This window comes from Strix aluco, chromosome 14 (assembly GCF_031877795.1).
Source record: "Strix aluco isolate bStrAlu1 chromosome 14, bStrAlu1.hap1, whole genome shotgun sequence".
NCBI lineage: Eukaryota > Metazoa > Chordata > Aves > Strigiformes > Strigidae > Strix > Strix aluco.
Genome location: NC_133944.1, coordinates 16,415,213 through 16,527,500, shown reverse-complemented (window position 1 = coordinate 16,527,500; position 112,288 = coordinate 16,415,213). Strand labels below are relative to the sequence as shown.

General features: G+C 38.0%; 2 protein-coding genes across 3 annotated transcripts; one reads left to right on the top strand and one right to left on the bottom strand.

Annotated features, from left to right (window-relative positions):
• The first annotated feature begins 25,266 nt into the window (after nucleotides 1-25,266).
• On the top strand, nucleotides 25,267-40,387 carry BRD7 (bromodomain containing 7). The gene is made up of 17 exons (XM_074839470.1): nucleotides 25,267-25,405; nucleotides 25,824-26,032; nucleotides 26,782-26,911; nucleotides 27,305-27,362; nucleotides 28,915-29,059; nucleotides 30,413-30,523; nucleotides 30,881-31,065; nucleotides 31,966-32,089; nucleotides 32,731-32,806; nucleotides 33,747-33,854; nucleotides 34,413-34,545; nucleotides 35,467-35,578; nucleotides 36,684-36,740; nucleotides 37,611-37,722; nucleotides 37,870-38,013; nucleotides 39,090-39,233; nucleotides 40,192-40,387. The coding sequence occupies exons 1-17, from the start codon at nucleotides 25,357-25,359 to the stop codon at nucleotides 40,254-40,256; spliced, it is 1,962 nt and encodes a 653-aa protein (XP_074695571.1). The 5' UTR covers nucleotides 25,267-25,356; the 3' UTR covers nucleotides 40,257-40,387.
• Nucleotides 40,388-41,954: 1,567 nt separating this feature from the next.
• On the bottom strand, nucleotides 41,955-108,555 carry ADCY7 (adenylate cyclase 7). Of its 2 annotated transcripts, none has more exons than XM_074839371.1 (28): nucleotides 108,404-108,555; nucleotides 86,549-86,701; nucleotides 75,200-75,738; nucleotides 73,718-73,918; nucleotides 71,520-71,684; nucleotides 70,577-70,657; nucleotides 68,177-68,325; nucleotides 67,749-67,860; nucleotides 64,887-65,014; nucleotides 64,481-64,639; nucleotides 60,759-60,891; nucleotides 59,307-59,492; nucleotides 58,972-59,015; nucleotides 58,070-58,150; nucleotides 56,989-57,061; nucleotides 56,086-56,183; nucleotides 55,277-55,361; nucleotides 53,524-53,661; nucleotides 52,263-52,325; nucleotides 51,634-51,672; nucleotides 50,022-50,185; nucleotides 48,666-48,747; nucleotides 47,939-48,094; nucleotides 47,087-47,233; nucleotides 46,538-46,645; nucleotides 45,610-45,724; nucleotides 44,880-45,004; nucleotides 41,955-44,767 (listed from the first exon to the last, which is right to left on the bottom strand). In XM_074839371.1, exons 3-28 carry the CDS (start codon nucleotides 75,368-75,370, stop codon nucleotides 44,621-44,623), a joined length of 3,150 nt encoding a protein of 1,049 aa, XP_074695472.1. In that variant the 5' UTR covers nucleotides 75,371-75,738; nucleotides 86,549-86,701; nucleotides 108,404-108,555; the 3' UTR covers nucleotides 41,955-44,620. The 2 variants fall into 2 exon arrangements, with proteins under 2 accessions (XP_074695472.1, XP_074695471.1); XM_074839370.1 differs by having other exon boundaries at nucleotides 70,577-70,726; nucleotides 108,404-108,554.
• Between the last annotated feature and the right edge of the window lie 3,733 nt (nucleotides 108,556-112,288).

The window sequence follows — 112,288 nt, the reverse complement described above, 5'->3', positions numbered from 1 at the left end:
TAAAATATTCAAAAACAGTGGTTGTGTATACTTAGAAGTTTGAAAAATAGCTAAATATTGCCTCTACTAATGTTGTCCTTGGTAGAGTCATTTTTAAGTCAGAATATATGGAACTTCAGAAAGCAGAAATGTATTTAGCATGTTAATACACCAGAATTTCAAATTCTCTCCTTCAATTAATAAAGCTGATACTGAAAATCTTTATACAATGCATGTTATTCTAACTTGTATTGCATACAATATATGTCACAAACAATAATGCAATTAAGTCTTATTTCTTTGTAGTGGCACTTAGGGACTATTTGGATTAAATATAAATTTCCTAATCACCACTTCAGTGAAAAGATTTAGCCACTGTTTTGACATGGTAGAGCATATCACAAAGTATCTTGATCCTCACTTACCAGATTTACACAGCAATGTCTTGGGTAAGCAATCACGATACACAGACATCTGTTATCTTTCTTATTCAGACAGCTCCAGAGGGAAATATTATTATACAGTGAGATTTTCAAAGGTAGAAAGGGAGTGAAGTGTTCAGTTAATACTGATTTTCAGGCAGATGTTTAACTGCCCTTTGTAGCTTCAGAAATTCTCTCATACATATGTTTTCTTACAAAACAATGAAACATCCTCAACTGAGAGACTGACCCATTCCGGCCAGTATCAGAAAAGATAACAGATACATGAGGGAGTTCAACAGTGTAATGATGGGGTCAAGGACAGACGTAAAAAAAGAAATAAGGGTATGGCTGGGAATTTGTCTTCGAAAGGAAAGAAATATAGGCTATAAAGTAATGTGGAATGTAACTCAGACACTGCTTTTTACCCTTTTCTTTAAACAAAAACGTTGTCTCACTCAATGAAATGGAAAGGCAACACACCTAAATCTCCCAAAGGCCATATTTTTTCCAGGCTTTTTTTCCACAATAGTGAATTGATCAATACTTATGCCTGACTGTGAGAAACTGAAACTTGAAACCAAAGACTGTAACATTATTTCATGGAAGTAAATATGTCATTATTTATTTTCATTACCACTGTAGCAACCACACATTGGGATTTCAATAATCAAAGAGCTTCAATTTTCTGTACCCTTTTGCAACCTGTCCCCAAAACCTTATACCCTACAGACACATCTTTAATACCATCTCTGTAAACATACCTAACATTGCTTTAAACTGGTTAGTTTGAAAGCAGATAATCTAACAGCACAAAGGACAGTACAAGTTAACCATGAAAATATTTACCCTGAACCTCAGCAGGTGCTACAGCTTCCCCTAAGTTCTGTGATGGAACTAATGCCCCAGGCCAGCCAATTTGGACATATCCACACCACACCAAAGTCTCTACATATTATCATTATAATAATCAATGACAACTGTATAACACTACTTTACGCCTTATCATATTTTAGTAGTTATTACAACAGAGCTTTTAGCAGAATTCTAAAAACTAAAGGAGGAAAATTTTACAGGGCGTACTTATCTCCTAATCACAAGGCAGCTTGGAAGAAATCGTAAAGGTTACATCAGATTTATTTAGTCTCTTTCGTTTATGAAATAACAAGTTTGATTGATGAAGGTGGGAGGTACAGACATAAAGCATTTCAATTGCTGTAAGATCTTTGATGAATAACTGGTCTTAATTTCAATAAATAATTAGTAAGAAAAAACAGGCAAACAAGTTAATTAAAAACTGAAACATTATTAAGACAAGATGATTCTGTGGTCAGTGGTGTTTCGTGTTTTCAACAGTGTCAAAGAAGAAAATATCTAAATATTGATAAAGTTTGCAGGTAACGATTGGTGGAGAGCTGAATTATAGCAAGAACAGGTCATTTATATCCCATTAAAGAACAGATATAAAGAAAGCTCAATTTGAGAATCTCTCAAATGTGAGATCATATATCTGTGAACAAATATAGGTGGTCATATTTACAGGATGAAGTATTCTGGAAAGCAGTAACTCTGAAAAGAACCTTAGGGTATAACAGGTAGCAGACAGGTAACCTAATAAGCATGGGCTCCCTGTGTCATGCTGTGGCTACAAGAGCTATGGAGATAGCTCCTTTGGTGCATAGCCAAGGAATAATGGGGCAGGCTTATTTATTTTTTAGATCACTACTGGAATACAGATCTTGAGGACCTCCTTTTCAAAAGGATTAAATGCTGACACACTTGTCTCTTTTTTTTCCTCCAGAGGACAGCTAAGTGTCCTTCTGAAGCAAGTAAAATGAAAACTCGGTATAAAAGAACAACAGTACTTGCAAGAGAAATATACATGATTACAGGCATAAAAGCATTGTAGAATTCTGTCTTTTGGGCTATTTGTTAAAAACAAAGAAACAAACATGCTTTTACAACTAAAATTAGTAAAGTGGAAGGTAGGACATGTTTTCTTTAAGTAAGAGCAAAACAATTGAACCAACTTATTTTTCACATCTTCAATGCAGAACAAAGTGTAACAGTTTGCTGGGAGGTCACAGAACACCTGATATACTCATCTGTATAGACTACTGTCGGGCAGAGTGATTACTACTATATACAGATCTAGAGGGTGCCCTGTTGTCAGGCAGATTGTTGTGGAGAATTTTAGGATGCTTAGAGTAGTTAATTAAAGAGAGGCACTGGTAGCATTGCGAGGCTATAAATTCCTCCCTCATAGCTTATGGGGCTCAGTGCTGGAACTTTCCATATGTCTGTTTTTAACTGGCATAAACTCGTTTTGACCTTAATCAGCATTTTAGACTAACATTACACAGGGAGGAGAGAGATAGAAAAGGAGGGGAGAAGTTATTAGTCAAAGAGGCTTGCTTTAAGACATATATAGTGGGAAGATCAGCACTCCTGATTTATCCACTGGTATGTTAAAAGATACAAAGCAAAGGCAACTGGCATTTTATAATCTAACTGTTCTACAAGAACATAAATTAATACACATTTTGCAATCAAACCAGCAAGCACTTGAAGAACAGGTTTGTTGTATCTGTAGGTATCAAATATCAGAAAACATAAATTAACGAGTCTGTAGATTATTAAATGACAGTTGAGATGCCAGCTTTCCTTTTTTTATCATGGAAGATATTCCCAGGATCTGTGACATCTGTGGTGGCTAATCCCCCATAGAGAAACTGACATTAAAAAGAATTCACACTGTGGTAAAGCCATACACCATTACAATGTCAGCTATGGGTTTCCAAAGCTCTCCTGGATTCCAGGCTGTGGAGCAGAATATGAGTGAAAAATGACAAGGTTGGTTTCCACATTTGCATTGCAAACAGTAGCTTTATAAACTGTGACTTTGAACTACTTTACTGTGGCGAAGATTGCCAACATTTTTCACACGAAAAAAGAAGATTTCTAGATGCCACTGTTCTCATCTGGTGTCCTGAATACGTTGCACCTTTCAGGAAATTTTTCTTTCCAATTGCTACCCACATCATTTTCAGCATATGAATTAAACGTAATTTTTAAAATTTGATAAAAATGGGAAGATATCACTGAAATATCACTGCAATCTCTCCAAATAAATTGTGTAGTTGACAAATTTATACATTATTCAGAGAAAAAATTACTAAGAACAAGGAATGAAAAAGTCTACTTCCCGCACCACTTCATGCCAGGTAGTTAAGAAGTATGGTCTTGCTTCCAGTCCAAAGTTGTGCTCTGCCGCTCTTCCGTTCCTGACCTCATTCCTGTTCTTGCTTCCTCTCATAAACCCCTCCAATTTAACTACTTCTTTCATTTCATTTCTGATGATGACAATATCATGATTTTTCTATCTTGTGCTTTTGGGTTGCAAATCTTACATCTCTGAATCACCTCATTCTGACTTCATCAGATTCTTGCTGCACTATAAGCCTTCCAGTACAAACTAGCTCAAAGAGTGACTCTTTTGGATAGAAGGTTCATGTCATTCAATCAACCCATCACCATTCTCCCAGAAACACAACCTATATAATCAATTTAGTTCAAACTATTTGTCACTATCACAGGACCAAAGAGAAGAAACCCAGAAACCAGCAGATCACTTGATAAAAGCCCAGTGTTTCAAAGTGCAACTTCATTTGGCATTTCTTCACATCAGCTGTAAACAGCTGCCTGCTTGTAAGTAGCTGGGGTAGCAGTTGTAAACAAGCAACTATATGGGACACCCAACTGAATTTGCATTTAACATTTGCCTCTGCTAGAAAGATTTCAAGTAGGAAGCTATTTCTGCTCCATTACTTTTAGTAATAAAACCCCTGAAAAGGACATGACCTTTAAACATCTCATACAAGGAACTGTAGGGCTCAAGTTCATTTACAATCCAGGACAGTCTTTATAGTGGTATGGCAGTAACTTCACAGATAAAAACATCCAAAATACTTCATTTCTAAAGCATTAATCATACTTTCCACTAGCCTTGAAACACAGCATTCTTTCATCCAAAATAGCATCCCCAAAGTAATACTACATATTTTTACTTTGCTGCTATGATGAGAATAGCAATTACTGACTATGCACATAGTTTCCACTTATTTAGTCAAAATTAGTTACTTTTTTAAAAGAGCATTTTATGTGATAGTAAAGCTATAAATTAGAACTTTCTATAGCATAATATTTGCCTCTCATATAAGTTAAATCATCCATTATGTTTATCTGAATTGCAACACTGTCCTTTCATTATATATTCATATCTCACTAGTCCTTCATTCTTTCCTTCAGGATGTCAAATAATCTTTCAATGGCTGCTTCACCGTGCATTGTATAATATCTAAGATAAAAGCATAATTAAATAGCACTGGGGAGAGAGAAGAAACTTCAACAAAAAGCCCAAAATAATTAAAATAAAGGTTCGAGTTACATCAAAAGAATCACATTTTAAAAAAGGCTGACATATGTCATTCTAAAAGAATATAAACAATGTAAATAAAACACTGACGCAATTTTTCCCCCCCAGAATCATCTAAGGAAGGCAACACCTAGCCATTGGGTGGTAAAACACTGTAACACCATCAGAATTACGGCTCACTCCTAGCGATCTCTTTTTTTTGGTATTCCCAGGTACTATCTACTTTAACAATATGCTGTCCCATCACTCCGAACTCTTCATACTGTATAAACACAAAATGAACATATTCAATGCTTTTCAGAAATACTAGATCTGTTGAGCACAGTGATGGTCAGAGGGAACCGGTGGTCCCTTGAAAGCACCCGTCTTACTGCACATAAACACAACAGCAACCCCTTACGGTGCTACAGGTTCTAGCTACTCTTTGTTTCATTTATTTTTAACCCAGGCACACAATAGATCACAAAAGTACAAATCTATGAACAAATTAAACTGTGAGATGCAAAATTATCCTAAGTTTTAAAAGCTTTAGCTTTCTAATGGGAGCTGATGTAAATCACATTTTGAGTCACTAAAAATATGATTAGGTAAAGGTACAGGAAAATATTCTGAGCCATAACATCACCAAATATAAAAAGTTGTAGCTCCATTCTGGTTTGCACTTAGATAGCAAGATATTTTGGATAAGGACCATCTTTCTGTAGGTAGCCATAACACCTAACACAATGAAGCCTTGACCTCTATAGCAACAAAGCAGCCACCAGAGTACACATCAGACAGACAACCTTTTAATGTGCTATACTCTACTGTTAATCAAAACAAAAACTTGGGTCTAAAGCTATTAAAATCCATAAAACAGCAGCAACAGTTGTCACATGAAATCCAACAAGCTGCTAATATTGGTCTGATAATCACAAAGTGTAAGAAATCGTGGCTTAATGGCTAAAATAATATACTGAAGATAAGGCAGCTCCCTAGGAATGGGGTTTGACCTACTGGTAGTCTTCTAAATTGCCTTCAGGCTAGCAGGTACAGTAGCCATGTGGCATTATGAGAGCAGCTTAGTGGCCATTTTTTCATGGTAACAGCTGAACAAGGCAGACACCGTACCCAACACAGTTTCTGCAGCCCTAATGTTCTAGAAGTTGGGCCAGGTGGACTAGCACGTTTGAATGCTAAAATCAGCCTAAAGATTTTTGGCAGAGTTACAAGCAGCTATATAAAGGCAACTTGAAGCAGCCAGAGGCAAAAAAAAAAAAAAATTAGGCAGAAGGAAAGTCAAGGGCACAGGAAGAAAGGCATGGTAATACATCCCTGAGAGAAAGCTGAGAGAGAAAGCAAGAGAACAAGTGCACCTTCTAAAACAAAGGACTATGAACTATAAGCCAAGAAATTATTTGCTGCTATTTGATGCCAACCATGTTTAGATAAGCACTACTGTATGTATTGTCTATGAAAAAGAAACTGCTTTTATGTCTTTCCACATAAAAACTTCTTTTAACAGAAACAACCTGTAAAACTCTAAACAAGTAATAAAGCTCTTATGCTATTAATATCCTGCACTGATGAAGTACCAGTTGTCATCAAGAATACTCAGTGTACCAGTCACTCCCAGAGAAACAGAACCATCGTAAAACGTTCAGCAAGTGGTTGCGTGATTAGCACAGGACAGTGAAACATAAATCTACATTTGGCTAAAAATAAATAGGGAAGAAAGAACATGTCTAAATTTGCTACAGACACCAGAAATTCCTACATCACTGTTTTGGAAGATGGTCTTCCTAAACATCCATATAAATGGCCAACATCTACGTGTTCTAATATATTTAGATGATTTATTTAAAAAAGAGCAATGTGATTTGTCATTGCACCTGCAGTAGATGTAGCACAAAATTCACACTGAGAGGTCACTTTAGCATTTTCCTTCAGGAAAATTCTTTTATCCGAAAGATATAATATGCTCACTCTAATAATTCAGATATTTTAAGGACTACTCATTACCACTGGAACTATCCAGAATTGCCCTTTCCATGCAAACACTACCCAATCTTCCCTCCTGTGCCTTTAAATTACATTGAGCCCTCAACAGTGGCCTCATCAGAAAAATCCTTCTTTGGTGGACATCCTCATAGCCCCTGCATCATGCAGTGCTTGGAGTGTCTGGAACTGTTCTTGTGAACTGGAGTGTTATCTTGCATTTAGTTAAACTGTACAAGTATTCTGTACTCTTAGGGAACCATGTTCCCCTGGTCAGACAAACAAGATCCATCACTTCTAGTTACACTGACTAGCAGAGTTCTACATAAGCAGTCCCCATTCATAAATATCTTTCCACCCAAAAGATAATCAGTGGGACTAACCTCAGAAGGAAGGCTGACGTTATTCAAAAGTATTAACTAGAAACTCTGCTAAAATTAAAAAGGAACACAACAACCCAGAGGTCCAATATAGTTGCCAACATTTTTCCCTTTCGTGTGTCCTCTAGAGGAGGAATCAAAACTGAACTGTAACCAGGAAACCAACATAATAGCATGAACTGAAGTTTCTTTCATCTAAAATGACCCAAAATGCCCTCCTGGAAAAAAAAAAAAAAAAGGGGGAAAAAAAAAAAAAGCTTGCCTTCCCACACTACTGCTAAATCTCTGGGTTAAAAATCCATGCAAATCTAATGCAATGAAGAAATGTGATGAAAATGAAATTAATGTACTTTTGTACATTTGAGGATTTGGAAGAATCCCCCTTTCTTTTGAACATATAAAATGAAAAGATCCACAACACCCAGAAGGCTGTGAATAATTATTTTTACTAACAGGACTGCCAGAAATTTTTAAACACTTACTAAGCACAAGATTTCAAGATTAAAAAAAATTAACTTTTAAGTTTTTTTTCCCCAGATTCCTTTCCTCAACAGACTTCACATAAAGAACTTATTTCAATTTTCCCCTCTATTAAAAATAAATGACATTAATAAAGCCAAAGAAGAGGCATTTCTATTCATCTAAATTCTGCAAGGAAGCATATTTATGCAGATGGATGCGGTAGTGAACAGTACAAATCATTCAGAAGGGTGGCTGCAGCACTTCAGTTTTGGCCTTCCTTGTGAAGTGACTCTGATCTGTTGACTTACTGATTGCATAGGTGTCACTCAACGGCACATTTTCACAGCTGATACAAAATACATGTTAATCTTATTTCTTGTGAACTTTCAGTAGCTGAAGCTCTGCATCAGTCAGCAGTAAATGAAGGCTATGGAACAGAACTCAAAATTATTTATAATGAAAGCCAACAGAGAGCTCAAATTCTTCTGTTGTTTGCACTGAAGTAATCCTAAACTAAGTTGATTTCTAGAAAAAAAAAATGAGTTTTGAACAAATTTTGGCTAACATACTTCAGGAGTTGTGCTAACAAATAACTGTAAAAGAGTCTTTTTCCCTTTGTGGGCTAAGCTAAATTTTTCCAAGGAGGCAGAATTTAACTGTTTATGAACTACAGCAATCCTGACAAGAAACACGGGTCCTGTCTATTTTGCTCTTCTCTCTTGTTGGTCAGCGAATATTACTATCAACTTCTGTTGTCTAGAGGATGTCAGTGTGGGCTGTGAAATCCCCAACTACTAGGCCTGACATAAGAATTCAAGTATTTTTAACCTTTGTAAAACCTCATCTCAGTTCTCTTACATGGTAGCCAAGATGGTGGTATTAGAAAAACAGGTCGTCATCCTGGTTGCAACGTGCCTTGAATCTTACATTCACAGAATTAGCTATCTTGGTATAAGGAAAATAACATAAAGCCCATGGTCAATGCATGTTACAATCTGTTTCTAATACAAAGAGGCTTGAAATCTGTTAACAGAGCCTATCAGAAGTCTGACCTTATTTGAAGGTGTGGAGACTCATGCGTTTAAGTGAAAAGGTTATTATTTAATTAACTGCCTGTTGGCTAAAAGAAGTCATCACATTTACACCCTTACTCCCTAATTTAGCTGAATTAGACAGGAGCACACCCTAGCCCAGTTAAGCCATATGCTTTTTTTCTTTGGGTATAAATTTGGTTATAAATAAATGTAAAGGCTCCAGATATCCACCTGGTTTATACGGCAAAACATGCAGAACTTTGTCAGTGAATAGCTGCCAAAGAATTAAAGCAAAAAATGTTGTCTGTAGTCAATAGCCCATGCAACTCCTTCACTAGAAAATGAAATGTGCCTGAAGGACATTCAAGTCAACTATTCACCTGTGTAAACCAGGTGAAAATACTGGCACTGTCATCTGGATTTCAATTCCAAATTAACCCTAGAAAAACAACCACTCTGTTTTTTTAAATCAGTTTGTGAAGGAGTATAAATAAGCATCCTTCATAAAACGATATAGTTCTAATGAAAGTCTGAAATAGTCTGGGGAGACTGCTAAATACGTCATTGTGCTAAAGAACTGCTCTGTTTTTGTGAAATGCTTTAACACTACAGTGATATTGACAGGACCACGAGAGCCTAAGGTAAATAAATATTGTCTCCCTTTTGAGAAAGCTGTTTGCTTCACGCTATCTTCATCCTTAATAAATGCTCAGACTCACATTATGCGTTGTTACATTTTTTTCCAAAAAACAATGCTTATTTTAATCACTTCAGTGGAATACAGCATGACACCTCCAGACAGGTAGGAAGGTGTTCAGGCACCATTGAGTCAGGCATCAACAAACAGCTGCAGAACATCTGCATGTTAAAGACCAGAGCCATACATAATCTTTACATATCCAAAGAACAGGATAAACCAAGAAATGGGGATTTATCTATCTAGCATTTGTTTCTGTAGCTCTCCTGAACACAGTATTTGCCTAAGTGGGAAATCGTAGTAAAAGCAGAAAATAATTTAAAACCAACTAGAATAAAGCTATTCTACTTCAGATCCTTCAGTTTTTAGCAGATATTATCATTTCACAGAACAGGCTGTTACTTTTTGTTTACATTTAGTGTTATAAGTCTTTCAAGATCATGTACTGAGCAGCAATATAAAATAAATTAATATAATCAGCAAGAGATGACAGAAAACAAAAATAGCAAAGAGGAAACTTATAATACTAGTTATAAAATAAAGAGCTCATGAGATTGGAGGGAGAAAAAAAATCAGTGTAACTAAAGGTTTATGTGAGTTTTGGAGTCAGATTATACCTCTCCTTGAATTGTCTTTTCTTGACAGACCTGCAGCCCCACTATATAATGTGTGCTTAAGCCAACCAATTTCTGTAATTAGAGATGCTCCGGACCACCCTGGCTCCCTAGCCATGCTGGGCCTCTGTGCCTTAGCCCCGACCATAAATCTTCATTCCACCCCTCCTTGACAAAGTTGATTAAATATGGAGCATCTTAATGGACTACTGCATAAACACCAACTTCATTCTTATTGTATAGCATGCAAAAATATGAATTAAAATACTTAAACAGTATTTACTTATGTAGGAAACATCATTAAACATTCCTGTACGTGGAAACCATTAAGAATTCCATGAAAGAAATCTCCAAAACTGCACAACAAAATTGCACACCCTCCTTTCTCCTCTTGCCTCAAGAAAATAACAGCAAATATCATAGTCAATATTGCTGAATTCTGAACCCTGACGTTTAAAGTCATGTTTAATTGCTATCTTGAGCTGGGGGTAGAGGACCTAAAATAAATATTATTAGTTTCGTCTGCATTCCTTCACTGTTTATCCCCAAAGCAGCATGCCAGTTTATAGTTGACTATCACGGGACAAGGTAGGAAGCTGTTAAAATAGAAGCTGTTGTAAATCTTATGTAGAGTAGCTTCTACTGTTAATATGGTGATACAGCAAAATAAAGATGTGACTGCAACACAGACCATCAAAAACTTCTGCAGAGACTACAGGTTAATAGAGACATCATTTCTGACTCCATTGCTGCCTTAGTTAGATGTACCAATAGAAGACACAAACACAACTTTGTTTGGATAAAGATATTTAAATATTTAATATCCCTTCAACTTTTGGCATCTAACTGTACTCACACCAAGTACAATGTTACTGATTTCTGTTCCTTTTTGGTCATGAGGCTGGCTTAGCAATACACCTCTGGAAAACGTAGTTTCAGTTTTCACTGGATTGCCTATTGCTGTACTAGCATTTTTCCCTTCCCACATTTTACATCATGAATTATGTCAGAATAATAATGAATCAAATCAAAACACAGAATGACAGTGTTTACCTGATGTGAATGTGTTCTGAGACTGAAATCAGACTTGCTAAAATGCACATGAAGTAAACTCTCATCATTTATATACATCATTTAGTATTCTTAAAAATATGTAAGTCCATATTATTAATGAAGTGTAGTTCAGCACGAAATGAAACAGTGTTGGACCTGCTAAAAATTTAGCATCCAACAAAAATTAGTTTTTATATGCTGTGGGAATACCTCTTGTATCATTATTTAAGCCTTAATGGATTTGTTGCTACTTTGTCTTATCCTTTCTCATCAAGCTTTGCTTGCTGGTTTTCTCACAACTGTAACAGAACTTCACAATTTCCAATTATCTGGAAGGTTTTTTCCCTCTTCACTCCACATACAAGGACATGCTTACCTATGGTATTTCTTCCTGAGCAATTTCTACTTAAAACATTTCTATTTTCCTCCATCTCTTCCCTGGATAAAGTAAGTCTGTGAAACCAAATCATTTTAAGCATATTAACTGTCAAGTTTCAGTCGTTGGTATGTAAAGGTGTATTTGTATTCTTATGGTTGCTCAAATGAGTGGTAAATTTTGTCAGGTAGAACTGAGATACCAGCACTTTCTAACAACCACAATTAGACTTGCAAGAATTTGATGATCTTTCAGCCTACTGATGAAAACACTCATTTAAATTATAGTCTCATTGATTTTTGTTCCTTCACCCTATTAAAAGCCAAGCATATAAATGGGGGGAAGGTACTGAAGTAATAAAAATGACACAGAAACATCTTAAAATAGTATTCATCAGTACTTCAATTAAATATTCCCCAAACAATCTTCTCATTCACAGTGGTTTTGATGTTAACACCTTTAATCATTTTGCACATCCAGAATAGATTCTACGACATTTTGACTTCTGCGTGTTGTTAAAAACAGCAACAAGCAAAAAGATGTATTTTAGTAAGTATTATCATAAAATATTGATTTTAATTTAAACAGAAAAATAAGCAACCTGGTTGGTAATCAAAACATTAAGAGTAATAAAAACATGGTAAACTTTATCTTATTTTATCCTGCAATTGTTCCAAATAATGTTTGTTTATAGCAATAAAAATAAGTATTACAATGTGCTAGATAAGAACCTTTTAGGCTGATTAAATAAACTCAGTGCTATTTTATCTTAAAAAAGCCATCAGACTTGCAAAGAAAATACTCATTAGTAATTTGAAAACTGTGCTATGCTACACTTGCATTTAATAAGGTAACAATTTAGATTTATGCAGTACCTTTTATCCCAAAGCAATTTACAACTTACAGCCAGAGATTATCACTTCATCTCCAGTGAAACTTGGCAACTGTGAAGTGTTGCTCTATACTATAAAGCAAGAATTCTGGTAGGTAACAATAAATATAAGGTTTCAGCTGAATAAGTATGACTTATATTTATGCCTCAAATTAAATCAAGCAAAAATGTTAAATTATTTTTCTGAAGTCATGTTGCTCTTTTTATCTAGCATCCACGTGCAAAATGAGAAACAGGTTCTATAAAAAGCAGAAAAACATTTGCAACACCCCCTTATCTGAAGATTATCTGAAACAATATTGCTGGTCTAGCAAGGACACTAAAAGTGACATCGAGTGTATGGTTAAAACTTCTTCCTGAACTGCTTCCCATGTATATCTTTGGCAAAAGTATTTAAGAGTAGCTTGAGATCAGGCACTACATTTAGAAATACCTCTAACATTCAGATATTTCAATAAAGGCAAGTTTTAAGAGAAAAAAAAGCTACACCACCAAGCATTTAAAATGTCACAAGTTAGGCTCTTTCCACTAGAATAATCATATTACCTTAAAACAAATATAAGTTGTATACTTCCATTTTCTGTTAATTTACTCTCTGGAATACACATTTTCAACTCATACTCTGCATCAATAAAGATGAAAAATTGCTCCTTAAAAAAAAAAAAAAAAAGAAAAAAAAAAACAGTGAAGGCAAGAAGTTATATGACTCAATATGGTTTTAGGGCAAAAATACTGCCTAGCTTGCTATAACGTTAAACACAATCAGTTTTGGTTTCCCAAGAAAATTTGGCATGAGGGTAACTATGACTGAAATTCATGCTTTTCTATATGGAAAAATAAGGGCATGTGAATGAAATGAGGGGCAGAAAATTTAAAACACTGATAAAAAAGAAAACACCTCCTTACCGAATCAGCCTGTGGAAGCACCTGCCATGAGACAGGGTGAAAAACAAAACATGAGCTTAAAACTTCAAATAATATTGTATCAGTCCATCCTCAGCATGTAAGATAAAGTGCTTCAGAGAAATAAATGTTCAACATGAGGATGTAACATCAGGACATAACCATGCCACCACACATTTCAGTTGCCTAATGCAACTCTCTGTAAACTTTCACAACCTGGTAAGACAAGCAATTTTTAGAATTAGTAGTCTCCTTTTGGAGACAAGAAGACCGTAGAAGGGAAAGAAGGGTTTACAATAACCTACACATAAAGTCCATTCCAATTCCAAGATCAGAATCTGATTCTTGCCCCGGGGCCTAGAGTGCTGTAATTCAGTTAACCTTCTACTAGAGGGGGAAACAAGGAAATCACAGCAACAAGAGGCAGATCTCCTAAGAACCTGTTGGCAACAGAACCAGACAGATGACTGATCTGATTGATTTCATTTCATAGGATACATAAAAATCCTATGAGAAGTGGCCATATTGTTGTTTTCATTATTTAAATGAATAGAAAGAATAAGTAAAGCACTAACTGATCACCTACTGTGAGATTTGGAGAAATACTTAAAGCAGCAATGTGAATACCCTGTCGGAATAAATAATAAAATATGCATTTCCATACATATCTTGGAGTGAATTCTTCATGCAGCCTGACAAGGCCATTTTGAATTGCTCACATCCAGTTCTTCTCAGACACTCATGCATAAACACTTGGTACAACAACATTAATGAGCAATGACATAAGGAATTTAGGTCTAACCAAACAGACTCCATCTGAACAGTTACATGCTTAAATCCTTAAACTCCTTCCCCCACTCCCTTGAGCAAATGAGTTATTTTTTTCTTTAAAGGTTATTTAAAAAAGTGATCATATAGTTGTCATTTAGTACATTTTTTTCAGCAAACTCTCTCAACAGAAGAGCAGCATAATAAAGAGAAGCATAATGAGAGTACAGTGGAGCCACGCTCCTCCCCTCCAATTGCATCCATCTCCCCTCTCATTACACATCAGGCTAGTTATTCGCAAAGACCTTGGAAGAAGTACAGTCAGTGCCTAGCCAGACAAATCTCTCATAGTTTTCATTTAACTTCATTTCCTTTCTGCAACTGTCAACTTTCTGATCCCAGTCAATCTCTTGTACAGACTGCATTCTACTGAGTGGGTTAAGCATAAAAAAAAAAAAAAAGCAGAAACTTAAACCAAAAGTTCTTAGTAATTTCTATGTAGTAGTAACTTCTAAGTGATTCATAGTTTGCAACAGGTCCTTAATATTTGGATATTTTGGTTACATATAATCAGCAATCTAAAGGGTCAAGTGACCTTACAGTACACTCTGTTTATGCTGCTTTCCTCCAAGCTTTCATTCAGAGGAAAAAATTGTGGAGAATATCACAGGAGCTATAGAAGTATGCTACAAATTGTGTGTTCCTCATCCACACTACATCTTTGTTCATCTTTACCACTTGGAAGTTTCAGGAGATAATATGTACAACATAAGATCCATTATCTGCCACCTGGCTTGTTATGGAAAAGTGAAAAATATTTCAGATCTTACTTATGTAAAAATCTGTGGAGTGCTGAAGGTATTCCGGGAGAACATGATCCAGGTTGTCATCACCCATACCAACAAGGACGATAAGCAACAAATCAATCAGCACTGATGTTGTCTGTCTTCTGAAGCACAGGATTATGCTCCATACAGATTTAAAGAGCTCTTTACAGCTCTTACAGTCAACATGTGAAGTTCTCACTTCAACTATACATTCTGGATTGAGAGAGGAACATAATAATATGATACACATAAATCCACCTAAACCAAGGTCCCAGTAGGTTAGTACCCACTTGGACACTACCCTGGTCACTTGTTCTTAAAATTAGCAAGTACCTGCTACTTCTTTTAGTACCTAGATCAAGCATCAAGGACAAGGCTAAATCATATCTTCAGTTTAATCTGAACAGCCCAGGCTTAAGTTGTTCTTAAATTTTACTTCATTTCTAGGCTGTAGGGTAAAAAGTCAAACCAAACTCAAGTCAAATACCAGTCAAAACATCTTTATTTTTTCCTTCCTCAGTCTGAAAATGAAACTTAACTGTTATCTTGATGTTTTTGTCAAACAGGAATGGAAACTTCCTCTTTTTTCCTTCATTTTTTCTTTCCCCCAGAAAAGAAGATTCTCATTACCATTTCAGAATAATAGTTGGACTAAAACTGACATTCCTTTGTGGGCCCCACTTAGCATGGAAAATGTTTACTTCTGCTAGAATTTGCAGAGCAGCATTATACTGATTCTTTTACCCTCACTTTTCTCCCTTGACATGAATACCAGTGCATACACCATAAATTTTTGTCTCTGCACATACTGCTCTGCAGATCCTGTGGCATCCTGCTACCTCAAACATTTTGCACCTGCCTGAAAGAAGTTTGAACTAGAAGGTGATGGAAGGCTGGACTTTTCATTCTTCTTATTCCATGGAGAATAATAAGGGCCCCACCAACCTGATCTTCCACACATTACCCTCCCTTTTGGTATTCACTGCACAAGTGTACCTGTGTTTCAGTACCACCATGCAAACTCGGGTGTATCTTTGGCAGATGTGTGCATTTGCAGCACAGCGTATTGGACTGTTGGCGCCCATTACCCCTGCTTTCTTGCCACAGATTGTGCAGTTCAAGCTGTCTCCTAAAGCACTGCAATGCCACAGCTTCTCCCAAGCTTCTCAGTCATGTGTCAAATGCAAAGAGTTGAGGAGAAGCTGCTGCACCTGTTGTGAATGTGAGGGATGTCTGACTCTAGCAGATGACAACCAAAGCTGTTACTAAAGTCACACCCAGGGGGGCTGCAGATTTCATGTGGCCCTCTCCATTTTTAAATTATAGATTTTCCACTGTGAACCGGTTCAGGATTTCTGAACCAACTAACAGACCATTAACAGCTTGAACACAAACACCTTCAGTAACAGCTGAGCTAAAACCAGAGCTTATCCCACAAAATGTACTGGACTACATGCTTGCAATTAAAGGTCTTTAAAAAGTAACTGTTCATGGTAATATCTTGTACTGTGTTTAGTCAGATAATAAGCAAATAAAAATGGTCTATTATGTACATTTTCTTCACTTGAACATGACAGATTTGTTTTCCTTTGCATATTACACCACCAAGTGGCCTAATGCTCTTACTTTTTTCTGTTCACTGCTCTAGAGACACCACCACACAAAACAAAATAAAATTTAAAAGCTGAATTGCTACCTAAAATAAAAAATTAACTGCAGCATAATCTGAGAGATTCAGCTAGACACTTGTATTAAACTTTCTCCTATTACAGCTTACAAGTGCAAATTTAATACAAGTGTAAATTTAATACAAGTGTAAATTTTATTATGTTTCTCCTCTTACAGCAACTTAAAATTTATTAGGAAAAGATTCATCTTCACCTTTCATTTGGGTGATACATGTGTCTAATGGAGTAGTCTGATGCATCTGCTATGAACACAGGCATTTTCAGATACTTCATTAAATTTAAAATATGATAAGTAATTAAAATATAAACTGCAGGAAAAAAATAGACTTCAAATAAAGTCTGGCCAAGCGAGTGAATCAAGGAAACTCAGAACAGGCTTGTAATACCTTAACTGAACGAGCAAAGCTTGCAGGTATTTGAAATGACCCGGACTACACACATGAGTGAGGGCAACGGGATCAGTCTCAGAATTAATACTAAATTTGTTACATCTCCAAAAAATGCTAGGTTGCACCTGACAATTAAAACTAGAGCTCAGACTTTCCATTCTCATTTTCAATGCCCAATCTTACACTGCTACAAGATGGCATGGCTTTATCTGGAAACCTGTTCCATATTTAGACAACATTTAGCTTACCATTTAGACAACGTTGAGCTAGAAGATTTATGTTAAAATAATGTATTCCTTAAGCTATCTTACTGAGAGAATCTGATTAAGAGTTAAATACTCCTCCAAGCGTGAGGGAGACACTTCTTTCAATATGATTATAGCAAATGCCAAGCAAAACTTTGGACCTTGCTGTTTCAAGCACTGTAGAAAGACAGTAGCCAGGTTGCATGCAGCAGCCACATAGATTCAAGCTAGACATGCACAGGAGTGGAGCTACTTCCCTGCTACATGGCTGCAAGCATACAGCTATCACTGACGGAAGCTCCTGCTCCTTATTTGTTCCAGGAAGTCCACTCAATGATAGCTACTGCCCTAAACAGCTTAGAGTAAGCTTGAAGTAGAGGAATATCACTATTAAGCAAAGTGAACAACATAATGGGACGCAGATTTCAACTACACCCACTCAGGCATACAAGTGTGATTTGCATTCAGAAACAACTACTAAATGGAAAGAAGAGGGAGACGGAATGAAAATAAAACAGGCAGAGCTGGAACAAGTCACCATAGAAGACAATACTCTGCACTGAAAAATGGCCTCTGCCAGTAACATCTTTGCTCCCTAGGGAAATTACCTTCTGCAACTGCTAAGACAGGCTTCAGTTCCAACTTGTGTGCTATTCAGGTTTCTCCCTTCTTTTGCTCCAAATCCTCCACTTGACTAGGGAGAAACAGAGATGATGGATAAATCCCATTTGTCCATCCATTGCCACTCGTGAGGGAAGCTATGTGGATCCAGCTGAATCCTGTTTAATTTTCCCAACCTGTGCAGCAATAGCAGCCAAGAACCAAGGTCATAAATGTTTAAATTTCATGCAATTTCATGCCTGTCTAGCAAAAATTTTGCTATTTTAGTTCAGAAGTGTTCAACAAGGTATTTTTCTTCAGGTGCATAAAATCACTTCAAGAGTTAGTAAAAGAGGTGCCCACAGGATCTGTACAAGGTCGCAGGAAAGATATTTACAAAACACAGACTTATACAGATACACACACACACATCTAACAGCATGATCAATATGACTGCTCTGTGGACAATAAGGTAATCATCCATAATTACGATTGAATTACAATCTTCTTATAAAGTTTACTACAGTCTTAAGGATTTTGTGGTAGAAACAGATATTTGCCTGTTATCATGAGTAAATGAATTAGGATTACTTTTCTTAGACAAAGTGTCATTTCTTCACCACTAATAATTTACAATGTGTTTCCAGATGGGACCTACCACCCCCACAATATGCAGCATTTCAGTGCTAAAGTAAAAAAGAGAAAATGCATCACAATGATAAGATGGTCTATTCAAAGTGAGGGAAAAACTTCCAACTACCACACCAGATTTTGTCAGGACATATGCGTGTGGAAGATAACAGTGTCCCGTTAATACTCACAGAATCAAGAAAATAGTTCTATCTTTCAGCTAATGAGTAACTGATTTAAAAGTCGTATTGATAATAATACATAAATCAATAAAATATTGATGACATTCTTTACTTCGGCCATATGTGTTCAGCTATTTTTAGAAAGGTGTGCTAGTGTAAAATACTGGTTTTAAATAAATGTCTGTCACAAAAACTGTTATTCCCAATGTTTCTTTGTGTCATAGACTACAAACCAAATCTGCTTATGAAAAACTCCCAGTGAGTTTAGCATCCCAAGCTTCTACATGATTTCAGCACATTTGCCTCCTGTGCTTTGCAGTGGTCTCTGCATCTTTCTGCTGTTACCAGAATCCACCTCTTCCTCCTGGACTACACCAGCGATTAAAGCAACAGGGTTTCACCAAGTTTTTTACCTCTTTGTTAACACATGAAATTATATTGATTATGCTATATACACACTGATCAAAGACAAACCCAGAAATGACTGTGTGTATTGTATCCTTCTTTGCTCAATGTTTTGGAAAAAAACTATGACCAACTTAAATAATTAGATTATTTCATGTCTAGTTAGGTGAATGTACACTAATATGACCTTACGCTATCCACAGGTCTCAATCCAAGTTCTTTAAGAGATGGAAGAAGGTACACATGAAAATACCTGGACATCTATTTTCAAACATTTTCTCCATTACTCTTAGTGACTAACAGTGATAGCAACACGCATTATTGTCTCTCACTCTTAAATGCTAGTTGCTATAGAAACTTGACACTGATTAAGATGAGGAAAATGATTGTCAGAAAATATGCAGCGAACTGAAATTAGTAATCCTGCACATTCAACCAGCAAGAATGAGACCTTGTATCTCTAATAACAGTGATAAAATTCTTCATAGGCTTAAAATGGCATTTTAGAAATGATGCCCAAACTTTTTCTGAATAATATCATACATGGAAACAATGTGACCTGAAGCAGGTCTTTACACGCTGACAGTTACTGCCAGCTATTTGATTGCTAACGAAAAGTATTTCAAACAGCATAGGTAAGAGCTTTCAAAGCGACTATGCAGAAACAACTGTTGACACAGAGGTTCTTACCCTAGCCCAGCTCAGGTTTTTTGTGCACATAAGCTGCAACAAATTTCCTTCTTACTCTGTGATGCAATTCTGGATTCCATTCAGTTGACATCTAAAATATCTCTGTTCACGTTAGCAAAACACACGCACACTTTACGCACTTCAACTTACAGTCACAGTAAACATTCTACCATTTACTGCATTAGCAAAATCATACAGCAGCTGGCATGGGGATCTTCTTACAAAGCTATGTGTAGACCAGGTAACAATAAAAGCTGTTACCTTTCCTAGGTGACAACATAGTATTTTAAGGTCCAAAGTAATACTGTCTTTTTCTTTGTAATTAATAGCAGTTTCTCTATTTGCATTCCCTCAACCAGAGAGTATATTTTGCTCAAAAAGCATATCATGCAGGAAGGATAAATTTACTTCAAAAAGTTGCATGTAAGAAGTGACAATCTTTATCACCAACTCCCAGAACCAAGTTCTTCAAACTGAACAAAAGTTCCTGTAATCTTTAGAAGAAATAGAAGACCTCTCATCTATTTAGTCCTGCTATAAGGCCACATTGCACATTAATTTGAGAATATAAAACAGATACCTGTTGGTATGGAGTATTAACATCGACTAGCTTCCTTTTTAAAAATCTGATTTTGTTATCTGGAAAGCTGTAGTTTAGAAACTATTGTTTCCATGGTACTTCTTATATAGTTCCTTATATAGAAACTTACTGTATGATACTTCTTAAATAGAAATTTTCTATATAATACTTCTTACATAGTTTCCAGATAATTCTGCAGACAAGTGAAGAATGTTACAATTAAATGATTTGGTAGACTCAGTTATATAGCATACATCATGCAAAAAATCTTAAAATAACTAGCAGCTAATTTACTCCACATTAAAGCCTGTTTATGGAAGACCCCAAAATTTCTACACAAAGAGAAAATAACAAGATGGCATGCAGAAAAGTTATACAATTTTTAATAGCAATAAAGAAACTTCAGGCACATTTTTATTTTCCAGCTTGAGTTCAAGACTGTTGAAAGAAAAGAAATTTGAACACTCCAGTAATCTGACATATTGTAGAGGGTCTTGCTGTGTTTGCAATCACGCTTCATGAAACAGATTTGTAAAACCCTGTACAATAAACCTACCTTCAATCTTGTTCAAATTTGTCTATTTCAGTACAAATATACACCAAAAAGACTTTTTGAAGAAGGGGAAAAGAAAGAAAATGTTTGACATCAAATACCTTGTCTGTTAGTTTGTAGGAATAAAGTTAAAAGTCCTTCAGTAAAAGCCCAATGAAAATCAAATCCCAATGTGCGATTTTAATTACAAGGCTAGGAGAAGAAAAGTTTCTGTCAGTCATCTGCAGACTGTACAGCAGAGATACAAGTTTTCCTCTCTACTGTGATTTAAGTTAAAGGAAAAGGAAGAAGAGAAGAAAGAGATAAAAAGATTAAAAAAAGAGAAACAGGGAGGAAAAGAAAAGGGAGGAAAAGAAAAGGGAGGGTAGTGTAAGATGAAATGCTCCACCCCTCAAGTAATGATGCAAAATCTTACACCTCCAAGTGAGGTGTATAATAGTTACTTCAAATCCAAGTGACCAGAAGAATGCTACAGAAGATACTACACTATATATATGATGTATTCTTGCTGAGTAGATGTTGTTGTTTAACCCCAGCCAGTAACTAAGCACCACGCAGCTGCTTGCTCACTTCTCCCTGCTCCCAGTGGGATGAAGAGAACGGGAAAAAAATAAAACTACCAGGTTGAGATAAGAAGAGTTGAATAACTAAAATAAAATAACAATAAAATATAATAATAGTAATGAAAATGAATATAACAAAAAGAGAGATAAAACCCAAGACAAGTGATGCACAGTGCAGTTGCTCACCACCCGCTGGCTGAAGCCCGAGCAGCGATCCGCCCCTCCTGCCCAACTCCCCCCAGTTTATATACTGGGCATGACACCCTATGCTATGGAATAGCCCTCTGGCTAGTTCGGGTCAGCTGTCCTGGCCATGCTCCCTGCTGGCTTCTTGTGCACTCCCTTGCTGGCAGAGCATGGGAAACTGAAAAAAACCTTCATTTAGGATAAACCCTACTTAGCAACAACTAAACATTGATGTGTTATCAATGTTATTCTGACACTAAATCCAAAACACAGCACTGTGGCAGCTACTAGGAAGAAAATTAACTCCATCCCAGACAAAACTAGGACAGTAAGAATTAAATCTTGGGACTGCATACCCCAAAAAAGAAACATCCATTTTTTTAAGCTTGTAAAAGGTTTGAAATTATTTTCCTAGCCATAGCAATTTAAAGCAGCAGAATTCCAGAAACACTACAAACCCCAAATTTCTGAATCTGTATTGCATGCCAAGTCGGGTCTATATCATAAAGTCTAGAATATGACTAACACACTTCACAGAAGTATCAAATAGAAGTCAATCAAAGAATCAGAAGTCTGAGAGTCAGGTTTCCAAGGAAATCACCAAATGGACTTAAAACAGTGTAAAATGTAGATTATTTGAATGTGGGATTTTCATTTGACTTCCAGGTTTCTCGGGTTTGCCTACACCATATTTCCAGGTCTTTTTCTATAATAAAAGTATGCAAGAGATTTTATTTTAAATAAAACTTAAAATTACAGGTAAGTACATGATTCCAGTAGATGAGAATACGGCAAAATATTAAACAGTCTGAGACTTGCAATAAATCCAAAAGAAACATGCAGCCTTCTGAAGTCTGTAGCTCTGTCTACTCTGACAGCTCTTCTCCTATGGCACCAGGCATGCATTGTACCAGCAAAGCTTTAGTGATCTTGAGTCATCCCTGAAAACCACCAGCTGTCACTTTTACTGGGCAAAAGTATAATCTGTAAACAATGTGATTTGTTGTTGAAAAATAACATCTTAGTTGAAAATATGAAAAACCATTGCTAGGAAATAGGAGGTCATAGTAAGGCCTTTTATGGTGATATAACAAGTTACTTCTCACATATGTAAATGACAGCTGTTCCAAGCCACATCCAGCCTCTGCGCTGATTTGTAGGACATTCAGGACTTCCATCTTTCTTTGCACAACTGAATTCCCCTGAAATTGAAGAACTGCCCCTGATCAGGGCTGAGAAGACTTAATGTATCGCAAGAGGAGGCAGGGATAAGATTCCCGTAGCTTTCCTCTGGTGCTACAGGTAACAGCAGAGCCAGCTGAGTGTGAAGGAACGTGGGCCCGTTTCTCAGGGAAGTGACAAGACCCAACAGCATTGCTGAGAAATGCAGCATCTCCTCTTTCCAAGCTTGCCCAAGCTGAATAGTGCTTTGCAAGGCTGCATGAGTGGTTTTGAAGGGAAAGAAATACCGATCTTTTAATTGGAAAGGAGAGCTAGAGACAAGGATGGCAAACTGGATCTGTATTCCAGGTACACGTGTGTGCGCCAACAGTTAAGAAAAAGTACCTTTCTGATCCAGGGGATGTTACTGAACAAGAACCTAGAAAGGGCAGTTCTCAATATTGGCAATATCTCACACTACTTGTCTGTGCATAATTCTCTCAAATTTCATTAAATTCAGGACAAGATTAGTCAGGAAATTTCAGAATAACAATTGAACAAATGGTCTTGCCATATAACATTTAAAAGAAAAAAACTTAGAAAGTCTGCCAGTCCTCTTGTGGGAATAGAGGATATAGCAACTTTTTTTTTCATTCTATAAAACATGTCCTTTAAATATTTACTAGTCTTGTATTTTCTGCATGTGGCCACAGCCCAAGCAAAAGCCCTCTACCTCTCACTAAAGTATGCTTAAGAACATTCACTGCATATGTAATAAGAGTATTAAAGGATCCAGATGTGAATTAGAAAAACAACTGTGTCTATTATAGCTGAATTTCAAACTACTGGAGTAAGATCAAGCAGGAAAGTTGTGGTTTATTCCAGAGCACCACCCACACAATTCTCTGAGTAAGTTACCAAACGACAGTAAATCTAACCAGTAAAATGCAAAACAAAGCTGTCACATCTGATTAAATTCCCAGGGACTGAATGGACAACTGGCAAGAGATTTTCTATAACTTCTCAAACTTTCAAAATAAACCTTGTGTAGATGTACAGCCACAAATATAATAAAAGTCTGATTAGAAACTATTATTTTCTTTGGCTATAAAATATAACATATGATTCAACAAATTTGAGGAATACTTACAGGACTATTGTGTGGGAATGAAATTAAAGCTTCTCTTTTGAAACAGACGTGGTTTATTTTTGTACTCCAAACATCAGAGAAGTGAAATTTCAAGATGCATCACAGAACAGGTATTAGGAGAAAACAATACCTACACAGTGTTGTTGAAACACCAATGACAGCAGTTTAAGCAATATCAGCAACTACACTATTAACTCTGAAAGATTCTATAATCAGTGTTACATTTAATTTTGAAAACTCTGCTTGTTTTGGGAAGTACTGCCAGGCAAAGCAAATGTGTTAACATTCACCATGTCTAGGAGGTCCTAATTTCTTTCAAAGTTATTTTTAACCTGTAATGGACAATACACATAAATTTTCCTTAAACTTATAACCTGATTATAAAGCATTTGCTTTCAAAACTGGTAAGCAAGTTTAGGCACTCAGTCTGTAAGGCTGACCCTGTCCCAGCCTGTGCAGGACAGGCACAACCAGCACTGCTTTTTGTCAGGGCAGAGCAGACCTGTTCCTTGGATCAGTACGCACCTCTGTGTACCTCTGCGAACTCTCTACCCTTCCTCAGGCATATAGCCTCTGTTCTTCTCACTGATACAAATTTGGGCACAGGTTCTCAAACCCAGGGACTAGCGGGCCACTGCTAGTGGCCTTTATCCTGGATTGAGGGTCTGCTGCAAGCTGGGGCTCTGCCTGGTGCACCCGACCAGGCAGCAGGGCCGGGGCACAGCCCCACACCACAGCCAGGGAGCAGGTACCCTCGCAGGCCCCTTTGTGTCTTGCACCCCTCAGGTGCAATGTAAACCAGGCTTTCAGGAAAGCCGGCTTCCCCAGCACCCCTTTTGCTCTATCACAGTTGCCCCCTGGCACTCACAGCCATGGCAGGGGAGATTCTGCAGCACAGGCCAGTGTAAACACAGGAGTATTTAGGCTGAATCCTGGCAAAACCACTGAAACGCTGCACTGCCTGAGACCCAAGGGTGGGGGACAAGGGGGACAGGGTTGCAGGCACAGCGCGCCTCAGGCGGGGAGCAAGGCACATCTCCAAGTGAGCAGGAGGGAGCTCACTGGCGGCTGTGAGGGGAGAGGCGGCCCCGGCGGGCTGTGAGGGGAGAGGGCGCGGGAGGCTGTGAGGGCTCTGGAGATTCAACACTGCCCAAGGAACGGGGCTGGGCCAGCCGGCCAACACCCCCACCCCTAGCTGAGCAGGGCTGGGCGCAGCTGAGGGTACTGCCCGCCACAAACAACCACCGCCCGCCCTGCGCACCGGCGCAGAGCGGAACGCAGCTCCCGGCCTTAACGCCGCCGCCCCCCCTCCCGGTGGCCGTCTCTGCGGCTGCGCCGGCCGCAGCGCGGCTGACCGTACCTCCAGTCCGCCAGGGGGCGCGGAGCTGCCGCGCCCGCCCTCTTCTCGCCGCGCTCCCCCTCCTGCCGGGTGCGCGCGGTGCCGCTGGTCGGCGGGGCTGGGCTCCGCCACAACAGCGCGGCCTACTCGGGCGGGCCGCGGCCGCCGCCGCCGCCATGGGCAAGAAGCACAAGAAGCACAAGTCGGACAAGCACCCCTACGAGGGTGGGTGGGCGGGCAGAGGGCTGCCGCCAGCGCGGCCCCGAGGCGGGCGCGGGCTCTCGGCCCTCACTGCTGCCCGCCCCGCCGCGGGGGCAGCGCGGCCCGGCCGGGCCCACCCGCCGGGGCGTTTGAAAACTTAAGGGTGAAGCTGAGGCAGTGTGGGGAACGGGGCGGGGAGAGCGGCCTTCCCGCCGCCGCGAAACCCGGGGCAGGGAGGCTGCGGATTGGCGTCGGGGCTCGGCTGGTGTTTGGGGGAGAAGCAGAAGCAGTTGTAGGGTCTGGAAAGAAAAGGAGATCTGGTTTAGTGACAGCGTTCGAAAGGACTCTGCGGCAGCGGAGAGCTTGTGCTGTGCTATTCAGGCTGAGTATGAGAGTATGATCCCTGCGGTACTCACGCGGCTTATTTCTCTGCTGTTCTAAGAATATGTAGAAAAGCCACTGAAGCTGGTGCTGAAAGTTGGAGGAAGTGAAGTTGCTGAACTCTCTACTGGAAACGCAGGACTTGATTCCAGCCTATACGAAGACAAATCTGAACATGAAAAACACAAGGACAGAAAAAGGAAAAAGAGAAAGAAAGGAGAAAAACAAGTTCCTGGAGAAGAAAAGGAGAAAAGAAAGAGAAGAGTTAAGGTATGTATTCATGCTAGTGTATTTTAGCAGAAAAACTGCTTCAACTTTCTCTAGTCTTCACATCAAAAGGTGAGCAGGTATGACCAACTTATCTTCTTAAATTGGAATACATTCAAACTCAGTATATTAGTTTTGCCAATTCCTTTTCTCCAGGTATTTTTATTAGAAAAAGATGAGTGAAGTCATCTGAAATTTCTCATCTTTCAAAAAAATATTGGTGAGCATAAGAACACAGAAAATTAAAAAGGGGGGGGGAAATTTTGTATCTAAAATCCATTTTTATAAAGTAGAATGAAGACTTTACAAGTTCTTAATTAAAAAGAAAAAGTATTTCCCTCTCAGGGTTCTTAATATGATAAGTAATTGTAATACATGTATTTGAAGCATTATGGGTACCTCTAATTTTATATTTCCTGACTATTTCTTACTAGGTTTTCTAAAACCTTCAAAAATCATCTTAGGGGCTTTGCTAGAGACAATTCTCTATGCAGGAAATAGTGCAGAGTCGTTCCTGTCATACTGTAAGTGGCTGTCACATTTAAAAAAATAATTGTGATACATTGCATTGTATAGCTGAATTACTTTATTGGCCAGCAGATGGAGACAGTACATAAAGAATACAAGGTTTTTAAAGACAAACTTTTTTTTTTTAAACTATGTGAGGTTGTTTTGAAAAATCCAGAGAGCATTCTGTACAGCAATAATGCTGGTTTTACAGGTTTTCTAAGTTTCTATAAAAATCTTTCTAGGAGGATAAAAAGAAACGAGATCGGGACCATGCAGACAGTGAGGGAGAGCCGGAAATGAAATGTCAAACCCCTGTCAGATTGGAATTGCCACCAGAGAAACCACTGACAAGTACTTTATCAAAACAGGAAGGTAGGGGGGGTGAAATTCTTTTGCTAATTGCAGTTTTCTTTACTTGACTCACATTTTATTGTTCTTTGTTTCTATAGCAAGTGACGACATTTTTTGCTGTCTCAGTGTTTCTCTCCATCTCATACAAAAATTTGAAATTATGTTACTGTATATCTCTTCTGCAGAATGGTATCAGGTCAGGTACCTATGGTCGGAGTGAGCAGAATGTCAAGTAAGGCCAAGAGAAAAGTAGATTCCCTATATATGTTGTGGTTTTTGCCACTGTATTCTTTTCATTTATGATGAATTCTCAAGTTGCATCAGTTTAGTTGATTTTTAGTATCTTGGCAGTTTAGTGCCTCTTGCAGTCAGTTCTGTCTCACCCTTTCTCCCCCCACTTCTTTTTTCGTCTAGAGGTGGAGCAGACACCGCTTCAGGAAGCTCTGAATCAACTCATGAGACAGCTGCAAAGGTAAAGGTCTATGCTACAGGCTTTCAGAGCTATGAAATGAAAATAACATACATTAAGGGAAGAGGCATATAAAAAGCTGAGTGAATTTACTGCTAAATATATTGCTAACAGGACTATTTTAGGCATTTAAGTACTTGTTTAAGAACGCATACTTATAACTTCTCCTTAGCATAGGTTTCTTGTAAACACCTCCTGTTTCAAGTTTGAAGTACTTTTAAAAATTTCCAAAAATAGGACAATTTTCTGATAATGTGATGCTTTTTTTGTAAGAACCTTTTTTCAAGGAGGCACAAGAGTTTGGAATGAACTTGCCCAAACTTCTTTTACCTTGAGTTCTATTTTTAGCATTATTTACTATAAAAAGGAAGTACACACTTGAAAACTTAAACCATGTTCTCTTACTGTCTTACTAACCAGATGTCTTGATTGAAACAGTCAGGTTTGCAGAATTTGCACTTCTTTCAAGTAGTCTGTAGTTTAAGATATTTTTTTCTTGACCTTAAGAAGTAAGAATATCTGTATGTCTTGTATGAGAGTGGTTGAAAGATCTTTCCCTTGTCTCACCAGATTAAGCTTGAAACTTTTTTCACAAGTTTTCTCTTAACCTTAAATTTTCAAGACCTTGGTGTCAGTTTCAAGAAGCTAACAACCAGCTTCAAAATTGTGTGTGTTTGTTCTGGCTACCTTTCCATGCATACAGAAAGCAGCTGCCACTTTTGGTTTTGAATTCTGTCTCTCAGTTGGAAGCTATTGTGCAAGGCTTCCACAGGTGTTGCAGAATATCTGCACTGTGTGCATCTGCAGTTTGTATAGCAAAACGCTTTTCACTGTTCTGTAGCAACTTGGACTAGAAATCCTTAAGTCATAAGTAAGTCTCAGGAAAAAGACCTGAAATGCCAGGGGTTTCACCGGTGTGTGTAGTATCAGTGCTGGCATAGGAGGCCAGCCACATGCTACAGGGTGTAGTGAAAGGCGTAAAAACAGTGGCTCTGGTGGAGAGATTCTTGCCAGTTTATCAACTAAAATACCAACTGGCTGTATTTGATTCTAATGTTATTAGAAACACCCAGGAACATCAGCGTATGTCAGAGATCACTGGAAGTCTTAGGAAATTTTAATGTAAAAAACTATTAACATTACATAGCCTGAAAATTAACATAATCATAAATACATTCTATCACAACTTTTAGCAACAGGCTTTCCCCTCTGTTAATTTCAGAGTAAGCAATGAATGATATGTATATGTTCTTATGACATTTGTTCCCATTATTTTTCAATGGCTTAATTAAAAATGGTGGGGGGGTTTTAATCTTCTTGGGAAGACAGGTAGATATCAAAATGTAGAACTAACTTCTAAAATATGTCTGGTATATGAGGTTGCATATGGGATCTTTTCAAACTCCAAAGTGAAAGATTATGCTGACACAAGCCATTTCTAACTTTATGTTTTTGATTCCTTTTCAGCTTAGTCCTTTTCTTTCTATTTAATACCAAGTTCAGTGTGTTCTTTGTTGTAATTTGAAACATAAACTGTCTTTTAATTTCTTAACAGAAAGGATCCAAGTTCTTTCTTTTCTTTTCCTGTGACTGACTTTATTGCCCCTGGCTATTCCATGATCATTAAAAACCCAATGGATTTTAGTACCATGAAAGAGAAAATCAAGAACAATGGGTACCAGTCCATAGAAGAATTAAAGGTAATTCTGTAAATTTTATTTTGACTATACAGAGATGTATTATGCTAAATTGACTTGAACTCTAGTATTTTATGAGAATATGAAGATGCCAAAAGAACCAGTACTTCTGCCCAAAGAAATGTTTCTTGTTGAATTTTTGTGAGCAAATAGGTTCTGGAAGTGAAAAAGAAAACACTTCTGGTTTGTAAGTGTGCATCTCAAAAGACACGGGTGGTTTCAGGTGTTAGCAGGATTAAGTAGAACCTGTTGGTTTGTCCTACAGTGTGTCATTTTAGATCTTAAGAATGAAAATGTTAGCATTTCTCTCAGACTGCTCTCTTTTTTTGAATGTATTGCCTCTCAAAAAATCAGGAGTCTAAATTCATTGACTTTGCCTGCTTGTTACTACTTTGTCATTTGCCTCCTGTCACCTAAGTTCTAGCCAGGCTTATCTAGTTGTGTAGATCCACAACTAGTGAAGGCAAGAGGAGCTCAGTCCTGTTGGCAGCAACCGCTTAACTCCATGCTGTAGTGTGTCTAGTGGATTCGAGGGCTTGTTTTGAAGGCCCCTAAAGTTTTTAAAATATCGGGGGGCTTGTTTTGTTTTCTTCAGCAGAAATATTCTCTAGTTCTTTACTGGGCTAGATGAGGACCTGAGAAGTGTAATCTGTGTGTAGTTAACAGCTGAATTTAGGCAGATGTTAGTTAATAGTATTGGTTGTATTTTCTTGCACATTCTTCTTCAGGGCTCCTAAACTTAAGAAGACTATTCCCTGTTGTTTCAGCTGTTGCTGGTTAGTTTTCCATTTTAACTTTTTGTCCTTATAACTGAGAATGTAATAAAACATATCTACCTGTAGAGGCTCTGCAATGAGTATAGAAGTAAAGTTTCTAGCGCAGTCATTCAAGAAATGAATTCAAACAAGCATACATTTCTTCATTGTAACTGAAACTTTGGCATATTCCTTACAATGATTTAACTCTGAATTGCAGCTTTTCTGTTTTTAAAGTTAGCTTTCTTGTCTTTTTTACATTGCTTCCTTTTTCCTTTAATGACTGCTAATTGGTCAGGGCAGTGTGTAATTTTAGCTAAGAGGACTTCCTTTAAAACTTTGGAAACTACAAACAATACTCAACACTTCAGAATACATTCAGGATGTTTAGTGGGGTGCTAGTTTTGAAACTTTAATCTCATTTACATTCTTTTTTTTGTTTAAATTTTAATGGAACAAATGTCTTAAATTCATTAATTTAAAAATGTTCTTTGAAGTTCTTTTTCCCTAACACTCAAGACACTGCATTTGCAACAAGAGTTTCAATACAGTGTACTGTAAAATTTTAACTTTCATTCCAAAATTATTAATGTCTGTACAGGATAACTTCAAACTCATGTGTACTAATGCAATGATTTACAACAAACCAGACACCATTTACTACAAAGCTGCAAAAAAACTGCTGCACTCAGGGATGAAGATACTTAGCCAGGTAATAGAAAATATAAACCAAATTGTTAAAAATTATGCTTCTTCCTTTTTGATCCCTCTTTCATTCCACTTTTCATACAGAGATCTCATAAAAATTAATAAAAGCTAGCTTAATATTTGTCAGATGCTTGCATATTAGAATTTAAATAGTACATTGTTTTAAGGCTCATGCTTTACTACTGCTACCAGATGAGTTATTGAAGAAGTATTTGCATTTAATACTTCATTTTCTAAACTGCCCTTATACTTGCTAGTATAAGAAAGAAAGAACTGAAATAAAATTTATCCTCTATGGGTAGGTTACAAAAAGATTCACTGAAGTAGCAAATAGAAGGATTCCGATATTTATTTTTTTTAGGAGAGAATTCAGAGCCTGAAACAAAGTATAGAATTCATGGCTGACCTGCAGAAGACAAGGAAGCAGAAGGACAAGACAGAGCTGCAGCAAAGTGGAGAAGATGAAAACGGTCCTGGGAAAGACAAAGGAGAACCTGTGGATGGTGACACTAAAGCGTTCAAAACATCCAGCAAAGAAAACAAAAAGTGAAGTATTATCTCAGTAACAGTTACAGGATAGGCCCTTTAAATGCTACTGAAACAAGATGACTTCCAGGGACCAGTGGATGTGGGTTTCTCTCTTTCTGGTATTGCCTATACACTACAACTTCATCTCAAGGGAGCAACGTGTATATAAAGTGTCCTCATAAACCAAAAATAAATAAGTTTAGAATCTTTTACGATACCATAATTTTTTTCTGTAGGTAACCCTGTACTACTCTTCAACTCCATTACTTCAGTGATTTTCTATTTCAGTGTCTGTTTCACATAAGTGGTATTTTGGAGAAGGCTTGCAAGCATGACCTTTTAAACTTTTTGGTACAAATAACTATATAGTAAGCTTCAAGTACCTTTTTTTTTTTTTTTTTTTTGCATAGTAGTTGTATTTGAAACATGTAAATGCATAGCTACAGAACATATACTTCCAGAAATTATCTTTTAATATCTAGAAATAATCCTTTCAATGTCTGAAATACTAGTGACTATTTTCACAGATTTGAAAATAGAGTATCTAATATTTGAAAATTTGTATTTGAAAATTCAGAGTATCTAATATTTTACCAAAAATATCCTTGTTAGTTTTGTGGGAGCAATGGCATAAAATCTGGCAACATGCTAAACTAGGACATCAGTGTGGCTGAAGTAAGCGAAACATAGAGACCTTTACAGCTAAAAAGCATTTGCTGATGTAAATCTTTGTCACGTTTTTTCCCCAGCTATATTAAATACAGGCATCTTATATTTTTTTTTTTTGTTAGTTGTTTTGTCTACAAAAACAGATTGCAAAAGTTGGCAAAAACAATTTCTTTTGTGATGTTTAGCCAATTGGTGTCCGTTAAATGTCTGTTAAAGCTGGTAACTAAGTTGTGTGGGTTTTATTCACAGGAAGGACAAAGATCTACTTGAAGACAAATTACGAAACAGTAGCTTGGAAAGGGAACAAGAGCAGATCGATCGTATTGTTAGAGAATCTGGAGGAAAGTTAACAAGACGACTTGCGAACAGCCAGGTAAATCTTTGTGTATTTGGTAACTCCTTTCACTTTTTCATAAACCTGGCTTACTTAGCATCTTATGTCAATTGAAACTCAAGGTATGCTTTTACTACAGTTTACACCATTTTACACATGACTGATCATCTGTGGAACATCATAAGGTTAAACAAAAAGGCACATCAGTTGAACGCATGCTGAATTTCATCAGCAGAGAGTTCAGCTTAAATTTTCAGAAATTCTAGATTAAGTAGTAGAAAAGAATGAATAGTAGGAACCTCAAGAAAATATCTCAAATCTGACCTGCAAAAAACCCCATAGTTCTGAAACAGCCACATATCTGATCAAAGGTTACAGGGGAAGGAACCCAGTTTGGTAATACTGGGCCCATTTAATTTTCTACATGAATTACATTTTATTCCTTAGCCTCTGTAGAAACTTTAATATTTATCATAATTGCTTAATTCCTTGTGCCTATACCAATAACAAAGTTATCTAGTGAAAATAAAAAAGTTAGAGCAGCACTTATTTCTGAATCTGATCTTTCCAAATCCCTTTCTGATTTCTATGGATAGGACAGTTTCATTAGATGTTTTATTAGTTTAAGGACCATGAATTCCAATTAATATGTAAACTAAACCAATCTAATCTTATTTCAGTGTGAATTTGAAAGAAGAAAACCAGATGGTACGACAACTCTGGGCCTTCTTAATCCAGTTGACCTTACTGCAGGAGGTAAGTTGGCACAATTCAGGTAGGAAGCTGCTTTCACCTACCTGGTCTGCTGCTTTCTTGCTGGGGCAGATAGCAGATGCTGGCCAAGAACCAAATGCTTCTTTACAGTCTGATAAAGATCTGGATTTAAAAAGCTGCAGCTGAGGGAGCACGTAGATGGGGACCAGTTGTGGCTGTTGTTAGGAGCAGCTGGAGGGAGCCCTCAGTGGCTGTTGCTTCTCCTTTTTGTGTCAGCTGTTTGTGGGGGCTGCAAGAGACAGCTTTTGCCATTGGAAAGAGACTACCTGCCCTATGCTTGGGCACATTGAATTCCTGGAGTCGCCTTAAGTCTGGTCCATGTACAGAGTGCAGTGTCTGCTGACTCAGAAGGTCACAGATGTTTCAGAATTGGCCACTGGGAACTGTCTGGCTCCCAAGTCATTTTGTCATGTCGGTGCCATTGATGTAGTGCCACTAGCTGAAAGAGTGCAGGCGCTTGGCTGTTAAACTGCCAGCTCATGACGGAGCTGAGCCGACTAGGCCAAGAATAGACAGAAACCAAGCTGAAAACTTGACTTCTCCCTTCCCACTGTCTGTGCAGTAGGAGATGTCAGCAAGAACAAACAAAAGTGTGGTGTTTTGCGGTAAGAATCAGATCCTCTTTAATGATGCAGCCTCTGTTAGGGGAGGACAGGAGGGAGGAAGACTGATATTGAGAACTTGAACGTTTAGGTTAAATCTTCTGTACTTAACTAGTATTACCACTTGGTCTGGATTCATGTTTAAGACTACACACAGTCTTTAATATGAAGCATTTGGAGAGGAAAACACACTTTAGGAGTTATATATCCTGTTTATTCTGAAGTTTCTGGCTATGAGTATTAAATGAGTATGGACATCTTCCCATGTTACACTTAACTATGCCTTCATTATTTCTGTATTTTGATATATCTTATTGTAGAACCAGGTTACTGCCCTGTAAAGCTGGGTATGACAGCAGGAAGACTTCAGTCAGGAGTTAATACATTACAAGGGTTCAAAGAAGATAAAAGAAACAAGGTTACTCCAGGTAAGTGCTGATTTTTTTTAAAAAAATACAAATGCTCCTTATATAAACAAAATATGTTGATTTTATTACTAGCACATGGATAGTTTGGAACTAAGTTTTTCTACTGATGAAGCACATTATTGCATGTATCTATCACACAGCTAAACAGCACGTCACAAAGTCTAGCTTAATTTACACATACAAAATGGGATGCATATTTAATAAAATGTTAATCTATATTGAGAAGGGGAACTATACCAGATAGAAAAAGGTTTTTGCTAGCTTTGAAAGAGCGTAGTGGGGGGGCTGAGAACCCGTTGCCATCTCCAGACTGAATTTTCCTATTGTGTTAAGGCATACAGTGTTGTTAATAAAACACTGGTAAATAAAAATGTATTTGATGTAGATGTCACTAAAAGGTGTTACAGTGTGAACAGATGGCATTCTATGGAAGTTTGTTTTCACCATAAAAATATGTTCCTAAAGGTTTCTTTTTGGGGATTGTTTTACAACCCCCTCTCGTTTTTATCTGGTACATGCGTGTCAGAGGTAGTAATTAGTACTGTTGTTATTCACCAGTGACATACTTGAACTACGGACCCTATAGTTCCTATGCTCCAACATACGATTCTACATTTGCCAACATAAGCAAAGAAGATTCTGACTTAATCTATTCAACATACGGTGAAGATTCTAATCAAGGATCTTTCAGGTAATCAAACTACTAGGGTGCGTATTGCAGCTTTCACGTACAGAGCCAGTTCTGTGCAGCTCTGCAGTATGGGCTATGTCTGTGCTGTTGAATGGTCACTACTGTCGTTATAGCCTACTGTCGTTTGTTTGTTTGTTTTAAGAAACAAATACTTTAATAAGAGAATCTGCCTGTAAAGTGAGATTAGCCAAGACTGAAGGATTTTGATGCTACTGATACATAGGAACACACAGTCTAAAATTTCAGTATATTTATGACTAACTCTGAAGGACTCATGTTCAAAGCCAGAGAAATGTTGAGTGGGACAAATGTTTATACAAACTGTATTTTTTAATGTTAATGAACTTAATTACTGCCTTGAGTGAGACACGTCTTTGTTAATGTCATACACTGACCAAACCACTATGGTCATAGGGGGAGAGCTGAGTCCAGAGACAGCGATTCCCAATTTCATTCTTAAATAGTGTGTATACTGCTTGATTTTTGTATTATTTACTACAGTAAAATAATGAATTCTCATTGTTTTTATTATTCTTGATTATAAAAACTTCAGAGTTAAAAGTCCTTTTGTTTTATGAGAATCTCAAAAACAGAATACACAGTGGTATAAATTCATATGAAATGTGGGAATACTTAAGTATTCACACACAGTGTGAATGTTAAGTGCCTGTGCAAGTTTGCTTTCAGTTTGATGCAGCTGCCTGAGGCAGTGTACTTCTAGTTTTTCAGTGTTTATTAGGAATCTGAATGGGTTCCTCAGCTACAAAAGTCATGGGTAACTACACTAAAGCAAGCCATGCAGATCAAATTCTGTGCTACTTAGTGCATTTCCTATGCTGTACATACTGGTTTGACTTTACGTAAATTTTTTCCATTTAATTCTTGGTATGAAAGTAGTTTAACTATCTTTTGATCTTTTAGTATTCATGATTTTTTGATGAAATCACAAGATTATCCTTTCTTAATGGCTGATAGTTTGCTTGATGTTCTAACTAAAGGAGGACATTCTAGAGCTCTCAGAGAACTAGAAACGGTAAGAGTGGATTTGTGTACTCTCTGGTCTTTGGTTTTAGCACACAAGCTAGAGAAAGATGATGCTGATCCTATTGCTGGGCTCCCTTTTAATTGGTAAAACTTGAAAGTGAAAACTGATCTTTGTCTCCAGTGGATGAATTTTCTGGAAAGGGATTATTCTGACTTGTTAGTGAAACATGAAAATTAACAAAATGTTGTAGTAGAGACAGAGTCACACATTCTTTCTCTGTCTACTCTCCCACTCCCATTAGCACTAGCTCCTGTTCCATTTAGTAGGAAAATATCAATAAGCAGTTGTTCAAAAGTGAGGTGATCATGGACGGGCATTCTTGTTCCATGCAAAGTTTATCATGTTCCTAGCAGCCACTGTTTAGTTCAGGAGATAAACAGCTACTCCTCAGATTCTTAGGAGATTTCAGTACCTGTATATGCCAAACGTGACTGCAATCAAAGGAGCTGATTGGACAATCTTAATTGACAATCCAAAAATGAGTTGAGAATCTCCACAAGACAGTTCCTCTTAACTAAAAGTCTTGATTTGAGTTTCACATCAATGTAAACTATTGAAATAACCAGATCTTAGCCTTTACTAATGGGTCAAATACTAGCTAAATTAATCCTAGAAGTAGTTCATGGATCAAAGATCAGCCTTTAGCCCCAGTTCAGACGTTTGCTTAGCATTGCTAGTTTAGCTCTTTTCTAGTACTTGGTAGTGACACTGACTTACAGGGTTCAAGCACTGCTGTTGCAAGGATTAAGAGAAGTACAGTTACGTATAGAAACAGAATACATTTCAGCCTCTAATAATCATCTTCCTTTTCTTCCTGCACCCCAGTAAATAATCTCTAATGTGACCTCACTGGGCAAAAACATGTGGACTTTGTAAAGAGCAATAAAATGTGTGCTGTAAAAAAGTATTTTAGTAAACATGAGTGTCTGAAGAAAGCCCTCTAAAAAATAGCTACTTCATAACTTGGTTTACAGAGCAAGCTCATTATGACATTGTATATTTGTATATTTATCTCACTTTAAAAATACTGCATTTTGTAAGGTTTTACTTCGAAGAAAAGATTAATGTCTTTTAAAATCCTTTCTCTATTCAGCCATTGGAGGAAGCCGAAGGCCCACATGAAAGAAGTGATACAATAAAAGATGTAAAGGTAATTTTTTTCTATATCGTTAAGTACTCTAACCAACCTAACCCCGCAGTTACAAAACTGCCTCCATCTGTAATGCCTGTGCAGCTACACTGAGACTGACAAGCTGTAAATACACCCTGTGTGACTCGTGACAAGGGCATGCTATTTTGTAGGCAGTTGGAGAGGAAGAATCTCCAAAAAGTTAAGTCTTAAACAAGACTGTATGTCAAGAGAACAGGAAGAAAATGCTTATATATTTTTGTCAGTGATCATTTAACCATGTGTTGGATCTTCTGGTTGGCAGCTTGTTTTATTCCTGTCTTAATCTGACTTGGTTTGACATGGACTTGCAATATAAGTGTAAAATATCACATGATACATTAGCTATCTTTTGAGCAGGTTTTCTCAGATACCTTGTGCCCCTATAGGCACACAGTATATCTCTAAAATCATTCCACCCGAACTTTGTTCAATTAGAAAAGTATAAGTCAGTTCTAGGGAGAGGGCTGCTCTCCTGAAGCCGTTGTCTGCAGCCAATTCCCAGGTTGGTGTTGAATTTTGGCCTTGGATCTGAGATAAACTCTGCTTTAGGGGAGCTCAAGGATTTTTTTTTTTTTTTTAATTGGGATGCTGGTCTTAAGTTACTGTATCACTTGCGCATACCCCCAGTTTTTGGCAGATGCCATTTTCTATTTGAGTATGAAATCGAATAGTAAACCAAGTAACTGTAGAACAGTGTAAGTTTCACATGGTGTCTTTTCAGCTTTCCCTCTAAATGTTCACTTTTTCGTAGAGCAGACTTACTTTTAACTAACTTTGTGTTCTGATTTTCCTCAAACAATTTTGTTGTTTCAAGGCAGACCTAAATATTATCTGCTGGGTTTTTTTTAGATTATGGAAATTGATATTGCTGCCAGGTTGGACTCTGCTAATAACGACAGACTGACGGCACTAAAAGCAGTAACAAACTTTGGCATGCCTATGGAAGAGTTTGATTCTGAGGGTGAGTTTTCTTGGTGCTTGCACTTCTGATATGTCTGTAACTGTTTCAGTTCCCAGTCCCTTCACATAGTCAGCCTTACCATATTTTATAGCGTAATGTAAGTAAATAAACTCTCTTACTAATTAGGACTTTCTTTTCGTTAAACAGAGGCTGAAATCTTCCAGAGGAAACTTGATGAAACAACAAAGCTTCTGAGAGAACTCCAGGATGCTCAAAATGAACGACTAAGTACAAAACCACCCCCTAATATGATTTGTCTTCTGGGTCCATCTTACAGAGAGATGCACTTGGGTAAATACACTTTTTCTGATCATTCTTGCAGAATCGATCAAGTCCCAACTTATGTCAACTCCAAGACAGACAGAAGTTTAACAGTTACAGTGCAGAACATGTGCTCTGTTAGGCATGGAAGACTAACATAATTTTCATATGTAAAGCCAGACGAAAGTTTTGAACAGTAATTACATTTAGTAATTCCTCTTTATTAATAACTTCCCTAGAACAGATTGGGAGCTGCCTCTATGCCATGGGCAGATGATGGCCAAACGCCTCTTAACTCCATAATTTTTACCGTGTCTTTGAACAGGGGTTCCTTAAATATTACCAAGTTCTTACCATAAGGCTAGCTTTATTCCAGGTTTGATCAGTTACCAGTCTACTTTATTATACCTCTTTAATTATTGGAGCAATGCTTTTTGTCTCAGAGGTCAGTTATACAGCCGGTGTTAACAGCAACCTTTGAAGAGAGGACTGTGTGCAGAGGGTGTCTGTTTTGCAAGTAAAACTAACTTCTGCTGTACTTGATATTGCACACATGGGCTAAAATAACCACCTCGATGTGTGATAAAATAAATTCCCCAGTATTGGAGGAATATTACCAAGTTGGTATTATACCAAGTCTAAACCAGATCAGATATTACGTCTCTTAAAAATTTCAAGTACTTACAGCTTCCTTCTTAAGGAAAACCCCCTTTGTAGCAACAAGAACAGTCTCCCTGGTTTATATACAAAACTACATGCTGAATCCTGAAAGCCAGATATTAGTGCCACCAGCTTTCGCCCCCCTGCTGCACTAGTATGACCCAGGCGGCGTTACCTTACACGTTAATTTTCAGGGTTTCTTGATGGCAGCAAGCCCTGGTCAGCAGCTGCTTCGTTCCTCCTGTTCTTCTTAACCATCTCGTTTACAGTTCCCAGTATGTCTTGCATGATTGTGCACACTACAACAAAACTCTTCTGTTGCAAAAACATTATTTAACATAGTTCAATTTGTATTTAGATGATTAAACTGTTTACAGGGTGAAGGGCTCATTTCAGCAATTTATATATATATAGAGCATATAAATACAGCCACGTGTCTTTTCTAGCGGAGCGAGTGACCAATAACCTGAAAGAACTTGCACAACAAGTGACTCCAGGGGATATTGTTAGTACCTATGGAATCCGGAAAGCAATGGGAATTTCAGTCCCTTTACCCGATACAGAAGACAGCTGGGTGGATTTGACAGAGGGTGAGTATACAAAAATGTATGGTAGCATCTGCTGAACTAAAGCAAAACCACATCTGCAAATCATTAGATTAGCGTGTGGTAGAACTTGCAGTAACACAGTTCCAACTTTCAGTTCTTCTCCCCTTTTTAAAATTCTGTTTCTAATGGAAAGTTGCTGTGTTTGGTCTCAGTCCAAAATTAATCTTTTGGATATATGGAACTTTGGTTCAACTACATAAAGTAGTTATTTCACCATTCATCTTAGAGCACTGCCAAATTCTAAAGCAATCCATGCAATTTTAGTTTTTCCATTTAGCATGAAGTTACAAGAGAAGTTAAAATTCCTTACTTGCTAAAACGAGGACGCCATGCTTCCTTCTCCTCCAAGCTTTTGGCTGTGAGCTCCTTTTGCTTAACAGGGCCAGGTGTAGTGCGTTGTCAGTTGACAGCATCAGTTCAACACAACACACCCAGCCAAAAGGAACTACTGGTTCCGCTGGATTAAGGAGTCAGGGTCAGTGGAAAATTTAAGAGCCAGAGCCAGATCTCCCCCTTGTGGCATATAACCGGTAAAAGCATACCTGGAGTTTGTGTTTGTCCCCAGTTTTTAAGGCAGTTAAGAATTTCCTTTCAAGAAACATAATTCACACAACAAATTTCCTCAATCTGTGGTTAATAAAAAGTTTCAGTTAAGATGTTATTTAATGAAAAGGGCTGCATTACTTCAGGAACTTACTTATCTTTTCAAGGAAACTGCTCCAGAAATTTCAGTGTCAAAATTATTGAGCAATTGCTTTTTCGTAGCACTGTACAAGAGAGGCTGTGTAACAACCAACTGAAACATCATGGTTTCTTGGGCTGTAACAGACCAACAGTTAACTCACGCCTGTCTGCACACGTAGCAAATGACTTTCAGAGTACTCCCTTGTGTATGCATTTCTTTCATTTCATTGACCTGGTATCCGTTGTAAACTTTCAGACTTTCAAGAGCCTAAAAAGCCTGTCACCATCCCTGAGAATGAGTGTGGTCCAGTTACAAGCTGAAGCTTCGGTTATGTTTACGGCTGTTTGTTTGATTCTATTTAAGAACCAGATAAACTTCCTTCAGGTGCATTCACTGAGCACGTGTATATTGTGTGTTAAACTACTTTTGTTTATTAAATTTTGGAACTGATGACATTTGAAATTGAGTGGTTTCTATTAGAGTTACTTCTGTTACATAAATGCACTAAATTATTCTTTTTGCATTCCTTAATTTTTAAAGCACCACTTCAGCATTTGACTTTTCCTAGATTGTTAAGTATCTGGAAAAGTCAAAGTGTGCCTATATATGGTGCAGACACTCAACCAAAAGTTTCTAAAAGTAATGTATAGACTGTCTTTGAACCTGGTTGGGGCAAAAATCATTAGTATCTGAACAGGCAAGTTTCCCTTTTTAAAGTTACTGTGCAACTCTTACAATCATGAGGAAGAGAAACAAACTTTTTAAATAAAACTGACGTAGCCTGGTTAATTAACAAAAGATCAGCTTTGTGAGACATCGAATGTGGATGAATCTCCCCTTAGAGAAACAACGCCAGCAGCTCAGAGTATTCTGAAACTCAAGGGCAAGCTTAGAAATGTGCCATGACGAGGTGAGCCTAACAATCCTACTTGGTGCCAGTGAGTAAGAACACCACCTTAATATAGTACAGTCAACTCTGAGAGACTCACGTAGACAATTCTTACTACTTGGAGGTATTCCTAAACGCTATCTGGATAATGATTGCAGTCTTGCTTATCAGAAAGGAGAGCATATTTCGAGCACTCTCAGCATTAATCTCCGTATTCACTAGCCCTGCAGCCCAAGCAGCTGCCACTACAGCTTTCGAGCACCTCTGCAGTATCACACATGGAGCCGGTGACTCCTGGACATGGAGGCTCTGCCCTGTGCTTGTCTGTCACTTTCACACACTCACACACGACTATACATAGGTTCTACCACAGGCATTTCTTAATTATTTTTAAAATGGTGCTCCTTTTTACCCCCTGGTTCCAGTATAACCTTGGACCCGAACAGGAAAGACACGCGGTGTTTCGGCTCCCTCTGATTAGTGTGCTGGCATGGAATTGAACTAAGAAGTAGCTTAAAGGCAAAGCATAATCATGAATTCCACCCTCTAATCCCAATCTTATGGCCAACATCTTTTTTACACTCCCTTCCTCCTGTCTAAAAACAGTTCCAGAAGTGTTTAATTATTTTTAAACTTACATAATTCTTAAAATTCATTCCAGAAAGGTTGACCCGTCAACCTGGATTTTTCTCCAGTAGTTTCAGTTGTCCCAGAATAGTTCTTAATAAAGTCACCACTAGAATTTTTTCACAGTTCTAGGTAATCGCAGCTGAAATACTGCTCCAGGGAATTAATTTTTCCATTAATATTTAAGACATTTTCATGCTACAAGAGAAGACAAGACGCACAACAGCCGTGCCAGCCAAATCATTACTGGCTCACACTGCAGCGTCTCATTTCCCATCACCTTTCATACAGCGTGGGAGGCCACAGAGGACAGAAGACTGAGTATTGGAATTATTCTTTATCTGTTGAACACAAGTATGTCACTCTAGGTATTTTCTACTTACACAAATTTAAAAAAAAATACATTGTGTTTATGAGTAAAAACAATCTCATTACCTCTATAGGGGTATAAGAGGTACACCTTTTCATGGGAATCATCAAAATAATTGCAAAACCAGACAAGTTTCAGGAAGTTTTTTATTTAATGGTAAAAACCAATTTTGTTCTTTAAAATAGATTGCTAATTCAAGACATTATTAGCTCTTCAAATTAGATACAGTGCCATTTTTTCAGTTCTAAGAAAACAATAATGCTGTAAGGAAGATTTTTCTAACAAGGTTATTTCCTCAATCATAAATTTCACAGTTCGCTCTCAAAAGGACTGCTGAAAACCATTCTTTAAATACAGTTGCTTCTTAAATTGAGCTTTTTCTGTGGTTGAATGTAGCTCTCCTATTATACAGTTCCAGTTCTGATGAGAAATCAAAGTCATCCTCAGATACAACCCCTTTTTCATTACGCAGTTTCTAACTTCTCCAAGTGTGCCTTGCACAGGACACCAACATGGAGTGAGCACTGGAAGTGCATAATGGCCTTTTAAAACCTGCTTCTTCCAGTTTGAAAGCTACTGCTCTTTTTACCACTTCTATAAATGAGGTTAAGTTGAAGTTACACCCAAGCAAGTTACTAGCCTGACAGGCAATATAATGTAAACAAAAGCATTTCAAAATGCTGTTACAGACAGCGAATTTTCTTCCATAGATAACTTACATCTACATTCTACTAGGTCTGTGAACAGAAACACTCCAGAGCCAGCTCTATCTATAGGCATAATGCACTTTTCGAAATATATTCATGAGGCAAAGAGTTGCTTTACCTAACATGCCATCAAAGACTGCTGAAAGGAGCCTCTGACACATGCATGGTCCTTATAAAACAATAAATAAATATCTCAAAACAAATACTTGCTGAGCACATATACAACATACAAGAGTAGCAAAAGCTGCTTGAAAGTTTATTCAACTACAACTCTGACCTTATACTAACAAGACACCGAGTATGAAACTTCCTTCTTCAGCAGAGTCCATACGTGAACCAGACAACCTCAAACTAAGGTTTTCTAATGTGCTATTTTGTGTTGGAGACTTACTACACACAGTTTTGACCTACCAAATTGACAAAGGCTATAAGCACAATTTTTAATCCACAGTTGGACGATATTTAGATTTGTTCCTGTCTTGAAACATGGTCACTTCATCTTCTAAAGAAATTACACAGTAATTAGAAAGCAGTGGTGCATAGGACTGCTTGTTAAACACTTCTCCAGTATGGTTTAGTACTAAACCCAGAAATATTAGTAAATGCTGCTTTGTTTGTAGAAGAGTAAGGCTTAACAAAACCGATGTTGAACTCATTAATCACTGTGCTGTTTAGTCATACTACATGTGCTGTATTGGGGGTGGGGGAAATCCATCTTTAAGTTAATACACAGTGCGTAAGATGTTAGCCTTAGAAAACACTATCATCTCCACCAAAGATTAAGTGACTGCAGAAAGTAGAAAAATGCTAATTTAGAAATTAGCAAAAGCCATTAACAGCTTAAAAACTTTACAAACTAAGTTACAGCAAGTCAATTTCTGTGATCATCTTACTAATGCTCTACACTCTTTCAGTATGAGGCTCTGCTGAAACATGAGTATTCCATTATCAATATATCTTCTCCATACATCATTTTGTAACTTTCAAACCCAATTTGTTTCATAAACTGCATTGCCTTTAAAAGGTATATAAACCAGCCAGTGGCTAGTCAAATTGAAGAAACAAGAACAGAAAAAAACCCCAAACCCCACCTCAGATGCAGTAGTTTATACAGTATCTGCTACTGTTTCTAATACTATCTTATTAGTTCTGTTCTTCAAACAATTCAAAACAGATAATTTTTTCTTCCATAAGTGCCTTCAAGAATGCAGTCAGCATGCAGAATTCCTGCCTGGTGCAGCAAAACCAGCTGTTATCAGAGCTCATCTAACCAAGCATGCAGGAAAAACTGCAGGTGCTCGGTGCTCCTCAGGATCAGGATCAGATACTTTTTGAAATTTAAAGCCCAAATATTAAAGGCATTCTCTAATGTGACTGTTTAAAATGTGAGAACATGTAATATAACAAACCTCTGAACTAGATTAAAGTTATTTCTGAACAGCTGTTGGTCATGAAAACATTTGTGTAATACAGGGTACTTATGGAGGAGGGGAAGGTAACAAAAAAGTGACCTGATACTGTGCAATTAATGTTTTTTTTCCAAAGGAGCTCAGCACAATTATCAAATGATATATTTGAGTTTACTTGCGTTCCTCTTTCCATTATTCAGCTGTCTTCTGCTGTGAAGTCTGTTCAGCGTTAAAGCGGGATACGCAGTGTCCAGAGTATCATCTCGCATGTCTGTGACAAAGGCAATACTGTAGGCAGGTGTGTGTCAGAGAATGACACAGCGGAATGTTTTAACGTGGTAACGAGTTCTGCAGTGCATCCACATGTGTTGTTACTGGAGCTGTTAAGACTCCCACAGTGCAGGTAAGGAGGAACTAACTGAAAATGCCCCATGGCAACTCCAGACAAATCCTCAAATAATTTCAGGAAAAGGTAGTCTTTTTCAGACTGGTTGTTGCACGTCTTCTAGGAACTTTTCAGAACTTCTTTCAAAAAAAAAAAATTCTCTCATCTTGAGATGTTGAAGAAATAGGAATAGTATATATGTTTTTAGAATAAAGTCCTTCACATAAGGAGGGAAATTCTAAGTCTTCACAGAAGGGAGGCAGTTCTAAGTCTATTTTGATTAACATCATTGTAGCCTCAGTTCAGTCCCATACCTTGGAATTTGGCAGTCTCAGTGCAAACAAAGTAAGTCCTCAGTTCTCCCTTGCCTTTGACATTAATGAGTCCTCTACATTCACATGAATATCCCAACTCCTGCAGTATCTTACTTGTTTCTTCTGTAACCTTTGAAAAGAATTAGAAACTCTGATGAAATTCTTCTGAGTATTCACATTTTTTAAAAATCCATAACCAATTAGAAATAATTTCTTAGACATGCCAAGGCTGATCTGTTTACCTGGATTTTCCCCAGTTCCCCCGTGCTCTCCATTCGGCTAGCCACATTAACAGTGTTGCCCCAAATGTCGTACTGAGGTTTCCGGGCTCCAATCACACCAGCAATCACAGGGCCATGATTTATCCCTTAGCATAAACAAAAGCAGGTGTCACAACTGAAGCAGAAAGTTATGGGATATCGACCTTCATTATAGGCTGTAAGTCATGAGCTTCAGGGGGAAAAAAACCCCCAGAACTTAACCCTGCAACGCTTTTCTAGCAATCCGTATTACCATTGTTCTAGAAATACTAGTCCTGAGGCTCAAGAGATGTGAAGTGACTCTTTCACTGTAAAATGGTAAGTCCAAGAAAGAGCTAGGGCAAAGTTCATACCAAGCTAAATTCTTCCTTTTCTACTTCTGGTATATAGAAATAAACATTTGTATAATGACAATTAGTCAACAGGTGATAACAGGGTACTTCACTCTTCATGCGCCTTTTAATCTTCTCCAAACTCATCCAGCTGCTCCCTCCAGGGATTAGAAAAGCCCATCCACGAAGGAGCTTGGCATATTAAAAAAACTGGACTAGACAATACTACTTCCAGCTATCCAGCATTTTATATTCATCCAAATACTGTGTTCAGTGTCAAGAAGGTCTCCACAGCACTCAGCAATTTACCTAAGTCATCCTACCTCATTTTTAATTTTTACGGAGCTGCAGGGTTCATGTTGTTCACAAACTGAACTTACCAATACGTAAGCGGAAATTGTTAAAGGAATGTCGGTTGATGCCATCCAGTTTACTCATCAAGGCAATTCCATATTCCACCATAATCCCAATGTGAGCATGCTGTCTTTCCTTATCCTATGCAATTCACAACACACACATAGTAATGATCAAATTATAACACAGATGGTTGTGTCAGGCTACTATTCCAAAGCAGTACTATTAGTGAATAAAGTATATAAGGATGAGTCCACTCATCCCTGTGACTATGCAGAATTGCACAGTTCAACAAACATTCAAAATGGATTTTAAAAACTACATTAAATTCAATTGGAATGGCTATGAGGTGACAAGCATGATATGGTTAAATTTTATAATGAATTTATGTCTGTCTTTCAGAATTCCAGATTTAATTTTACATGTTTTGTATATGTTAGATACATGCATCCTAGAGTCATACACAAACCTCCTATAGTGAAAGCAGGCCTGAGTACAGAAATTGGTTTTAATTCTTCTGGGTGACAAACAGTTTCAGATTCAGATCTAATGTGGCACTTGAGGATCCTCTTTTCGTGCCAGTTCTCAGGTATCACAAAAAGCTTACTGTCCAGTTCTGAGATGGCCTTTCTTTGGCCCATTCTTTGACTTCCCTATTATTAGAGCTATTCTGTTATGCATCTAGAAATGTTAAGCTACTGGAATCAAAGATTAAAGATGTAAAAAGTATGCTGGGGTTACAGACAATACCTGCTTAGGAAAAAAAAAAATTGAACTAGGAGATAAATAGTGAATTCAGGAGGAAACAATACACAAACAATACACTTCTCTCACCTTTTCCCACATTTCAGAAAGTCACTCTTGGTGATTTACTTTATCACATTACATTTTGTTACTTTGAGTGTAACCAATGTACACAGAGAATACCAAAGACAGATTTCAGAGACAATGTACCTGGTTGTTCTCTTGGCCTGGAGTAACGCTGAGACCAGCTGCTGCCATGTAAGTGCTTCCAATGGTTTTTATTTTTTCAACACCACTAAATTTAGGTTTTAGCAAGAGCTGTTTGAAGAGAAGGAAAATAGAAACTTGAGACTTTAATACCATATTTCATTGTGGGATTTAACCAGAAAACTTATACTGTCTGCAATAAGAATTAAACATCTCTAGGAATATTATCAATCACATGAAGGTTAGATAAAGTACTGAGGATCAGTTTCACAGCTTTGCTCTACCTGCAAACAGGAGAAATAAAAGCACCGAAGTACTGAAATGAAGTCCTGAAATTCAGGAGTTTCAAACCATGCTACTAATGCATTAGATAATGCAATTGAAAAACCCCATGAGATGGGAATGTATCTTTCAAGATTGCAAGGCTTAAGTCAGAATACTAGTTCAGTTTAACAGCCTTCCCCCCCCCCCGCCATGCTCAAAGATCTAGTGAAACATTTTATTTTGCAGTAAATATGTAATCCAGTCCATTTTTGCCAGAAGCCTAATTACCTCATCAAAATCAGCAATGATTTCATTTAACAGCCGCAAGCATTCCAGGCCTTCTTTATTGACATCACATTCAGTATAAAACACCTTAAAATCCGGTACCGATGCAAACATGACACAGACACAGTCATAAGATTGATGGTACCAGTCCTACAGGAAAACAACATAGTCACACGTTGTCAGCAGTCACCTTTCACCACTGGTATTCAAAACTATGATTATTGTTTGTAACCAGTAATCAAATTAGTTTTCCTGTGAAGTCAACTGCAGTACTTTACAGTGGGCATCTGTTATTTTATCAGAAACATTAACAAAGTTGATTTGCCCTAAAGAAAAACTGAGATATCTACGTATATTAAAGATTCTCATCTATTCTGGACAGTGCCAGTCTTCTGACACTTACCATGAGTGTAAAATCAGCAATATTTATTCTGATGACATGCCAGCAGAGTAAGATGGATGTCTTAAAAAAAAATAAATCATTATCGGTTAACTTCTGACTGAAGTTGTTACCATCTGTTCTTCAACTAACTTCTTTAAAAAGAAGGCCTATCTTCTCTGGTAAAATATGGTCTTTGGAAAGCAGGAAATCCTTTTTAAATATTTGCCAAACTCAAATTGTGTCCTGAAGCCGAACTACCAATTCTGAAAACAGATTTCAGAGAGTGACAATAAAAGTTTGCATTTTTTTGAGGCCATCTGGATAGCAGATTCTTGGTTTTACAAAGGTCTTGGGAGTACAAACAAGAAGCAAAGAGTGCAGAACCTTATAGTCTTCTGTGTGCTTGTTAGCATGACATTCTATGTCTCAGAATTACAATTTACTGTCCTTCACATAGTAGAGATTAAACATACCTCATTTCGTTTTTCACCAATGAAATATGCAGCAACGTGTGCTGGAAGTACATTTTCCAGCAAAAGCCTGTTAACATTCTCCATCGTTTCAAACTGTTCATGTTCTTTTTTAAACTTATTCTTCCACAGACAATCCAGTCGACAGTAATAGTCAATCTGCAAAGGGACCAAGTACAATAAATTAAATCCATATAATATCTCGCTGAAAAATATTAGTTAATTTATTCAAAAAGTGTAGTTAGCAATAAAGTTTCTTCAAGGCCTTTTGAGCCTATATAGTTATGAAAAATGTGCTTTGAGAATGAAGGTCAGGAAAATATGAAGCAGTCAGTATGAATGAATGCCATTTAGGTACCATCAGGTGTATTTACCAAAATGACATTTTAATAATGTGGTGATTATTTTTATCTTGAACTACTGCCTTGATTTAAAATGAATACTGACATATAAATACAGATCAATCCAAACTGGAAGAATTTAAAAGTTCTGACTTCTGTAATGCAAACACTATTGAAAAATATAAACATTTTCCCACTTTTTCACAGTAAAAATTTTTGCATTATCTATAACTAAGTACAAGTAAGTATATTATCTACAACTAAGTACAAGAATATAAAAAAAAAGATAAAAATTTAGTGCACAATTTCAATGAACAATGCTTTTGCATTTTATGTAAATCAACTTGCTGCAAGTAAAAGAACTAACCTATTGCTTTTTAAATACATACCTGTTTTGCAAGTAAAATTAGGGTTATGTAAAATAGAACCAGATACAAATTAGTTGTTATCCTTGGCTCTCTGATGAAAAGCCTGGAAAGAGAAAGCAATACAAAGTCATCTGTATCCTCTAAGAAAATCGACATGATTAAGGCATGGGGGGGGCCAGGGAAGGGAAGGGGAAGAAGAGCACAGCAGAAGAGGGTGTCTTTATTCAGACATACACCACCAGTGCCATTGTTCATTTGTGCCAGTGGCTGCCTGGTTATCAGTCCTATCCTAATAACGAGAAAGGATTATCATTCCGTTCAGTACATGAACTGCATTTCACGTAATGACAAAATGGGTGCTGAAACCTTGTTACATAGCTACCGTATCGATGTTCAAGGAAACATGCCTTTATCTTAATGCAGCCATCTTAATTTCCATCGCATTGAGTTGCAGCTTTGCACCCCACACTGCCCCACAAACACACAGCCAACAAAACCTTGAAGTAGGAAAAGGAACCTTCTTATTTGTAGAAAGATGATAACAAATAAAAACCTGAATTGCTAAAACAAAGCCATTAAATCACACCTACATATGGTTCCATACAAATCTGAGACGCCACTCATATTTCATAGTAAGATCAGTCTGTCTTACCACATCTATTAATGTTCACAAATGCATCAAACTAAATTCTCATGAATAGCCTGGGATTAAGAGGCCAAATGAAGAGCTCATTTAGGCAGCTTAAAAAAGATTTAAAAAAAGCTGTGCTGACAGCTCACAGTTAGCCTCTGCAAAATAAATTTATCGTAATCTTCAGCTAAAAACCTATGCTGAGAATCTGAGAAAGACCTACAAATGAAAAGTAAAACCCTTCCACATGATTTCTCTTTAAGTATTTTTATAGTTTATTCAATTAGATCAGGTAAATTGCTGTTACTTTTCAAAATATGTGCAGTTAGTAAGGTAAGTAAATGAAGAGTTCACTATCCTACTGACTAGCAATGTCTCGCAAGCAGAGCTTGAGCATCAGACTCTTAGCAAGACTTTTCTTCATAGTTTAACAGAAGATCAACCTTATTATGAGATTAATATTCTATCCCCTAGTCTTTAATGTAAGCTAAGCTTTCAGAGATCTCAGAAGCCTTACTACAGAATTTTTCAGAACACACACAGTTTCTTTAAAAAAAAAAAAAAGGAAAAGAAAAGAAAAAAGGTTGTATGGTCTAATATGATTTCCATGTCATTAACTTTACAGGAAGGTTTGTAACGTCTGACTTACATGATTTTGATATTTCAATATTCCAGTAAGTGTACAAAAATATAACACCTCCTTTAATCAAATATTATTGTCAATTATAAGAAACTTTACACTGCACCTGGTACTGTTGCCATAGAAGTTCAAGTTTCTATGCTGAAGGGTATTAAAAATGATGAGGTACACAGTCACAGCAATGGACAGGAGGAGAACTTTGAGCTCGAAGCTCATTTGAAGAAATACCGAGCAAGCAATGAACCCCAATATGCAGCAGTAAGCATAGTACTGTAAAAGAAGAATTTAAAGAGCAGTTGCATTATTCAGGCTTTATGCCTAAGACACTTTCAAAACAGAGCAAATACTAAGTTCATGATCATTGTAATTTAAATAGAATAAATTACAATCACTTGCTAAATACACTTAAAGCTTTATTTTTAATTGCACTAGAAGCCTGAACTTAATACTTTCTTAGTTACTTTTTTAATTTGTTAAAGACAAACAAAAAGATTTAAACAAAAAGCATCACACCCACATAAGCAGTGTCAGATAAAAAAATGAAGTGTTGAGAATTTATCTTCTGAAGGCTATTAATTCAAGCAATTATTATTTAAAGTTCACGACTAACCTAAAGTAGATCACAGTCCAGTGAACAGTCTCTGAACGAGGAACTCCAGCATTCTGGCCCTATTTCTGACCTCTTTTTGACAGTGTAACCTTAAGCAGATACTACATTCCCACCTTCCCCACCTGTAACGTGTGAAGACCGTGACCTGTTACCCTACCTTAGACACAGCTGCTTCATAAGAACTTTGATGTTAACAACCATCATCAAGCTAGGGCCATTATCTAGTGGAATTACTGAAAAAATTCCCCAAGGAATCGCAGGTCAGGAGAGGTGTCCAAGGTCAGCGTGCAGCTGGGAGCATTATAACTGTCAAGTGGTACAAAGTGCGTTGCGCAGACAGGATTGCTCCCTGCAGCCGCCCACAGAGGTATAAGATGCTGAGCTAGCATACTTTAGACTACAAACAACTCCAAAATTACCTCAGCTTCTGCTCCGCAAGAGTTTATTTCTCTTTATGTACAAAGCACAGTTTTTCACCCATAATAGCACAGACCTAACAAAGATCTAGGAGATTAGCTAACAGTTAACATTTCTGCTGAAGTGAATGAAACCAGAACGATTTATGGGGCAACTCAGGATCAGAGCCCACATACTAACATATAGTAACTATAGTTACATATAGTTATTATAGTAACATATAGTAACTATACCAACTCTGTCCTCCTAAAGGCATTGAGTCTAACCTCCAAAAGGTAACGAACACTCATAGTTACAGCCCTGAAGCCAAACCTCTGAAAAAGAAACCGCTATGTCGAGAACACTGACACAGATCTGTTGGCCATTTAAACCCTTTCACTCTATCAAGATACTTTACTGGGACACTGGCAAGTACAGCTTTCATTTCTCAAACACAATCATCATCCTGTTCTTCTGCTTTTTCCTCAGTTTTAGATCTACTTTTAAGTCTGAAATGTCAAAAAATTGCAATGTCATACATCATGTAGCACAGCAACAGCACCTGAAACATCTTGATTTCATGAAGAACTTTTCTGCTGTCAGTTACTTAAAAAAAGCTGTGTTTTATACAGCAACAGATCCTGCCAATTGTCAATATTATAAACAAAATTCAAAGATCTGGGTTTTAAAGTAACATGTATTCACTACTTACAGTTTCCTCAATGCAGGATTGAGTTGTGTTTCCAAAAGGCTGATTTACAGACATGCAAGAACAGAAAATTACCAGATGAGTACAGTGTGCATTATATATATATGTAACTTATCATTTGCCATAAGGACTTGAATGAAACGGTCCTCACACAACCTGCTGTGCACTGTTCAAAAACATGTCCATCATCTAAAGGGGCAGCCAGGTGACAAAGGAGCATCCCAAACATTTGGATGATCTCAAAACAGAACGCTACTTTGGGATTAAAGAGATAAAAAGCGAAACCCTCCCAAATAATCCTTTTGTGTCATTAGTTAAGTGCTGAATCTATCCTTACAGAAATGCTAGAGAACACCTGTCAAAGGTGCTGAGTAACCAAAATAAGCCAAGACTTCAGCTTTATCCACAAGTACTCCAGACTTTTCAAAATCCCTAAAAGAGGCACAGTAAATCCATAGCTAATGATAGAAAATATCCCTAGAACTGCCTTGTGGCATGAGTAAGTCTTTGTGTTCAATGATTTAAATATTCTATCTTTATAAAAACATATCAAAATGCTGCCATCCATCTATATTATACACACCATCCATGACTCATTTCATTTTAATCTTACAAGTTAAGACAGTACTCACATAGGTGGCAGCACACAGGTCATTAGATCCAGTAAAGTTTGCAGGTTTGTTCTTTTCAGTAGTCTTGATTTATTGGGGAAAAAAAAAAAACAGCAACAAAACCACCATAGAAACTAGTTAGCATGTAGTCACTAATTTTAAGTTTTTTCTCCATATAGTATACAATGAGTCCTGATCTGGTTGCCCTTTCAGTGCTACTGCAATATAAATGTTGAAATACAATGATATCCCATATAGTTGTACTAAACATACATGCACACACAAGGTGCAAGAGGGTTAAAACTGTCAAGTATTTCCTTACTTATTTTTAAATTTTGGGTAAAGTTGCATGTTATGGCTATGCTAATCTGACAGCTAACTGGCACAAACATGTGGTTCTGTCTCACCCCTCAGTTTCACAGCTGCTGTTCCTCCTTCCTGTTAGGCTGTCTCTGGTGGTGTTCACATGACACCACTGTGAGTCAATTCAAGGACCTAAGCCAGCAGAAAAACAACCCTACAAAAGAAAATTAAGCATTTTCTGCAGTATAGCTTTCAGAATAAACTCCCCGTGGAATCAGAATAATGGCAGACCAAGCACGTGGGATCAGAGGACAACACTTTTAGTAGCTAGCTATCAGATAGCTTTAACTGTTAACATCATGTGTCACATAAAGCTTGTTTAAAAAAAACACAGCAGAGTGGCCTTGAGCATGAGGTTATTCCACAGAGCTATTTGCAAATGTTATGTACTGCAGGTGCAATACAACACTCAAACTAAAGTTAAAAGACAGACGCCATTTGCATCTTAGTCTAGCAGCAACTACCCCCAACGTCTTTGGTTTTAGAAGAGAGCCAAGCTATATTCTCCCTTTCCCCATCTGCACTATTACTCGCTAGTGCAAACAGCACAATAAACTGCTTAATAACTTCTACCTGCTACAGCCAAACATTTAAACTTGCATTAAGAAAAAAGGAAGACCATCTTAGTGATGAGGATTACAGTCCAAAGTAATTATAAATGACAACTTGAAAGCAAGGAAAGATGGTGTAAACTAGAACTCAAGTCTATCACATGTACTTTTAGTTCTACAAACTGGGAGTTTTTACTTTTAATGCTTTTACATGACATCGTGCATTATCCTTGCATAAATCAACTCGTGAATCAGACATTAGAAAAAGCAGCAAAAAGCACAGTATTGATGAAAAGAATAAAGGAAGTTACTTAAACTGTCAATGTTACAGTAAATTCACCGAATGAAGATAATGCGATTACACTTACCAAATTAAAAATGGCTATAACCAGCAAGGCACCTATAGTGATGACTGCTAAAGGAAGCCTAAGTAAAGGCATTGTTTCCACCTTTTCTGAGATAGCACAAAGACGGCGTAGGAAAGGCCACTGTTCTGAGCAACACTTCTGTAAACAAAATTAGTTTATATCAGTAACATGGATAACACTTTGATACATGTGAAGAAATATTTCTAAATAGAAAATACTTTTTCTCTGCAGGAGTGTCAAGAGTCTTCATTGGAATCCTACTGTAGAACTCTGAATCTAGTCATTCAGATTAAACACCTAATGTCTTTCCACAACTGAAAATAGAGATAATGCTTCCTTATTTCAAAGAGGCAAGGTGCTAAAATTTTCTGAATTTCTGCTTTAAAAATACAAAATGATCTGATTGGAAGTTCTAGAGAAACGTTACTAAAAATATAGTGATAACCTATGTTGTACTTTTTAGTTATAGATCTATAATATTGTATTTGGAAGTACATTTTCAGATTACTAAACTGAAATCACAGTCCCCTTTCTTGCCACTCTTATATTCTCCATTTGTTGCTGTAGAGAAAAACATCTAGTCAAGCATATACTTTTAACGATGGGAAGCACTATTCAGCGATGCTATACCAAAACACTCCCAGCCTAAAGTTCAAGTCTGATGCAATTGCAATCTTGGAATTTTCTTTTTCTCTTCTGCATGTGTTTTTACATGTGTAGAAACTATACGTGCATACATATACACACACCTCTCTCCCTCTACATAGACACACATATATAAAAATATATAAAAATCTATCCACTCATATATATAGAAACACCATACAAACATAAAATCCATACATGCTATCTAACTGTACTTTTAAATTAATCATAAGACTTTATCCCATGTACAGAGCGCAATTTTTTTTTTCCTTTCCCTTTCACACAACTTGAACCTGGCTCTGTGAGAGACCATTTCTTCCTGCGGCAGTTTTCCAGGAAGACCACCATGACCACTCTGCAATGGAATGATGATGTCATGTCCTCAACAGAACTTCCGAATCCCCTCTCACCCTTGGTCTGGCACAACATAGATTTGGTGAGTGTAAGAAACTCTCTTAAATCCCTTCCTTCTCCCACCCCTGCCTTCAGACAGTTCTGGGACTGGAGAAGGATTTTTTTTTTTTTTTTTTTTTATCATTGAACTCTATGTCACTATATTTTTTTTAACAGTAATTGCATACACTTAATAATGCAAAGAAAAAGGAACTACAAATGTAATGTGTCCTAACTGATGTAATGGTGTATTTGGAATTCTAACAGCTATGAAATTGTTGTCAATAAATTATTCATGTTTGTAATTTTCATGTGACTTTATAAACAATTATGAAAACTAACCTTGCATTCAAACTTATTTTGCTTTTAATATTGTTTCCAGTATAGAAAATATCAGGGTTTACAATCAAAATTCCTTTTAAGGACAAACATAAAAATAAATTTAAAAAACCCAACCCCACTTAGCAAGTCTTAGTATCTTCCTACTCCCCCCTACCCATCTATTCTGGCACCTAAATAATTCTGAATTACAGTGAGAATTTTCAGACATGAAAATCTATCTCAGGCAATTAAATTTTCTGGTAAAATAAGGTTCAAGGCTCCTGTAACTCCTGAAATAAACAGCTTAACTCATCATCCTAAAAGATCAACGAAGCTGTCGAATTATATCCACCCACTTTTGAAAACAGCAAGCTTTTTATTTAAATAAACTTACCATAAACTTCTCAGCAAAGCACACAAGCAAAATAAGAACAATGATGACTGCAACAATGCCAAAGGAAATTCCTAGTTTTGCAGTTCTAAACAGAAGAGAAAGCATTAAACAAACCAGTGTTAAATGAAAAAAATTTTCAAACCACAATTCAGACTAATGTTTGCTAACAGTGGCTCTCTAAATTTAAATATAGTTTTTTCTTCTAATAGCACTGGATGACCATAACATTGCACAGGTTACTGTTGCTCTGTTGCACAAATACTACTTTAAGATACTCTACTACTCACTGACAGCCTGAACCACTACCCCATGCATAAACCACATGGAAATTGCACTGCAACAGTCATGAAAAACAAATAGGCCATAAACTTCAGAATTATCAAACATTTGCTTTCTTGGAAGTATGAGAACAAGCTCAAAGTTCCCTCCCTGTATCTCTACAGACAAAAGGATCACTGAGCACATTTTAACCAGCTAATCCCATTTTTCTATTGCTCACTCAATGCTTACAGCCAACTATTCCTATAAAATAGTATTTCTCACTTAACTGATCATCTCCCTGTGTGTACTAAGCAAACACAATATTAAAGAAATATTTCTATTTTATTTTCATACTGATATCTAGGCTCTCATACCAACAATGTGAATGCACTCCTTTATTAAGGGGTAAATTAGTCCTAAAAGGTGTTACGTTTCTTAAATGTAAACCCTCAAGAACTCCAGAAGACTTTAAAAAGTTTCATGCACATGAGTTTCACTTTAGCTATTGGTTAATTTGAGTCATAAATTATTAAAATACTGACACTTACTTTGGCATTATAAACATCTGTACCAGAAATATACAGAGGAACACAAAACTGGCACATGCGAAGTAACTCTTCAGTTTTAGAATAGGAATGGTGCGATACTGAAACATAGATTATAATAAATCTTAAGAATAATTCCGGGGGTTTTTAAATTCATTACATTTTTGAGATGACATATATATGTAAATTTATACTCTACTATTAAAAACATATGTAGAACTAAAAAAGAACAAAAGAAAACCACCAAATAAAATTCACTTGAACATCTGTCAAGAAAAATAGCCCAGTCCAAAGGATAATTTCAGAGGGAAAATCTGAAGGATTTCAGAGGGAAATCCACTGAGTATGTAAATCAGCACTTCACAGGTGCACAGTCAAAATCTTTATGAAAAAAGGCAATACAAAGAAGTAAACCTAAAGTGTATATATACACCCCCTCTGCACTAACTACATACAGTACACCACAGCACAGTAAAGAAGTTATTCAAACAGTAGTAGTACACTGTACCTAACAAATAACAGTATTATACTTCGATTGAAACAACTGCAGAAAGCAAAGTATTTTCCTTATGGATGCAGAAATACTTTTTTTTTTTTTTTAAATAAATCTCATTACTATATGAAGAACTCTCAAAAGTGAAGTTGCCAAACTCCTACTAACTATAGCAAGAATTTAACCACAGATTAGAGACAATCGCCTTTAATCTACAGAATTAGCATTCTCAAGGAAGAATGACCCACTCAAATCATGAGATCTGCTTTCCATTAGTTACCAAAAACCTCTTTGGATGTGCAGTCACCTCCAGAATCCAATTTCAGAATGAAAATAGACAGTTTCAAATACATTCTTATGCTGCTCTGAAGTGCCAATCAAAAACCAGAAAGGATTATTTTGCTTTTACCAACCTCTTTTTCAAGACCAGGTTCTGCAAAAATCAGTGAAAATCCACAGAAGTCATCTGATTTGCCACACCACGGACTGCATTCAGAAACACATGTTACAAAATGTACGCAACAGGCCAAGGAGAGTATGCAGAAGCATTGCCATAGTTGAGACTCCACAGCTTACAGTGTGGAGGTGCCACTGTTTTACACACATTTGACAGTTCTGCAAGGTCTTTATGTTTCATAACATATGAGCGGTTACAGTTTTATGTAGCTGACAGGCAGATCCAGAACACTCACAGACAGCAGCATCTGCCAGTTACATGCAAAATATAACCCCAGACCTTCACTAAGGTTTAAAAATAGGAAAGTATAATAGCAGATGTTAGCAATGGCTCACAGCCTCAAAAAACTTCTCCTAAATAATATCAGGCCCCTATTAGCTGAGGTACAGTGGTAACAGCCTTGCTATAGCTTAGATGAAAGAAAAGAGTTTTTCTTCCCAAATTCACTGTTTTACATTTGATAGGACTTTAAATACTGTGTTTTAAATTTTTAAAAAACCAACAATGTTGCCTGTGTTTGTGTGCTTTCAAATGCAAATATAGTGCCAAATGCACCACCTGCTACTGCTAGACCATTTTACCTTCAGTGAACCAGACACTAAAGCAATTTTATTACTACACCCCAAAACTGTGTATTGACTTTATACTCAGGTTTTGATCAGGATTGCACCCCATTTCCTGACACATCTTGTTTTAATAAACAGAACACAAACATTAACTTCCTATCCCAGTTCAGCTCATTACTTCAGTCAGTCATAAGAAACAAAGCAATAATTTTGCTATTTCATAGTGCTATACTACATTGAACAGCTAGACTAACCACTGGCTTCCTGCTATAGTAATGCAGTAATACTCTCATCATATTCAAATTAAAACCAAGGAACTAAAATAAGTAAAAAACAAAGACCAAAAAAAGGCAAGACAAAAATTCCGGTAACTTTTAATTTTTAAGAAGTAAATTTTATATCTAGACTTAAAATTGAGAATGCAGATTATTCCCCAAGAAAAGATGAAGAAAAAAATAAAATACTGCATACTTAGTTGAACTGAGGCCCTCAATGGTTGACATCATTTCATCATAAATATCTTCCTCGATCCTTCCCTTCTGAGATGAGTTTCTGAGAATGAAATGAAGTCCATGTCACAAATGCTATTCAGAAACAATGAATGGCTACAGAGGACCACACTGCCTCAGTACACAATTGGGTAAGCTATCAAGGACAAGCTAAACAAGAATGCTCCAAACTGGCAAACGTATACATCCACGAGCACTTTACTAAGCATTTCTCTAGTTACTCAAATCATGCATTCTTCAAGACAATATGTTGATAAACTAGGAGAATGCTTCACAACCTAAAATCATCTACTTCGTTAACTCAGTGACACAGGTACCATTGTAAGCAATTCTACATATGCCAATTCTTTATTACACGACGATGGCATACATTAATGCTACTAACCAAAGACATAGCTTGTAAAATATATTTACTTATTAAGTTAAACTATTTATTTTGTACTATAATACTTACAAACAAATCTAGCATCTATGAGTGAGAAAACTAAAAGCTGAGGTAGCACAAGCAGTTAAAATATATACATGTACACAATATATGAGGTGTTTTGATTTGTTTTCCACTGCTCTTTAGGTCTCTTACTTCCCTACTCCCTTCTATCCTGCTACAGCCCATAAAGCAAAATACAGCCTGAATGACTGAGGGGCTAGTAAGACCAAGGTGGGGAAACTCCTTTTAGACTTCTAACAATAACAAACGTGAGTTGAGAAGTCTTTTAAAGGCCAAAGATCTAGCTTAATCTTTCTAATGCAGGAATACCACACACACAGTGATTAATCAACCAAAAGATCACATGCTTACAGTACACTGAACTGCAAGAGGAGCACAGGATCATATATTTTTAAGAAAGAAAGTACTTGACAAACCTATCAGAAGTTCTCTGGCGCCCAGTGGAACACAAAGGTATTTCCTAAATCAAATAGGGAATTAAGAATAAGTTACACACTCGGTAAATGGCAAACAACTATTGAAATTAAACCTCAGGAAGCTGCCAAAAACATTTTTATTCACAAATAAAAATCAAGAACCATTCTCATAGAAAGGCTTACAAAATCAACCCTTTCCAGCAATATTTTCTTGCCGATACCTTCTTAGTTCTATGTACACATTTGACACCAAGAGTAACAGCAGAAATTCAGCCACAAAACCCCATTTGTTTTGTTTGCAATTATAGGATAACAATCACTACTTCAAACCTCACCTTTCTTCGCCTTCCTTGTGAACTTGACGAGTCACTGCTCACACTTTCTCTGTGGTTCAGGTGGGCAAAGGGCCTGGCTGCTCCCCAGGACTCTAAATAACGTGTCATCCGAACAGATGCTCGCATCTTCAGCCCATCATTAACTCTTGTTTTAGGGAGATGATTGTTTGATATGCATTGTTTGGACTAACGCAAAAAACACACTCATTTAGAAACAGAAAATTATACAAAGTACTAAGAAATGAACCACTTGAGTGGTTTAGGACTATACAATCTAGCTATTTAGAGGGACTCTAAATGACTATCAGCAATGTGCCAGCCAACCTCGATTCCTTTATCTCATTTAATTAATGTGAGCTAAAGCAAATCATGACATAATAATTTTGCTGTAGCTGCCTTTACAAGCCTTTCCTTGTAACACTACAACATTCAAACTTCCTGGTTTATTTACGATGATGCAAAAGATCACAGGATCTTATGCAGTCAGCACAACAGCAGGGGAAAAAGATTCCCAATTCCTGAGCTAGGGCGTATCAAACCAATGGTTAGGAGAAGAACCCACAAGTTACAGACTCAACATTAGATTATATCCCTACATCACATGTGAAGAGTCAGGTAGTATATACAGGGTATAGAGCAATACCCCATGGGTCTACAAGGAAGCTAAAACTACAGAATAAACCAATACATCAATGACTGGTTATTCTCTAACATTTCACAGGTATCTTCAAATGAGCAGGGACCATTTTAATAGACTTAGATCCTCATTCTGAGAATATGTGCTGTGTACATGTAGTGTTTACTATATAAAACATGCAACAAAGATAAGATTAAGTCCGTGCTAATTAAAAGTGGCTCAATACTGTTCCTTCCTTTAAAGATTCTGAAGGAAATAAGTTTGTCATTTTCATTTTTTTTCTTTTGAAATATTTTACCTATCAACCACAAGCCAGTTCAAAATAGCAATACTCCAGGTGTTAGCAGTTACCAGGCTCTAAGGGGGCAATCAACAGTTGCTAACTTTACATCTTGAAAAGGTGAATCTCACATCTAAAATAGTGAGGAAGAAGATATCAGAAGCTATTTTACAGAGAATATTTTATCTGGAAGTGGCCACACAGTACTGGTATTCTTTCATGACTTCATCCCACCTTCTGACCTGGATTTGTGAGAGAGACTTCACACAAATACATAATCAAATATGTATTTTTACTCTAAGTGGACCACATAAGGGGTTTCAGCATAACACTTTTTACCTTCAAGCTAACAGACATGTCATAAAACAGTAGGATGTGCTTTCAGATCTGAAGTTCCAGATCCAAGCTACTCAGATGACTCATACCATGCTTTAATTCTGTTCCTGAATTAAAAGGTGTGTGCACCAGACACCTGTGTACTTAAAATGTATGTATATATCTGAATAAATATACATGTTTAAAAACATATACATACCCTTGGATCAACTACTAAGTAGGTTTTGATATTCATGGATTCAAGGTAAGGATCCCTCAGGTGTCCATTCCCTTCTTCTACTTCATAAGCTTTGCCCAGGTGATTTAATGTTGCTTCAGTGATGTGTACACGGCTGAGAAGGGGAGAAAGAAAGAGACACCCAAACACTTACCAGAAAGGTCACATTAAGCATTTTGTTTACATTTCAGTGGCCACTGTTGACATTTCTGCTTTTCAGCCATCTTTCGCTTTGTCAGCCAACTGCAAAATCCTGCCAGTACTTAAAAACCATATTTGCAGTCCTTTACTGCAGTTTTTTGTCACACACCTTTCATAGCAAATATGCTAATAAACACTTCCCAAAATGAGACAGGATCAGCATAAAATTAAATTGAGATAAGCAGAGACATACAAGAAACAAGAAGAAATGTGATCAAAGGAGATCTGATGACTGACAAGACAGACTCACAGGCAGGTTGCTTCAGATGATAAAAGCTGCGGGGAAAGCTCACAAAACAGAAGTGACGACTGTCGTGTGCTAGAAATGCATGGGGAGGGGAGGAGATGCTTACAAAGTCGGGAAAAAAAGCTTGAAGAGGTTTTTTTGTCAACTAGGAGGATAATTCTGAAAGTCTGTCTTTTCTGACTGAAACAGAGGAGAGCATAACACAGCAGCAACAGTAACACACTTCTAAGGGGAGCAGCTAGTATTTTTCTGTACCCATTCACACTTTCCCTTAAACGTTACTTAGCTCAGTATCCTGAATCACATATTTCCATATAAATTACAAGTAATGTCTTTCCATAGAATTTCTCATCAGAAGACTTGAGTGTGTTCATAAAATAGCATTTCTTATATTCTACTTTCTCATTGTTCATCTCCACACAGCTTTTCTCTTTTCTTTGACAGAGAGAGGTTAAACACTGTGTTGTTGGTTCTACAATCCGTCAGCACAGAGCTGACGAATAGAGCTGGGAATAGAACATTTCCAGAATGGAAGCTGACAGGGTGCAGCACTCCAGCCTAACTACAGAGAGCACCGGGATCGCTGTCCCATCAGCCTCTACTTTCTTATGCTGCATGTAGGTTTGCCTGAAGGTAACTTAGCCAAGATCTGGAGACCACTGGCTGTGGCTTCCCACAAGGAAGAACAAAAAATTCTTCAATACTTTTGGAGCCAGAGGTAAGAGTTCTGGAATATAGAGGATGCATATTTTTATTTGTTCACTGGTAATTGTCTCAAAAACCTGTTTTTTCAATTACCTCGATGATGTAGTTTTGCGATCAAGGTGAACCTTCAAATCTGAAATTTTAAAGCTTGCTCTAAAGCATCATTTTCTCCCATAGAGACGAGGCATACTGAGTGATGTCTGTATTAACTGAGTCTTAAAACACAGTCATGTACTGCAGCAAGTTTTCTGTGGTGTTCCACTTATTTCAAAAGGCAGAACATTTGTTCGCTATCCACCATTTTCTATTTTACCAAGCTTCCTCTCCCCTCTTCCTCAAACCACACACTGCCGTAGTACATTTCAGATCTTACTGCAAACTTCTTTCCATTTAAATTACTACGCCGATGATTTCTCAGCAGTTCTAATGCGTACTGGATTCCAGGATCAGCACATAACCAAAAGCTGCTACTGCTGAAGCTGCCTCTCAAAGGCAAGCTGTAACACGCACTATTGCACTTACCATTCTAGTACAGAACACTTAACATACTGCATTCAACTTCCTAGGCTAACAGGCCTGAGAATAATATATTCTGATCTTTCAGGCATATACATATTAGAGAGAATTGGTCATAAATGCTTTTTTAATTTTGGTTTTATGCTAGTCCTTTCTGCTTTACTAGCATATTACATTGTTATGAATGCAAATAATTTTTAAAATTGGAAAGATGCAGGATACTCTGTCTACGGAAATAAAATATTTATAAAGCTAGAAGTGTTCCTGCATCCTTTCAAAAGTCATTAGAATTCCTTCATTTACAGAAACCCAATATACACTTCCTATTTTAAATAAAAACCTCATACTGCTCCTAAGGACAAAACCTCTGCTTCCAAAGGAGCAGGACTAGCTAACACTGGAATGAGGAATCCCAGACACATCATTTTTCACCAGAGCAGGAAACAAATATAACATTTGCATAATGAACAGAAACTCTTCATCCCTGTGAGGCTCAGTCTTTCACAAGTGCAAGGTTTCCTCTGGCTAGTTTTGAAACACATAAGTGACTGCTAGGCATGTAGAGATGTAGGAAGTATTAAGTGTATTGTTTCTAAATCAACATGACAACCTAAACCAGCTTTATTCTTTAACAGATATCAAACATAAGCACAAAGAATGCAATGGAATAATCAAAGTTTTCAAGATTAGGTGATGGTCCTAAACGTGACTAAGAAAAGTATGTTTTCATGCCATATTCAGTCATGTTGTTTGCTTTACCAACAAAAGAAACTTTACAACTCTGTATTCTTGTTTAATCATGCTGAGTCAACACACTAAAACACTCAACCTGGATGGTATTGCAACTATTAACCAAGCTCCAATTAGTTTTCTTTCTGTTTCGGTCACCAACGCAAGAAAATAATTTGATATTCATATCCCCTTATCACTTTGCAGAAATTAATTTTTAAGTTACAAGTGTATACCTAAAAGCTGAGGCATAGAAATAATAAGAAACCATATAATGTCAATGGTTAGAATCACTTTCCAAAAGAAAACAATACTTTAATGCTTAAACATATACCCACATGAATGCCATTCAATTAGTAAGTACTAATTTGCACAGACTACTAAGAATCTACAAAACCATGGTCTCATTTGGGAATGGAAAAAAGGCAACTCTTAATATGGTCTTTTTTGGTGCAGACTACCGAAAAAAAAAGATGTTTCTTAGCTGAATTGTAATCCCCAAATTCAACTTAAAAAATTAAAAAAAAAAACAAACTGTACTTTCCTAAATGAGGAACACACAAAATGGTGTGTGTTTTTTAAAAACATTTATATTTGTCCTTTTCAATGAGCATCTTAAAATAGGTAGCATGAATATTAACCTCAGACCCAATTCTCTGCACTGCTGAGCAGCACAGGGCAAGTTATGTTAGTGCTTTGCCTCAGCTCTTCCACTCAGGACCACTTTTCTTCCCGTTCTGCCCATGACAAATGCTACACAGAGAAAATATGCAACAACCAACAGCTCCAAACTCACCTTGCTTGGATGCTCCTCATCAGGCTGCATTTTAATGTTCGAGTTGTTTGTGGGTTTGGGGGGGTGGTGGTGTGGTGAACATAGAGCTAATACAACTTAAGTGGGACTGATCAATATATTAAGAGAAACACTAGGTAAATATGCAGCTTTGCCTTGTCAACATAAGCAGCATATCTATTCTTTAGCTAAACTTACAAATAGAGTATTACCCCTGTGCACAACGTCAATTAACTAAGTCAACACAATGCACTGCTGAAGACGCACAAGTGTCTCCAATGCAGGGAAGGTCAAGCAGCAGTCACTTGCCTATGAACAAAATTTTCTAGTTCATTGCAAACAGAATCAGAAAATATTAACATTTTCTAGCTCTGATAAGTACACATTTGTCCTATTTTCATCATCCCATTATGAGGGTTTATGTCACAGCAGTTACAAATTCCAGACTCATAAACCAGGATTATGAAAACCGTGATGACAGAGTGAATCAGCACTGACAGGGAAGATCCTCACCCAGGTACGCCCGCGGACTCCATGCGGTTTGCTAAGGACACGTCATGCGACCAGACGTCATACTGCCACTTCCGGAGGCCGATCACACCGCACAGCACATTCCCAGAATGAATACCAACCCTCATGTTGATATCCACTCCTGTGGCTTCCCTCACCTGCCTGTGGAGGGAAGAGGGTATTAGAGCATAAGTTACACGTTTGATTTTCTCTCCTCCTCCTGGAGATCTGCTAAGGTTTAGTCTCATTATATGCTTAGTGCAAAGACAAGAGACAAGCTCATGACCTAATGTGTAACTATCCAACTACAGCTAATAAACCCACACTGAATGTTGACAAAACTAAGAATGACTTTACTGAATATCTTCATAGCCTTGATACATTAAAAAGTCTTCTGTGCTATACTTACTTTATTGCCTCACACATGTCAAGTCCCATTTTAACACAGTTCCTGGCGTGAACCGGTAAGGACACAGGTAGGCCTGAGACACAGTAGTAACAGTCTCCCAGGATTTTTATTCTCATGCATTCATTCTCCTGTGAAATTACAATAAACATATTTAATGGGAAAAAATGAACTGCAAGTAGGCTAAAGACACTAACACTAGGACTTGTCTGTATCATTTTGAGAAAGTCAAGCTTCATTCAATCCTTGTTGAAGCAAAGATTACTTCTCTTTTGCCCACATCCAGATGTCTGGAGTTGCTCACTGGAGGGTAACAGACTTGACCACTTCAAGCATTTCTGAAATAAAATCGTCTTACTAGTTCCTGACATTATTCTTGGAACTGTGGACAATTAAGAAACTATAAATAAAACCAAAACTGTCACAGAATTTACTATCAAAATCATGAAATCTACTTGTCTATCCTTTAATCTTTGTCTATATTAACACCTGAATTATAGGCAGTTTGTTCACCTTTTCCTCAATTTTTGCATAGCAGCCTCGTAAGATTGTGCAGTGTCATAAAACCTGCACAGAATTTAGGGAGAAGTTAGAAATGAAGATGCCCAACCTGGTAGCTTTGTAGAAGCAAAATGTTGGGGGGTTTTTTGTTAAATATGACTGAAGAGGAAGCCGGAACACACTACAGTTTGCTGTCGCTAATAAAAAACCCAGCAATACTGCGTCAGCAGAAAACTACTTACTAACTGTACAACAGAGGATACTGCTGCCCATGACTGGCTGGAGAGAGCAAAGGGGAAGAGCAAAGAGCCCTTCACACTGTCTTTTGTTAAAATATTATTGAAGAATTCTAACTACAAAGGTTGCAAGCAAGCCAGGGCTAATTCTGCAAGTGTTTGACTGATGAGTAGAGATGGCTTAATTTGGGCCAGCTGACACCTTCAGCTACCCAACCCTCCCTGCTGTGGGAACAGCCCAGCAATTCTTCAATTAACTCCAAAATCAGTCCAAATCAGTGGCAATTTAAGAAACTAAGCTGTTCACCCTCATCAGTCAAAGCCATAAGAGAACACCCATCATTCTCCATCATCTTAAGTCACCCAGTAGGTTCTGAGCATCGCAGCAAGTGACAAGCTTAGACAGCCCTGTGCTTCAGAGATCAGCAGGGGAACCTAGCGCTTGATTAGCGATGTTAGACTTCAGTATCCAGCTCAGTGTCCAGGTTAGCTGTCGACTTTCATTAGATAAAGTGGAGCCTACAACATTTTTACATTATGGAAAAGATGACTGAGAATACGCCCCAGCAGAATAAAAATAGCACAGAAAGCAGGAATCTCTTCTTGCAGCTCAACCACAGAGTTGCAAAAGGCCTTGACTCACTAAATCCAGACTTTTTTTTAAACAGTTCAATTTGCAGACAGGAGTAATTAAAACATCTCCCTCAAAATCAGGAATCCTTTCCATTTTTCTATCTGAGGAACAGTTGCAAAAAGTGACCAAATGTCTTTAACCTCAGCTTCTACTTTAGTGTTAAAAGTTCATGGCAACTAAGATGACATGACTTACTCTGTGTGTTCTTAATAGCTGCTTCGCAACAATACAATTACTATACAGTTACTATGACTCTCTTATTTGCCAGTACTTAAAGCTTTAACAGCAACTGAATTCATATAAATACAAAGATTAGCAATGTCATTTAGTCAAAAAGGTTAACTAGGATTTTAGCCAGGTTTTAATCAGTGATATATTTAAGAATTTATTGAATGATATCCACAAACTTTAATTAAACCAATTTCATTCCTCTGCTATATTAATAATTTGAGAATTTTTCCACTTTTTCTGAATGATTTTTATAATTTCACAAAACCAAGATTTTCCAAGTCCACTAATTTTCTAATTCACATTCAGTACATTCAAATACAGTCAATTATGAAATCAAACCAACATCTTTAAACCATGGGAAGTTTTGATAGGTAGTCACTAGTCCTGACTTAATGCTTTACCAATATTAAATTTCTAGAACCAGAATTTGGGTTGATATGTGGGTTTTTTATGTCACATAGGATGCAACAAAATATTTTCCTACAGCCATATTTGCCTCATAATACTTAACGGATTTGACAGAACGGAAAAATTAACGGATATGACAGAACATATATTCAAGGGTCAGTTTTAGAGGATAAGAGAAATCATCACACAGAGTCAATCATGCAAACATGTATATGATACAGTCCCTGTAACCTGAGAATTCAAAACCTGAGTTTGTGATTACAGTTGCAAAGAAATTAACCTCAAGCAGCACTTGGCAGTGGTAAGAACTACTGCCAGCCTGAAGGGTCAGTAGTGAGGGTACGTCTTAACAGGGACCATTTTGATCTACTTCCCATTCTTACACTTTTCTGTAAGTATCCATTACTAATTATTACTCCTGAGCTAAAGAACTCCTTGTTCTGATGCAATAAACTGAATTTATGAATTTAAGTGTGTGCCTGAGAGTTCTCCATTTGCAGAGACAACAAACAATCCTTCTAACCGAACACAGCAAAGCCCCTCAAGAGAGCTTGTATACAGTACCTCTTACAGCTGCGTTACAATCATTTATTGCCATCAGACAATTCCATGAACAATACAGCTAAACAAACCTCCAGACCCAAGAACTGGAATTACAGTAACAACTTGCTAAATTTCCCATTTTTGTTTTAAATTTTGTTTTAATGTAATTTTGCTAGTTAGCTTTGAAGCTAAAGCAATCTTCCCTTCCTGACTTCAGAAGCACTAACACCAACTTTCTTCCATATTGTGGAAAAGACTTCTTTTTCCAGTGGTGGCCTTTATCCCTGCTGCACAACAAACTGCAACACCTACCTTTGCAATCTGATCAAACTTTCCAAAAAGTTCATTCAGCATCACTACTAGTTCCTTAGGAGAGCAATCACTGGCAAGGCGAGTAAATCCTACAATGTCTGCGTAAAGAATGCTAGACAAGAACAAAAGGAAAAACCAACATAATTGAAATATGAAGATATGTCTATTCCACAGTCAGCTTAAATATTAAAATGTATTTAATACAAAGTATCTCTCTCTTTGGAAAACAACTCCAGAAAAAAGGGTTCAAGTACCTCAACTGATTTAGAAGACAGCACATATCAGTTCAAGACATTATCTTCCCACAACAGGAAAGCAGCTCACTTCAGCCTGAAAGTCTACCTCCAAATTTTAATTTCACTGGACCACATACACTGTAAAAATCAGCAGCTTATATTAATACAATTACTTCTAGAGTTTCCACTTACCTAACATTTTGGTGCCTTTTTACATACAGACTATGGAAGTTGTTATCGTGCATTTGCCTATTATCATTAGTTTCCTTTAGTCGCTCTATGATTGCTAGCTTCATTTCCATTGAGATATGAGCTGGCAGTATAGATAAAAGCAAATTTTCCTAAAAGGAGAGGGGGAAAAAAATTAATGATGCAAAATTCTTAACACAGTAAATTTGAAACTGCAGGATTTTAGTGTATGCAAGAAGGAATTTTAAAAAAATAAAATGCCTTTATTCAAATAGCTTTTGAATAATGCATTCCAGGTTTTCCAGAAAAGACTTTTACATTTCTGTTCTCAAAATCACCAACTTTGCAGTTAAGTAAGGGTGCTGCATATTTTTTCTCTTTCGTTCTTTGTGACCTAGATGTGATATCTCTCTGTAACCGTGAAACACACAAAAATTCAGTATTCAATACTACAGTTTCTGGATAAATTAAAACTTATTTTCTCCACCAATCTCAGTGTTACATTAGCATCGTTTGATAAAGCTTCTGGTAAAAGCTTATATTCTATAATGAACAATCTATGCGGCATTAAAAACCTTTGTGAATTCTCAAACACTGGTGAGGCAGCAACAGACACAAAAGTGTCAACAACATGCTGCTACAGCTTAAATGAACCAGGAACTGATGCCACTGAAATACTCTTTTGAACTGAGTGAGAATACAGACTCTTCAAAAACCACTTACATTGTTTGACTATTCAGTGCACTGTTTTACACTGGCTTTGACTTAAAAGCCCGTTCTTCAAAGAAGACCCTGCTAAATTGCCGGGCAGAAGAGGAAGACAAAAAGAGAATACTTTTAACCCAGGAAGGGCTCTAGCACCCCAGAGACAGAGTCACTACAGAAGGGGAAATGTTGCATGCAGCAGCTACAAGCAGGAACTTTTTCAGATGACATCCCCAGCAAGGTCAACACATTGTGTAACTGAGTAAAATGCTGTCCGTTTAGACCAAACCTTTGTCCCCTTTTCCTTAATACTCAATGCAGCAGTATACAGATGGCACTGAGCTGCCAGGGTTACTTAACCAGTGCCTGCCACCAAAAAGAAACGTCTTGGGATGATAGTGGAAGGGAGTCCTTGAGCATCGAGTACTGGCCTACTACACCCAGTAAGACAGCAGTTTAGTTTGAGACTGCCCCCAGAAAAAGAAACACTTCCTTCCCTTCCTCTACCATTTTAATACTGGGAGAGTCAACCTTGGGGAACAATTTAAACTGACAGCAGAGACCCAGTGAATGTAAGGGGGCCATTTGAGGCTGACACATTACACAGTTTTCAAGGAAGTGATGATGAACCCTGAACTGCATTTCTCACATCATCTTCACCGAGAAAAAGTGGGTGGCAAAAACGAGACTTAAAATTGTGTGACAAATTACAACACAGATGAAAAGAAAGCTGTCCATAGACTTAAGCACATCTACACTTCAAAAGAGCAATCATTAAAAAATCCACTAACCAAAAAAAACCCCATGCAAGTTGCCACATCGCCTGAAGAATGAGAGCACACTGCCTGCGTATGCTTCCCTGGCTGCTGCGTGGGGAAATTCTGCCAGGACTTTCATGCAGATCTGTCATCTCATCTCACAAGATTAGCATCAGAGGACAGATCGCACTAGCAGTGTGGCATTTTCTTCTTTTCAATTCGACCAACTCGGTTTTCAGCCTCTTCCTTTTATCTAATAACTGGTGGGCAGAGAACTCCTACACATCAGCCTTCTAGAGCTGCTGTTCTTAACCCTATACTACCAGGATAAAAGAGGAAAGGCACCCTACTTTCAGCTTTGATACTTCTTTACAATCCTTCCTCAGCAAGAAATTCATGTTCCTTGCTTATTCTTTAAATACCTCTGGAGTGTATGGAAATAAACAATGTCATACTCAAACACTGTAATCTACTATATGATTTTTTTTTTCTCCTTTAGGCTCCAATTTTCTTCTAGCAGAAAAATAGGTTTCAAGACAAGAAAATACAGGAACAAATAATACTTTAAAATACTTTAAAAAATGCGACCAAGGGAAGCATGAAACTAACTGCTGAAATTACAAGTATTATTCAGGTCATTAGGGGCATGTTCTTTTAAGTTACCTTGGGCCAGTCCCAATAACATTTTATACTAGGAAAAAAGTAACTAAAATAACTGGCAAAATACTGTGATTTTCATATAGACAAGCCACAGAGAACAGCTTCCTCCCTTTAACTTCCTTCTTTTGTTACAAATGGCACAACTTTTATTTTCGACACTAGGTGGGTACCACAAAGATTGGACCAAGTTTTTCAACATGCATTAATCACCAACCTTATAAAATTATACAGACTTTAGAAACAAAACCAAGCAATTCATAACATGAATTAGTTCACTCACTTGTTGCCTCTTTTCAATCTTCAATTTCATTCGGACCTGAATGCACTTTAATGTGTATCTATACAAATCCCACGAAGCAACCTGCATTTGGCGTTTGTGAAATGCACCCATCAAGTTACCACAAAGAAAAATGACAGCATTGGCAAGTAGCTGCACAAGAAGAAAAATATTTACCTACTACAGAACAGTCATTGATACTTCACTAATACACATACTAATCCCAGGCCACGTTCAACTTTTCTCTTACTCTGTCACACACAATCAGTGCTGCAATTAGCCAGGATGCACCTGGGAAATATAAGCTAACCTTCACAGTCACAGGCATTCCTGTACAAACATACAGTAGTATAATGAAACAGAAAATTCTGCTATATCATTTAACCTTTATTTGCAGGCACCAGTGTTTGATTTTGGGAGAAACCAGTCTGCCAACTCATGCATCAGCATGCTGGGTGAAGTCTAACACACACCTGCATCAAAAGAGCTGGGGTGCTCCTTTGAACACACCCTATTAATAGGTGTTGGGAACCCTGAAAGCACCCAGCAGCACTCCCAGGCCCTGCTGACTCCCCAGGGCAGGAATGGCCCTTTTGATCCACCCTGTAGGCAGTGCCAGATGAAGTTAGACAGACCCATCTGAAACAGCACAGATTGGAAAAAATGATTGTGACAAAGTCTGTCATATTTTGAGTAACTTAGTTAAAAAATTAAAATAATAATTCTGCTTCTTCCACTTTGATCAGAAAACCAAAGTGCATTCTAGACTAAAATAACTGCAATTTTATGAAAAGCATGCAAAACACATTGGGCCAAAGCTCCAAATCCACAAATTTGAAACATCCATGTGGAAGTTTGGAACTTATCTAAACAGAATAGTTATGCCAATATCAAATGATAATACGACTAGGGTATTTAATTACTTAACCAATTAGTATTTCCTTACCTGAAACAGAATGGATTCCTTATTTTCCTGAGAAGTCATGCTTACCACAATGCTTAGAACAATAATATGGGAGAGAGCAGAAAGAACGCTAATTATGACAGCACCTCTCATCCCAAAGGGTAGCATGGTATAAACTGTGAAGATTATGAATAGAAAGAATGGCACCTTTGGAAAGAAAGGGAAAGAAAGAAAGAAAAAAAAAAAAAAATCACACATACACGTTATTAGGTGCCTGCCAAAAATCACTACAGAACAAGGAGGAAAGTAGCAGGATTCCTGCTCATTTTCAGGCTGAACAATTAAATATTGACATTTCAAAAGCACAGCTGAAACCATAAGGACAGTGGTAGTCTTAAAAGCTTTGAGGGAATCAGCAGCTATAGATTCATACATAAGACAGTTTAACATGACATATCACCTTTAAGTTTTTCAGTTGTCCTTGCCCTTCATCCTTAATTTATCCATTACAGCTGAAGATGCACATTGTATATCCTGTATCAGGAACAGTGTGTTGCAAGGATAGCAATATTGACTAGAATCAGATTTCCCACCTTCTCCAAGTTATTATTCTAATTTTAACATCACCCGATCATGTGTATGTTTACTCCATATTTGATAAAAACGAAAAATCCAACCAGTACTTCCTGATGCTGACACAAGAGAATAATCATTATTGCCACTAACCACATATTTAGCTGCACTGTGTAATTTTACAAGGTGCCCAATGGTTCACTAAACTGCTAGGGATCAGAAGGAAGGTCTATAAAACTGAAATCCATATTTATAGATTTGTTATAGTGTTTAGCTCATATCTATGGAAACTAACAACCCTGATCAGAGGAAAATATTGCAGTGTTCCTGGCTCAACTCCATCTCATCATTGCAGCTCAACCTGTACCATTCCAGACATGAGCTTCCTTCAAGGAAGTCTCAAGGCCCAGTCTGCACTTAAATGTTTTGCCAGAATAGATAGCTTGGTTGGGACAGTAACAAACAAACAACCAAGCAAATATAAGTTTTCATTCAACAAAAGTAATCTTTTCATGATCATCTCTACTATTTTATCTGGACTAAAAAGAAAATCTTTTTCTGCCATACACACACCCCTATCACACAACGTTCTGAACACTGCAATAGTTTTATAAGCATGGACAAGCAAAAGTCATACCTGCATTTAAATAGTAGGTTTAATTAGTGATAAATTCAGAACTTGAGATAAAAGGCTGAAATGAACCTATTCACTTCTAGTTTCTAATCTAGGGTCTCCTTATATTTTAGACTTTAAATCAACATTAATGAATTATTACCACATGACAACAACACAAGACATTGGCTTGCAGCACTGAAAGCAGCAAAACCAAATCTTGCTTCATTACGTATCTTGTACTTAAGAACAGTAAATTTTGTTTTTCCTAAGATAATAGCTTCTTCCTTAAATTAAAAAATACTGAATAGCAACTGTAAATACATGGTGCTGGATCCGGGCCATAATACAAATCAGATTTTGGTTGTTTAACTGATAATTTATATTTTTCTTTATTTGAAATAAAGAGGGGAAGGGGAAGAGTCAGTAAAACAAGATAAAAAGTAATTTTTATTTCATTAAAAACTCTTCTGTTTACATTATGAGTGTTTAGGAGGAGTTTCCTACAGATTATGATATTTTTGGCATCATGAAATCGCCTGTCTTCTGATCAGAGATACTAAGCAATGAACTTCAGCCACACCCAGCTATGCCAGGATGTGTCATTAATTCTTATTGTTCACTTCACCTCTCCCACTGATGTGAAAACATGCTCCCTAGGGCACACCCAGCTGTGGAGTCCTTTATAGATTTCTTGAACACCACTTTGACCCATATAAATTAACAAAGCAAGTATTAGTAATGAAAAAATCTCTCAAAGATTACTTCATAGTAATTATGATTTGATAAAAATCTTAAATAAAAATACAATTCAATTACAGCTTAAAGATGCAATTCCTGCATAGATTTATGCAGTTATCCAGTACTCTCAGATTAACTGTATTTTCACTATAATAAAGAATACAAACTAAAATTTACTATAATAAATCAATAAAACCAATTTAGGAAAGTGAATCTAAGTTATAACATTCAGAAAAAATAAAGCACACAAACACATTCATATATACTGACTACCAGTTCTATGTAAGCACCTGAATGAACAAGATATACATACCTGTTCCCACAGCTGATAATAATTTTCTTTTTCAAAGAGAGATACATATCCTACGGTTAAGAAGCAAATCCATATTGTGACTCCAAATAACGTTAGCCATCTCCGAAAGAGGGATTCAATACATAAAAGTAAGTACATGACTGCAAATATGAGAAGAGCAGCACATACTGCAATAATGAAGGCAAGATGATAATGTGCTTCCTGCAAAAGCAAAACAAAGTGTTATATTTGGTCTAAACGTCCCCTTTAGGAAGAATGGAAAATGCATCTATACTGTCCTGGAAACAGCTTAGATAGCTTTCAAATATGCTAACCTGAGTTCCTAAGTAGTCTAGCTGTGGCAGCATTAACACTTTCTGATATTCACACAGAGATAATATAATTAATAATAATAGATATACTATACAAATACACAGTCTGCCCCAGTTCCACTATTATAATTTCCCAAATCAGCGGTTTTGGTCTTGTCTTTTAAGCTAAATTCTAACTACACTATATTGTGCAATGCAGGTGTACCCAGAAAATGCATTTAAGGAGTTCAAGCTTTGCTAAAAAGGAGTGTAACAGCTCTTTTCCTAAATTCTACAGATGACTTGCAGCATACAAATAGTGTTGCTACTTCTTTCATTTTTTTAAGAAATAAAAGCTAAAAGGGATACAAGAGCAATTGGTAAGATTAGATTTGTTGCTAAAGAGAGACTTAAAGACACTTTACCATGAAGCACAGTATTTGGAAAGCAGTGTTAGAAGGCAATGAAGAATTATAACACCTTCATTATTACCTTTTTACAACATTATCTTTAAATCAACTCCCCTTTTTACCAGCTGTCAACCGGCTGGTTTGAAGAATACCTAATTTCTTTACAGAAAATCATAGTATACTACACAACAAAAAATTCTTTAAATTGCATCTTTCCTATGCCTACAGGATCCCCGCTCTTTGCTAACTAAATATTGATTCAATGGATCACCCGTTGTACTGGGAGATTCCTGCTGTGTTTTCATTACCAAAAAAAAAAAAAAAAGGAATTAATATGTACAAAGCTTTAAATAAAAAAAAAAATCACCTCAGGAATTCATGAATCACTATATTATATTTCTTAGATGACTCCAAAAAGAAAATATGAGAAATGGAGAAATGCAGGATATTTTAACTTACGTTCTTGTTCCTTCCTTGGCCCCTTTATTAGTTATTATCATAGTTACCATTTGGCATAGATTATGATTTGTTCATAACATATAGGAAGGAAAGAACAATCCTTATAACAACTGTGTATGTGCCTGACAACACTGTCTCCTCTCTTCCCTGTCCCTTCAAAAACATATACAGCATTACATACACAATTACTTGATTCCTTTCAACATTGCAGCTTTGATACTACATGGCTCAAAAATTCTTTAGCCAGAAATGTTTTGTGTGATGTTATAGTGATTCCTCATCACCTTTGAAAAGACTGAACACAAAGAAAAAAGTATACTCACATGAGTGACAAAAAAGATTGTAATTAGAGTAGTCCAGAAGATGATTGCAATGAAGAGCAGCAGTAGCAGGAGTGGATGCTGCTGGCTTGTATAGCGGTACTTCTCATAGAGCGGGTCTGATATCCTGCAGTCATCGTTTTCGTTGAAGAAGTATTTACCTTTAGCTGGCATTTTCTCCCAGGTTGGCTGCTATTTCTCTCAGTTCCCAGTGCACACAATAAGATACAGCTGAAGCTACTGCTTCAAAGAGAAGTGTTATCTTTTCACTGCTGCCTCTGTGATCTTTAGGCACACCAAGTAACCCACGTTCTCTGGTTTTACTTCTCATGAGCATTAACTTCAGATTTCCAATGCAACTAAAAGCAAAAGAGTTAGCGTCCCCAAAATCACAGGCAATTCATCATCAGGTCTACGCATGAATCTCTAGATCAACTTGTATTTGTGCAGGTAGGAGTTTTTGGCATGGGTTTTTTGAATTATTATTTTGCAAGTCTCTAACTCCTTTCCGTAAGCTTGAATCTCACTTCCTGGGATGACTTCTGCAGGGAGACAGTGTTATTAAATTAATTCAGTTAAATATATACAGTATTCCCAAGGGGGAAAAAAAAAAAAAGAAAAGAAAAAAGTATACTCCTTAAACTTCCTATCTTCATGCTCTAGCTAGCAAGCAAAAACTGTTTCTTGCTGGCGGGGTGGAAGCCCAGCAGCCCCGTGTGTGGGCAATGCTGCCCAGCAGCCACAGAGGCAGGGCTTGGGCAGCGCTCACCAATGGCTGCTCTGCACACACCAGCTGCACCTTTCTCTAGCAACTGAAACATTTTCATATGAAAAAGGTACTAAATTTTGTTTCCTTTAGAGCAAATGACATAGTTTCCATGAGCATGGTGTTGTAAGTGAATACTAACAACTCTTCTAAGTGATGTGCATGTCTGTGTGTATGTATATACATCTATAAAATCTTTAATCACAATACACATTGTTTGTATTTTTTCAAAACACGCATCTTAAGTTTTAAGAAATCCTTTTTTTATTCCTTTCATACTTTAAAGTATGAGAAAAGAATACAGCTGTCCAAGCCAATATTAAATTTTTTTAAAAGATACTTAATATCTAGCTCTATATATTTAATTCAACTCTAATTAATAGTGTTTCCAAGGCAATAGGTGTGTTCTGTTAACAATGGACATTAAGCAATGAACTGTATTGTTAATTACTAATGACCAATGTTTTTCAAAATAAGATTCATGAATATAGTACACTCAATGCCAAGAGTAAAACAAAAAAAGCAGATGGATGGGATGGAGGGAAGCATGAAAAACAGGATTTCAAAAGAAGTCTTATTAAAACTTGGTAACAGGACAACAGCTTCTTTGCCACTTGACTGCCATCACCATGGTGCCCAAGGCCATTGCTCTGAAGAGAAAGAACCCGCTAAAAGACTTGTAGAAAAGCCAAATCCTAGCCAGTTACTCTCAAAAGGCAAAATGCTTAGCTACACACATGTGTTTAGACTGCATTCACACTACAACCAGAAGTGGTGTTAAGGAAGACGTTTCAGAAAGTATACTTGAGTGATTTAGCCTATGTAAACAGAGCCAAACACTAGCATACTACCCAATTATTAATGCCCAAGCAGGCAAAACCAGATATACCAACACTGAGACTGGACAAAAAAAGTAGTGAACTTTTGCAGCAAAATGAGTAACTACAACTTCTTACCCAGAGCATCCCACTAGCTTGGATTAATCACAAAAAGAGAAAAGACCATATTGCATCACTTTTATTCAGTAACACCCAGAATAAACTCACATACTTATTAAAAACTGAAATAAAATTGAAGATATCTTTCAATACATTTTTCCTGTGTATAGTTATTGGTACACCTAATATCTCACCTGCACTGGTTATTACACAGCTTTTCTTCATAATAAGAGGCCTCTCATTTTTCACCTGAAAAAATTCTTCTCGTACTCATACCACCTGCACGTGCATAATAATGCTCTTGCAAAGGTGTGTGAACGCACCTTAGAAATCACTGACATCACAGAAATTACTAAATGTATCTTTCAGTAACAAAGACAACACACTAAAGACAGTGGGAACATTACGGCTGTGATGCACCAGCGAGGCAGACAACTCACTAAACAGTCTGAAGAATTCCTTCACAGTGAGGGTGGGAGTGCAGGAACGCACTCTGCCTGATGTGATTCACTCCACATGACAGATGACAAGCTTGCTGTCCCAGTTCCCTCTAAAAGCATATTTTCAGAATAAAAACAGTGAAAGAGTTTTAATATACTTGCAGAAATATGAATCTGAGGGTAATTTTTATGATAATAGGTATTTTAACAGGCAGCTTTATTTTTCCTGTTAGCAGAACCAAATCCATTTTCTAAAACTACTATTAATTGCTAAGCAGTAATACATTCAGTTAGGAAAGACAAGTAATCCTGTCTTGGGCTACTTAATACTGAAATCCAAGAATAATTACTTTACAGCTTGCTTTCTGTAATTTATTCTTTTGACTATGTCAATGAAAAAACAATACCAGGAACAACCTCTATTCTACAGAACTATACTGTGTGGCTGTGGTTCACTTATCTAATGTTCAAAAGATGAAAAAGATGTCAAATGTCAGCTTAGAACTCTCTCTGAATATTATTTAAGAGTTTTACAGAACACCAAGTTTTAATCCATTTTAAACCATTTAATCCATTTTAATAAAAAAAGAGATTGCTACACCTTATTGATTTGTTTATTCCTCCACTGATCTTCATAGATAGACATTACAAGTAATTATGAATGACTCCTGGATCATAGCATTTTCTTCTCAAAACTCTATTAGGTAAAGAGACACTCAAACAGTACTTTATTGATTTACCACAAATCTATAATACACTGCATAACTGCTGCTTTGAGATGAGTAATTCAACTCTGAACTAGTTTACATTTCCACGCCATGTCCCACTGTCACTACCACTCCCCTTTTTAAAAAGTACCAAGAGCAATTTGTGCTCCTTCAGTACAAGTTAAACATTTTTAAAATTGCAAATTACTTGCAACCCACAAAATTAGCTATTTGAGAATCATGAAATTACACATTAAACACATTTTTACATGTGACAAATATAATGACTTGCCGATCATCATCAAAACCAGAAATATACACACACATATATATTAGTATAGGAATTTTATTTCAGCTCCAAAACTACTACAAACACTTAAAACAACTTTTTGCCCCTTTTTTTTTTTTTAAACATTACTGGCATTACCTCTTTCCATTAACATACAAGACAATCTTTTATTTAAGAAACTTTAATCATTAGACTTAGCTGAAAGTCACCACTTTTTGTGCCCTTCCCTCTTCTCTGATTTTTTCTGAGCAATTATCCGAAAACATAGAAGACAGACTTGAGAGAAGGAAAAATTTTGTCTCACAGATGGCATCACACACTAGTAAAATCATCAATTTAACACACTCCTTTAGTTTAGATATTTAAGGATCACATCAGCACTGTGCACCACAGTATCACTTTTGCTTTTTTTGCTCAGTTTCTTGGAGATTTGCCGTTCTGACACCACAAGAGGTGTAATCCTGAAACTGCAACAGGCCACAAAAACAAAACAGCACTCCTAGAAGCACCAGTGGAAAACACACCAAGCCAAAATGGGGACTGGATCTGGGCTGCTGCCATAAAACCACGGAGCTCTGATCATCAGTTTATCAAGAAAAAGCCTCATTCCTTTGGAAGCCTTCACTGTGTTCTGAAGAATTAGAAAGGAGAAAGAATTTGTCAATCAGATTAGTATCTATAAGAAACAACCCCAGCAGTAGGGGTTGGAAACTACACTGAGAACCTATAGGAACATCTACCAAACAAATACAATTTAGTCAGATCTGGGTGAGCTCCACAGCCATCTGCATGCCAATTAACGTGAAAACTATTTGGTCAGATAAAGAAATTTGCCCAATGAATATGTAAGAACAAACACTGGACATTTGATAGGCATAAAAAATTGGACAATAGGATTCCTTCCAGAACAGCTACAGCCTTCTGAATTTATTGTTTCAAGCCACCAGGAGCAAGGCTGTGTTCAGATTCAGCAACAGAAACTTATCTAGGTAAGTACTAGGCATAACCTCGTGCACAGGCACAGCCACCTTTCACTTGCAAGCAAAAAAGACAACATTTCTATCTTTCACAAGCCTGGGTACTTCTGACTGCTCCATGCTTTCCTTCCCATAGATAGGAATTTTCAAGCATCATTAAACTCTCCAAGTCTCCTACTGACAAAGGCATAGGATTTTATTACAAAAAATATGAAAGCGAACATTTCATTAGGCTACTAGGCTTGGACTGAAGCTCTTTTGTTCTCCCCAGCTAGTTAAAACTGTCCGCAGTGCTTTGTATCAATACACAACCTTTTCTTAGGAATTGGCCTGGACTCAACAGTTGCAGAATAGACATGACCACTCAACAAAGCCTATAGAGACCAAGTGTTTTAAAGAAAACTAGCTGAAACGTGGTATCATGGGCTACACTAACAAGTTGTATTACAAAAGTCAGAGAAGCCTCTTTCACGGTTTGCTCAAGATAAGTCGCTACAAAAAACCAAGTCTCTTCACAAGGAAAACTAATCTGGGAACATGCATCACACAGACCAACCCTATACTGAGGCAAAGCAGAGGCCAATCAGCTGTGGTGTAAGAACACAATTCCTCATGTCTCCAAAGCAGCAAGGACTTCCCTCACTTCCCATCTCCAGCCTTGTCATAAACAATATGCCATGTATCACTAGGTAACAGCCTTTCCCCCATGCATTTGCATTGCAGGTGTATTTTATTACACAGTATATTTTCATAATATGGCTAGTTACTAAACAGAGCATTCTTCCTCCCTTCTTATTTTCTGTATAGGCTATTACCACTTTCCAAGGTGCATCAGCACTGTATTTTCCATTCTAATAGCCAACTGTCACCCAAATAATTTTGTTAGCACCTCAAATTTCATTCCCTGGTCAGGTGACCATCTGTAAAATAATGTAAATGTTTGTGAGACAGAGGTGATTTCTGCCTCCCAGGAAATTCAGCCCTACCTGTGCATACTCCAACCAGCATAGATGAAGCAAGCACTGAACAGCCAGGAAAAATCGAGTTGATTTTTTTATCAACTTGAAATAGAATCTCAAATTCTTGCATTTTGTAAGCCCCTTGAAGCTTCTGACTGCAAAGGTTTTATTTCTCTGAAACAATACTGAACAGGCAAATGCCGTGAAGATCCAGGCTTCTCAAGATATACTGAGATAAAGTTTGGCTTGAGTCTTTGTCCTGGCAATAACTAAAGGGTCTTGCCCCTGGGCCCCAGCTCTTTTGACCAGCAGTAGTTAGTGATCACTATCCCGCAGCTCTTTGTTTCAGTTCCAGAGACATTTCCTGCTGTCTGGAGAACTGCCTCGCCTCCGGAAAGTCCCTAGTCCTCACTGTCTGCTTGGAGCCAAAAGTAGAGCTGCTTTTCTATGCACATCCCAATTATCTTGGTCACCTACTTCCCATCTAGAGCTCAAGTAAGTAGCAGAGGCTCATCAGCTTTCCCCCACAACATGCCGGTGGATTTGTTTCAGGCACACTGCATGGGGCCCTTTTTTTTTTTTTTTTCCTTGTTTTTAAAGCACTGCAGGTCACACATCAGCCCAAGGGCATTGATGCCTGGGGTAACTTCAGCACCTTCCTCCCCAGCAATTGTCTGCAAGGAGCAGTGCGAGGGCAGACGGTGGAGGAAGAAACCGGAGAAGTTTGAAGGCATCGAGAGAGCAGGGCAGAAAGCCACTCATCACAATGACTTCTCTTTTGTGGCACAGAGTGTTCGTCCCCCTGGCAATGAAAGGTGAAGCAACAGAAAGAATGTGCTACCTGATACAAAAATCCGACTGATAACAACAAAGCGGTTGTTGGGATGGCCCTCCTTTATTCTCTGTATTTGCAGAGCTGAACAGCTTTCAGGTGCTAGCTGCGTCACAGGCTGTGGAGGGGATCTGGTAAACCTGCACCCTCCTGCCCGCTCTAGCTCACACAACAGGACGCACAGACGGCCAGTGATCACGTCTTCTTCCCTCTCTTGGGAGAATTATTCACAGCAGCTACTGACCAAGTTAATGCTTTCCAAAGGGGATCCAAGTATGTTGCAGTTCTGCAACTTTCAAAACTACTGATGTATTCACAAACACATCCACAGTAACGTTCTGGACAATTTTTAAAGTATTTTTTCACTTAGCTGTTAATTTGCCAAGGACTCAAGTCTTGTTCACCTAAAGCTGTTTACTAAAAAGCAGTCTCACCCATGAAATATTAAAACAAACCTTAATAGCAAGAACCAAGTGATACACATTGCCTTATTCCTCACAATAACTGCGGCACAAAAGCAAGCAGAACCAGTTTTTCCATCTTTAACTAATACAGCACCAACGACAGAGGGTACAGTTTTGATTTCCATTCCATCTTTTCTTCCACACAAATGACAACAGTGTTTCTGAAATTACTTTAGCAATTTCCATGACAAGAATGATTGCTGACTGTAATTACCCATTAGCAGATACTAAAATGGACTCGGGAATCTATAAACATCCAGTAGAATAATTGAAGGAGATTAGTAGATGAATTATGAATCTCAGGCAAAAATAATCTCCAGTCTAGTGGACTCCACAACTAATTCAGTCTAGGAAATGAACGTTAGCAATCTGAATGTACACCACAGGAAATACCACTCATGTTAAAGACAACACTTCTTCCTTTTAGACTTTGCTTTCAAATGCTAGCCTGCAGTCACCCTAGCTTTTTCTACTCATACAAAAATATTAAATGGAGAGCAGATGTGTTTTAATGATCCATCTGCTAGGAGTGGTAAATACTATGTGCACAGCTAAGTTTCTTTACAAAGGTAAACTTTTTTTTACATATATTTTGAAGGTTTTCATGTGAAATTTCACCTTCCTTAATTATGTTTAATTTCTGAAGAACTCTTTCTGCTCTTCAGATAAGAAAAATCTCACTTATCTTTACCTTCTATTTTCTTACAAAAACCGAGCATACCTGCTTCAACACATCATCACTCAAAATTGTATTTACATAAAAAAGCCGAATCAATACAAACAAGTAGTCTGTTATTTGGGAAAAATCAGGAGGCAGAAGAAATCCCACCACATGTCAGAACAATCAGGGTAAAATGTGACACTATATCACCTAGGCTGTGCCCTTGAACATTGAGAGCCACAGCAATGATAGTGCTAAATACACTGCAAAGAAAGTGTTGAAACTGAACTTTTTTAATTCACATTCTTATTTCGGTACATTGCTTCTTCTCGTGGCATTTGTTCTACAATAGCCTTTAAAATAGGAATGACAAGTTATGTAATTTGAAAACAGTTTTGCAGTCACCAATAGAAAGGGAAGATGGAAGTAACAGAGGCTGTGGTTTCACAAACACCTGAGCCCAAGAGCCAGCCCAGAGCACCCAAAGGAGAAGGTCTCACTCACGCGGCCCCCCATCCTGTGCCAGCTGCACCGCCTCCCTGCCCAGGCACCCACCTCCTGCACCTGCCGGGCTCTCTTTGGAGCCTATTCACCAAATACAACAGAAAGCTATTTTTGTCAGGTCACTTCTCTGTCAGGCTGGTGGAGTGCAACAGCTAGCAGAGGTATAGATAAGGTCTGGAGCTGGCCCGGTGTTTGGAAAGGAAAGGCAAACCACAAATAGGAAAGCAAGGGCAGCAGTGAGTTGTTAAACTGACTCATCACTCCGCACGGGTCCACAGCCTAAGAAAGAGGAAAGAGATTACAGTCACAGAAAGAAATCTTTATGCTACTGATCCAGGTAGGACAGAGAAATGACGACAGAAGATAGCTCAGGAAACTGAAGATGTGTAATTTAAGACTAGCTCACAAACTACGTTAGTAAAAAAAGAAAGAAGAATCCCTATAACCAGATTGATGCACCTGAATTACATGGGAGGGTTTACTACTGTTCTAAGGTAGTTTATTGTGCAAACACATGATGGTTTAACCAACAAATCTATTAAGCCTTATAATTAACTCCTGGGTCTGGCTCAGCAGGGATGGGGGGGTTGGGGGGGGGAGTCCTTTTATAATACTGATTTTCATAAGCAGCAAACTCCAGGGTGTAAAAAGATATATCACACCAGAAGGGAATCGAGCTGTGCTTTCCATCTTTCGAAGTCCAAGGTGTGTGATTATTTCATGATTCTCAGACTCCCTCTCAAATTTTACAGATAGATTTTCTGATTTTAGCTGGCTTAAAATTGAACTTACCACTACAAAAGTCAATATTCCACTTATGCTTTAAGTTTTCAGTGACCTGTTTAAAATTATGTCTTTGAACACACCAGCCTCAGAAGTCAGGATAGCTTTTCATTTTGTAATTTCAGTTTAATTATATCAAAACCAGAATGCTGGTACAGTTATTTATAGAAATAAATCCCACAATATTAGACTATATAAACTGCAGGAAACCCCCCCCCTGAAACCCAGAATATTTAACTTGAACACTATGGAGAAAAATAGAGGTTTCAGCTGAGATAGGAATAGGGATGAAGTGTGTGTGTATGTGTGTAAGCCTCAGTAATTTCTGCTAGAATACCCCTGATTTTTACAGAAGTTATAATCCCCGATATTTTCAGATTTTTTTTTTTAAGGAAAAAAGAAATGTATTACACTAGGTAACACACTGCCTATATTGAAATCAGCAGTAAGAAAAAAAACACTTCAGGAAAGGTATGTTTAAACTGTCGAGTTTTTTTCAGACATTATAATTTAGGATACAGAATTATAAGCATAAGGCGAACAAAAGTTCTCAGGCTGACTTCCTAAACTCAATATAATTACTTAATTATATCTAGAATGAAATCTCTCTCATTTGTATAGCAATATTTTAAATATGCCTCAGCTTTTCTAGCTCAGTAAAGCAATCAACAAGCACAGACTGCTGGTGTGACAGAGCAGAGTACAAGGATGTAACTTGCCTCTTCTAACTCTGGCTAGATATGCCAACAGATGTTCAAAAAGAAAAAAAAAACAAACCACATCAAAAAAAGATCACTGTGAACAGGAGTGTAATGGGCATCACACATTACTCTTATTTTTTCCGTGTCTCAATTATTTAGGGAGAGTGTTACAGGTCAACATAGAAATGCATCCGTCCTACCTCTAGGGTAAATAGTCTATTTGCACAGAGCAGGTGCAATCACAATATGGCAAGGGATAAGGGCCACGCTATGGGCGGGGAGCAGATAAAACCTGTCCCAAGCAAGATAAGAAATCACTTGCTATTTAGGTTCAGTCCAACTAACACCAGTAAAGCGGAGAGGGAGGCTCAAAGATAAAAACCTCTCTCTCCTATCTACAATACTTCCACAGTACTAAAGTGAGTAGAAATACAGGCAGCTGAAATTCAACTAACATACCAACGTCAACAACTTTGGTTTCTCTGGCTTTTTGTTTTTTTCCCCAGTCTCTAATTTTTTGGATGAACTAACATTGACATGTACATTGTAAATGTGTCACTGAATAGTAGGTAACAGACCTTTAAGGTTGCTCAAAGCATAAATCAGCACTACATTCCTACCATACTCTTATCAGTACAGAGTTCTATTACAGACCAAGTATTTTTTTAAAGTGATCTTGACACACATCACAACCAAATGCAAGAGTAAACCATAATGTTAAGAATAACATCACTTGTGTCTGCTGCCAAAGGCCAAAATGTTTTTTTCTATCTGAATTTCTGCTTACTCGACAGTATCATCTGTATCATTCTCCAGATTAGTATTCCTCCCAAAGCAAACAGACCCACTGGCAATCTCACTTTGGAAATAAACCTCAGCCCAAGGCCAAGAGATGGACAATGGAAAGAACATGATTATGCATCAGTACCTGGAGCAGTGTACTGCAGGGTGATATACAGTACAAATATTTTTGTTAAGTTAAAAAATGCCCTTTAAGAAAGCAAAGACTTCATACTATTTATGAAACAAGGAGGAAGGGGACAGATTAAATCCAATCCCCCCTTTACTTAACAACTAGTACTTCAAGAGTAAGTCCTATCAAGTACATGTTTTAAAAATTTAATTTCTATGTACTAGTTATTACAGGGGAATTTGAATGTTCCCCAAACTTCTTCACATATCAACCATGTAACATTTGTTACACCACCACATCCGTACTTCACAGCCAAAAAAACTCAAACTGACACTTGCAATAAGGAAGTTCCCTCCCTTGGAGGTTAGGTATTAAAAACACCACCAAGGAGATATACCTATGCTTCTAATAGAAGCGTCGTTTCTACAGTCATACCCCACTTCAAGACACAACAGCAGTCAAACACACACACAAAGTTCTCCAAAATGTAACATTTGGTTTAGGACCATTTAGGTCATTTGTGGACCCATTTGGAAATAAAACAACAATAATGGGTTGCAAACCTCTGAAATCTTCTATTTTCAGTCCCACTTGATAGTAACACACACTTCAAAATTGTTAGGAGTTGTATATATGTTTTTTACTGATCCAGATGATGCCATATGAACCAAACATTCATGAGTGCCTGGGTAAACTCTCTTGGATCATGGATCATGGAAAGAGCCGAGCCATGCAGAAGCAGTGAGAACTTCCCACAGACAACCAACATGCCTCACTGGATTTTTTTTTTTCCATGCTAAGTTTTGACAGTCTACCAAGATAACAGAATGTCTGAACACAGATCTAGTCACTATCATTCTTCTCATTTCATCTTATCTTTCATCTTACCATTTTCAAAGCTTTGCTTGACAGCCAGCCCTACTGTTCCCAACTCCAACAGGCTACTGGAAACCTGCACCATGTAAAGCACTGACTTGCCAAGGGAAACATGGGTATCTCACCTGGCAACAGCCAAAATGAAGATACACTTTCAAATTAAATTCTCCTTAAGCAGTTTTATCCTTTGGATTTGCTGATACTAAATCCAGTTAAGTAGTATTAAAACAGAACTAGTTAATAGCAAAACTTCAGGATATGACAAAAGTCACTTTTCTAAAAAGCTACATAGTTACTGTCTCAGAGCAACATGAAGTCCACAGAAGAACTTTTCAAAATAGCGCAGTAGGCAGCCACTACCCTAGTGAAGGTTATCGCTGATCAGTATCTAACCAACCGCCAGGCCTGTGCACAGCCATCGAGAAAGCACTTTTTACCTGGACTGTAACGCTGAGCTGTGCGTAACTGATTATTCTGGGGTTTTATGGCCCTAAATCTTAATGAGACTACTGACAGAACACACATGCTTGTTGTTTGCTTACCATTACAGGCCAGAGGATTCGTCGGCAGAAGTTGTATTTCTCCACTCTGCTATGGTCTGTTCGATCATTTTGAAATTCCTGCAGTAGAGTGAGTGCAGCCCATTCCGGTATGATCCTTGACACTAAATCTTTTGACATATCACATGCACCAACCTGCAACAAGACAGGGAATCTTTACTCCAAGGACCACTGTAAGCATTAACAATGCTTCTATTTGTTCCCCTCATAGTTCAAGGAAGAAAAACTCTCCACATCAATCTCTGTCTCCACATATTATAAACCTTTTGCCCAAACAATCAATAGAAGAAAGAGTACTTAACTATACTATGGCAAGCTGCAGTACGAATGTAACTTGATTGAAATACTTAATGATAGATGGAAATGTCTGAGAAGAAGGCTGAAGACTGATGAGGGGTATCACATTTATGCTAACTGATCCCAATGCTTTTCCAGAAAGACCTGTGTGACAGCAAAGGATACTCTGCTAAAAATAGAAGAACGTTTTACTAACTTTTACAGCATTCTTGATAATGAAAGCCCCAAGTTTTTCAGTAAGTTTTATTACACACTAGATCAAATATCAGCAATTAAAAAAAAACCACCCCAAGAAGAAAAACTTAAATAAAACAAGGTATAATTCAAACCAGTATAAAATATTTGGGATTTTGGATCACAGATCAGTGAATATGACAATATGGCAGGAAAACCAGTTAAAAAAAACCAAATCCATTCCCTCCCTGCACCTTGCAGCTCTGGATAACGACTTATTTACTGTTAGTATGGAAACGAAGATATTCTGCCCACTAGGTTTGCCTGTCTTGGAGCATGAGAAGGGCAGAAAGGCACACTCCTATGATGTCATGAACAGAAAATTGTATCTCCACGTAGGCAGATGATCAGAAGACATGGTCAGGTTATCATCCTTGAACTTAGCACACCAGCCCTCTAGTAGGGGAATCCGTATCGTACATAACAGCTCTTGGCTTTGTCTTCCTTTCTTCCTACTTTATCATCTTCACATGCATTGTGGGAACAACTATTTTGATGTGACAAGATGCCAAAAAAACTCAATACCTCAGCAAAGTACCAGGCACTGGTAGGAGGCATGGGTGCTCACTAGCCATTGTTGGGATCCAGTACATGCTCACCAGGGACAGGAACCAAGAAGAGAAGTAAATGGTTATACAGCACTGTTGAAACAATGACCCGGAGGAGGAGAGGCCCAGAGCAGGAAATTGGACTTAAGATGTCAGTGGGAAACCTGATACAAGTTAAACAGCTGTGCTGGGAAGGGAACGTATGAACATTTACCTGGCTGTTCACCCCAAAGCTCCGTCACCACAGACTCACTTTGGAAACCGAAAGGCAAGTGAAACTGCCAAATAATCTGGCACAAAATCAGAGCAAAAAGAATTCAAATAAACCTATAGTAATTTTATGTTAGTTTTTTGCTAGGATATACAAACTATAATCAGCACTCAAAATAGGCACTCCATTCTGTCACAGTGGGTTAAATATCCAGTTCATACCTAAGCCCTGGGACAGTTGTGATCAAGTCCCATTACCTTTTGGCCAGGAGTTAGCTCCACCTAGTGAAGCCCAACAGGCATCAGTATTTATAAAAATTGGTTGGAAACTGAAGATGATTCTTAAGAAAAAGGTCAAGATCCTGACAGTCTTCTGGCAGCTTTGGAGCTAGATGAGAGGAAAAAACAGTAAGACATCTCACAGAGTTCATCTAAAAAGGCAGATACAAATCTGCTGTGTCTGTGCGTGTGTAAATCAGATAAAAATAAGACTTTGTTTAACCTCTGTTACGTGTTCAGTCAGGAATGCCCAAATAAGCTGCTTTGTTACTTTCACCTTATTATGTATCCAGTATAAAGGATGAGTCCCTGGTTATCAGCAGAGATGCCTCATGTTCCTTTGAAACCAACCCGTGCTGTCTGGAGAGCAATACTGGGCCAGAGTTTACTGGTATTCAGTCGGGAAAACGAGTAGGATGCCCAAATAGTTAGGGTGTCCCAGAAATTACATAATTCCTTTTAGAAAAATATACCAAGACAGGTTTTAAAAATCATCCCAGAAACAACACTCTTCAGAGATTTTAGAAGAGGAGTTAAAGGATCTAGAATTGTTGTTTTCAACGTTTTTGAAGGTGTGTAATTGTAACAAATTGTACTTGCAATGTACCTAGTTAGCTTTTAGAGAAATAATTTAAGGACTATACCAAATTCACAGAGTTTCACTGATTTTTTTAAAAGTTATTTTATTTTTTAAAGATGTCCCTAAAAACGTAACTTTTGCCAGAGCCCTCGATAAACAATTTGTCGTGGTTTCAGCAAAATTCACTTTAGTTGCAAAGGGATCAAGCTGCTCCCTCACAAGTGTTCTCAGGATCTGGTCCTGACAGTATGCTTCTTATCATACACAGACTTTATCAACAAAGATAACAAGTGACAGAAATACTTTACATCAAAATGTAAGGGGAAGGGGGCGGGGGGGGGGGATAAAAAACAAAAAAATATTATCTCTATATTTGTAACTGAAGCTCCTCAGAGGCACAGAGACCAGTCTGCTGAGAAGCAGCAAGTTTCCGGAAGCGATACACAGACTAAGGACTTTGAGCCATTTTTTGATCTGCAAGACAGACAAACCTCTCTGCATTCAACACTAACCACAGGCACCTATTTCCGTAGCAACAGCTTGCAGGCCATTTTCATTTTGACTGAAGAACATTTAACCAGTTACATTATGAGCACCGCACCTTGCTGCTGTAACAACAGTTGCTTTTCACACCTACCAAATTGTTATTTGCGCAGTATTGAGCTGGTGGATCAATGCTGCACCTGCAGCACAGACCTACTTTACTGGGGGGGTTTTTTAAAGTATCTAAATTTTATCAAGCTAAAACTGGTCAAAAGTGGAAAAAACCCTACAGTATTAAAAAAAGGGTTTCCTTTTGCTTCTTATTAACACCTCTGTCTATTAACTATCTTCAAACCCAAAACAAAAGAAAAATCTTGGAGTAGGACGTGACAAGAGTTCTTGATTAACTTTAGGGAGACTTCAGTAGCTTCAAGAAACAACAAATTTCACATATCAGAAACTCCAGAAAGATTATTTTTGTATTACAAAATCCCGGATTTATCATACTTCACCAAAAGTAAACTCGTTTAGAGCAAAGACTTACAAAATTGTTTGATTCTTCCCAGTTTTATTCAAGACATCTGTTCACTGATCATTCACCAGCATATTAAATAAACTGTGGCAATCCAGATTTCACTGTCGTTATAGAAATTATACAGAAGTTAACAAAACATCAGTTTTGGCTCCTTTTTCTTTTTCAAAAAAGCAGTCCCCTTCACTTTTTTCTTTTGATCCAGTTATGAGATACACTTTGTATTCTGAGCAGTAGCTTCACTTTTTAAACATAAGTAGAAAATATCAACCATAACAGCTTTGACTACTATTTTCAGAAGCGTTCACACTATCCTTACTCAGACTTTCTGACTGGTTCAGTGGACACCTCCACAAACCTCTGTAAAGAAACACTGCAGTGCACCAACGGTTTCTGGTTATCTACTTAGTTTATTTATTAACTCAAAAGTATAAAGTTGCCACAAGTCTCAAGAGTTTACTCTGAGAGTAGGCATAACAGCAACACCAATACTGCTGAAGTCCTAATTTGAATGCTCATCCTGTATATCCACAATTGTAGAAATATCTTAATTTAGTTCAAATTAATCACATTTACACTGAGAAGTGAAATATTTTACACAAGTCTCTTGTATAATTTCTGAATGACTTCACTAATATTCTGAACTGAAATACTAACATTCATTTGAAATCTTTTTGGGCAAAATATAGTGGCATAATGTATTCCCAACACATATTTCAAGTATTTTATATCAAATCTGTAAAAATCACATTTCATTACAATATCTGTGACTGAACAAAAGTATTTTAAAACAAAAATGTGATTTGTATTATTAAAATACCATGCTATACTTCAACTATATCTTAACAGGCAGATCCTTCAGACACCATTTTAGAACACCGCTAAAATTATTTCCCTCTCAGCTACATGTAGTCCATACTTAAGAACTCTCAATATTTTTCAGAAATGTTTAAAATAGATTTCATATTATCCTTTTAAAATAAACAATAATTTATAAACAAACTAAAATTATTACAGATACTAAGATGCTTCTTTCTACTGCCTGGCTAACACTTACAGATCTTCTAAAAATCACTTCCATGTTATCCTAAATGATACATAAGGAAATACAAATTGAACTGATGCTTAAAGTTTACTTTATTCAGAAATGTCCAAGGCAGTTTATTGTAGAAACAATATAAATGCTCAGAAACAAAACAGAAGGTCAGAACAAAGCAAACATTAGATAAAACTGGCACTACTTCCTCTCCCATACCAACTTCAAAATTACACTGAAAACCAGGAGAGTCAAGAGTGTATCGATTTCTCCCATAAAAGGGATTTTAAAATTCCTAAACTATACCATGAAGGAGCATGCTGACTGTACGTTACAACTCACTGAACAGCCTTCACTTCCCTTCTTTTTACCTCTTGTTGCATTTGAACTTGGTTACCACTGTCTTATAAACTCACATGAGATGAGATCCTCCACTGGATACACCTAGAAAACTGGATTTCTACACAAAGATTGGTTTCTCGTCTCTTGGGAGTAGTATTTAATTAATGCAAGAACTGCTTCCTGAATGATTGGTTGGACTAGATGATCTTCAAGGTCCTTTCCAACCTAGTTGATTCTGTGATGAGGGAAGTAAGAACACACATGCATGCAGAGACAATCTTAGAAGTACTGCTAAGAAGGGCTCCGGGAGTTTCTGGTACAATCTTTCTTAGTCTGACAGGTCTAAAGGTTACGTAGCACTGCTGGAGTGGTTTTCAGTTGCAGTAATTAGGGTTCTTCTACCTGGTACAAGAAGTTAATTAAGAACTTAGGAAACAGTAGATCATATTTAAACTATTTCCTATCTAAAACTGCAACTTTTTTTAATAAGAAAATGCAACAACAGAAACATCATTACTACAAGGCTGTTTCAAAGCATACAGTGTTTCCTCTCTTGCAGCTGCAGGTCTCCAGCTTCAGTGGAAGCTATTTGGTAACTCAGCGTGGGTCTATCTGAAGCTCTCTTTCAGCACATTCATACTACTGTCTCGTTTGCACGTGTACCTTGACAGGGTTGGTAGTGACAGGGATTTACACCAAAACTAGCCTAAGTGAAAAGCACTACAGAGTTCAAACCTTACAGGATCAACCAAAGGAGACAGAAAATGTGCCAAACTAATAATGCAACAGTGGACTTTAACTATTCATCCATAAGCAGATCAAATGGCATAATGAGATAAAAAATTAAAAGTGACAGAAATTCAGAAATTACAATCTAGGAAGTAACCATTCAAAAGTGAGAAAAAGCAATATCCTTTAATGAAAATGTAATTAACTATACAACGTCCATAAAATCCCTGAGTTTATCTTCTGATGTTGAGGGAGGAAATGAGTTTTTATGAACACTATACCCCAACAAAATACAAACTAATAATGGACTTAAGCCATAGCCCTAAGATCTGACTTGCTGGTAGTTTCCTAAAAGATAACCCATGATTCAAAGACTTCACATTCTACATAGAAACACAAGGAGAAAGCAAGCAGTTACACATAGGGAAAGTGCTCAACCAAAACCCATGCTATGAAACACCTCAGGAGCAGATCTGGGAAGAGAACCCAGGCTTGATAGTTCACTGGCCAAATTTTACCTGGTATATCAGGGAGCACCTGCAGAAGCACAAATCACCCATTTAACTAGTGTCACAGCCATTTCCCCGCTTTTCAAAATTCTGGTTACTTTTAACTTTCACTGAAGTTCTTTAGCACAGTTTAAGAGCAGGCCTAAGATTCAAATATTGCCAAAAACCCAAGAGCGTTATTTCAATAACCACATCCTGTGGTTAAAGCATAATAAATCCCAGAGGTATTTTTCTTGCCTGTAATCCCATTTTTCTGTCCTGTGCACATACAGATTCTCAAAACCTTCTGAACCCCTTAGCCCCTGTATGAGAAGGACGACCACTGTGGTTAAAGTAAAGAACTCAAAACCCGTTTTCTAGCTTTTGGCTCTCCCACAGATTTCCTGCTGGCTGGCTGGCTCTGAGTGTGTGGTATCCCTTTTTTCTCTCCCGAGGGAGCTGACCTAATATCATCATCCACACACAAAAGGTGCCAGCAAAATAAATGCTCACAAGACATTTTACGAATACAGTAGTCCCAGGCTTATAAGTCACAAATAATTCTAGACTATAACAGTGCATTACAGTAAACATCTTCATTGGCACTTAAATCTTTTGATGGCCTTTAATCTCATAGTTCCAGAAACTGATACAATCCCTGGAGGAGAATGTCTGTTCAGCTGTGGTAGGAAGCACAATACTGGGCTTTAAATATCCATAAAATAATAATTAAGTTAATGTGTAATATTATTACATTTAAAAAATAAATATATAACTAAAGAATGCATGATGTGAAGGATAGCAGAATGTCAGTCCTTCAACTCCCACTGACAGACACGGCAATTACCAAAACACCACAGTGAATCAGTGCTGTAAATTCAGTTACAGAAGCGGGGGAATCTTTCATTTAACGCCAATTTTTTCAGTAGCAAATGAAATCAGTATCTCTGAGCAATGGCAAGACAGAACAGTGGATGAAATCATGAAGTTCCTTTCATTCCTTTCACGCAGTTGTAACACAACCACTACTTTTTTTATGTACGGTTCAAGCTGACACATGCACCATTACCATCACATCCTTATTTCCAAATTTTTTGCTCAAGCAAACAAACCCTACTATAATGGGGGAAGGGCCTATGTGTGAAGTGAGAGGTATCACTACCAGGGATGTATTAAAATACAAATATCTACCACAGCAAACACATGTTTATTCAGAAATCACCACCCTCCCTACACACAGAATTTAAATTAGTTTAATGAACAGAAATCTAGAGAGGAAACTTTTGCTGCTTATTTTAAACAACTAAACCCACAGGTCTTGGATACAGCTCTGCAACATGGGCTTCTCCAGTAATATTTGCTTGACAAGTTTCTCCTCCTCTTCCTCCCTACCACTAGCTCCTATCGTGTCACCACAGCACACCATTCTTTTGTCACGTGCATGTGGCTGTTTCTAGGCCCACATGCAGTCAGATCAGCTCAAAAATAACCATTTGTGTCTCCTAGCTTTTGTTTCTTTTAGCCTAAGAGGCAGATGGGGTCAGTGATTGTGGGCAGTGCAGCTTCGTGGGCAGTGTGGCTGGCACAGCTGAGAGCAGCCAGCTGTGGAGCAGAGGCAGGACAAGGAGGTGACGGCAGGAAGGTGCTCCTTCACCTGGAAATGCTGCTGCAGCCATCGCAGAAAGGATCTGTGCTCCCACATGTGCCCTGAGACGAGGGACAACCTGGACAGATGCTAGGCAAGAGCCAGCAACACAAAAGATCAACTTCGTGGGGGAAAACAGACCTCTCAATGTCTTTGCTAAACAAGTAGTCAGGGTGGTCTGTAATTCTCTAACACCTGACAAAAGCCATTAATAGTTCAGTTATACCCAGTCCATAATCTCTGGGAAACATTCAAGAATTTAAAGAACGGGACTAATAAATATACACAAGCAGAGAAGACTCACTCCAGTCAGACTGGCTCATCCCATCTCTGAGAACTGGAGCTGTGAATGAGGAGATCCAAGACGCTTTCCCAGACTAGGGAGGAGAGTCATAATTGCATCATTTTCTAGATGAGCAGTGTCAACGATTTAGGCTCTGAGTCAGTACTGAGCCAGTCAATGCCGTCCCTGGGGCACTGTGCTATTAGAAGTGATGACTTTCACAACAGGATCCAAGCCCATGAGGGCTGCTATAGGGGAAAAACAATTCAGGCTCAGCCAGACCCAGTACAACTTACTAAATAAATAAATAGAGAACTGCTACTTTATTTTTCAGTAAGAGTAAGAACATACTGCCAGTACTTTGGGCAACTTCCAGCAGCCAAATTACTGTTAATGTCCAGAACGCTTTCCACTTTTGTCTGGGGGCCTCCAAGATAAGTAAATAAAACCTCATGTACTCTTATTTCTATCAACACTTTGCAGAAAGAAAAAGCCAGAAAAACATCCGACTTGCTAGAATCACCCTACCAACATTATTCACATCATCTGACTGCCAGAATCATGCTTCCACCACTAAATCACACTTAAAGTTTGCTACCTAAAAAACCAGTAATTTCACGTGGGGGGAAAAAGTGCTCTTTATTTCCAATTTACAACTGTTGCATGGCAAGATGTACACCAAAAGTATCTGTATTCAAGCACAGGAAAGGCAGGAGGATTAATCGAAGGAGTTTCAAGATAAAAAGAACTATTCAAAAAGGCTTAGCTCACATTTTTAGTCAAAAGGGAGTTAAGCATACAAACTGAAAAAATATCAATCATTTTGTGATCATTCTGCAGTTCATAATACATATTTTACATATCTTACACACCTTCCCTAGGCAAATCTCAAAAGCAAGTATTTTTGCAATTGATTACCAGTCTAGAAAGACATACAAGTTCCCAATGAGACAGAAACAAAAAAGCCACAAACATTTACCTGTGTGTAGTGTTTCTGAAGTAAGACACTCCCCAAATATTTATAAATCCAAACCCCACTTTTACAGTAACACTTCCCTCAGACATTTCTGTTGGTTTTAAATTAAGTTACTTAACTGACTTTCACTATGAAATACCACGATGCTTGAAAGAGAATGTAACTCAAAGGCAAAAATTTAACAGATGAAGTAGAAACCACTGAAATACAATATAACGCACAATATGACCAAACCTGTATTCATATCTATCACTGAGTCAGCCCACTTCATCCAGGAGCTAACAGGCAAATGTTTCAGGGTAAGAAAAAACATAAGCCATATGCAACCCTTCAGTGACCTAAACCACACATAAAACAGGCACATCTACATTTTTAACTACTCTACGTATTACACACAGACATAAACATTTATTTAAATCATAGAACACTGGTTTACACCCAGACTTCTTCTACTTTATCACCATGTTAAGCCTAGTCATACAGACACCACAAGAAATCAGAAATGAGGAAGGGAAAGGAGAAAAACCTAAGTGAAAATGTCTGGTATGTATTTTTGTTAAAAAATTCTTATCAACGCCTTAAAATTACTGTAAGCAGTTACTGTTTGATGATATATGTATTCAGGCACATGTATGTTGGACTAAACAAAAAGTGATTAAATTATTGGTAAAGTATACATATAAGCATATACAAGCACAAAAACCAGATGAGAAAATAAATTTAAATACAGTCAAAACTGAAGTTTCAAAACATTATAGTTGCTCCACAGTGTTTTTACAAAAATACACAACTGCTTGAGTATGTTCAGTGACAAGCATAGAAAAAGACTGCCTTTCACACAAACTCTCAGCTTAGATGGAGTTTAAAAAACAGGTATGTGCAGGAGACATAGCAGATTTGCAAGAAACTAACAGTACAAGCAATATTCAAAAAAAATCAGTGGGGTAAAAGAAAAAAGCATCCCATGAGGAAACAAATTGTACACTGTCTGTAGCAGATGTCAAGCATAAATTAAGAAAGCATTTAGAAAAAGTTTTTGTATTTAGACAATAGCTAGGGACAATGAACGTAGAAACTAACATTCACTGACCTTTCCACCCAAAACACTGATTTATGAAATCCTGAATTCTTAGGATGATGCACAAAAGGAGTAGAATAAAAGTAAAAGCATCCCTAGTACAAGAGATATTTTACATGTACTGTGCATACTAGATGTCTGCTTTATCAACATCACAGCTGGAATTAAACCTGTACTGTGAACATAAAGCACGGATTCAAATCATCCACAATAAACAAATATTAAGATTTACAGAAAATTATATTCACGACAGCAAATATAATAATACATCAATTCTTTTAAGTGGTGTTTGATTACAAATTTCCCCTAAAGTTTCCTCCCTTGGCTGAGATGAAGCCTGGAAGCTAGCACAAAAATGTGTTTAGAAACCTATAATTTAAACAAAAAGCAATATGTAAGTCCTAACTGCAATAAATAATGCTGAGTGAAGTACCGCTACATACATGAGCAATTCTAAAGTTTCTTCTTACGCTGTGAAGTCAGATTGCGGCACGGAGCCCTCCCTACTCCTGAGAAACTCTGATTGCGGCCGCGCATGACCTCCCCAGAGCCGATACAGACTGGACCCAAGGTCTGATCCTCCCCGCTTACAGCTTGGCCTGATGGCTGCTCCTCTTAGAAGCACCTGAGTGACTTTCCCCACATGCCCTTCTTTTATGACTCTACAGAAACAATCAAGAGGAGGTCAGTCTAAGGAACAGGGACGATTCAGTGGCTGATGCATCAAGGAACTCAGACCACATAGTAAGTCCAGGTCAAGAGATCCCAAATAAGAAAAGGTGTATTCTCATTCTGGCAGAAGTCAAACAAAAGAAAAGCCAGGAAGCTCATCAATAAAAGTGGACGTTCAGCACTCCTACTTTGAAAAGGCTGTACCTCTCATTCTTTTTCAGAAATTGGTCTCTTGGACAACAAGCTACAGTAAAGTACAAAAGTAACTGCCTCAATACAAAACCATATGGCCTCTTCCAGAAGCACAGCATATAATCTTAGCCATATACTCCTTCATTTAGTGTGCTTGAAATCTAAAATTAATATTTCATTATAGGGAAATATACGTAAAAATGTAACTCACAGGCTCAAGGAAACTGCTGAAAAGTTTGCAGACTTCTCTGTTAAGACAGGAAGGAAGTTATAGGACTGATTTAACCTGCTGGCTCACAATGTTAGTGCTTTATCGGGATATTAATGATAGCAGACATTTTTAGAAATCACAAAATTGTGTTTTAAACAAAGTTTTTAGCACTTGACCGCAGAGAAAAACTAAACTTAGGCCAAAAATAGATCAAAATTCACAAGGCAAGTGAAAAATGAGCCTTACAGCTTTGAAGTTTTGAGGGTGCTCCCTGCCAGGTTACTACCTTGTAAATAAGATTTGGGGGTTTTTTTAAACAAGAGAAAGGCCAGGTAGGTAAAAATCACTGTTGCCTACCTTTTCACCCTGTTAGCTATACATCAGCGTAGAAAAGAATTAACAATAATGAATAGTTTATGGGAATACAGGCAAACATCCCAAGCAGCTTAGAATTACATAAAACTGTACCTTTGGATCATTCTGACACAGGTATTATTTCCAATCAAAAAGCACACAATGCAGTTTGTGTTCTACAGTCTGTCCAAATTATCAAATTATCCAGATTTTTTTTTTAAAGGCTACCATAGTAAAGAAAAAACTACCTAGTTACACAAATAAATTATTAGTAGTTAGATTAAAACTTGAGGATTAATAGCATGTAAAATCTCCACAGTAACAGCCAATGTACAAACTCACAGCCTCCTGTGCAGGCAAGTAGGATAAACTGTCTCACATTTACCTTATGTAGGATAACATTACACACAGGTGATATTTAAGGCATTTTATCTTGTTCGCTGGCAACATTTTGCACAGTCATCATCATCTCGGGTTAGAACGCAGATCTGTTACCTGCCCGAATGCAGATCTGTTACCTGCCCAGTTATTGTCTAAAAACTAACACAGCTGTAATTACTGAGTTGCTCCCCTGATGTAAGAATGTACGTTTATGTTAGAAGATACACACGCAGCCTGACTACATACACTTCTGTGGAGTGGGTGAGGAAACAATGCTATCCTAAGCAGTGCTGCTCTGTAATCACAAATTCCTTATGATTGCCACAGGAACCTACATACATATTCTGAAGTTCAGCTGGACATTACTAATGCTCTTTAAAAGTAAGATTATTTTTGTTCAGGAAGCGGAACACAGTTAGGAAGGGCTGGTTGTATGGCATTGCAAGGAGGGAGGAGTGGCAGTCAGCCTCTGCTGCTGAACAAGACATCTTTAAAGACCATCCACAATTACCTGGGCTGTTCCCTAACAGAACAGGTGGTTAGCACCTATAAGGAAGAGTTTTTTCAGGTCTGAACTTAAATTGTGTGGTAACCACACAACAGACCACCCAAGGGTTTGCGACTGACCAGAGGGCACACAGCAGCAGAGGGAACGGCAAGAGAATCACAGTCTGCTTGGATCCCTCTCACAGAGCAAAGAAAAGCCTGCGCTGGGGGCATCAAGTACAGGAACAGGGACATGGGAACCCTGGAGAGCATCAGCCAAATCTCAAACAACACACCAGAGAAAGGAGATTCAGGGAACACCCTGCAGTATAGTTTGTTTTGCACTGACCAGCAATCTCCAGCATCACCTGGAAAACTGCTTTAAGAATTCCCCCCACAACTAATTATGTGGTGTTGGGACCGTCAGCTCTCTCATGCCTCCAAGAGTTAAGTGTTCCTAGCGGATGGAACTCCGGAGAAGTTTACTTCAAACAGATGCAGAGAGTCAGCAGTGATTATAAGGTCCAGAGCAGTGGTTCCCAAGGTGCAGGCTCAGTGAGTGAGCCCAGAGAGGCAACACCCAGAACCCCAAGGTGCTTAAAGCACTCACATACAGGGTTGACACAAACACAGCTAGCTGGTGTCTTGCAGAGAAGGCACGAATCAGGGTCATAACACCACTAACTAGCATAGAAGAGGAGAACTTATTAAATGAAATTCAACCACAGCACTGAAAAGAGGGATGGAGTTGTTCCCCACTCAGAGTCTGCATGCTTCCCCTGCCCACTGCTAGGCCACTGCTCTGAGAGCAGGGTTCAGGTCACAGCAACTAAAAAATATTCCTGGACAATTTGATCTTCAATGTGTTAGGTAGCTGCATGCAAAAGTGCTTTTAAAACACACCACGTTTCCAGAAGACATGTGCTGCCTTCCCCCTTTTGGTACCTCCAGAGTCCCCATCTCAACGTTATCGCTAATCTAGCCTGACTCTGAATTGGGACAAGTTTTTCCTAGGTCCACTGTAGTATTGTTATACAACACAATTAGGTCTCCTCTGCCTGCAACCCTCAATTATCCCATTTCTGTGAGGGCAGTGCCACAGATGGACTCAGTGCCAATCAAATAAATCCTCCTCCCCACCAACTCACTTTTTTCCCCTCTTGAAAGCCCCTCTATTTCTAGCAAGAATGGTTTTATAGCATGTAAGAACTGCAGCACCTCACCCTCTTCCCAACTACTCCAACGAAACACTACGTTATTCAGCGTGCTGAAATCTATGCTGAATGCACTGCACTGGAGAAGTGCTGCCTTGCTGCTTGCCTTGGTTTAAATGAGAAAGCAAATTAACCAATTTCCAGCTTTCCGATTCCAAGATTTCCCACACTTTCTACAGCCAGCACTCCTCAGACTTACCAGCAAGTAATAAGTTTGGTTGTTTTGGGTTTTTTTGGCAAGTGCTTCTTAAAACATTGGTTATCCATTTGTAAATGCACAAGCCCAAAGAATGATGCTGGGGATACTGATACACAGATCATGATGAGAAGCGATCCCAAAAGATAAAAAGAAACAAGCACAGTGTCTTTTAGATTCTGTAGCCTCCAGAAATGACACTTCTGTTAGTTTTCTTTATTTATACATATACATGTATTTGTATCTTTATATATACACATACCTATTTTTATTGGCAGCGTAGACAACTCCAAGAAAAGCCTAACCATCACTAATTAAGGATCTGTATTTCAATGCAGTTCAAAGTAAGTACAGCAGAATACATTTCTAAATACAACAGCCTGCATAAATGTAGGACAAAAATTAATTCAACATGTAAAACAAGTGTTTACTCTGGTAAACCAGTTTAGCTACAACTACATCCAAATTCCCTGTGTAAACATGCTTCATAAACAGTTATGGAACACACAGCCAGTATAAGATCAGCTCTAAATTCTTGCCTAAATCTGCCCAGATTCTTGAAAAGCAAAATTTCCCCCTTTATTCTTCCAATGAATTATTCATGAATTGCAATTTAATCTCCTTTATCTAGCAACATTGTTAATTTATTGGTCTGCACCTGACCAGAAGCAATTAACACCCCCATGCAGTTCTGCTCACACTGACAACCTGTGTCACTAAATCATGTTCTACAACTCTGCATGTGAACTCTGAACATGCAAGTAATCAACATGACAGCTCACCGGGGAAAATAAAACTCCCTACATGGAATTTTGCCTATTGTGGCACTGTAAGAACTGCATCAAGTTGTTTTCACAAAGGAACTATACTGCGTTTTTTTCTTATTTCTCTGAAAGCTGAATGTGGTGTTTATACTGTTATCAAATTAAATTCTCCCTTTCTCAGAGCAACTCCTAGCTTTGACCACCTTCCAACAGCTGTGAATTTTGTATTATTATGTTACATACAATAACACTGTACTTTCTTAGCGAAACACAATATATGCCAACACAGCTGTCGCTATAGCGCTACAATGCATCTTCTGATGTATTTTAGAAGTGCAGCATCCTGAGGAAAAAGGGAGTGGGGGGCTTGTAACTGGTTTTGTATTACAATTAGCAGACTAAAAATAAAAAGTAAAAACTACTAAATCCAAAACAGGATACTCTTCAGGAACTTGCAAAAAACTATAGGTGATTTTTAAAAAGCACTACAGTGAAATATTTTCATGTTCATTTCCTGCTGTACAAGTAAAGCAGAGGAGCAGAGCTTTTTCTTAAGAAGTACTGAAATTGGGCTAATAATTCAATTGGCAATACCTCAAATCAAAACACTTTTCCAGCATGTCTGCAGAAGTATAACTTACTACTTGTATAACTAGGAGCACAGTTTTACAGTACAGCAACCACTGAAGAGGGAACCGTCCCCGCCTGTCTGTCCAGAAGTTCAACAGTATGTTCTTGCCACTTCCTCTAGCCTAGTTGTTCTGTTCCGAAAGAGGGGGAAAAAACAAAACAAAAAAACCCCAGACTGTAAAATATGCTTATCCTATTAAAAAAACAGCTTTTTGCCCATTGAGTTCCATGAATCAGCTCACCAGCAGGTCAGATGAGCACCAGTGCTGACTTCAGGGAGGGGTGGGAGCACAGGGGCAGGAAGCGAGCGGCATGCCCGCTTTCAGTGACAGCTGCTCGCTGAACCAGATTAGCTACACCATAAAAATCACACCCTTCATTGCACTTACTCCTGTGCTTATATTCAAAGTCATATAAGAATATTTCTAGGAAAAAAAATATTTTACACGGCCATCATTAGTCATTTTTACATAACTAGCAGAAATGAATTTAAAGTTCCCAGGACGTTCCCAAAAGCAGCTGTGCCCTCCGGTAAATACACAAGCTCCTACTGAAAAAAACCTGTTAAATTCACGAACTACATGGATACTTCACAACAGAGCAAAATTGGGCCCCCAAAACCCCCAAACCTCAATCAGCTCACAAGATTGCAAAGTGACTGGCAGATTATGTCAATTCTAGAGGAAGAAAAAGGATTTGGGGGTTAAAAGTCCACTGCCAGAGGGTTCACGCACAGCCAGGTTCCATCAGAGCTCCAGCCGTACAGCTGTCTGGACAGTCAAACTAAGGGGGCACATTGCCCCCCACCTGACCGCTGCCCAGTGCCGCGGCAGGGTGCACCTCAGAAGCACAGCTTTAGCCTCCAATACGTGCCCGCTTGTTTTTGTGCCTCGCAAGCAGAACTGCTGATGCTCCTCTGACCCAACAAGAGGGAAGAGGCTCACACACCCCGCAAGGCCTACCCTCCCTTCTGATGGTGGACAGGAAGAAATCAGGCCAATAACCTACAAGTTATAAATCCACAGAAGTAGTCTTTGCCTCTATTTTTCTCCTGTCTTCTAATAAACCGCACAGGGCCTACATACACTAGTATATGCACTACACATAGAATAAGCAGGACACTAAGAACTAGCACAATTAAAACATCAGAATTGATTCACTGGCTTTATCCGTGATAAGAATTTTTAAAGCATTTTCACCTCAAAACCCAGTTTCTGATTAAAATGTACTAGTAATGACTATGCACATTTCTCACATCTTCTGTCATTTATTGTAGTTTATTCCAATAAATGTGTATCTCACAAATATATAAATGTTTGCTTCCTTGGCATTGAAACGACAGCCACCTCCGTGGCAGCAGGCTGAAACCACCAGCAAAGGAGGAGCAGAAGATCAGGCAGAAAATGTCAGGAAGTGAGAAAGTTTTGATAACCATACCCCAGCTTCCTTTCAAACGAGGAAATTGAAACCGAAATTCTGTTCTGCTACTGGAATTTATTTTTTTTGATTCAGTGCCACATAAGCTCAGTGGCAATAACAGATGAAAAGATGGAGACACACAGAAAAGCCCCAGTACAAAGTTCATCCTCTCTCAACTTGACCCAATCTGTTTTTTCCCCCCACAGCCTAAGTTTGTGCTTGTTTCAGCAAGCAGATCCTGCCTCAAATACCGTAACAGATGGACTCAGGTTGACATGAGCCAGATGCTAAGAATATCTGGCATTTAAATGATCAGAATTTTATTGCCCGTTCCCATTAATTTCAGCTGACTTTGAATAAACTTCAGTGAGCTGAGTCTGTTTGAACCCACCTTTGACAGCTCCTTCCCAGCTGCACTCATTACCCAGCCCTTCCATGTGCTTTGTCATTCTATTGGCATCCTTGTTTTGGTTACTTGGATGGAAAATGGTATCCAAGTAAGAATTAGTCACTGCTAGGTGGTTTGATCATCAACTAGTTCCTTGAAATGGAATGTATGCCCTAGTATGAATGTATTGTATTTTTATATAAATAAATAAAGCAGAAAACATCACAGATTCAACATTAAGTAAATAATGACTAAAACCCAGGCTATATTACAAATGAAGAGCATCTTACTGAAATATTTTATTCAACTCATTGAAATGCTAACTAATCATTATTAGTCATAACAAAACTTCAGAGTGAAAAGTAACAAATTAAAAACAGTCACATGTAAACTATTTCTACATTTATCTACCTATAAAACACTTAGTATATTGCCTCCTTCCTTGAAATAAAGCATGTACTCTTAAGACCTTACAACTTAATCAAAGCCCTTTTAAAACATTTTCATATTGATTATATTACAAAGGTATGCTTGCAGCTTTATAACCAGCCATTTACAAGGCAGCATTATAAAAAAAAAAAAAAAAAAAAAAATTATTGCTATACTTGCTAAGCATCTCAGAAAAACACATTCCTGTTGTGGGCTGAATGACAACTCACATGTCAAACAGTACTTGTTTCTGTGTCATACAGAACAGAAGATGGAACAAAGCCCCATCACTACTCTTAAGCAAACTCTGATGCACGAAACAGGAGAATGAGCCTGAAAATTCTCTCATTCAATTACCTTTACCAGAAGGCCCTGCAAGCTACCTGAGCAGAGCAAAGGTATATATGCTACAGCGAACACAGACATAGGCATAGCACTGGGGCAGTTCAGGGAGGAGTTGCTGGTAAGAGCCAGACACATTCAAAGAAACTTGTCACCTTTCTCCGACTTATGCCGTTAGTTACAGCCTTGCTAATCTGTGCTATTTCTGTTTTTAACTAGAATACTTACTTACTTAGTTTTATGCCCAGAAACAGAAGTTAAAGACACCCTGCTTGTTCCTTCTCTCTAATTACAGACCAGAAGCTACTTTTAATGCTGAAATGAGGATTCCAGAAGACCTGTTAGAGGTATATTTTGGCCATTAGCTGTGAAGGAAGCTCTTAGAAAGTGGTACACTCAAGCCCTGCCTCACATGAGAGCCAGCTTTGACTTTGTTTCGTCTTTAAAGCCCCAGCAGACCTGAAGCCTCTGAACTGCAGGGCCTGTGCTATAAAACTCAAAAGAGCAGCCTGGTTGCCACAGGAGAGGAGGTTTATTTGATTTTTATAACACTGCTGCTGAAAACGAGCTACATAGAATGAGTAGGTTTGAAGGATACATTCTGACACAAACTCATGTCATAACTCCAAGCTACTGAGGTAAAGCAATGCCTTGATTAGAAAAGGAACAGCAGCCCCATGTTCTACTTAAATTTTGCCATTTATCTTTCAGTAACCTAGATAAAATTATTTTACCTTTTACACCTTAATTTTACAAACTCTGAAGATAACACTCAGCAGTAGCAACCTACACATGATGAGCAGAAAATATTATTACAGCATATTTACACTATTGTATGTTATGTTTATTAAGGAAAGACAAACACTTCCAAAGGACAGATCAAATGTACTGCTTGCTCCTCTGCCTGCACATAAGGACTGCCCGCAAGACAGAGCCTGGATCCTACTCGAGGTGACTTGAGAAGATAGGATGGCATAAAAGGCAAAAGGCAAGCAACAGCAACAGTTATTTAAAGTGATTTGCAAGTCTCTGGAGATAACAATGATAATGGTTTTTATTATGAGATAAAAGTTTTATAAAACTCCTATTTTTTACAGACAGCATTTTTTCCAGGTGAAAATGTTGTGGCTTTTTAAATAAGAGTATGAGGAAATCCCAGATCTATGTCTTTACTGTTTTCAAGATGTAAAATATAAAATATGTTTTTCAGCAAACACAAGACATTGACTATTCATGAAGTCTACCATAATGATTTAAGGAAGAAGTTGCACTTCCTTATTTTAATAGATGATCTAACTGCACAGTGGTTACAAACTATTTCATGCTGTAACATCCTGTCAGCTTAGCAAATAATCATCTTGAAACTTTTCAGATGCTAGTATAATAGATTATCTCCCTATTTATGCAGTTTTCGGGGTTAGCTCCTCAAATGGTGCTTCACAGAGACTGCATTTAAGAATCTGAATACCGACTGGGCTCTAATTAGAGAGGGAAAGAGCGATCTTTGGCTCAGCCAGCTCCCAGTTTTCATCTGAAAAACCTTTTTGGTTTTAAGTAAGGTCTGTAACTCCACTTTAAGAGTATGCCTAAATCTTTGGAACTGCTTCTGAACACAGATGCTTCTCACACAGAGCATCAAATCCAGCCCCAAAGACAACCAGAAACAAGAGAGTAGCACCGTCAGCAGCCAACGCACACTCACTGCTAGTGAATACGGATCCTCACACCTTGGCAAGCCAAGGCAGCACTGAAGCAGACCACTCTTTGTAACCTAGAGGACAACACCAATTCCATTGGCTATCTGCTCTTACACACCTCAATTCCCTGGTTAATTCCTTATGATAATAAAACAATCTTTGATTTGCCCGCAAAAAAGTATTTCTAGATAGAAAAAGTCTCAAATGACACTTTCAATACACAAGCCCTGCAGATGCTTAGTGCAGTTTGACTATTACATTTTATTAATCCGAAACACCAAGCAAATCCAGGTAGACTGGATCCTTTTCCAGAATGATAAAATGTAGCTTCAACACAAGCTGCAAGACTGAGGGAGCAATCACTGGGTGAAGTATTTCAGCCTATGTTTTACAGCCTTCATAATAAATTAAAATCAGAACAAGTCCTTTTGATACATTCTGTAATGCTAAATGCAAGTCAAAGATGTAACCCGAGAATAAATCTAAGAATTCAGAGATTTTTTTTGTAATTCCATGGGGGATATTGTCTTTTTCTTTTTTTAATCTAAGAGCAACTGGCAATTACACAAACATCCACATTAACAGAAGACAATGATCATCTGTCTCTAGGCTAACACCTAAACTAATTAGCTCTCAACCAGCACCTGCTCTTTCACTTAGCGCAAGCCATGAGAACATAAATATCCACATACATTAGGGAATGAAGTATCTTCTTTGTTTACTCTTAATGGCGCTGACATTAGCTTCATTAAGAAAAAAATTAAGAAGTTTAATGGCTGCTTTACAAGAACCCCCAATGAGCCTAATTGCTGTTAGTAATGGCTTCTGGAAGCATAAATAACATGCTATAATGGCCATCAGAAATCAGTATTGGCTCACTGGGTTCAGAGTGGTATGCCACATACGCCTCATTTTCCATTCCACATTTCTGGATAAGGGGAAACGGTCAATGTGTCGGTGACTTTGGCAAATACCACTTTTAATGTCAGCCACTGCAATGAAGACTTTTTTCAAGAGTTAATTCGCAATACACACAAACATATCACGAGTACACTGTATGACAGGTCTTAACACAGACCTGCAGCATGTTCTTCTTCCACGTATGGAGGATCATACGAAAACTTCCAGATCAGGACTTCAACATTTGAAATGCCAGGATACTCCAACAAACAACACCCACCCCCATCCCCCCAACACACACACAACCACATCACCACACTGTTTGGTTATTTATTTATTTCTGACCTAGGCACAATCATTAAATCCTCCTAGAAACTTTCTCTCTTGGAATCTTGTTTGCTTAAAATGTTAAAAAAAACCTAAACACCACCACCTTATTTTTATTTATCCTCAAACTATACAATAGCTATAGAATTTCTTTGTGGTACTTTTTCTTTTCAGACATAAAGTAAACAAGTCCATATCTCTCTCTTTTTTTCTTTTTTTCTTTTAAAGGAAAGCTCATTTTTAAGTTCTGAGCTCCTTTTTTTCTAAAAAAACCCCACATTTTCTTACAAACATCATGAATCTTAGCACAAAGCAGTAAGGTCACTAATGCAGGTACCATTTCATTGTATTTCCCACTAAGAATAAACTTTCATGTTGCAGCATCCAGCACAAGACGCTACTTCCTATAATAAATCACAACACCTCAGAATCAAAAATACAGTTTTTAGATGCATTTGCATGAATTTCCCCCACCTTATATTTGCTCAGTGCTTAGCACAGCATGGTCTTGGGCCACAACCAAGCATGTCAGGCACACCGCAATACAAATAAAACCTAACATATCCAACAGGAGAAAAGCAGATTTCTATGCTGAAACAAATTCAAACATTACGCCACGTATTTACTTTGCGTGTCCAAAAATGGTTTCAAAGTGTCTTTGCCAGCCTTCAGCACTTCTGCTGACCACATCCTTACTGGTCATAAAAGAAGTCTCAAGTTCATCAGACTTTAGTATGGTTCTAGGTTGCTGGCAATAATATGCCCCTGCTATATGATAGACTTTATCTGCCACTGGCAAACATAAGATCCTAACAATAATGATCAAACGCTGTACTACATGTATTAAAGCGTTATAATCTCTTTGTTAACAGAGTGCTCACTTGTTATAGAAATGCCATAACACATCCTACTGAGATCAGAAGTGACTTACCTGTTCAGCAGTAAAAAAAGACACAAACCAACCTTCTGCAGATATTTCAAGTTTACCCTGGATATTTAAGTACCTTTTTCAGCAATTTAAAGCCCTATTGTACTAAGAACGTACAAGCAAAAAAGGATCCAAAATGCCCCATAACAGGATAGTCAGCTTTTGGCTTTTGAGTGCATTACTACGCAACAGACAAACCCAGCGAATAACTTCTCCATTCATCCAGTGTGCAGAAAACACACGTAAATTATTCAGGCCTCGCAGCTCACCAAACCTGCTTTTTCTGAGCAAAATAAACTTGGAGAAAGGTTTATGGGCCTTAAAATTTGTTCGCTGTTCCCAAGTGTCTCAAGTGGTGTAATAAGGGGTAGTAAATAACCATTATACAAGAAACCCACTGAGTCTTCGACGCTTTTAATTTCGTGCTCCGCGGAGCGGGGCCGCGGGAACCCGCGGGTGGCCGGTGGCCACCCGCGGGCTCCCGCGGCCCCGCTCCACGAGCGCGGGCTGCGACCCCCCCGGCCCTCACCCTCCCGGGACACCCCCCCTCCCGTCGCGATCTCTCACCTGCGACCGGCGGAAGAGGAGCAGGCAGCGGCGGGGCAGCGGGTCAGGGCTGGGGCCGGGCGCTCCGCCTCCTCCTCCTCCTCCTCCGCCGCCTGAGGTGTCTCTGGGGCCCGGGGAGCCTCCCGGCGCGCTGAGGGCGGGACGCGCGTGGCGGCAGCGCGCCTCCCGGCGGGTGGCGGTGGCTGTGAGGGACGCGGGACCCCGCCGCTCACATAACGGCTCGCCAGGCACCCGGGCGGGATCGCCTCGGCCACGGGCCTCTAACACCCCCGGCATGAGGGGGAGCCCCGCTGCTGTGCTCCCCCTCAGGGCGGAGTGCCGCCGGGCAGGGGCTCAGCACCCCGTTCCTCACAGCTTCTGAGGCCTGGCGGGGGGGTGTCCGTGCCCCCCCACCCATCCGATTAACGCGGGGAGAGTCAACAGCCATCGGCGTCCACGCAGTAGAGGTGTGGAAACTTCTGCCCGAGACCCTAAAAAAATACGCAGGTTTACAGCCAGCTTTTTAAAATCTGGCCACCATTGGGGTGCTTTGGGCAGGACCTTCCCCGCAGCCAGGCTGCACCCAGGGACAAGGGACCTGACCCTCACAGGCCGTCACTGCGGCCACCCCACGGCACCGTCTCCCATCCCTCCATTTGGTCCTTTCCGTAGGTTTTGGGCAAGTTTCACTGGGCTGGCAGTGATTCCTCAGTGTATTGAGCCTTGAACACCTGGCCAGTAATTCTGACCAAGCCTGGCTCTACCACACATAAACCTGATGCAAAGCTCATTGCAGGCAATAGAAAGAAATGCTGATTTCCGTGGATTTTTGGATTATGTGGGGAGGTGTCACAGGTGACTGCACGCAGCCCATGGCAGGCAGGCATGTGTCCAGCTACCTGCAGCTACAGTTAGTCATCCACGGTCGTACCATTACTGCGGCAGTACATTAATAACTAAATACAATTTTTGTTTGTGTACTGCTGCCCAACTAGTACTTTCTACAGTCTGTAGGCCTGAGCTATGTGCTCAGACTGACCCTCTCAGAGGGAGCAGCAGGTCAGCGCACACAGCACAAGCACCACAGATCCGTTTGACTCTCTAAGCTCCTGCTTGAACAATGTATTTTTTTGAGACTGCCCAGCCATTAGGATGCTTTCGGGCTGCTAGGGCTGGGAATATCTGAAAGGAATTTAAATCCTGTTTCAGCAATTTGGGACAAGTATATAATGAATATAGCCAGAGAAGAAGTGATTATGTACCTGAGGCACAGGACTGGGCAGCAACTGAGCTGGACTCTGCTCCTCTGTTCCCTGCCCTGTGACACTTTTATGTGCAGTCTCGAGCAAGATACCTGATCTTACCTAGGTCTTCCCATTCCTGTTTTGAACATCGTGTATCTAAAAAACACAAGGAAATCATTGGAGCATTCAGATGGAAGCAGTGCATAGGATATTCAGACCTTTTCTCAGGGTAGAGGAGAAAAAGGATCTTCCAGTAAAATGACTGTTTAAAAAGAATTCCTTGTCTTCACTGAAAGTTGGATTAGATAACAAGATTTTAAAACTGCAGGAAATGGAAAATACATTGTTCTGCTGAGATCATAAATGGAGTCGTTTCAGAACAGATGGACTCCATTTACCACTTCATCAAAATTTTGTGGACCTTCTGAGTACACAGATTGCTTAACATCATTTCTGTATACCCACAAATATTTGCTATCCCAGAGTAAGACCTAGAATTCCTGCGTGATTCAATGCGAGTGACATGGTAGGGTTTTTTTAATGGCAGCAGTCCAAAACACTCCAAGTGCTATATGTGCACTGTTGTGCAGATTGTTCTTCAACTACCTGTACTTACTATAACACATTTTTAGCGAAATGGATGTAAAAGGAAAAAAGCAAAATATGGAAATTAATATCCAGTTAATTGGCTCCTGCATATGCTACGTAGAGACTTCCCCTTTTCTTTTTCTGCTGCTAATTTTTCTCTCGAGTGCTGTGCAGCTGAAGTACAGTCAGAGCTGATTTTCACAACGCAGGTGCTACCACCCCTTACTGGAGAGCACCTGACATTGCTGGGAGCCCTGCTCAATGTGCCTACCCAAGTGTAGGGTTCTGTCCTGGGTGAGAGAAAGGGATAAGACCTAACCTGCCATTTTAATGGCTTATCTTTTTGCACCTATAGATTGATCTAAAATAAATTTTCTGTGTGTATGTGATAGCTGCAAATGTTTCATACTGTGAAAACGTAGCCCTTAATCGAAGGTTCATCTGAATTGATGTTGTCCAAATTAGAACACAGCAGCCCCTAGGGTTTTATTTGCTTCCGTGAATAGACAAGCAAGCATTATTATTTTCAAGCTCTTGCTTTAAGTCCAGCAGCTCTACAATGATATGTACACATTGAATGTAAAAAACCAGAGTATTAAACACACAAATCTAATCTTTCCAAAGATTGCACTGGATAACTGTAATCTATCAAATAATTTTAATTTTTAGTTAAAATAAAATGCAACACATTATCTGATAAAAATCTAATAAAACCCCTATTTTTCAATTTTCTATTTAAATTATTTGTAGATAGGGTGTTTATACCACATCTACTTGCAGTGTCATTTACAAACTGAGTTATAGAGCACTACAGAAGTCTGGTTTGTACAATTCAGATGTGTGCTACCATGTAAATTGTCATAGTGCCCAGTGCCATGAATCATTATGAAACAGGGAAAGATCACTATTTTTAAAAGAAGCAGAAACAGAAAAACATAGTAATCATCAACTATAATTCTCACGTGGGGGGTTACATTTTCCTCTTAGCAAGTCATTGTGGGTTGAATCCGCCTTCAGTATATGCATGCCTGTACTATACACAGTAGTAAAGGGGATGACAGCATTTGGTCCCAGCAAGTTCCTTCTAAATCATTTTATTTGCAAAATGTTTCAACGTTCAGATTTTCAGTGGCTCCCATAAATGAGTCAGCTAGGACTCAGAGCATGGCTGCCGACCAAATAAATATGTGACGAAAGCAAATCAGAAATATAGTTATAACCTTGGAAACATTCTTTTAAATCCTTAGGAATAATTTGAAAATTAATATAAGTAGGCTATTTGTGGGTTAGATGTAATATAATCTTAAGTAGCATAATATGTTAAGTAGTACTTTTAAAATTAGCAGGTAGTCTTTTAATATATTCACTTATTTTAAATACTCCTTTGACATCCTGCAAAACCACAGCAGACAGCATTTAGGAAAGCATGCTTTACCATGCTGCCTTTTTGCAGTTCCTCAAATATCCAGAAACAGTGACCAAGACTACCTCAACCTCTGCTTTTCTTCACTAGTTTCATGATTCTGATTCAGAAAGGCAGGAGTAAAATGTCTTTAATGAACGCTACAGTAGGAAGTATTTATTAGAACAATTTATTTGTTTTGGATGAGATTCAACATCTATTTACCAGTGTGCATAGGCACACACTACTCTCTTTGGCCACTGGTCAATTTAGAGAATGAGACAAGTAACTTGAGTAAATTATTTGCTATTTCCTGTAAATTTATGAGGTCAAAGATATCTAATAATAGAACAATCCCAAAGTGCTAGGCGGGATGCTTAGGAGGGATGGAATGAGAAATTATTTTGAACTGCTACATTGCTATCACCCTCATTTACAGGACAATATTAGCATCAATTGCTGAAGACCATTAAGCTTATGGTATTAAATGCGGGAGGATCTTACTGCATCAGCCAGCCTAAAGAGAAGTTAGAGTTTCACTGCTGTTACGTAGTTTGCATTTCTAGGCCTTGGATCAATTGAACAAACTTTTGGGAATCATTTACTTCTTTTCTGTAGATAAAGCAATAAATGCCATGCATGTTTGTTTAGGGAAATGAAAAACTATTCAGG

Excerpts from the sequence above, each read along its gene's own strand:
- BRD7 (XM_074839470.1), top strand. The coding sequence starts at position 25,357 with ATGGGCAAGAAGCACAAGAAGCACAAGTCGGACAAGCACCCCTACGAG. Across the intron at positions 27,363-28,914 it reads CTCATGAGACAGCTGCAAAG|AAAGGATCCAAGTTCTTTCT; the intron begins GTAAAGGTCTAT and ends ATTTCTTAACAG. Across the intron at positions 32,807-33,746 it reads AGTTGACCTTACTGCAGGAG|AACCAGGTTACTGCCCTGTA; the intron begins GTAAGTTGGCAC and ends ATCTTATTGTAG.
- ADCY7 (XM_074839370.1), bottom strand. The coding sequence starts at position 75,370 with ATGCCAGCTAAAGGTAAATACTTCTTCAACGAAAACGATGACTGCAGG. Across the intron at positions 71,685-73,717 it reads ATTATCAGCTGTGGGAACAG|GTGCCATTCTTTCTATTCAT; the intron begins GTATGTATATCT and ends TTCTTTCCAAAG. Across the intron at positions 44,768-44,879 it reads GGGAACTGGGGAAAATCCAG|GTTACAGAAGAAACAAGTAA; the intron begins GTAAACAGATCA and ends TTCTTTTCAAAG.